Source organism: Sceloporus occidentalis, unplaced genomic scaffold (assembly GCF_023333645.1).
Source record: "Sceloporus occidentalis isolate IW3139 unplaced genomic scaffold, rSceOcc1.0.p SCAF_79, whole genome shotgun sequence".
NCBI lineage: Eukaryota > Metazoa > Chordata > Lepidosauria > Squamata > Phrynosomatidae > Sceloporus > Sceloporus occidentalis.
The window spans coordinates 4,481,868-4,626,046 of NW_028317059.1; the positions used below are offsets into that span (position 1 = coordinate 4,481,868).

General features: G+C 39.6%; 2 protein-coding genes across 3 annotated transcripts in view; both read right to left on the bottom strand.

The window, feature by feature from the left end:
* Positions 1-10,258: 10,258 nt before the first annotated feature.
* LOC149285471 (E3 ubiquitin-protein ligase RAD18-like) lies at positions 10,259-86,508 on the bottom strand. Its single transcript, XM_089495386.1, has 15 exons — positions 86,455-86,508; positions 84,421-84,502; positions 76,948-77,009; positions 76,199-76,269; positions 50,519-50,829; positions 49,004-49,103; positions 37,159-37,343; positions 31,248-31,318; positions 30,551-30,553; positions 29,505-29,565; positions 19,095-19,235; positions 14,919-15,051; positions 13,704-13,775; positions 12,546-12,637; positions 10,259-10,524 (listed from the first exon to the last, which is right to left on the bottom strand). The coding sequence occupies exons 1-15, from the start codon at positions 86,506-86,508 to the stop codon at positions 10,259-10,261; spliced, it is 1,704 nt and encodes a 567-aa protein (XP_089351512.1).
* Positions 86,509-133,812: 47,304 nt separating this feature from the next.
* LOC149285472 (SLIT-ROBO Rho GTPase-activating protein 3-like) overlaps positions 133,813-144,179 on the bottom strand; it is a 16,180-nt gene continuing 5,813 nt past the window's right edge. Inside the window, exons 9-21 of one of the 2 annotated variants that reach the window (XM_089495449.1) lie at positions 142,584-142,668; positions 142,477-142,504; positions 142,021-142,123; positions 139,737-139,797; positions 139,347-139,424; positions 138,294-138,428; positions 137,899-138,004; positions 137,207-137,434; positions 136,098-136,177; positions 135,835-136,015; positions 135,536-135,685; positions 134,782-135,109; positions 133,813-134,229 (exon numbers count right to left, since the gene is read on the bottom strand). In XM_089495449.1, coding sequence (XP_089351575.1) covers positions 133,813-134,229; positions 134,782-135,109; positions 135,536-135,685; positions 135,835-136,015; positions 136,098-136,177; positions 137,207-137,434; positions 137,899-138,004; positions 138,294-138,428; positions 139,347-139,424; positions 139,737-139,797; positions 142,021-142,123; positions 142,477-142,504; positions 142,584-142,668 — 1,980 coding nt within the window. Of the gene's footprint in view, positions 134,230-134,781; positions 135,110-135,535; positions 135,686-135,834; positions 136,016-136,097; positions 136,178-137,206; positions 137,435-137,898; positions 138,005-138,293; positions 138,429-139,346; positions 139,425-139,736; positions 139,798-140,217; positions 140,249-142,020; positions 142,124-142,476; positions 142,505-142,583; positions 142,669-144,179 lie in introns of both variants that reach the window. The other variant, XM_089495450.1, reaches the window with a different exon arrangement.

Consider the following 144,179-nt stretch of genomic DNA (forward strand, 5'->3'; position numbering starts at 1 on the left):
TCATTTACATGTTACTCTGATTCTGTAACAGAATAGAAACAGACATTGCTTTGGAAGTTGGACCCAGGACACAGACACTGAGTATGCTTAAAAGGAAAATAAAGGTGTGAAGGAACGTCAGCAGTATTTATATGTAATTAAAAAAAATAGGGTACCGTATTTCGTAATATTCATTCCTGTTTTCAAATGTCATAATGTATGAATTAAAACTATATAAAATTTTGGGATACAAAGTAGCAGTTCTATCATTTAAAGCTAATTAATAAATCAGTATTAGAGTGTGAAAAATGAAGGGAAACAATCAAACTATACAATTCCAGCATAAATTCTAAAGAAGCAACATGTCTTTTTTCCCCAACACACAAGGGGAAAGCAACATGGATATATAAATGTCTTTAAACAGTATATTTTAAAATGAATTATCATCTAAAAAAAAAAAGTTGATTGAATACTCAGGCTGGGAAGAATACAAGGACATTTCCATTAAAAATTAAAACCAGTTCCATAATAACGAAAAACAAAATATATTCCAGACAGAGTACGTCAAACCAGAAAAACACTGGGTACAGTGGGGAATAAAGCAATATCCCTTTCTTCATAGGGGCCGGAAAATGCCGTTGTTTCAACAACATTCAGTAGATAAAAAGATAAAAAAAATACAACAACTATATAAGTCATAAAAGAGACGACCTGTTAACAGCGGTATATACAATGACACGTTTAACCAAGATTTACTTTTCTGTGTCTGATGTACCAACACAAATTATACATATGTGTTTTCAGAAAGAAGACGGCTTTTCTTGTTCAGCAACACTCCCTGATTACAGACATACCCCATATACATATATTTTATTTTCTAGAGGGCCACATCCACCCTTTACATTGAACCCTAAAGGGTAGTATTTTCAATACTTCTGGCTTAAGCGGTTTAGGGGTAGTGAACGGTGACAATGGTTTATAATTTTACCGGTAGTGCTAGGGTAATGTCATGTAAGGGATTTTAGATATCTTATTGTATTGTTTATTTTCCTTTTTACAAATAAACATTTTACATTTCTTTTAACTTGCTTCATTCATGGGAAGGGGAAGAAACATTGTTTCTCACTCTCACCCCTCTGATCTCCCCTGCACTGATCACACAAGCAAGGCTTCATAGTCCAGCATTTCTTATCGCAATGCGTGCTACCAGCCAGTAGGGGGAGCAGTTGGACATCTGTTTAGACTCTGCTGGGTACATCCTGTCCTCCTGTGATGCCTACCAGCAAGGAATGCCGATCACACGATCAGACATTCATGTTTTATTACCCTTCATTCCACAGATTCCAATGAGAACCTAGAAGGGAACCCATGAGCACAGTCAGCTTTCTACCAGGAGCCTGAAGTAATTTATATAGCTGAAACAGAACTCAGGAACAAGACATGATAGGTCAGGCTGCCACATAAGAGAGTCTTCAAGACAAGCCAGGCCAGGCCAGGCCACCAGAGTGCACCAACGTTAGGACAGGTATGGTCAGAAACAAGAGAACTGGACAAACCCCTACTGGAGTCGGCCACAAGAGCTAAGAGCTCAGTTATTAGCATCCTTAATTTAAATAAGTGACTCCCATGGAAGTACTAGGGGCTTCCTGTGGGTAGACCCACAGGAATGCGGTTTGTGGAGAGACCTCAGATAAGTCCTTAAAACATTTTAGAGAAATATATATAAATTTAATTCAGTTATCAGTGTGCTTCTCAACCAGAAATACCGGTAATCTGTTTCCGGCATCAGTAATTAAAATTAAACACCTAGAAAGCTCTGGTTTTCTGGGTAATAAATATATACATACACATGAAGACGTGACATGGATAACCAAACGCTTCGATAAACAAAAGCTGAAACAAGGTTTTGGACAGATAACCTCTCTGCAGTACTGCAGATATTTAATAACCTCATCTTCATGTAAAATAATCCGTAATTTTGCTATAAAACCCTGGACTTTATGATTCAGAAAAAAAATCACCTCCACAACAGCAGTCTGACCTTAGTGTTTTTACAGTCAGCTTTAATTTATAGATGTGTGAGTGAAAATGTGATATCTGAATATTTACATACAAATTGTACTATGCTAACAAGAAATATACGAACTGCAAAACTATTGATATTTAAACTGTCAGTTAAAATTGAAGGCTTAGTATGTGAGTGCCCTGGTTTTGCTACACTCCTATAATGTGTTTCCAGAAGACATTTTGTCCAGGAATTTAACAGATCCATAAATCAGATGGTAGACGGTAGCCGCTTACGCACAACTCCAGCAAAAAATGTGGACATGTGCCCCAATGCAGGAAATTGCAAGAGTGTCAACGCAAGGTTTTGATTAAAAAAATGCATTCTCTGTGCTGTAAAACAACATCCATTCATCACCTACATAAATCTATAGATTAGAAACAAAAACGGAAGACCGATGGGGCGGGAAGGCCGAATAAAGACGGAATCCATACAAGGTCCATTCTTAAAATTTGTCGCTTTTCCGAATCTGACATCTTAGGTTACCTGTTCCATTTTGTCCGGTTACTGCCCCCCTTTGGGGCAAGCCATTGTTAGGGTGCTAGAAATGACAGGATACTTTGGTCACCTTTTGCCACAAATCTCAACCTTTCTGATTTAAAATAGCTCCATATCTTTAAACCGAATCTCCGTGAGAATTATTACATGATTATAAAGCGGCCCGTCAGTTTTATGGTGGCTTTTATTAAACTTGCTTGTTTCTGATGGAAGTGCTTGGAATGTGTCGTTAAGACTATGGAAACTACAGTTTTACATATGCTTCTGTACTTCATCTGCAGGTAGCGATAAAAACTGAAGGAAAAGTATCTATTTCTGGGAGACAGGGACATTTCCATTAATCCCAGGATCAGGTCACAAAAGAAAAAGGTTGTAATTCATACATATGGCTGCAGGTTTACAAAAAGGTGAAGAGTTTAAGAGTTAGAAATTCGGTAAAAAGTCAGAAGACGGGTCATGGAATCCTCTCCTCAGTTTGAAAATGTAATATTTATGAAACCTTAGTGTTTCCCACTACTTTACTTTCAGTAAATCCACTTGTCAGTGTTTCTATGGCACCGCACGTTGGGGTTACGATGTGATAACAGCCATCATTTTACAAATATTTGCTGCATTCTGGAGCAAGCAGACATTCTCTGAATCATACTTGATTCCCTCGGTAAACATTAAACATGCTCAATATGTCCACCGACTTTCACCTCATGTACTTGTAAAGGGCACTGGGCGTCAGAGATTTAGAAGCCATGGCTACACTACTGGAAGCTTTCAAACCATTTCTCAGCTCCGTTTTAAGTAAAAGGATGTGTATTTTGCTCATTACCCCTTTACTTTTGAAAGTTCTATATATTATCATGCAAACAAACCAAAAAATGTATGGGGCGCAGGAACATATATAGGAAAAAAACAAAATGGAAAACAACACAATATAGTGTAGATTGTACTTCCAATATTAATGATTAAGTGATATATTGCACTCACAGGAAAAAGAGGCAAATCCAACCCTTCAATATGGACTGTAAAAAGGCTTTAATATTCTTCAATGAAAATAATTTCTTCATGCATAAAATGCATATACAGGCATAGGTTAAAGTCCAATTGAGTCTTTTTCTACGTGTTTCGCCCTTAGGCTTCTTCAGGAAATCAACTGGTAAGGTCTCTGCGTGTATCAGCATATACCTGTATATGCCTGTATATGCATTTTATGCATGAAGAAATTATTTTCATTGAAGAATATTAAAGCCTTTTTACAGTCCATATTGAAGGGTTGGATTTGCCTCTTTTTCCTGTGAGTGCAATATATCACTTAATCATTAATATTGGAAGTACAATCTACACTATATTGTGTTGTTTTCCATTTTGTTTTTTTTCCTATATATGTTCCTGCGCCCCATACATTTTTTGGTTTGTTTGCATTTTACACTTTGAGGAGAGTGTTGTTTGGGAGCTGCGGTCCAATTAGGGAAGTATTATTATTATTTAATTTTTTATTACACCCTACCTGAGTGACATGTGTTTTTTTTGGTTTTTTCGGTTCACGATATTTCTATATATTATCATACCCAGTAGTAACTTCCAGAGCCCAGATCTAGAAGGTCAGAATCAAGCTTCGCCTTGGGGCATGCCAGCTACCGACATGTGCATGTTGGACCGACACACGCTGTGCCATCCAGTTAGCCACAAATGCACAAAGCCTTGTTTGAGGCAAGCACTCACTCGCAGACTGATATCAATCCATGGTCCAAGAGAAGTGCAACAATTACCCAGAATAATGGGACAGGAGTCGCAAAGCAGGGATGCCGCACTAGAACCGGTACAACTGGTAAGTGTGTATTATGATTACCTTTCTGTGAGCCTAGTAATAAAATAAATGTAAATGCAATTTAATAGGAACAAAATAAAAAGGAACGCCAATAATGTTTATTCTTTCAATTTTAGTTCATTGCCATGTAAATTTACAATCAAATAAAGCCACGTTAATTCTATAGCCGGGCCGTGTAACTTGCACAGTTCATTCAAGTATTCTGAACACTCCTATTGTAGCCTGTGATATTAGTAACACAAACATCACAGCCAGTTCCCAACAGAGTGATGATGGTTCTGTGTAAACACATTTGTGTTATTGGATTTCTCAGAAAAAATATGAACAACTAAAAACACATCAGATAAATCCCAGGAATACCTTTTCTATGAGCTGTTTAGAAGTCCATTGTACAGCACTATTAACTTCACCAGTCCCATTAGATACAATGGGCAGCAAACCAAGGATTAATATAAAATACATTAGGAATAATCCTTTGCCCGAACGAGGCCAAGCGTAGAAGTCTTGTGTTATAAATACATGATATATAATAATCTTGACTAAGGCACAAGGAATTCTAGACCATTTAAAATTTAAAAAGTAATAATAGACAAATTGCTTTTTAGTTTTGGGGCCAAATACCTGGTTTATCTGCTTTCTAAACACTCTTACACTGGGTAAGGGTTTTGCTGCACACTTTGGGTCATCTTGGCATGAAGAAGGAGTCTGCTATTAAGGCAATAGTTATGTCATTTAAATATATTAAAATACTAACCCCATGCCAAGCCTTTTACATAGTAAAGTATAGCGACTCAGTAAGAAACGCTATGCTGCCCATCTTAGTTGAGGCTGGTATCTTTGGTCGCCATGGCGATGGCACGGATAGGGTACTACCAGGTTTAGGACTGAATGCACTGGAAGCCTGTATGCAGATACATAAAGCTGTTGATATGAAACGTTACTGGGTAAAGTGCCAAGCGATTTAACGCAGGGGCAGAGAACAACACAGATAAGAAGTTTGCACCACTGAACCATGAAAACAAAATTGGGCACGACTGCCTTAATAAGAAGCACCTCAATGACGGGATGCAGACGTCGCGCACAGAATGGTTTGAGCAGTCTGTCTTAATTACTTTCTTGGGACCTTAACATGCAAAGCAGGGTGATACTGTTGTCACGTATGCATCTTGACCAGTCTAGGCTATAGAAGCACAGAGATCTCTTTCAATGGCCAATGACCGCTTCTCTGATGATCAGGTTTCCGACTGAGCCAACACGCCTGAAAGGGTATCCTGATTTAGGCACCATGGTTCTAGGTACATATAATTAATAGCACTGAACACAACCAAAGGTGGGCTACCTCATAGAGGGAATGCCTGATCTCTGAGGGAAACGCAGGACGTACAGGTAAGTCCTGATGGTAATCTGGCCACATCTTTTGAGGACGTGCCTGAATGTCCATAGGGTAACGAAGTGATTTAAAAAATATATATATATCAATGTGTTGGGTTAATATTATAAAAAAGTACTTCTGTTTTAACGGTAACGGATCTAAATTAAGGTTATATAATTTTTAAACATAATGAAAACATTCCCAAATATTTTTAATTTTCCTAAAGTAGGTAATTATATATACAGTACAATGTCAGTTAATACCCAAAAGAGCAGAATAAGGTGCATTTATTTTGTATTTAAAGAGTGGATTTGACTTTTAAATACTTTAAAAACTACATTGCTGGATTTCCACATCACATACACATTAGCAAACAGAAAACCTAACTCAGGAGTTTGGGATGGCTTCCAGGTTTCTGGGTGGAGGTTAATGTGGAGGCACACAGTGTCCTGCATGAAAACACCGGAAACCCTAAAAAACGTATATGGAGCAACAGGCGCCCCTCGGATGTTGTGTGCATCTCTTTGATGTTGCAAGAGTCCTACAGAGATCAGAAATTGGTGCTGACAGTAAAACACTGAGCTGGCCTTGGGTATAGACCGGCATAAATTCATTCTGCGATGAGAAAACATCAGCTAGACATGATCCAGCAGGATATTTAACCCTCCCTGGCAATATATGCTTACCCAATATCTTTAAACTCTTGGGATTTACCCAGATTTATGGGGATTTTCAGTGATCCTAGGTGAATGGAGAGAGTACGATTCCTTCCTATGTTACTTTTAACTACAGCTAAGAATCCCAATTGGTGCTTTCTCCCCTTGTATTCCATAGAGAAGCAGCTAGCCTACATTGCCCACGTGGCTAGGAGCAAGTAGAAAGCAAGTCTAGGGAATCAGACCAATAACTAGCACTTTGCCAGAAAATGATATACTATAGCCTAGTTACCGGAGTATACTCTAGTGAATGCTGCTTCTCGTGCCCAGGCAATACAAGTGGCCAAACCATGGAGTGCTGGAACCAGAACCCAACATCTGTTATTGCAGCTTTATCGCCAACCAGATGACCTCCAGCCTGATGCTAAATTGCTGTCTGCCTGGGGAACCAATGTGACGTTGTAAAGTTATTACAATATAATCCTTTTAAGGGCTGTTAAAAAGTAAATATATGGAAGAGTCTCAGGGCTACCTCGCTTAGAAGCTTCCCAGGTACGTTTCTACTTGTAGGTAATGCTCAATAGCAGGTTGGCCACTTTAATCCCAATATAGGAAAACACAGACACAAATACTTTTTACGTTATCAAAGCCAAATTTGCTTTTAAACAAATCAGTAAAAAGAATCCTAACAATCTTTTTTTTATGGGGATATTTATAATTTACAATGAGAGAAAAGGCAAGTAAAACACAACGTGATAAAGCGCTAGTCATCCAGATTATGTAAACCACGATAATCCCTGCACAGATCCGTCACACTGCATGAGTGCTGCTCAACAAATACACGCGGGAAATAGGGAGTTCTCCACAATCTACGTTTATAAGGTATTATCCTCATAAAAGGCATCATTACCAGAAACTGCAAATAAAAAAGCACATCGGGCTGCTAATTCACAGGCTCGGCGCTTTCTCCACAGGCAGACACACAGATCATTAAGTTATAGATGGGCTTAGCGTGATAACCTGAGCTCCAGCTGGGGATACGGCCAGTGATGCAATAAGATGAATGGAAGATGTTGCGTGACTTTGAGCCTTAAGGAAAGCGGCACGGCCCTTTGAAGGAAAACAATTTCAAGAATCAAGAGGCAGGGAAAACTTGAATTTGATCTTGAAAACACTGGGAGAATTCTGCTCTAAAAACTCTCTATACACGGGATAGGTACATATGTTTCCCTTCTGTTTCGACACCTTCTACAAAAAATTACTGTTGTCCATCAAATTAAAAGCGTTCCGGCACATGCCTTTATGGTGGACAATTGGGTTTCAAGAGGGCAGCTGCCCCAAGGGGCACAAGGTGAAGCTGCCCGACAGCAATGCCTCGACATCTTTTCAGCTTCCAGAAACGGGTGTCAACAAGGCACAGGACCTCCGAGCCATGACTCCTATTTAAGGCTCCGCAGGGTGATCCAAATTATTATACTATACCGACAGCTTGGCACACCCTACCCAGCCTGTGTTAAATAATGTTTTATGTATAAATAATAAAGCATGTTTACCATGTGTCCAAGGATACTGAAATTACTGATGTGGCAAGTGTGTGCCTGCTTTGTTATTGTCAATAAGAGGAGCTTTTATTTACTTTTGGTTGCTGACTATAAATTATCTCATATTTATATAGCACCGTCAATTGACGCAGCACTTCTTACAGTCCATACATTCAAGGGTCTGAAAAAAAACTCAACACACAGACTAAAACAACCAGATTCATTATGTCACTAGCTCAGAACTTTTCTTATACTCTTTGTATTAGTATTTACACTGAAATTACCAAATCGAGGACCTGGAGCACTTCATGTGAGCAGCAGTGCACAACCTATAGTGTCTGGTAAGTAATTTATGCTTTTATTTGTTGAAGTGACCTTTGTTTGATCAAGGATTTGTGTGCAATTGTGCATAGTATTATCCGCTGAAGCCATCAGATGCATCCGCTGCTGCCTGAATGAGATATGGAAGCCTGGGACAAGTTACAATGTAGCACCAAAAATGCAAAGGGGGAACCGAACAAATCCCCTTCACAACATTGACAAAAAGACATTTTTACACAAAAATGTTTTGGGAAATCTTTTTGTTTTTGTTAAAACAAGAGCTGTTATTCTTCTTCAAATGGAAAAGATGGCATTTCATACCTAAATGAGGGCTTTGTTTAGCTTACTACATCTTGAAGCTCTTATCTGGATAGACACATTTAGGTTTTCCTCTCCCAACGTGGACTTCATCTTCTATGCTTCCTTGTGAAAAACTTTCAAGGATACCGGGACTCACTTTTGTATAATTTGGATCTATTTAAAGATATTTTTTTGGTAATATTTGTTCCACTGCAAACAGATGATTAACTGTCCATTTCCTGAAGATAAAAGCGTTGCCTTGTGTACAGTATTCAGAGTTCAGAGGCAGCTATGACCTTCTATAAACGTACCCGAAAACCCTCGGGAGGAAGAGTGGTAACGCGCCTCCATGGGAGGAGCGGGATCCACTCAGTTTATAAAAAGAACAATCTGTTTCCCAAAGTTGTATTCTTATTTTTTAATGTGTGTTGGACTTTGTTTCATAGACTTCAGTACATGGTTCCTCATGCAAATCAGTCATTCAATATTTATTTAGTTATTGGAGTTTGAAAATAAGACTTCTGTGTCATCCGACTCCTCCCCTGGCTGCCTCTTCTGAAAGCAGGAACTGTAAGTAGGAAGAATACTTGCTCTGTGAGCATCAGCCAATCACAAGTATGCTAACAAATCATCAGTGTTCAGGTAACATACATGTGATTGGCTGCTATTCCTATTGATTTCAATGGGATCTCGTATAGTTACTGAGCATATGTAAGACAAGTACTGCCGAACGCTCCCTGCAAGGAGGAGTTAAATGAGACAGAACTTTCTACCTCCAATAACTAAATAACAAAAAGAACTTGCCGCCGCCGTATATTAAAGTCACACAATCGCAGGTTGCGATAATGTAGCAACAAACAAACCTTTATACAGAGCATTCCAGTCAATGTAATTAGTGAATACACCTTGGAGGTTAATAGACAAATAGAGGTTACATCGTCGGCCTTTTAAAAATGCCAAAAGAATTTGTGAATGAATAAATATAGATAGATAACAAAAGTGAATCAGTTAATTACTTAGATTTTTTCTAAGTTACATTAAATGTTTCAGTGACAAAACTCTATGAATTTAATATGTATCAAGTTGTATGAAATTATAAAATCTGCAAGAGTTGCCTGCTGTACTTTACATCAGACACTTATATTATTTTATTCTGTTAATGAGATTTTAAGTTAGAAATCACTTTGCTTTCTCTTGTGATCTTGCCGTCTGCTCATTTTGAAGTAGTGGGTACCTAAGTGATATCAGTGACTTTTTGGCTTGCATATATCTTTAGGCCTGTTAACACGAAGCTACCAAGAAGAAAAGGTAGAGCAAGCTATGCTGCACCAAAAAAAAACATTTAAATCCTAAACATGCTTTAAATTATCTGTTAACCATAAAAATGGTGCATTTTGGACAAATCACTGTATCATTTAGAATTCAACCTAAGCATCAAACTTGTTGGGATCAACATTTCAGGAACCTTGGCCCGCCGGCTCGTGAGATGTGTCCCGGCGGCTCGTGAGATGTGTCCCGCCTTGGCTTTGCACATACCCTCTATTTGTAAAGGAAATATTTCTCCCTTGCAGTTGGTAAACCTGTGTGCAGACCTCGCGGCAAGCTGGATGTTTTGTGAAAGGGCTGGAGGTGTTGTTGGCTCGCTGCAATCAGGTGATAATGAGGTCTAATGCTCACAGGGAAAGTGAAGCCGGTGCCGGAAACCTCTTAATCACACGCCGTTATGTCAAAGGCCCTCTCGAGCTGCCTGGCAGCGGATACATCGCTAACGATTTCTGTTGTTTTTGGCATCTGCCAATAAAACACACGTCTCTGCCACCGATGAAAGCACTTGGTGTTTACAGACGGGGTCAGCTGTTCACAGTTAATTCTGCGCTCGTAATGTATATTTTTAGTTACCCTGCTAATGCTTCGGTTCAGTGGGGCGAATGGCTTGCTCTGATACCATACAAGCATTATGTCTGCCCACAGGCCTACAAGGGAAAAATAACAAATGTGATAACTTTGTCTTCTCTTATTCTGGAATGGCTCCTGTTGATTGCACCTCCACTTCGTTTCCGTTTAATCAGCAAACTCCTCATTTATCCTGATCGAGGTCCATAGTTTCCATAAACTGTAATTTGATTTCAAATTGTCACTGAATAACGTAAACATTTCTGTGACTCTTTAATAACCTTACTTTTAGTGTGTATGAATGTACCGTTGATTTATTTTTGTTTGGTACATAATGTCGTCTGCGACTGAGTGACTGCGAGGTCCAAACTGCTTGATTTCATTGTGAAAATAATTAAACAGATTCCAAAGAGCTATATTCTCAAGCTGATGGTTCCGGTTCTCCATCGAATAGCAAGAGGCCGCCCCACACTTTTAACAGATGGCATATCACGCTACGATCCTTCCAGACTCAGGATTACCGGCCAGATTAGTTGGACGGATCGTATGGGGCCACAGCTATGTGTTTTGGTACAGTTTTCGGCATACGTGTATGTCCTTCAAAATACGTGACTTGATTCTAACTCTAATTCATATGGTGTGAAAACATTTAGCCCAAACGCATGGACCTCTAAGTACATCCAACAAATTTTAAACCCACCGCCCGCATATAAATGGGATTTTGCGTTTGCTGGCAAGCGATGCTGGCTGTTAAATGTTAGGGTTCCTTTGAAACAAACATCTGTCGCTTATTATGTGATGGATACTAAGTTTCAGGGAAGATCCTACAAGGACGGCTATTTCCGTACGCATGGATTCAGAGAAATCCCTACCAGATATCTGCGAACAGGAGAAATGTGCTTGACGTACCGACAGAAATGATTAGCGGAGAAGCAGACTCGCTCGCTCGGAGCTGAATGTACGTGATAATTAAGCCTTTCAAACTGGCATTTATTAACCCCAGGGTAAGTAAACAGTGTGAGGCAATCAATAAATTGACCTGATGTCATTAAGACATTAGAACGTTTGAAAGCAATCTATACACGTCCAAGGAAGATCCCTGCCTTCACTAGGTGGTGCTGTCAGCAAACGAGGTCTACTATAAATAAACCATTTTACAAGATGACTGATTCCGTAAAATTACTACAACTGCAAATGAATTCATCGCTCGAGCCATGAATGTAAATAGATGAGTGAGCTCTGAGGTGAGCTGAATGTGGCTGTCAGCTTCTAAAAAGATTTTGCCTGCGTTTATATAATATATACGCAGAGAAATGAAATACAGAACTGAGATTTTTTTTTAGCACTTCCAAATTTGGGTGATTAAATTCTACGTCTTATAAATGCAATTTCACTCCAAAAATGAAAGCTATAATTTAACACTTTAGGGCATATTAAAGGGACAGTTTAATGCACACTAAAACACTTTGAGTACTCATGCCTTAAAAGAAAAATATATTAAAGGACCTGTCTGAAGTAGAAGCTGCAGCCCTGCAGGTACAGATGCCATCATCTTTCCTGGCCTGACGGTGTCTAACACCGAATGGGTGCTTCGAGCAGCCAATTGGTGGAAGAGAAACGTTCCAATTTAAATCAATGGGAGCGCTTTCCGCGCATGAGCTGTGGGGCAGAGGTAGGGGAAAATGTATATAGAAGATGTTCCGCCAATGTGTTTGTAGAGGTGACACTACTTACATGTAAAGGGACTTCTCAGCTATCTTTATATATATCTCATAGTCACACAGTCCAAAAAAAAACAGAGTGCTATTTATATATCGAAACTCTCATGCAACACTTGAGAAATGTTCTCCCTGATTGGGCCATTAAAGTGGTTACTATGGAGATAACACACTTTTAAAAAGTTGCACCAGAAGAGATAGAATGGCCAGTTTAGTATAAAGTGGATTAACTTCATGTCATGAGCGGTAAGAGCTTATCTAATGATACAATGCGGAAAATGTTCATATTTTAATACAACATATTAAAAAAATGAGCACATTATATGCAAACAGTCAAGCCAAGGAAAGAAGCCATACGCCAGCGCTGGTTGAGGAGGAGTTACCCGACCGGGGTCCTGCTCGGAAAAGCTGATCTAACTCACCCTGATGGGAACGGATGTATATCGAAATGACACATTCATCAAATATCACATATCTAAATTGTGTTTTTGAAAGTTATCCAGCTGACACGGTGACGACGTAAACTGCCTCAGAGCAACATCTGTTTCCCAATAGCCACATTGTTGACAACATGGAGCTATTAGAGAGAGAGAGTACCGCTATATTCCCCGCAGGATGTGTTAAGCGGGGGCCCGAGTACAGAAGTCAAGACCCGCAATCCAGATTTGCCTTTACAATTTTGATTCACACATGCTTTTATTTGACAACACCCCCCCCCCTACAAAGCGACACTAAAAACAAACTTAAAAGAATAGGCAAAACATTTCAAAAGAAGCAAATGTTGGTCCGTTTATGAGTATCACAAAAGTCTCCATGTCTCAATGGAGGGCACAGGATAAAATATAGGACGTGGAATCAAACCCTTCGCTGTCCAATAGGACATAAATCTGTTAGTGGTATAGATGGTCTACACATATAATTGGTATCTTGTGAGCTTCTACAAAGAAATATGTAAAATAAGAAACCAACTAGGAGCGATCGGGCAGGCAGACTTTTAAGCACAGGGGTATAAAGCGCTCTTAGCAATTAACGGACGGGACTCTTAAAGCTCAAGCTGAATAATGCAAAGTTGTTTTTAGGTAAATCCTTGAATCCTCGAGGATTCAGAGGAACAAGGCAGCACACTTATGACTTTATGCCCTGACGTAAGCATCCTTGAATTCTGCAAGACCGGCTAATTAGCTGGTGTTTGTGACCTTGAAAGTTTGTGAAAACACGCGGTCTGCTGGGAGCTGGCAAGTCGGATTGGTGACGGCAAGTCTTGTGAAAGTAGGCAGTGAACTCAGAGTCTACGGTACATACAGGAGGAGGAACCACATCTCAGAAACTAACGCACGGAGCTGGACGGATTGAGATGTGAAGCCATTATTCCGGGATACATTTATCAGATAATCGGTATATCAGTTATTGTGCACAGCGCCTTGTATACTGACACACTGAGCTTTAACTCGAAAATACTCTCAGACCCCGCACGTGTACACGAAGGGACTGAATGGCTAAAAAGCTTATATCTTTATTGCTACTGCTTTCTAGTTATTTACCGGTCATCAATGAGCCAAGTAGTGGAGGGAGTACTGTGGAGGGCCCGAGACACACAGAGTATCCGGACAGACCTGGAATACCGAATTTACGAGACACAGGGACATGGAACAATTAGAGGATTGGCAGCTAACATGAGCGATCCCCAGAGAAAGGAAGGAAACATCTCCGAGTCGTCCACGCTGGACTCTGATCTTTAATTTAATAAGCCAAAGTGAAATTACATTTTCCTCATGCTGCCCTTCAACGTACTCGGCTTCATTTTATATGGCGGTTTAATAAAGGATAACATATTGGAACAGCGGGATGGGGGATTCAAACCTCGAGACGTCACGTCAGCACTCCGCCAGTCAAGCCAAATTTAGAATTTGGATATTTACTTAGAACGGCGGAGATAAAAGAGAGGTCCGGTGGGCATACTCTCTTTATTACTGCAACGCCGCGCCAGACATTAACCACGTGATTGCCAAAGAGATAAACGGCCCTCCAGGTCTAACTGTAACATTACTTACGTTGATAAAATAGAGTATAACTACCATTCTTGTTTACCTAACGATATAGCTGGCCCTTTATATGCCAGCTGCTGTCTTAATCCAGGAACATCCGAGAGTGTTATGGATTCCTTTTCCATTTTACCCTACGAGAACTGCATTATGTTAATTTAACGTCAGATATACATACCCCAACACGCCATGCTACATGGTTGCCATATTAAAGCAGAATAGAAAATTCTGTGGAGTTACTGTACATTGGCCCATTACTAATTTTATAAAATCACCTCTTCTATCCTCTGTATTAAGGAAACTATTCTGCAAACCGCTGTGTTCTGAATTTACATAAAATGTTAGCATTCATCATTGCGTAGACGCAAACTTGCTTTTGAAATTCTTTAAAATATCAAGTTTGTGAACTTTTCTTGTTTCTATAAAACTAACAGCCAATCATGCTAGTGTACATTTGTTTCTAGTAATCTTTAATGGGTATTCAGACTCGATTGTCCCAATTACTAAGGCTTATAGGCTCTGCTCTGTTTCTGTTATGACATCATAACGTGTTTCACGGTCCAACAGCTAAACGGACAGAGGATGCTCACTGCTTTAACCCCTTAAGGACAATGGGCAGTGCCTAAACCCATTGATAACAATGCATTTTGAGCCCGTACATGTACGGGCTTTGTCATTAAGGGGTTAATAAAGCTGATAATATGCAGCACTTACCTGGCTGTTGACCGAGGGGACAGAGGATACACTGGAGAACTGGATCGCACAACAGAAACATTGGCTTCTCCGAGCAGATCGCCGTCTACAGGCTCAGCGACAGGTTCTGCCTCTTCTTCCTTAAGTACAATTTCTATAAAGAAACAATCATTACAATCACTTGGAACATTCTCACCAAAAAAAAATTTAATTCATTTAATACAGTAATGTAGGTTAAAATCAACAAAAAACGTTTTTTTCTTCATCTTGTTACAATACATTTCTTTCATCTGCCATGGAGGTAGCCATTGTTTTCAGTCACGTGATATTTTCAGACATTGACTTTCCCAGCTAAAGCACCGCATTGAGCAGATACTTTATGGCAATGCTAATCAAATCTGTTCCATTATTTACTTCCATTGGACAGCGTCAGTCTAGGTAATTAAGAGTGAGTTATTCTACTACAGGCAGTATGATAAGGAGCGGGGGGGGGGGGGTTGTCTAGAAGATTGAGCTAAAATAACAGAACACATAGAGATGGCTAACATGGAGCTCCCTGAAAACATTATAGAAAAACCAGACCTACTTGGAAAACATAAAGCCTCATAATACTTTTTAAGAAAACTAATAAAAAAAAATTATTAGGAGTTCTCCTTTAGCCAATAAGCCTAGAGAGGGAAACTAATAAAAACCATCAGTGGCTTTACAGGCGGCAGGGTTTTAATTTTCAATGGTCATATCAACATCAACGCCTAGCTGGTCTTTTGGATATTAACACTCTCCGTATGACGATCATACAGTTGTTTGTTTAAATATGAACAGAACGTACTGTTTATGGACTGCAGGAATTCAGTTTGTAATGGGTTCTAACAAAAGTCATTAAATCAGTGCTGGAGTAATATTTGTACAATCGAAGAGCAACAGGCGCTAACTTTATTATTTTTTATTTTCTAAATCAGCAAGAGATACAATATTATATGTATATTATATTATAATTATATATTATATAAAAAATGTTGGGATCTGGCAGGAAACTCTTCTTGAGTTTGTCGAGTTTTATGCCAAGGCAGAGTTAACTTTATGAGTAGAGCAATTTCAAACGGAATACTTTAAATTAAATTAATTTAAGGGATGATCCATCTCTTAGTAGTTTCCGCTTGTGTGGCAAATTACTTTAAAGGGGTTGTTCCACCAACTGAATTTAATGCATTTAGTACTAAATGCAGCAATAAAACATCATCATAGTACGGCAGATGCCACGAGAAGGCTGCAACGTCTCGAAGAGGACAGCCCAAAAGTACCCTCTAGCAGGGAATGGGTTAAACTCCATAATCTGATCCAGTTGAATGCTGAACGAGAGATATTCGTGGTATTTAAAGTTTGTGTGTAAACAGAGATTATCATGACATTTTAACGCGTGACTGTTCAGTGGTTACACAATCTCAGTCTGAGTTCCGCTTTTTCCCCCCTAGTACTTATAAACGTTCTACGACTTTGAAATTGCATAGTATTAGTCAGTGTATTTTCTATCTCCTGCATAATCCTTTAATGCACATTATATGAAAAGTGCCATTTTGAGGGAACTGTCGTCTCTAGGTAACCCAGAGGGACAGCTTTGTTCTGAGCAGGCAGTCATGTTAAATAGTGAATTAATGATTCATTCATTTCCCTATTTCACTTAGAATCCAAGCAGTTCAGGACAATTGCACTGGGAGAATGTGTAATCACGTATGAAAGAGGTTCTCAAACCAGTCCTTACTTCACGAGCCAGAGGTTTATGTTTAATGGCAAGAGAGTCGATGGCACACTTGGCTTCAAGACAAAAAGGGTGGCTTGGCCAAGCCTTGTTGGGACATAACTAGTCACAGGTCAAAAGGTGAAGGGGTGGAATGACTAGGAAGTGGATGGAGACAGGTGTAGAACGGTCAGAACTAAATACTACTTTTCGGAAGGCTAGGAAGCTTGGGGTTCCGTGGTACGCAATTCACTTCTTTTGTCCACGGCTTGTTTTTGTTTTTTTTAATAGAAACCAAATTTGAAATCTGTCTTCTGATTTCACTCCAGGAACAACACGAACATTATTTTTTCTTGTTGTTACCTAGATTGACCTAAAACCAATTTTATCTACCAAAACCAGATGTCTTTAAAAAAAAAAAAAAAAAAAAAAGAAGAGTTCTCTTAAAGTTATTGCTGGAGCATGTCTGCTCTATTAACAATAAGCGACCATTCAAAAATACCCTGTACTCGCTTGTCAGAAGGCTTTGAATCCTCAGTTTTCTGTCACTCCACTATTTTAGAGCGAGAGCTAAAAAAAATATATGAAAAGCTTTTATGTATTAAGTCTCATCAAACAGTTATGATTCAGTTCTTTATTCGCCAATACCTCCTGACTCCATCAAATTACCCCACATGTCACCTGCTCTACTTTTTAGCAGTTGTACAGATGGTGCAGCGTGGAGATATGAGAGGAGCTGAAGCCAGTCGATCTTTACATTTGCTAATAATTTGCTCCATACATTTTTCTATTTTTCGGCACTCCGTTCACACCGCAACCGTTGCTCAGGTGGCAAAACATTCTTACATAAAAATACTGCTAGTGTTATCCAAAAATATATTGGGGTAAGAAGCCCATTTGCAAAATGCTGAGGAGTGGATACTTTAATAGTGAACGTTTAATATTTATATATGTGGCAATTGGGTTTATAAAAACAGTTTAAAGGAAAAATCTTAAACAAGCACCCAGTGTAATAAGAATATTCTACATTTCTGTTAAAGAATCCCAAATTATATATGTCATTGTATATCGTGGTTTTAAAGGAGCCTTTTACTTAGTGTGAAAAGATTTGGGCTTTTCTCCATAGGTAATCCTATTTGTTGTGTTAGCCCATAATCCTCAAATATCTGTGCCAGTCGTCGAAAACAAAATGTGCCACCTCAAAACAAGCAATCCTTGGATTTAGAACCATAACATTTTCCATATATTCAAATTGCGCAGACTTTCTAATGCTCACATACATACGCACTTTAACATCATTTAGGGTTACATCACACACTCCAAATACGTGAGAGGGACAAGTTCAAGAGACACATTTTAGCTCATAGAAGGTGGACCTCTTACAAAACCATTTGCTTGTAAAAACGCACATATGTCTCAATAAGTCCAAAATGTACCATCCATAGTTAGGCTTCCACTTGTCTTACAGCTGCAAGATATACGAGACGGAGATAAAAAAGGGTAAGGACAGATGCTGTGATCACTCAGAGCACTCGGCCACCACCAGCCTACGTGACCAAAGAACAGCCTTAATTTAATAGATACAGTTTATTTTCACGTTCCATGCCTGCAAAGCACATCAAAGCAGAAACAAAGAGGAACAAGATTATAGTAAGCTTATCCAAGATCATTATCTCGTCAGCCCCAATATGTCTTTCATGTGAGCAGGGAGGAAAATTGTGTTCGTCAAAGCATCAAAAAACTAATGAGCAACGCAAGCCAACATGCAGCAAGAAACTGTCTTACAAAGCAAACTGGCTATGGGAATCAAAATACGTCAATAAGATCTCTGAATGCGAAAACACAAAAACTACATAAACATAAGGACTGTTAATTCTAATATTAAAATGAGAGAAAAATAGTGCTACAGTGTACAGAATGACAAACCTGATTAGATAAATTCTGTTTTGGGCTAATCTTTGACACATAACATCTACTTGGAAGGCTTTTGATAATATTTTTTTTTTTTTTAAATCAAATGATTGAGAAAATATGGCCCAGAGTTAGGATGGTCATAACTCTCTAGGGAACAGTACCTTGGGGTACATTGTCAGGAGAAATCGGACAGTAGTGAATACCCACAAGACCAGGTCATGATCTACAAGTCAGACGGGTAAGTCTTCTGAAATATGAAAGCAAAAATGCAAATGCCAATCCTTTTGCAATCACCCAATTTGATTGATTTATTGGGTGGAAAATCAATGATGTGAACGTTAATAGAGTAGTGTTTTTTGATTGCAACACAGCTATATGTAGTTTTAATAAATTGATGCATGCCGACAGCTGTGATGTGGGAAGCTCCACTTTAATGTCTTTTTTAAATATTTGTTTAAGGCCGCTGCCAAAAACTAATGACTTACCTCTCTGACGTTTAGTGACAGGAAGAGAGAATTACTTACAATGTTATTCTGATTGACACTTACCTCCGTTATTCTTGCAATCCTCAGAGGGTTCCTTCTTTATTTGTTTTCCTCCTTTCTTCCCCCACTGGCCTTTCATTGACTCGATAAGGTGCTGGAACTCATTCTTGTGTTTCTTTCCTGTAACATAGTTACATTTGTCTGCTGAGAATGGCGGTTTATATTTTGTATAGAATAACAGAAACATCTGCTTTGAGGCATCGTATACCATTTGGAACACTCAGAGCAACAAAAAAAAAAAGCATTTCCAGATGTTTAATAAATCTAGATCCCCAAACGAGTATGGAACAAGTCAAGTCAAGTCAAACCCTACAAAATAATCGTGTTCACGACTCACTACATGCATAATTCCAAAATAGCTGCAATGTGACAAAATTCTACAACGGTAAAGAAGGACAGAGACAAATATAACAATATAGATGAAGACATCGTAGGGAATAGCCAAGGCTAGACTATAGTTACGCCTGAGAAATATATAAAAAATCTAACAAAATAACAAACAGGTTGCCTTCCCAAGTCGAGAAGACAATACATGACGCATGAATGCAATTCTAAATATTAAACATCCTTCACATATACATTATCCAAAGCTCAAAGCCCTGTTTAAAAAGGAAAATAAACAAATCCCTGACCACTTCTTTAATGAGATTATATGGTACTAAACAAAAATAGAAGAGAAAAAATCCTATTGTTAATCAAAAAGCAGGAGCCATGCTCATTTCGGTGAGTTCCCCGGCTACTCGAGATTTTAATCTAGAACTATACAGAAATAAAGAATTAGTTTTCAGCCACGGATTGAAAGTCGGCATGTAGTGCGCATTACTGAAGGTTTCTAGATATTAAAAGATGATCAGACATAGACGCTCCAAAGACCTAGATTTGGTGTACAGATGTAACTGTGGACTGAACAGAGGCTTTAGGTTTTAGTACCTCAATGTGTTTGTTCAGTTTGTATCTTCTTACACAGATTTAAATACGGCTCAGGGCATTCACACCACATACTTTTGTGCGTTTTCTTATTTAGAAGCAAAATTACTTTTTCCTCCCGGTGACACTCACTGAAGCAGACCTATAAAATGATTTAGTGAACAGTTTATTCTTCAGCGCTCTGGGATAAAAGGACTTCCAAGATATGTTGGTGTGGTTAGTTCCACTAAAAACCCAAGCAAGTATCTTGCGTATCTTTTTCTTTTGAGGCTACCCTGCTGACATTTCCTTGGGTTTATCTCGAGACTAAAAAAAAAATTTTTTAGATGATATTAAAACAAGACAATGCTCTTTAAAATACTCTGCATCAAGACATGGACTCCACTAGACCTCTGAAGGTGTGCTATGGTATCCGGCACCGAGACATAAGCGGCAGACCCTTTAAGTCCTGTAAAATGCATTCTGATGCATGACCCTGTCGCTGGTTCACTGCTTTTCCTTCCTTGGACCACTTATGATATATATATATATATATATATATATATATATATATATATATATATATATATATATATAAAAAAACTTTTAATAAAACAAGTATTATAGAGGAAATCCAATTTATCTACTTAATACAGGGGGGCATAATATCTGATTTCTATAACAGAAACTATGTATATTTAAGTATAAATGTAAACAACTGTCAGGTGGTTAAAATAATACAGGCTTTATATGCTTGTTTGTGGAGATTCTGAACTGCACTTTATCTCTGGTGCTTGGCTATATGGGAAAATTATGTGTGCCCTGTAAAATATGCCCATTGTGGCCAACATACCACCTAAAGTCCCCCATTTCATCTAACAACAGCCTTCAACTATGAATATTTTATTTCAGGAAAGCAAATTGTGTGGATGCTTTTGGGCTCCATCAGTCCCTACGCCGATCTGGCTTCGATAGACTGAAATCCACATTTTAGGAAGGCTTACTGTATCTTCGCAAACTCCTCTTGCATTTAATGAAAGACATTCAATGTTACCAGGGGGAATACGGATTTTTCTCTTTATTGCTATGAGTGTGAGGGGGGAAAAACGGTCATTACAATATGACAAAAAGCTGCTTTTTGGCTTTTATTTGAAATAGCAGATGCATTCATAAATATTTAGTATATAATTGTCAACATACAAAAGTAATAATCCTAACAGTAATAATAACTGTGCAAAACAGTAATAATTCTACTGTTACAAGACTGCTCAGCAAGTTAATAATAAAGACTAAGTTTCTTGTTTGTTTGTTTTCATACACAATCTTCCTAACCACAATGCGCCTCTACATGGTGTCCAGAAGGTCATGGCTCCTTCAGAGACTGTTAACGCATCAACAAAATGATGGTCACTTGGGTTGTGCTCAAAGAACTCAAACTATTCTACTGCTCAAGTTTGCAATTTTGTATATAATCCGATTTGGATATAGTATTGGGAAGCATTGCTAATACGGATACTAAGGGCATCAATTGCTTTTTGGAGTAGATTCAAGATCGAATGACTTCCACCGAGTTGCTATAAACATGTCTTCTTTAGAGTAAGAGATTTACCATAATGTGCCATTCCTTGGAAGCATATCAATGAACCATTGCAGAGATTTACTTACAGTACAACTATTTGAAGAAAGGGTGACAGGAACTACAAATATAATCAAATGGTGGAGAGGCAAAAATAAAATAATAATTCAAGAATTTATGGCGGACTTTATTAAGCACTAAATTCAGCAAATTTTCTCATTTCCTTTTCCTGATCTTTTTTCCATCCTCTCCCCCATCGTCTATTGATCTGACACCACTGTATTACGGTGTAGGTTTTTCACTAGGGTACAAAGATATTCTTATTTATCCTCAGGTAGAGGTTACATTTATGTCCTTACGCACAAATATAGCCATACATTAACGCCCTTGTCCCAAAGTCCTTGTTGTGATGCGTTTTAGTAAGATATATCATCTTTCATCAAAAACAGCTGTTCAGGAAATTCTAACATAATGCAACCACTGTCTATCCCTAGATCTATACTGTACGATATAGTTCTTCAGCTGGAACATCCACTTAATATGCAATGAGAACGAGAAGAACGGTTCTGGCTCTGTCAATCTGAAAACTTCATTGATGCCCCTAAGAAGATTCTCAAAGCTTAATTCATTTAAAAGGCATCATGAAGACCAGTTCATACATCTGATGAGTCCCACTTAATACTTTGCATTACTCTTAGTGAGGACGTTAACATAAGAAATGTGAAGTTTTGACTGATCGATGTCTCCCTGTACTGGTCAAGACTCCAGCAACTCACAAGGCAAAGTAACTACACAAAGCGAAGTATCTACACAAAGTAAAGTATCTACACAAAGCGAAGTATCTACACAAAGCGAAGTATCTACACAAAGCGAAGTATCTACACAAAGTGAAGTATCTACACAAAGTGAAGTATCTACACAAAGTGGAGTATTTACACAAAGCGAAGTATCTACACAAAGCGAAGTATCTACACAAAGTATCTACACAAAGTGAAGTATCTACACAAAGCGAAGTATCTACACAAAGCGAAGTATCTACACAAAGCGAAGTATCTACACAAAGCGAAGTATCTACACAAAGCCAGCGATTCTTCTCATCACTTGCTGTTAGAATTCCTCGGCTCACATTACTCAGTCACTTTCTGGAAATGGACTCTTATCCTGCCAATCTGTGGGTTTTCTTCAGATCCAAAAAAAAAAATGATTCATGCAGTCATTTCCCAGATATTGATATATAAGAACGTCTCGGTATTATTTGGTCTGTCAACATCTCATAGACCATAGAGAGCTCTAAGCTCATGGATGCTTACACCTGGTAGATTTGAATCATTTGGCTGAAATAACAGATTCCCAAACTACTTAAAGGTTTTTTCATGTTTATGTCTTAGTGAACCCATAATCTAATTTTCATTCAATAGATTTAAGTGATTTCTATGCGCTCTACATAACTTTTAATAAACTTACATTTCCACCACTTGTCCTTCCTTAATACATTTCCCATGATACAGATGTCCTACATTATTTTTCAGTTGTGGCCTTTATCTCCATAATTTGTAACTATAACATCAATGTATCTGGTTAGACGCATGACCAAAATGCATCAATGCGTTTGGAATGCACTATATAAAAACATCATTAATTAAAACGATTGTGGAAATGTTTACATTTTTAATACGCATGTATTCTGTTCGATATTATATTAATTGTGGGGGTTCTTATTCTGCTGATCGGAATACCTTGAAATCTTTTTGTAGAAAGTTATAAAAGTGCAGGGTAACTTTGGACTTGCTATGTAAAGGTCATGTATTGTAAACTATATGAAAAACCTTTAACACAATACAATACTAAACACCTTTTGGGTTGATACTTGTAAAGTTAATTTTAGGTGAAGAGTTTATTTTAAGAGTATAATTTTGCTTTTAGAACATACTTAACACTAACTGAATGTTATATCCAGCATGAAATGCTTTTGCTTGGGAGCGATGATACGCACTCGTTCACATGGCTAGGTCCAACATGATGTCTCAACGAAGAATCCTCCAAATGTCAACCAAGAAGCGAGTGTAAAAGAGATTATGATAAGTGAGTGCTGAAATAAATAACTCCCTCTTCATTTCCTAATGATTGTATCAAATGCTGAAGTCTCTCTCTCAGCGAGTGTCACTTAAACAGCGCAGGCTGCGCCTAGAGGTTTGTAATAAGAGGAATAAGTTGTTATATCGGCAACAGTGTCCTCCCTCTCCTCAACTGCTTAATTACACAGTACGGCATGCAGAAGAACTTTATAATTGGGCAGATTACCTGAATTATAACATTCAACAGAGGCAGCCTGTATATCAACGAGCGCAGTACCGATGCAAGAATATAGCCCTTCTTTAGACGGCATAGATAAACAAAAAGGAAGATAATCTGGTATTTTAGCGTAACTATTTCACACACAGGAAACTGCTAGTTTGACAAATTGCTCTATTCCTCTTTTTTAATACGCCGTAAAATACGCAATTATCTAAAGAAAAACATTAATACGAATGCAACAAAAAGAAAATAGTTCTCAGGTGTCTGCACAAAGCAGTCTGAAAAATAAAGACCAAATTACTCAAAGCTAGCCAATCCGTGAGCAGTATTTTCCTCCAGACGTGGTTATTTAGCGAAAATAACTTTTAGGTTATTAAAGCGGGTCTCAGGCTCTCTTTCGACGTAGTTAAGAGCCTTTGCAAGGTTGGAGAAAGGAGAAGACAGATAAATTAATGATGCCAGTTCTGCCACCTCTTTACTCTTTAGGGTTCCACTTTATGGCTATTTTAGCCACAACATTTTCTATGCCCTTCATGACTTGTTGTGTTTGTATCATTCATTTTGTAAGTGATTTTTTTCTACAGGTCAGAAACTGTAGGGAATGTACTCATTTTCATGGTCAGTCATTGCTCTTTCAATGACCATTGCGCAGTTCTCACTAATTTATTATGAACAGATTCTGGCCGGCTAGTAGCTACTAAAAGCTTGATGTGTTGACAGAGTTTCCTTAAGAACATATGGATTCTCAGCATACCTGTCAAGAAGGCTTCTGCTTGGGCCTGTCAAAAATCAAGGAGCCTTCTGTTTAAATATATTAGGAAATTGCACAAGTGTGATCGGGTCCTTCAGCCTCGACAGCTACATAATGACTTGAATAACGAGATGTGACACTTCAAGAGATCTCTGCTAGAACTACAAAATAACAAAACTTTGGGGATGTGTTGTAATATTATAGTTGAATGCCTGCAACGTGTATAGTTCTACCATGACGTTAAAGTACCTGTTAGGCAGAAAGTATCGTTAGCCATTTTTTAAAGAGGAAACAATGTGTATAATTTCTCCTTAATAAATTGAAGTTTTTATTGTTGTATACTTTGTGGCTTTAATTTAGTGAGGCTGCATGGGACAGTACATCATATAGCGGCACATCATATAGCAGATTCCAGTCCCCGGTTCTTGTTGCAGCTCGTTACCCCATCTGAACCTGTTGACCTCCTGTTTTTTTGACCTTTTGGGTTGTTCTACGATTATCCTGAATATCTGCTGCTCCACGACCTCGGCTTGTTTACCCTTTATGATCGAATGCTGCCTGCTTTTGACCTTCTGGACTGATTGTTGCTGATTATTTTTTTTTTGTCTGCTTCTGGGGGTCTACACATCCCGCCTGAAAGCCCCCAATCCAGTCCTGGCACAACATCTGCGCTGTATTTCTGATCCATTTCATGTTATTTTTTTAGGTTATTTTAACCCCTTCATTACCGGGACGTACCTGGTACTTCCTGGTTAACAGTCACTGGTAGACCGGGACGTACCAGGTACGTCTCCTCCAAAAAACGCCCCCACATCACCACAATCGCGGTGATCGTGGGGGCGCTGCTGCTGCTGTTTGCCCAGGACTCCTGGGCAGACAGCACAGCCTGTCTAAGCCCGCCCCCAAGCCCACGATCACTCCCACGGAGTGATTCTCTAGGCAGAGACAGCGATTGCAGAAAAATCTGCAATCGCGGTTTCAGCTGCCACAGGCAGCTTCAGGGAAGGGGGGGGGTGTTGAATGAGAGCGTCAGTGCAGCGTTAACCCCTTCAATGCCGCGATCGCGGCATTGAATGCCGCAATCGCGGAATTGAAGGGGATAATTCACGTTTTGTAGGGGGCTCTGCTGCTGGTGGTCTGCCTGGAAGCCCAGGCAGACCAGCAACAGCAAAAACGACCCCCCAGAAGTCCTCTGATCAGTCCTGTAGGACTGATCAGAGAGACTCCTCCCCTACAATCTCCAGTCTATTGGAGATTGTGTCCCAGCTGCCAGAGGCAGCTTCAGGGACAGGGAGACAGGGTTCTTTGGTCTCATGTGGAGACCAGACCCCCCCACCCTTCCTCAGTTAACCCCTACCCCACTTCTTCCTCAATTAACCCCTTCAATGCTGCGATTGTGTATGAACCCCATCGCAGCATTGCAGGGGTTAATATTAGTCCCCACAAGCTTGTGGGGACTAAATATCAGTCAATGCTGTGCTTCAATGGAGCATCAGCATTGAAAGAGTTAAAAAACAAAATGTAAAAAAAATTAATAATAATAATTAAAAAAATAAATAAAAAAAATTAATAAAATAATAATAATAATAATAAAAAAAAATAACAGCACTGACCTGAAAGTCCAGGGTGCTTCCAGGACAAATGCTGGGCTGGGCTGATCAGATCGCTCCTGGCCAATAGGAGTGATCGGATCATTATGGCAGCCCATGGATGACCCTGCTCTAGGGTAATAATGAAAAAACACAAATTATTAATAAATGAAATAATCATAATTATTATCTGATCACTTGTCGGTGACATTTTAAGTCGCTGATTATTGATCGGTCTCCCTGATTGATGTCAGCGGCCTAAACCTGTCACTTACAAGTAATCTGATGAAAAAAAATATTAAAAAAAATGTAAATGCGCATGTTCCAGTTTTGCCCTGATAGCTTCCTCAAAAAGTGCTTGAACCATGCATGTGAGGTCTTGTTGGAATCAGGGGATCTTGGTGAACAAAATGTGGTGTTCCACTGTTGCACTTATGGTGTGCAAGAAATTCAGTGCAACATTGAAATGTATGCGTTAAAAACGCAATAAAATAATTTCCCTGTGAAGTTTGGCAGACATAAGTGAAGAAATGGCTAGCTGAAAACTGTCAAAACTACCCTAGTTGAACACCTTGACTTGTCTACTGTTCATAAATATATACTTTTATGGGGTAATTTACAGTGGGGGGCTTCCAAAATGTCCCAAATGGGATATGGGCCCAGGAAACCAATTTCTGAAAATTCCAAATGTGAAAACGAAAATGCGCATGTTCCAGTTTTGCCCTCATAGCTTCCTCAAAAAAATGCATGAACCATGCATGTGAGGCCTTGTTGGAACCGGGGGATGTTGGTGAACACAATTTGGTGGTTTTTTTCTGCAGTTGCACATATTCTATACAAAATATAATATGAAATCTAAAGCAACATTGCAACATATGCAAAAAAAACAAAAAAATATAAAAATACCTCAAAATTTGGCAGCAATTGCCGATAAAATCCCTGTTTGAAAAGTGTCAAAATGACCCTAGTTGTACACCTTGACTTATCTACTTTTCATAAACATATAATTTTGGGGGGATAATCAGTATCTGTGACAACTATTGCAGTTATTAGACTACCATGCCAAATTTGAAAAAAATTACATTTCAAAAACGTGATGCATGCCTTGCAATATTTGCCCTATACTGGTCAAAATAGATAAAAATCCTGGCCATGTTGGGTGGTTTCCAAATCAGGACAACTTAATGAATATATTTGGGATAATTTTTTCCCATTGGTTCAATGTGTGTACAATTTGTATGTATACAAAACTGTAAAAAAATGCGTTTTTCATTTTTTCCCCACTTTTTCCAGTTTATTTCAAACAAAACAATGTACTACCCAGCTTGGTTTCAAATATGGTTTCAAATGAAAGCCCTACTTGTGCTGAAAAAAACAATATATGATTTGTGTGGGTGCACCAATTGATAAGAGAGAAATTACAGTTAAAGAAAGACATGGCAAAAACACAAAAACGGCTCCGGTCCTTTAGCGACACGTTAGTATCAAAATCCCGGTCCTGAAGGGGTTAATGGGTCACTTAAATGGTTGAACAGTAGTGTGTGTGTATAACTATATATATATAAATATATATATACATACATATATGTGTGTATATAGACTAGAGATTGTAAACAAATAAAACAAAATGAGAAACAAACCTGGAAGCATTTACAGGCAATTTACACAATAGAATGAATACAAAAACATATGATGTGATCTGTTTAAAAGTAAGGCATTCATTCACAATATAACTATAATGGGACAGTAAAGTTTTCATCAATGATTGGCGTGATATAAATATATATATATATTTATTTATATATATTATTTTTTTATTATTATTTTTTCTTATTGGCTTAAAAATCAAGAAGCCATTCAAAATACAACAAATTAAAATCATGGCTGGGAGAGAAAAGAAAGAATGTACTTTTGATCAGAATAACTGTTTAGAGACATATAACATTTCACCTCCGTAAATCTCAGGCTGCTCTATTCTAATCGTTTAAAAAATATGTTCAATTTAGCGAACAGGACTGTAAAATCTAGAACTTTTTAGGATAACGATAATGTCCATATTTACAATAGGATAAACCTTGTCTATTTTCAGCTTGGCATAAAGTAAAGGATTTATATGTCTGGGGAAGAGCATGTAAATTTAAAATAAAAACTATATGGGCAGGCGAGACAGGGAGTCTTATTTTTATCTACCGCATTATTTATGTTTCTATGGAATGCTTCATTTTCAAAGAGAGAGAGAAACTGTGAATCTAACCAAAAAAACAGAAGTGTGTTTGTGTTTTGATAAAGCAGCTTCTGCTCTGCCAGCCAGACTGAAAGTGTCTTGTCTTGAAACCTGTAATTCGGGGTGGAATCACAGACACCGTGGCAAACCAGTGTCTGAAGGACAGGCTGCGTTTACCTCTAAAGCCACAAACTGTCAAGAATGACCATAGCTGAGACATCTGTGCTGTAATTGTGTCATTGAACTTCTTGAGAATAGCTTGTCTTAGTTTTCCCATACAATAATCCGAGGGCCATCATTGGCATAAGCCCTACTAATGATTAATAAAGATCGGTTCCAGATAAGCAGGCTAACCCATGTACATAGGCTCCACATAAGCAGGCTAACCCATGTACATAGGCTCCACATAAGCAAGCCAACCCATGAACATAGGCTCCATATAAGCAGGCTAACCCATGTACATAGGCTCCACATAAGCAGGCTAACCCATGTACATAGGCTCCACATAAGCAAGCCAACCCATGAACATAGGCTCCATATAAGCAGGCTAACCCATGTACATAGGCTCCACATAAGCAAGCCAACCCATGAACATAGGCTCCATATAAGCAGGCCAACCCATGAACATAGGCTCCATATAAGCAGGCCAACCCATGAACATAGGCTCCATATAAGCAGGCCAACTAATGTACATAGGCTGTAGATAAGCAGGTCAGCTCATGAACATAAACTCCAGACAATGAGGCCAACCCATAAATGTAGGCTCCAGATCCCAGCTCAAGGCATATATGTCCCGGAAAAGTTGGAAAAAACACAAATAGGTAGAAAAAGAAAGGAAGAGCAGCTACGAACACCAATGAGCGGTTCAAGTGCTCCAAAGGACAATATCAGCATGATTGAAGCACACGTAACAACAAATCCAGGTCTACAGCACAGGCACTTATCACTAATACAGTGTATTTAATCATATAAATGTATCACGTCAGCCTTATCTTCAGGATATGATCATAGGTGAGTTTGACCCCTCTCTGGCAGGGAGAATGAATGGGCTTTGAGCCAGTGTATTACTCACTGTATTGTTGGTGGATTTCATCTATTTCTTCTTCGGTTTGGTCTTTGCTGAAGGTCATACCCTGCAAACGGTAAGGAAGATGCATCAGCTGTGAGATGCACATATTGTTTTTAAACCCCCGCCCCACCTGCTCAGACAATAGAGCAACAACACAGGACAACATATTAAAGCAAATAAAAACATTTAAGGATGACGCTGCGGCCGTTTAACAGGTTAGGATGCTCTGACTATCATGCTACACAGATTCTGGGGAAGGAATTTCCAGATTGCATCGATCTCATCAGATGTTGGGGGAATTCTCGGTGAACCTGGGGTATTGCTGCATCCGTTAATCCAAACTATCAAATGGCTTGGCCTTTCTGTGCATAATACCGCTATAAACACTCATTAAACTAAAGGCCATGTCTAGGGGTAACTGTGTGAATATGTTCACATATTCAATGTAAATAGTTTTTAAAGCTTTTTTTATATATTATGCTCGCAGGCGAATATGTAAACAGGAATCCTATAAAGCTGAGCTTATTATTACAGAAGCTCTAATACGTAGGGATAAGGCTAAGCTCGATATAGATATATAGACTAGATGGGCCAAATCGTTTTTATCTGCCGACATTTACTATGTTTCTACGTACCAAACTAGACATACCATGTACCAATTTATAGGTGTTTTTTTATATATAAGTGCAACTTCATGTCATGTCTCTCCTGTAGATAATGTATGCCTGACCACTTAAATAACAGCGTCTTAAAGCTTTGTTACATGTTTGGAAAAAGTAAGTAGAAGATGTGTGGGTTTAAGGAAGCATTACATATTTTAAACATTGCTCCAGGACAGGACCACTTGAGAGATCAGAAGGTAGATGTGGAAACAAGATACATTTTGTTCCGTTACGCAGATCTCTTCTACAGATAGCATCGCAACTGACAAAGACAAAGGGCAAGGACGCCTTTTGTCATGGATAAAATGAAAACTCAAACAAAATGTATTTCTTTGTTTGAATGTAATTGCCAAAGCTGCGGATGAAGTCGATGTATGTACGGTGCACAATCTTTCGTAAGATTGAGATAAAGAAAAAAAGTATCAGTGGATTGTAGCTGAACTGAAAAACAGGGCAATCATGAATGCTGGCAACGTCTAAGTCTAAGTAACAGACTAATAACGAATGTTTTAAAAATTAAGTATTTGTTCTGGTCTCTAACTAGATTAAGTGAAAAAAAACTGGAAAGACATTAGCAAGTAATGTATTGTAATGTATAATGTTATAATATGTAGAATGTACACATGCCTAATGAATCATTCGCTTTCTCTGAAAGTCATTTAGAATGGCAGCATGTGGTAGAATCTGGGCCTTCACTGGAAAGTTTTAACTGAGACGCTGCATTTGCTAGTTTAACACAATACATCATTCTTGATCATACTGTACAATAGGGATACACAACTCCCTGAGGGTCGCAACCAGGCCAGGAAGTCTGTGCATGGTGAGAACAAATTGTGGCATGCTTATGGCCTTCATGTACTGGAGTTGGCAGTCCTGCGGTACACGACTTAAGTGAAGTGCGTAGGGGGTATTAAGTGTGTAGGGGTATTAAGTGTGTAGGGGTATTAAACTTGCCCATCCTTTCAGACTATAACGCCACATAAATTGCCATGGTGTGTGCCACCTTAGAAATCAGTCATGGAGTCACTGATTAAATCTAAAGAGATTAAATCTAAGGAGATTTTTTTTTTTTTTTTTTACTTACACTTTCTTGTTGTGCCTCCAGAGATGAGCGAATCTTCTCGTTATTTACAATCTCGGAAACAATTTCAGAAGCTATTAAAACAAACAAAGCACGTAAGAAATAAAAGGGCTGTGAGCAGACATTGGAACAGTTTCTGTTTCAGAAAAAACAACACCCAGCAAATATTTTATTAGAATAAGTAGAACAGAGGGAAGCGAGAGATACTGATCAGAAACTGGAGACCTCTTCAAGTGTATATTGGGGTCCCCTTTACAAGGACTCCAAGCATTTTACTCCATGCAAATGGCAAATTGGCATTAGAAAAAGACTGACTTATAAAGGAACATTAGTCAGTAAACTCCCTGCACATGCTCAGTAAGTGCTCCTATTTATTAAAATAAATATATAATTTAGACTAGTACTAGTGCACCAAAATTCTACAACACATACCCAACTTGTGAGAAAACAACAACGTGGTGAAAAGTCCATCTACAAAGCCAGTTTTGGGTGGCCTTTGGTTGAACGCAGACTTTATTTGTTTTATGAAATGAAGAGTTAAAGAGCTCTGTGGTTCCCCTGCTATGCAGACCTGGTTTTAAATGTGACAGAGCTAACATTCTATGAACGTCTAAACATCTTGTTCATGAAAAGGTTCTATTTAGCAATATTGCAATTGGCTTTGGAGTAAAATGATTATGGTTTTATTGGATGTGACTAAAGAGATTAAGCTAAACACATTACAGCAAAATGTTTTGTTTTGTTGGCGTATAAGTACATTACGTTAGTCTTTGCATAATACAAAGCTATTTTAAAGCAGCAAAACAATTCTGAAATGTAATAATATACCGCCGTCCTCCACACTTTTGAGTTGGCTTACTATTTTTTACAAAAGCTGGATTGATGGTTTACCAAGCTAAGCAACAATAACAGGTTTGAAGTTGATGGTTCTGTCGGGTGGCTCTAGAACATGGGAGTGAATATCTGAGAAGGATCGAAAGGGATTTAGTGTATTATACCTTTTAACATATCGGAATTTATTTACTAATATTAACTATAATACATTTCGTGCGCTGATGTTCTTCTCTCTTCCCAATGTCAAAAGCTTCTCGAACCAATCAACAACGGGAAAGCGAGAACATAATGGAGCAGAATAATAAAGGAGAAATGAAAATAGCTCCTGAATTAAATAGTAAAATGTGAGATTTTGGGAAAGAGAAAAATCCATTAAGAAAAATAGGGGGAGAAAAAAACAACAAAAAAAACCGAACACATTTTTGTGATGAAAACCTAAAACAGGGACAAAACAATAATTGAACTTCCAAGCGATTTGATTTGTCTCTGTAACTGAGCCACAGGAGATTTAACAAAAGGTCATATCACCTGGTAAAGAGTCTACGGAACAAAAACAGGGGGCGCAGAAACAAGTGAAACATCCAAAGTAAATCTGAAGTGACCCATGGATGCTTATGTTGGCCAGAGGTTTCGTAACAAGACTGTGCGGCCTCAACGTAACACAAAAAATCTGTTTATATGAAAAAAGTCCACCGAAAACAAGAATTAGAAAAATAAACATATGTCAGTATAACTTCTAATGCTGGAGCTCCGTACGAGTCATGGCCATGTTTACAAAGAAATTACGGTGCTAATTTAGGTAGAGTGGTGGTGCCACCATGGGCCATAATCTCTTCAATTCATGCCACTTTCCTAGTCAATTGCCATAGAGGCTACTCTGCCTCCAACACAGCTTTCAGCACAGCGCAAATTATTTATTCAAAGCATCTATACAGCTTGTGATTTCTGGTTTCTTTTCCATTTGTTTTTCTAAGATATCCGCGTTTGAATTACAGAATGATTGTCAAAAAACATGACCAAAGAGTTAATTCCACCAGAAGAGAAGGTGTTGGGGGGTAATCAAGTAGAAGGCGTAATCATGCAGATCCCATGAACAGGAAAACATTTAAGGTAACGCATATACCGTATTGGCTTGGATATAGGCCGCCCCCGTATATAGGCCGCACCCTAAAAGTTTGGTGCTTTTTTAAAGAAAAAGTTTTTTTCTTTAAAAAAGCACCAAAAAAACATCCTGCCACTTTGTCTCCCCCCCCCCGAGATATGCTGCCACTGTCCTCCCCCCCGAGATATGCTGCCACGTCCTCCCCCCCTGAGATATGCTGCCACTGTCCTCCCCCCCCTCGAGATATGCTGCCACTGTCCTCCTCCTCCCCCCCCGAGATATGCTGCCACTGTCCTCCTCCCCCCCCCGAGATATGCTGCCACTCTGCCCCCCGACTTACCAGAGGAGATTCCCAGGTGTCTTGCGGGGGACATCTACGCAATACGCGTATACAACTTCGGGTGCCGGCACTCAGCTGATGTGCCAGCCCCGGAAGTTGTATACGCGTATTGCGTAGATGTTCCCTGCCGGCCCCGCAAGACACCCGGGAGTCTGCTCTGGTAAGTCTTGGGGGCAGAGGTAAAACGCATCGTGCGGACGGTCACCGATGCGGGTAAACAACCTTCGCAGCCGGTGACCATCCGCACGATGCGCTTAGACAACCTCCCGTGCCGGCACCCCCCCCATGGGAAGTGCTGGCAGGGGAGGCTGTCTGAGCATATCGGGAAGAAGGGGATCTGTATCCTAACCCTGCACGGCGCCCGGGACTGCATGTCCCGGGCGTCGGACGCTAGACCCCGAATATAGGCCGCACCCCCACTTTAAAGACTTAAAGTGGGGGGGAAAAGTGCGGCCTATATTCGAGCCAATACGGTATAATGTTTACTTTAACCCTTAACACTATAATGTATATATCATATGATCTCTGATTGTAAAACATATCCTTAAATTCGGCTGTAACTTGAAAATACATTTGGTCAAGATTAAAGGCCACAGATTAGTTGTATGATTCATAAATTCTCATAAATGAATTACAACTAAACTGTTTTTTATGAGGATGTGGTCCCATTCACTGTTATGCCAGTAAATATGGAGAGTGCTTTCAAAGCCTCCCTCTGGACATACTTGACACAGAGTAACATAGTGACTGAGTGAATATTTGTTTGTATTATTTTAATCTGTCTCTGAGTCTAAGTTGCAGATCTAGCTGGGAAACCTAAAAAAAATTGGGGGGAAAAAAGGCATATTACAAAAACAGTAAAATTATTATTATTATTTAATTGTTTTCTGAGGAAAGCCTGGAAATTATAATATAAATTCAGAGAACGATTTAGAATTTCACATGGGAAACAGAAATGTTAAAGTCTAATAAGAAAGAAAACTGCACCCACGTCAACAAAGTCCCACATAAGAAGTCTCTGTATATGCTTGATAAATGCGGATGACAAGGACAATCACACCAAATGGCAACAGAAAGAAAAAAAAAGATTCCCGAAGCTGACAAGCACCATGAAAACCAAAGACCACCCAACATCGCAGTCGGTAGTCATCACCAATCATGGTGTCTGTATAGAACCTGGATCCATATCTGTAAGATGGTTCACTTCTGTTCATGTTCTCCCGGGGAACAACTATTACGCACAGAAAGTCAGGATCGCCAATAAATGTGTGGAATGGTGTCTCTCAAGAAGCCAGACACTTTAATGATGCAGGAACTGGAGGTTCTGGTCCAAATCTTGAGGCAGGAAAATGAAGTAGATCAAAGAGTGACCAACAGCAAGATGGTTTTCACAGAAGGCACTAGGTTCAACCCAAACGACCAACCAATTAGAGGTAAAATTCCAGAGATTTTGCTCTTGTAAAAATATTTAACTGAGATTTATTTTCCTATCTATGTAAAGCAACAACCCTTTGACTGAGGAATCTGAAGGACATACAAACCAAAATTCTTTGTCTGCCATACATCTCCTTGAGAATCCAATGGAAAGAATATTTGAGACTGAATGATGCAGTAAACTGAATATGACATAATAGAACAAATTAAGATCTCTTGGAAAACTAGAGAATGTGGTGTTATGACCATGAGAAAACCAAAGTTGAACACATTTTGCACATAACAGAAATGAAGACACTATTTTGAGTTCTGTTATACAAGTGAAATTGTATTCCCAGATGAAACACAATCCATAGTTATGTAGTCATATGAGACCACATACAATCTTAATAATTGTATTTTACATTTCATACATTGTACCTTTAAGCCTTCCTATCATGATGTCATATTGTAATGTCAAGCACTAACCACATACCATTATTGGGTCACATTCAAGTATTTGTTATTATTATAGTTTGATAAAACAAAAATTACTTTAAATGTTCAATTACAATGTTGAAGGTTACAATTCTGCAAAGGAGAGGACATTTTACTCAACATTTTGAAATGCAAGAATGCTGCAATTGGATAGCAATTATTGTGAGTGCATTGTGGGAGAAACCAAAATCTTAACATTCCTGTTCTGCCCATGTTAAATGCGTTCTCTCAGGTAGCCCTGTTTTTATGTATTGATTTGTAGAGAGATGATGTAAATTTTCTGTGTTCAGAAGGGCATTCAGCTTTCAAACCGACCCTGACATGCACTTCTGCCTGGATACCAGTCCACGGCCCCTGTAAGGCTACATCGTGGTTATTGTCTTTGTACTTAGCTCAGTGCATGTGTAATAGCCAGATAAGGTCATCTGAAAGGAGATTATTTTCCTTTTCAGTCGGGAAGAAATAGATTGCTTTTGTGCTCCACGCATCTTCACCATGTCCTACCTCGCTCCCACAACTTGTGAAGGATGCGAGGGTTCTGATTAGGCTTTGATTAGGCTGAAACAAAAGCTAAAGTGGAAACATCCAAACAATAAAACACAGAACAAGGAGTCTTACCTATCAGCTGAGCAAGACTACACAACTTATTACACTAACACTCATAACAGTGATTAAAACAAAGATCGCGTACAAAGGTAGAAAGCAGAAGGTAGAAATCAAAATTTCATAAAGGGATAGCACAAGTAGATGCTGTTGTGAATTACTCTTGCAGAAAATACTCTATAGCCGGAGTCGTTTGTTGATTTGTATACAAAGCTGAGCACAGATCACGCTACAGGAAAAAAAGATTTAGGCTTCTTACTCTTCTTACTGTTCTCTTCGATGGGTTCAATACGTGAAGTGGTGACAGCGGGAGGGGATGAAAGGAATCTAATATCAACAAGTTTCTCTCCGTCACTCTATTAAAAACGTAGGGCAGATCTGGCCAAAAGGCACGTCTCCAGCTCCAAAGGCTGGTTAAAAATACCTTGGTGAATACCCGGTACGATGAGATTCACTCGGATTAATGTCAGATTTCCCTGATGCTTTCCCCTGATACAATTATAGTAAAATATGTCTAAAATTCTATTTTTTATGTAAAAACTAAAAATGATAAACTCTAAAACCCTGTTCTTGTAACCTACCTGAAATGCACTGCTGCAAAAGAGGTTATGCCACATATAGAATCCTTATGTTTGGATGTATATCTGCTGCGTACATTCAACGAGCACAAAAGCACGTCTAAATGCGCTACTTTGCTTCTACATTGCCTGGTGATCCCAGGGTTTAAATTAGTAGAAAGCAGCATCAGCGCTCCCCCCAGCTCCAAAGGTATTAAAGAACAAAAAAGACTGCCAGTTCAAAAGGGTGGCATGTGTGCTTTAAAGCTTTTCTCTCTGAAGTTACAGAATACAGAAGCCCTTGAAAAATAAATCTTGCTCTTCCTTTGGAAAAAAAAGCATGTTTTCTGCGAGTCGCCCAATAACAAACAGTTCCTGCATTAATTATTAGAATCCCAGTATGAACATTTTGTTTTTAAGGTTTACAATTCTAGGCTCTCTGTGACCCTCAAGATTCATCAGTATGTAAACATATTTTGCATGGTTGTGATATGTGCTATTAAAGTGCTGGCAAGTAAAATGTCCCTTTTTGCAGAAACTCAGATGTAAGAGATGTAGAATCTGTACCTGACTTGGGGTTCAGGGAGTCACACTGTGCGTTGTACATATGCACAAACTCCTGGTGTCTCTTGGTCATCTGCTGCTTAGACCCATGTGTGGACAGGCCGACCTCCTTCAGCCTTTTTCTTAAGTCGCGATCGGACAGCAGGTTGTAAACCACTTTGGCCATTGGCTTCCTTTTGTTAACAGAACTGTAGAAAACAAGAACAATATGAATAACTTAAGAACAATATTTTCCATGTTCTCAACAGAACTCATAAAGGGAGGCATTTTCAAAGAAGAAAAATACATGTAAATCGATACATTTCTGGAGACGTGGTAAAATATTTACATTAAAGTATTATTTTTTTAAATAATTTTTCTTTCCAAGGCCAAGTAGAAAAGAAGAGCCAAGAAAGGTTCACAGCTGGTTGCTTGAAACTAACTACATAATTAGCCCAAAGCCAAGGCTTTTGTACATCTTAGACTCTTAAAGACATCTTAAAGGCGTCACTTCTCCCAAGCTATGTGTTTTAGAAATACCATCCACATAACTAGACGTTCTGAAACTGTTCTAGTGACCCCTCAGTGTGGGTCTCCGATCAGGCATGTAGCCCACAGTGGCTTTCTGATGGTCCCATAGTAACAACCAACTAGTCTTAAAATCTTAATGCTAAACCCGTGTCACTTCCAATTGGGCATCATTCTTATGTCCGCTGGGTTTATTTAACTATAGCGACTAATCACGTGGCACAAATTTACTTAAACGGACTGCTTGTCCAGGCTTTCTTCCATAGCAGTAGAAAAAAAAAGTTCTCAAGTTTCTCATGTTCAAATCTACTGAAGAAAGAATAAAATGAACAGTCTACTTTATTTTATTTCAATGCCAGAGCATGCTTTGAATATTTTGTCTAGATGGAATAGCACAATTAATTAATTCTAATTAAATTATAATGAAATCATTTTGTAAGAGTATTTATTCAGTGGTGAAGGCACAATCCAATACGGTTTCATTGCACCTAGGTACATAAGGGCACGTCACTCAAAATCGGTTCTCACACTGTGGCGTTTTGGGTCACAGTTGGTTACAAAAATAAAGCGTCGGGCAAGTAAAGACACGTTAAGTAAAATTTAGTTCCTATGAAGCCCGTTTTGTTTTGTTTGACAATTTCAAGTTGCAGAATGAGGATGTGGTCCTCAAGGTCATCTTTACAGTCACTGGTCTACTATAAAATAAACTGATGGAATTCTCAAAGGCCAAACATTGCTTTAATATAATGGCCACTTTCACGCAGTTTTCAGCAATAAAAAAAATAAAAATACCAGCTATATCTAAGTTTTATTTATTACATTATCATATTTGCTCGATTATAAGATGAGGGGGGTTTTCGAGAAAAAGAAATTCTGAAAAAATGACCTTGTCTTATAAACAAGGTCGTCTTTTGTTCATACCTCAGCTCCGCAGCAGCACAGCCGATTAAGCCTAGGGGCTTGTCACTTACCTTCATGACCAATACCGTGTCTCTGTCTCCTTTTCCGCAGCTCCCCTTCTTCTCTTGTCTCGTCTTCTGTCTTCTTTCTTCGTCTGCTTCTCCCACGTATCAGTCCCGTTATCCTGGTACCTCTGCAAAAAGCGCGGAGACTCTGTGCACACCCTCTCCCCAGATTGGAGGAACGGGGAGGGGCTGTCCTTGTGGTGTGTGCCGTGGCTCCACCCTTTTGCGGAAGTACATTGAGACAGATCCGCGGAGAAAGGAAAGTGTTTCTGCACTTCTATTTCTCTGTGAATCCTTCTGCATTACTCTAGCTTCTTAGAGTACTTCTACAAAAGGGAGAGGATATGGCGAGCACCACGGGGATATCCTCTCTCCGTTTCTTGAATCGGGCAGAGGGTGTGCACGGAGGCTCTGTTCTTTTGCAGAAGTACCTGAATAAAAAAAAAGCTGATAGTGGGGAGAGGCGGACGAAGAAAGAAGACGGAGGACCAAGAAGAGGCAAAAGAAGAAGCGGAGCTGCATAGAACACTAGAACACGGGACAGGATCTTTTAATAAGATCCAAAGCTTTGGGGTTGTCTTATAAGCATATCGAACAAACGCAGTACTTTAGCTGAATATGAAAAAAATATGAAGAGAGCTAAACAGTACTGAAACATTAAAAACCTGTCACAAAATGCTATACAACTGTCACACAATCAACTGAGGAAAGTGAATCTATTATGTAAATCCACCTTTAAACCATATAAACATTTTTTAATATGGAAGCAGAGTTATAAAGAAGGCACCCTAGAAAGCTGAATGACAAAACAAGATGTACATACAACGGTAATCTTAAAGAAGGCCACTGGGAAGACGAGATAACGTTTAGACCTGATCTAAAGAGGAGCATGAGACCTACTAGTGTCTAATAGTGTGGGTGCAAAGTATAGGAATACAAATGTCATTAGAAGAACTATATCGATCAAGATAAAAAAAAAAGAGGGTTTTAGATTTCTACACTTCAAACTTTGCCTATATACAAATTAACTGCTACAAAGAATAAAATGAATGGAAATCCCCCAGACTGAAACTAATTAATTTCTGCATCATATTTCAGCTTCACGAGCATTCTAAAAACCAAAACTCATTGCCAAATGACTATAGGAGATTTAGTGTTATTGACAGCTAGCTCTCTGCCAACTGAACCTTGGATGCCGCTTATAACCAACTGAACATCTTTACCAATAAAAGCCTTCGCTGCAGCCATTTGTGTACAGGCAGTCGGTGTATCTGGGCACACATGCCGAGCCCGCGCTCTTGACAATGAATACAATCGCTGCCACACTGTCATTTAGCAATTTGTTTTTGTCTTTTCAATATGATGAATGGAACACCGCTACCTGCTGACGGGAACACGATAAGAAGCTGAAGGTTAGCAGGCAAAGCTGCAAGAAATGGATTAGTTGATCATGGGATAGCAGAAGATCTCTGCCAACTTCCTCAGCGGCTCCATTCAGAACCGGGTGGTCGGAGCAGCGTGGTTTGGTACTGGTAAGGTGAGCATGTGAACTGGCAGACACTGGTCCAAGAAATCAGCATTGACCGCCTATAAATTCTCCCACATCAAAACCCACAAATAAACCAATACCGCCAACGTGTTCATATAGCTTGCAGCGATATAATGAAGCAGAATTATAAAGCATCAGACATGGATGCTGGAAGGCCATACAAATGCAAATTTTTTATTCTAAAAGCTATATTGGAAATGTAATGGCGATTCCAATATGAATCGTTCTCATTCAACAGCTGCCAATTTCTAAATGGACACCTACTAACAGAACAATCCGCAAACATTCAGTGAATATCAGACGGCAAATATTGTGATTCTCTTCAATTCTGGGATCTGCACATTACTCCAAGGTAGCTGCACAATAACGCGGCCAGCAGAGAAAAGGCAGAAATGTTTTGAATTAGATGACAAAGGAGCTTATCCCAGTTCAATGTACTTAAATAAGTGTTTTCCTGTAATGGGTTTGCAGATGCAGACCGCTAGAATTAAATAAAGTACTGCCCTCTGCAGCTCAAAATAATGCTGTTTCACTTAACCATTTTGGTGCTATTACACACAAAAATGGTGTATAAATGAACACATGCAATGGACTGTTGCTTCCTCCTATCAAGGTAGATAAAAGACAATTTGAATGCTTATTGCATCTAAAATAAAGATAGACACAGCAATATGCTGGTATGCAAAGATTATCTCACATCATCACAATTAGAATATTGTTTTCCCAGGAAGCCGCAAACACTGTTCAGCCTCTGCTGAGAGATGATTGAGGGGTATTATAAGCCACCTGCCAAACCCCCATAACAACAAACAAGTCATGATATGCTATGACACAAGAAACAATCCAATATAGACAATGGTCTGGAAAATAAAAGCCAAAAGTCACAGATGCCAAGTCAGCTCATCTATTACAAAAGGCATATTATTTTTCATCTATATGGCACCAACAATTTCCGCTGCGCTTCTGACAGTTCATACATTCAGGGGATTTGGCAAAACTAGAACTGACAGACTAAACCAAAGGATACATTATGGAAAGAGGGTCCAGCTCCCAAGCTTACATTAACAATTGCAAGTCATCATTGAAAAAGGCTCTTGTAGATTGTTTTGGAATACATTATGTAGTGTTTTAAATTATATAAGTACACTTGTGTGAAAAATAAAGTACACCTTCTTTGAATTCAATGGTTTTACATATCAGGAAATCAGTTGTTCCTTAAGAGGTCTAAAATTAGGTAAATACAACAACAACACATGGCATATTAGATTGTGTCATAATTTATTTATTTATTAAAAAAATAAAGCCAAAATGAAGAAGCCATGTATGAAGAACTAAGTGAACCCTTACTGCTTTCATAGGAATTGAGATGCTAAGAGACAGGTGCTGAAAATCAAATGCCCTTGATTAATTTACCATTAGCAAGTGTGACCACCTCTATAAAAGAAGATGTTTTAGCAGTTTGCTGGTATGAAGGGTTCAGGTGTGTGTTCACAATGCTAAAGAGGAAAGGCATCAGCAATGATCTTAGAGAAGCAATTGTTCCTGCCGATCAATCTGGGGAGGGTTATAAGGCCATTTCCAAACAATTTAAAGTCCATTGTTTTACAGTGAGAAAGATTATTCAAAATAGTTGCCAATCTTCCCAGAAGTGGAGGTCCCAGTAAATTCACCCCAAGGTCACAGTGTGCAAAATCAGAGAAATTGCAAAAAAAAAAAACCAAGAGTTGCATCTCCAACTCAGCCCTCCGTTAGCATGTTAAATGTTTAAGTTCATGGCAGTAAAAAGACTGAATATGTATGGTTTGTTTGGAAAGGTTGCCAGGGGAAACCCTCTTCTCTCTAAAGAGAACATAGCAGCACGACTTGGTTTTGCAAAGTTGCATCTGAACAAACCACAAGACTTCTGGAACAATATCCTTTGGACAGACGAGACCCAAGTGGAGATGTTTAGCCATAATGCATTGCGCCACATTTGGCGAAAACCAAACACACCATATCAGCACAAACAAATCATACCAACTGTCAAGCACGGTGGTGGAGGGGTGATGAGTTTGGCTTCTTTTGCAGCCACAGGTCCTGGCAATAATTGAGTTGACCATGATTATATCTGCTGGAGAAGACCTCTAGTGGACGATACATCTACAATTTTTGTGGTCCTCTTGTTTCTTGCCCTGCAGAGAAAATTCAACTTCTAGATAAGTGCTGGAAAAGACTTCTAGGGGATATTTTGTTTTGTGGTCCTTTATTATTCTTTCTCCTGTGTAACTGAGGTTTTCTAGTTAAACATTTAAAAACTGGCTGTTGGACGCTGTCCTCTCACTCACTGCAGGTCCTTCAAAACATACAATGCTATAAAAGCTTTATCGTAATTCTGGGTTCTCTTCAAGAATAATTAAGGCCAAGTCTGTCTGAACTCACTTAGTATAAACCTCTTTCCTCCAGCTGCAGATTTATTGTATACATTACAAACAGAATCCAATCTTCCAGCTTCTAAGTTTAGGGGAATTCATCACCCTTCTCTAACTTTAATAACAAAACAAGCAGGCGAGGAAGATGAAAGCAACTTGTAGAGAGGAAGGGACAGCAGGGATTCTTACTGTCTGAGCCCCTGCACACGTTACAGCGTCAACTTGCACCTTGACTTTAAGGATTCATTTAGTTTTATTGCTTGTCAATCCTCCCCTACCACATTTATAGACAAAAATAAAGTAATTACATCAACAAACTAACACCAGTTTTCTCAGGGGTGGGTTTTCTCTCTGCAATTTAAACAAAGCTTTTATTGAGAAGAAGTGTCTCCATTTAGTCATCTAAAAGCTGACCCGTAAAAAAATCAATTAAGCATAAATACTGCGTATATGTTAAGTTTTATCAGAAATACTTTCTTAAGAAACGTTTTAACAAAAAAGATTCGACCTGAGGCACTTGCCTAAACTTCCAACTATTTCACAATTTATGCATCAATATAATATTTACAAAAGATTTTAAATGGTAAAAAAAATATATAGTCGGGGAGAGAATGGCACACATTCTGATTATTTTAAAAGAGAAAAATGGAAATGTAAGTTAAATTGTGTTACTAAATTGTTTATAATAAAAATGCTGAATTATTTTGAAAATGTGTTTGTTGATGTAAACTATGAAAAGTCACTGGGCTAGAAAAATATGTTGAGTTAAATACATTTTTTCGGGAAGGCATTAGGAAAGCAAATAGGGCAAATGGCACTAATTTCAGGAGTGTATTAATGTATAAGTATGTTTATATATATAAATCCGGGCATTTGTTACTATGACAACCATCTGAAAACTCTGTCAAGTAAATTGATGCGTAATTGTTTGGACATTTGGACATTCTGGAGTTTAAATCGGACTGGTTTTTTTTCTACACCAATGCAGCTCATCCCAGTACAAATCACAGATCAGACTGGGAATGTATCCCTAAATTTACTAACACATTTTAATAGACATACGCTTCATGCGAACATAAAGTGTGATGTTGATGCTAAATGATGAAGGGGGAAAAAAACACATAAATCAAGGGGAAATGCACTTAAAGACTAATATGCCCGCTAAGTATAATTGCAAATTTACCCCAGCTTAACCTTACTCACTCCCAGGAGCAACAGTGCTTTCCCAGTATCCTTTCATTATTCTTTGACAAACTACTTTGTATGTTTTAACCTTTGTAATAGACTAAGAGATGGAATTCTAAACGTTGTTATTGGTTATCATAGACATAAACTTTCATATTTCAATTGTTGGATGAATATCAACATTTAATAGATCTGATTTTGTTTTTCATGGAACGTCGAAGCAAATCAAGATTCCATTACCATTTCAATGAGAAAGGCTAGAGCTTCTTATCGACTCTGATGATCTCAATGATCCAGTAAATTGACTTTATCAATAAGGAAGCATACCTTATGATCATGCTTCTCTCTGGCCACTGGTTAAAGTGGCAGTTCCAGTACTACAATGACAGACTTGCACATTGGGCAGGAGGTCAGTAAACCCCAGGCCAGCCCCAATTCTCCAAACAGGCCACTTAGCTTAAGGTTAGCTTAGGTTCAGGCCAAAAGGTACCAACAAATAGCTGTAAAGTTACAGGGAGAGAGGAAGGGGGGGGGGGGAGAGGAGTGAGCCTAAACAGAAAGTAGTATGAGAAACTCAGAACAAGAAATAAAAACAATGGGAATTCTGACCCAACATACATTATACAACGTATAGCGAGATCAATGCGCTAAAACCCAAAACTCTCCCGTGAACTCTCCCTTTAGTGAATAAACTCAAAAGCTCTTCTCCTGTTGTCAGCGTGGAGCTTCCCTTTCAGAGTGATTTATTACCTAAACAAATGTTATACCCTCAAATATTGCATTACTTTTTTTGTCTAATTCTCTGATCGATTATTTGCCAAAATGACATACATGACCATACGTCTTCTGAAGAATAAAAGTCTGTGAAAGACAATTAGACACCATGGGAAGGGTAGGTTATATTCTACGGAACATTTCATGTACAGAGCCTAGGAGAGAATGTTAAATTAACAAAATCCTGTCTTTACTTAATTTTCCCTTAAATGAAACTTTGCTACCATTCAGATTATCAGGTATAGATCTATAAAGCATCTATAATTCATGGTACTATATTTGAAAGTCAAAGTGTAAATTAACTAGAAAACTAGGAAATGGGAATTAAACTCAATAATCTTACAGAAATGCAAATTCACGAACCAAAAATCGTATGCAAACATGCTATTCTCTCGTGTACGGGGTCCGTTTGCATATCGGGTCACAGCAGGTGCTGATGTCACATTTTCCTTGGCGTGTGCATTTGCTGGTAATACCGTTCACATGGTGTATACGACACAACCCATTTACTGCGTGTGCGGAGGATCACAAATCAGAGACATTGTATCTGCACGGCTCATGGTTCTCATGCAGATGGCTCCCCCGAGCAGCTTGAAAATAAAGACACCTTCTATTTTATTTAATTCAGAAAATTGGAGACCTGACAAAGCGGGCTAAACGGCTGAGTTCCCTGCTAAAGGGGCAGATGTTTTACACAATGCTGCTGGTACCGGTCCTGTTATACCAGGGAGACAGGGTATTTTTACACAACGTGAGTCAGCACAGACGCAGTGAAAAGAAATTGTTAAAAGGAGCAGTCTGTCTTATGGAGGCTCAGGGGACGCTGTAATGAACGTACACAGTGACAGCATCCTTCAGCGCCCTGGGGCCAGGATACCGCGAAATTAAAAGCCCCCTTCATAGCACGGAGATGTACAGGTAGCCGCCCGAGCTCCCGCAGACTGCACGGCTTTGGTCTCCGATCTGTTGCTGCTTAGAGGGAAATTTTTATTAGATTTTCCTGAACATTTGATTTGGCGTCTGTGTAGGCTCCTGGGTTAATTACAATATGATTCAATCTGATGGCAATACTTAAAATGCTGTAAAGATCAATGAATGTTTAAGGCCCCACACACACAAAAAAACAACATCTAATGTACAGCTACGCAGAGCATGTCCACGAAGAGAAAAACCTGACAATTATCATGAGAATTGTTAGAGCACATTTTATAGTCACAAATTGGCGATGACTTGACGAGAAGCCAAGTGCTGCTTTCTGTCTGACATACTAAGTACCACCTTATCTCTCAAGTACACAAAGGCTTAATATTTATGTCATCATTTTCTGCAATTCACAGCACTTCAAATGTCTTCAGGAAATCTGTATTTTTTTGGTTGTACTTTAAACATAGCAGCTCCAACAAAACCATAAATGTAATCTAGTGAAATCCCAGATTGCAAGCGCTCCAGACCATGATTAGGAAAATTTAAGGAACTTGACTTGGTCAGACGTGGGAAAATATATATAATTCAAAAAGTTATATCGAAAGTTAAGCTAGGACTTGGTGGAGCTCTATACTCATCACAAATGAGTAGATAAGTGGAAAATTGCCAGCCCTTAGTTATCACAGCTACCACGCGTCCTTTGCCTAAGGAAGAAGCATGTAGAACAGGGGTGTCCAACCTGCGGCCCTCCAACTGCTGCAGGACTACATATCCCATAATGCTCTTTCAGCTAAGGGGAGATGTAGTCCTGCAGCAGCTGGAGAGCCGCAGGTTGGACACCCCTGATGTAGAAGATTGACTGGTACATCTGCGTTCTTCTAAAATACCGGGTGCCTGCTAAACTGTGAGGCCTTGGTTTTGGACCTTCTCATAACCAAGCACATGTACTGCGAGCACGTGTTCTGGAAAAGTACCACTCCATAGTCTATACAGCAAAATCTATGTGGGAGGGAACGAAAAAAATAAATAATACATGGCTTTTTTTTTATCTGAATATTTGGTATCAAACTTGGAAAAATAAATTAGCCCAAGATATGATCCTGAACAAAAGAAAAATGTTGTATGTGTAAATATATAAACAAGCAAAATATTCTTGTGGCTTAATTTAGCAGCAAAACATATTTCCTTCAGAAGCAGGCCGGGAATGTAAACTGTTATCAAATTGAAATGTTACAGTATGGAATTAACAACAAACGTATTGCCAAGGTCACGCAAGCCACAGGAGTGGCGATTCCCAGCTGGAATAGAGAATTTAATTCGGGGCCCGGTGCAGCACGTATGGCGGAGATAAAAACTAATGAATGACACACACGGCTCGATGAAGAGAGGTTCGGGCACCAGCTGCGCTGCGGATCAGAAGCCTGGCAGCTACACGAGGTCTGTTAAACCAGTTCCCAAAGAATGCCAACCAATGTCCGCGAGTAAAATGACTCTAATCAACTTCAAGAAGAGACACCGTCTGCACATTAGCTTCATTAGACAAGACCCACTATACAAATCAAATCTGCTCTTATGAAAAAGCATCTGTCAATAATAATAAAATATTTTCTGTGCTGTGTGAATTCCCCCACCGCCATTTACTTAAAACAGTGGTCTCTGCCAACTAGCCTGCCTCTTTCAGCCTCTAGTGGGCGCACTCTGCAAAGCGCCGGGGTGAAACAACTAATCGATAAAATCGATAATAATCGATAATGAAAATCGTTGTCAACGAATCGATTTTTATCGATTATAAAAATTATAATCCGACCTCAAACAGAGATCGGATTATAACACTAGAATCCAGATCCCCCGCAACGCTGCAGGGGACCTGGATTCCCCTCACTGTCGGCCGGTCTCTCACTTCCGTCTCTCTCCCCCCTCCCATACACCCCTCTGACTCCTCCCCCCTCCCATACATCACTCTGCCTCTCTACCCGGCTCCGTTACTGACTTCATAGAAGCCTCAGCGTAAGTGAAGGGCAGTAACGGAGGCTGTCTGTGCGCATCGTTTAGACCCCCGCCGGCTGACAGAGGATCATCCTCTCTGTCAGCCGGTGGGGGTCTGCATCGCACAGACAGCCTCTGTTACTGCCCTTCACTTACGCTGAGGCTTCTATGAAGCTGCAGTGAAAGTTCCTGTCAGTAACGGAGCCGGGTAGAGAGGCAAAGCGGTGTATGGGAGGGGGGAGGAGTCAGAGGGGTGTATGGGAGCCACCCTCCCATACACCACTCTGGCTCCTCCCCCTCCCATACGGCACTCTGCCTCTCTACCCGGGTCCCTGGTGTCTTGTGAACCTCCGTGGCTGACAGGAGGCAGAGTGGAGTATGGGAGGGGGGAGGAGGCAGAGTGGAGTATGGGAGGGGGGAGGAGGCAGAGTGGAGTATGGGAGGGGGGAGGAGGCAGAGTGGAGTATGGGAGGGGGGAGGAGGCAAAGTGATGTATGGGAGGGGGAGGAGGCAAAGTGATGTATGGGAGGAGGCAGAGTGGTGTATGGGGGGGAGGAGGCAGAGTGGAGTATGGGAGGGGGAGGAGCCAAAGTGCTGTATGGGGGAGGAGCCAGAGTGGTGTATGGGAGGGGGAGAAGCCAGAGTGGTGTATGGGAGGGGAGGAGCCAGAGTGGTGTATGGGAGGGGCAGGAGCCAGAGTGGTGTATGGGAGGGGCAGGAGCCAGAGTGGTGTATGGGAGGGGGGAGGAGCCAGAGTGGTGTATGGGATGGGGGAGGAGCCAGAGTGGTGTATGGGAGGGGGAGGAGCCAGAGTGGTGTATGGGTGAGTTATGGTGGTGTATGGGGGGTATTATGAATTTCAGGGCATATAGGGGGTATAAGGCATATCGATATTAGGCATATCAGGGGGGCATAAAACATATCTGGGGGTAAAAGGTATATCAGGGGGCTCAGTTGCATATCACTGGCATATAAGAGGTATAAGGCATATATGGGGGCATTGTGGCAAGCTGGGGGTCAGATGTGCATAACCGGGGGCAGTTTAAACAAGGCTTTTTTCTCATAGTTTTTATTAAATATGAAAAATAGTTAACATATGAATTAATATTTACTAATAACTTTGTATTAAAACCTAGTTTGAGAAACAATGTGTTTGGGTTCTTGTAGCTTTTATTATTATGTCAGTAAAATAAGAAGGTGAATAGAGAGAGGCCATTGCAATAAAGAGATGAAAGTGTAAATTGTACGTTTTTTATTACATTATTTTAAATTGAATTTTTTTTTAATTTTTTTATCTGATTAATCGAAAAAATAATCGGCCAACTAATCGATTATTAAAATAATTGTTAGTTGCAGCCCTAGTTATATCCAAACTTTATGCACGGTGCTGCACAGTTGGGGAATTCAGTCTAGTGAACCTAAGCCTAAATACAGCCCTGCGTATAAAAGGACCTACCGCTGACAATGCCTTACTTGACTACTCTTACTCGTCTTACTTAAGAACTCATTCTTTGCTCTTTGTCCTTTATTTGAATAATAAACGTTCTTACCTTCGTAAACTCTCCTTCTTTTCATCACTGGTTAGGCAGCTATCCAGATGTTTGTTTATATACTGCTCCGAAATACCGACACCACACACCGGGCACTCCACTGCAAAGCAAATTATTCAACCATGATTCGATGGGTTTGGAGAAGAAAGTCATCACTAGACAGAAAATAGATCCTGTAAGACTAATGCTTAATCGCAAAAATGTCCTTTAACGGAACAGCAATGTAGACAAGGAGACGTTTGGACGTATATATGTCTTACAGACACGCAAGATATGCAAGAATACATCTTACGACTTTCAGGAATTTCCTGGGTAATAAATATGGATTACACTAGCTGCTCTGGCCTTTATTTTGCTTATAATATTTATTTAATGAAGGCAGAAGAGCAGTTTATAAAATTTCCATAAAGTGAAATAAGAAAAATAGTTTAAAATTCTGGCTCCAATCCGGTATTATAAAGCACCAAGAAAATGATGTACTGCCCCAATTAATTGGCACCAGAAGGCAGTATAGATATCCGGCTCCTGAGATATTATCTCTGTCAGCCTCTAAGGGTTTGCACATGAGACCGAAAACCATTTCTTAATGTCACATCTCCAAGGACATTCTGGTAAATGGGTCCAGACTCCTAAATCAAGCCATCCAATTCCAAGCCCTCCCCGTCTACATCTTCTCTCACACTCGGCATTATCCACACACTGAAAACTTTCTCCCATCATTTACATATATAGTATTTAGGTCACTACAGATGTTAGAGTTTATATAATCCCAATGTGCGGATTTGTTCTTTATAAACTTTTTTTGTCTACTCGTTGCTTGTACTGGATGACCAACAAGATCACGTTTGGACCAACTTATAATTAATTATAGTTCATCTCTTCTTCTCATAGTTTTTTCTTGCATGCACATGTAAAGATGGATACATCAGATGCGTTCAGCCGCACATATACACAGCAGCGTGTATCGTGAGACATACTCATTGATTCCGATGGGAGACCTTTCCTGACTTTTCCCTGACCTTTCCCTAAAAGTAGGGACGGTGTGTATCATCTCTGGAACTTTTCCACAACTTAATTTTGATGATTCTAGCCATTTTTGTTAAGGGGTGTAAGGAAGAAGACAGCCTCAGAACAGGAAACTAATTGATATGTGTGATTTGCCACCCAGCTCAGCTTCCCTAAGGTACGACAATTATTTACCCTTGTACCATATATCTCCAAAGTAAGTACAAGGAATGAAACATTAAAACATACAACAATTAGCTATGCCTAAACCGTTCCAAATAATAAAGGGCAGGGCTGTAATCAAAAACCAATTCTACAAGATTATACAGAATTTTGAATAAGAAAAATACCATATCTGTAACTTGTAGCAGAAAGATGGCGGACGCGTCACAGGAAAGAAAACACAATTAGAATGCTATGGCAAATATGTAATTATTACATCTTATGGACAAGTTAGAGATTTCTTTAAAATTACAAGCTTTTGACATATTACACGCTTCCCAAATGTACCTTTTACTTGTACTTTCATGGTAGATGTGGAGGGTGTTGCTGGGCCAGAAGTGTCCTTCTCCGAGCACGGCATCTCCACACATTCTTCTTTCAACGTCTCTGTGGACATGGAGGGAGCGTTCCTAGAGGCGACGGCTGTTCTTTTGGATGTTGGGGTGCTTGTTTTCACCAGAAATGTGTCCATTAATTTATTCTCTTGCTTTATTTGTTTCCCTGTGCACCCTTGGGATGCGGTAGCATCCAATTTGCCCTTGGATAGATTCTGCGGAGGTGTCGGTGGAGAAATCAAGCTAAACTGGGACAGATGCTGCCTAAAATATACAACAGATTTGTTTGCTGTGCATTTCATTGTGTACCCAAAATATAAATAATGAAATAAGCATAAAATCCGACATAAAGCACTTCATGCATCTGTCTTACAGCATATTAAAAACACCAGTATAGTTCTCCAATAAAATATTTTACGCATTCCCGAATTTAAAAAGGAGAAAGCGCGTGAGATTATCTTGGCTCATCTCGTGACTCCGACTAAGAACTAATGCAAATATTTAAGTAAAAAAAGAACAGTTAAAAAGAACATTTACGACCGGTTTCCTTTTTTTTTTTTTAGGACAAATGCAGAATATCAAGTTTATATAATTGTTGTATGATAAAATGTTGATATTTTAGTGTGTTTTTTTCTACTTTATAGCAGGCAGGGCTTTAATAAAAGATAAAATACAAAACCGTGGGTGATTAATATGGCCAAGACAGGACAACACTAAATAGCTTTAGCTCACTTGTGCCATTAGAGAGGAAAAGTCAAGTGTCTCCATATCAAAACAGTAAAGGAATGGTATCTGTGGGGCCAAACGGGTGACTGAGGGATAACCCCGGACACGTCAGTTTGAAAGCATTCCCACAATGATGAATACCAAAAGCAAATTGACTGATATATGTAAGAAGCTGTGCAAATTGATGTACTTTATGACAAAGAAACCAGCAGGGAGGCAGGCCTTACTGCATCAGGGTTTAATTAACTTGTTAGATTTATCACCGATCCATTATAAAAGCCAGCAAATGAACTGCAGAGCGTTAAGAGGCTCCTACGGAGCTCCTCTGTTCAATAGAAGATCTCCAGAGTCTCCGGATATCCAAGCAAAGGTAGCCAATGCTCTGATATACATCAATGTGTTAAAAGGAATTGTCACATCTGAGACAAAACCACAACAGAATCCTGCACAGAAAGCCATCTATCACTTGTACTGGCATTATTTTATTTCATTGCTCCTATTAAAAGTTATTCGGTAACATTTTTCATCTCTGACACCCGCCCTCCGACCAAGGCACAGCCAAGATACTTTTATTCCAAGTTTCATTGATTTAGAAACATAGCATTTGATGGCAGATAAGAACCATTCGGCCCATCTAGTCTGCTCAGTTTTTTCTGTTGTAAAAACTTCAAACCCTCCAGTCTTTGATCTGGATTAAGAATAGCCATATGCATATACCATACATGTTTAAATTCCTTTACTGTATTAACCTCTAACACAGCTGCTGGGAGGCTATTTCATGATATATTTTTTTATCCTTCAAACCATTCAGCATTTTAGCAGCCCTTCACTTAGCTCAACGTCCTTCTGGAGATGGAGTCTCCAGAACCGCGCCAGATATCTGTAAAGTGGCAGAACCAGCTCCCTCTCGCCATGATTCCTCTGGAAACACTGCACTGGAGGCCAAGTCGGACTATGTAACACACTTCATGCTGGCTGTAACAGGGTCACTTATTGGGTTCACTAAAGGGTGAATTGACAGAAGAGTTTTGAAGGGGTAACACTAAAGAACTGAGCTGGCCCTACGTAACGCATAGGTCAATGTTTGAGGAGAAGTTGAAGAACTCTCCCTGGTTTACATCACAGAGGGGCAGCCAAGCTCTCCTGGCAGTTTAATCTCACTGGGGTCGGACCTTCACAATATATAGGTCAAGGAGTTAAAACTGTCCTGCAAACTCTCCTTTTAGTGAATAGACCCAAATGACCTTCAAAGTTTCTACATACCTGTTTCTATATAATACACAAAAATATAAGCAACTTTGGGTATTCTGTGGTGAGTATACTTTATTCTACTTGAGAACAATTAAATTACTTTAATTTGTCCATATCACAGGAAAGGATAATTATATCACAGATGTTGAGTTTTTTTGCTTACTTGAAAAAAGTATTTCATTACTTATTATTTCACTACTTATTTTTATTTTTAGATGGTTTGTTTTAAGGCATCACTTGCCCTCTACAATGATTTTTTTTTTTGGGGGGGGGTTAACAACTGGACCTTTAATATCTACAGCGCCAACACCCTAAAGGACGGTGCTGGAGAGAACAATACAGAGACTGCGGCCGCAAGTGACATTTATGGGAAATGATTTCACTTTATATTTCTATTAACAAGAGCACTTTCAAGGATACCCTTGCTCTGCAGAGATCATAAAAAGTGATTTTATTAATATGCCAACAGAGATACCTGCACCGTATTAAATTTAAACGTTTACCAGTATATATATATCCATGGCTTTAAGCTATAGGTACTCAGTTCATACGTAATTCTTAAAGAAGCAGGTTTTTAAAAAAAAAAATCACAAGAACAGTATCAGGCCATTTGTTTTCATATTATATATATATATATATAGATAGATTAAAGTTAGAAAGGGGTAAGTGTCAGGGGGATTTAGTTAACCACACGGCGATCTCAGTACCTGGTTGCAATATAGTGTCTTTAAAGGAAAATGGTCACAGCTTTGGGCAAATATAAAATGTATTTATTAAACACACATATGATTTTTACTTTTTAGTGTCAATCAGTGTAACTATTTTGGAGATATTTAGTTTAAACCATCAACTCAATGGAGCTGAGATCTTTGCCTAAATGTGACACAATAAGCATTATCTAACCCTTTCCTGTACTGAGGTTCTCCTTTCTGTTCAGCCCATGCTTACAAAAGCTCCATGAACCAAACAAAAATCACCAACTCAGCTAAAATTTGGCTGCCACCACAGCATATGCATTAGAGGAGGTATTTAATACATATATATATATATATATTATTTTAATCTGTAAATATCATTTTACATCATGTTACATTTGGGGAAACATCAACAGGAAATTAACAGATGTGGGAAAGGTTGAACTTGTCTTTTTTCAGCCCATGTAACTATGTAACTACATACAGATCTACTTTAGGAGGTACTTAGAAGAGAAATGAACATTTTGAGAAACATCGTTTGACCCCCAAAGGCTTTTGAAAAGACTGCATTCCTGCTCTATGAAAAACAAGGCTTGGCTCTACAATGGCGGTGATGCGTAGTTGCTTTATTTCTACAGCCAAATAAATACAATTCGCTACCAAGAAGCTGTCTACAGATACCAAATATAATGAATGGGCCAGCTGTGATGTGGCAAGTTGGAGGGGCAAACTCCAGAGGCATCTCAAAGTGCTCAATGTCATCCATCAGAAGGTCGGCACGTATGAGAGTATTGTTTCAAACAGTGATGCAAATCCAGTACTTTGTGAGTATGTATGGAGACTTGAGTATGGTCAACCTAACTCAGGTGCTTGATATCTCTAGACAAGCGTCAAACTCAAAATATAGTATAGCTATAATGAATCATCCATCTACCGTCTTCTGCTATAAATAAAATGAATAAAACATAGGCCAGGAAGTACATTCTGTCCTCAGGTGCGGCAGTGACAGGAGCAGTATATCTAGCCTGAAAACTGGCTCTGTGATGATTTTATATTCCATCAATAGCAATATTGAGTTTGCCGGTCCCACAGCTCTAAAAATATCAGCAAGCCTTATTACTAATGGGCCGAGAGAACTTTTAACCCGTAACTAAAAAATTCCATTACTCTGCAACGAGGCTAATCAGCGAAAATCTGGAGTGATGAATTGCCGTTACTTTGTAGTGGGAGCTTTATGTCCTCGACTATGAAGTTGAACACTTGACCTTCCTTGATGGAACCTCAACTCTATCAGATCCATGAGACAAGAAGACACATTCTAGATAGAAAAGAGAAATTTTTCTTTATTTTTGTCCTTTGATGGATATAATCCCATGGCCTGGGTTTTATATATTTACAGTAGATAAAAAAAATATTGCTGTGGACAGACAACCGATAAGGTGCCATTCAATTAAACCCTTTCAGCATTTTAACATAGCCGCTAAAAAGAGAGGCCGGTACGTAACACAACAGTAGTTATGAAGGCTGTTTAGCTTTCCAATAAAATTTGTCATTGTAAAAATCACCCGGTAGTTTTATGCTGGGGAATTTATGTACAGTTATACTTGAAGGATGGGTGAAACGATCGCGAGAAGTATTATTTTATACAGAATAATAACTACCAACATCAAGCGGCCAGACGGATGTTCTGCTGGCAGGCTGTGTTATTCCATGATATGTCATTAATTTGCAAGACTCACTAATAGTCTAAAAATGCAAATCAGAAACAAAGGACAAGTTTTATTACAGCAACCTATTCGTATGCTTAGAAACTACATTAAAGCAGCAGCATGCATGTCCAGGTTGTTAGTAGAATATTGTGCAATTTGCATTCTGTTCTGTGTTCTTTTGTTGTTTCTTTAATTGCTACTTTGTGGTTATCATGCACCTTCTATAGATATCTTCTATAAGCCTACGGTTTCTGTATCAATTATTTCCTATTTGCCTTAGGTTTTCTGGCCTCTAACCTATTATTCATGCCATTTGTAAAATATGTTTTTTTGACCTTTGCTGAACACACACATATATATATATATATATATATATATATATATATTCACAATGTCATCTTCCCTTTAGTTCAGCAACCTTTATACAACTTGAACAATTAAAGGCTCAGTATATAAAATGATTTGAGCATAAAGACTGCTTCCAACCATTCCTTAAATACCGCCAAAAACACAGATGAGTTGTATAACGTTTCTTCTTATGCCAATGAACACAATAGCTGAGTTTCTTCTTCTATATCTTATAGAACCCGTAAGGCGCGTATGGAACATTCTGAGTGCGTCTTGTGCTTAAAACAAACATTTGCGTTACATAAAAGATTTGTTTTGATGCAAATAATCTTTAAAAAAAAGCTTAGTGTTGAAACATCTCTCTCCTCCTTGTCGGTCGGATAAGCTTGTATCTTAATCTCTTTCTGTTACAAACTACACCTACTTCAAACATGTTGCTATTGCGCACACGGCCAATTAGACCCACATTCTGTACTGTTTAAAGTAACATCCTTGGATAATGTTTGAATAAATTGCCTTCGAAAGGTCAAAGAGATATAAACGTAATAAGGAATAAAGTATTTGTTTTAAATATTTTATTTCTCAAGGAGACATGAAGTTATTAAATATTAGTGTCCTAGGGGCATCTTAAGAGGATGTATGCTTGTTTTCTTCATATTGTCCAGCTGTTTTTATTAGTCAATACCCATAGAAGCCGAAGGAAAGCATCTCTTCATAAAACAGAAAGCAGAATTATTCATTTGAAAGATATAAAGCAGATACTTGAGAAATATAAATCCTCAAACATATGTAAGATCCTCTACACAGTAAAGGTATTAAGCTAAAGATGGCCAGCAGAGGACCTCCTGCTGGCTTTGGACTACAGCTCAAAGGCGTATCAGCTGAAAGCAGTTAGTTCCTCAGTCCTCACCTAGTCCTTGTGGGAGATGACATTTGCTGTTGATCAGTAAACCTTAAAAATCTATTAGAGAATGGCATGTGTAGAATTCTTTCATCTTAAAACAACACAACTTTATATAAGAGAAAAAGGCATCTGAGAAGGGAATATAATATTATATAAATAAATCCTGCATCCACTGAAGTTTCTTTACAATAAGAACCATGAAGATGAGAAATTCACTACCTGCAAAGGGTATGCTCTCATTCATTCATCTGAAGCCCTTAAAGCAGGTTGGATATAAATGTTAATAAGGACACAATTTACTCACAACAAAATAGTATTAAGGAAATGTAAAAGTAGACCCTACAACCAGCAGGGCTTACCAGTATACCACCAGCCCTTCTATCCTGGGTATACTAGATGTAATCTGGGCAGGGGCCCGGTGACATGGGAGACCCAGCAAAAAAAAAACTAATAAAAGGATCAGGATGATGAATATGCAAGGCCAATGTTTTTCAGATTTATATTTCCCTGTTCTAACATCCACCAAAAGCATACCCAGAACATTGCAAGGAAATCTTTTTAGTTTCCTTGTAAAAATTTCATCTGGATCTCCTTGTGCACCCAAACAGAAAGCTTTAACATGCTTCTTGGAACAAGAATTGCTGTATTACACTACAAAAGGGCCTATAAGACTACAGATGGGTTATAATTGCGTAGTCCCTCTACAAATTTATTACCATAAATATCATAGGTTAAGGTATAAAAAGCGATCCAGCAAGATGGTAGCTGGTAGATCAAAACTGTAAGACCAGACGAAAGCCCGCATGGTGACATTGTAACCAGGTTTGTAGTTCTGCAAACAATGTCTGAGTGAATGTTCACATCTGATGTGCTTCAAGCAGCAAGCTTCACTGCCTTCCGCAAATTGAATCTACACAGCAAAAAGTAATGTGATCATGGCAGGAGAAATATGTATAAATAAGATACCATGAGATGAATGAGATTTTGAATGCTGAGCCATGAGCTTTGTTCAGAGAAGCCTTATAATAAATATGTTCAGTTTACTATTCCCCTTTGCCAACCTGTCATGTAACCTTCTCCAACCTCCTCCCACTTCTCGCAAGCCGAACAAAACAACAAGACAAAGATTAGCAAACAAATTTCACCAGGGCTTAGAGATCCCGGTGCAATACACACATCTCTCCAAAGACAGGACATGTGAAAATATCCACATGGAGCGACACAGACCAAAACCAGACCACAGCTGTTTTCACGACCACTTATTACACATGGGATTCCTCTAATGGGATGGGAATGAAAACCATTCACTAAGCACCCTGGTAGCGCAGAGCCTGAGAGTTTATTACGATTGCAGTTCCTTGCCAAAAGTTTCTGAACACCCTAAGTCTGCTCTTAGTTCTGAGAATTGCAGCAAAGTAACTGCTTCTACCTAGTATTCCTTACGAGAAAATACTTGGATTTCTCAAGACGGTTATCTGTAATCACATGAGAACAAGAGCAGATCTTTACTATCTCACCGTGCGATGTGGTTCTTAGCAGCTCCTTTCCCAGCCACTTAACAGAAATGCTTCGTCTCTCCTGCCCTCCGGCCCTCCGTCTCTATGCCATACACTGTTGTTCGCTTCGGCTTTCTTGTATTCTTTACTTTTTTCTTGAGCATGATGCGATTGTGTTGGAGCACTTCTATTTTCAGGTTTAAAAGCAGACTGACTCTCCTCTACCACAACACAAGGTAATACAGAGAAGGGGTAGAATAATATCTCTGTGCCCCGATCACAGCTGAACGTTTATTGCTAGTCTTTGAGTATACATAATTGTCTGTAACATATAGTGTATACTACTTAGTGTATGAACTCTGAACTTTGACTACAGAAAGTATGAATTAAAGTAAGCACAATTGAAACAAATAGATGGAAAAAGGTGATTTAATATTATATATTCATATATTACATTAGTTTTTTTATTATTGAACTCCGTGTAAAAATCTGGAATTTCAACTTATTTTTTTTTATAACCTCTTGAATTTCACCAGTAAAAGAATTAATGTCTTCCATCAGTTTTATCTGGTTATTTCCTGGTATTTCATTAGATTTTTAACTTTTTAAGCTGTCTTGGTGCATTGTGCATAATGTCACTGGCACATACACATTTCCAACTCGGGCTGGAGTATAGAACATTTCCCTACTGCTTCTGCATTCTGAGCAAAAAAATATACAGGCCAGGTCGCAGCGGGGAGTCTGGTGATGTGAGCAAATTCAGCCGGGGTATTTTCATCTCTGCTCCTAAAATGACATTTTTGGTAGGCAGTAGACGGAAAATCTAGAAGACCGGGATAGAAGAAAGGATAAGCTCAATCTTCAAGACAGCTGCTCCTGAGTTTCGGCAGATCATCTCACGTTGCTCACTGGGAAACCAGAACCTCACGGAGAACCCGATAGGGTGCATTTCTTACAGACAGAATGCTACACCAGTAGAATGATTATTATTATTATTATCATCATCATATATGAAAGTCCATTTAGAGAGCTATCAATATAGATCATCTTCAGCTTCCAAAATAAGCCTGAAAGGCTGATGAAGCGCTGTCTGGCTGAAACTTGACCTGTTGTATATCTCATATAACCCGTCCCTGCTACAGGATAGTATCAGGAGCAATAGCTAAAAAAAGAGTTTGTCTCATAAGAAAATAAAATATTTGATGAAATTGTGATGCAGGACGTCATTGAATTCTCCATCAGTAGGGAGAAAGAAACAGTTGGTAAAAAGGTGAGATGAAGATCGGAGAAGTGTTGTCGGTGATGCCTCCCTGCTCCCTTAGGTCACTACTGCCACCTACTGACGACAGCTCTGTATACTATGAACACAGGTATTGCTGGGCAGGTTGTCCCTCGATGTCACCACCCCGCTTTTCTTGAAAGAAAATAACCAAATACGATAGCTCCCAACCTCTGTGTTCCTGAATTACACACAGACATACTTTGGTCTTTTGGGGGGAGTGATTCATCAATCGGGGACTTAAGATCTGCCATTAAATAGCGACAACATGATAGACATCTCAAGTGAAAAAAAAAACATGCAATGAAGCTGACAAAGGTCACTGCAAAATTAATAGATTTTATCTTCTACTAATTAAATAAGTTATGAAGCAGAATTACTCCAAAAAAAACAATACTTGCTTTCTTTGTATGTTAAAAAAAAATCTCCTTTATTAATGTTCTCTTGTTATTGATTGTTTTTGTGCCTTTTCTCTTTGCTGTTTTCTTTCATGTTAAGGCAAAAAAGTTTTAAAACAAACCACAATTAAAGGACTATCCAGTTGAAGTCACAATAACAATGTATGAGAATATTATACAGTATACATTAAAGTTGATATGTTATTATAGTAAAGGTGGCTCAGGCACTGGATTTTCTTTCTGCGAGTATCCCTTTCCAGCAGCGCACATTACTTTTTAAAACGGGAGAAAACAAAGCCACTTGTGATGTATCTCTGTATGTCAGCAAACATTCCTTACACAAGAAGCTTTCAAAAAAAAAAAAAAGATATTGTATTATGTAGGGTGGCATTTCATCAATATACCAGAATTCTGTCCTCTGCTTTCAATCTGCACACATCTTGGAATATATGAAGGTTCTCTGAACCTCTCACATACTCCTTATTAAACCCAAACATGTTCCTTTCACCAGCGTACTACCAACACTGGGTTATGACTGAGTTTTAGACTGGGTTTGTTGTCAAACTTAACTCCTTAACCCTTTACGTGTACTTCCCAAATGTCTCATTAATTGTAAAACTATATATATAATGAATGACAGCAGTGTAATTGTTCTTTGAACCTACATGATCACCAATGATATTCAATAACAATAAATAGGAAGCATTTAGAAAAGCGGTTCAGAGTTTTCACAAGTCGTGTGACATAGATTGGTTACTCTATGACATCACAAAAAATAGAACACTCGCCGATAAGAAGTTCTGACTTGTCACATTGTAAGCCATGTGACATAGAATGTTTGCTCTATGACATCACATTAGAACACTCGCAGCAGGCATAATAGGGCTGTGCGCACACATTTTCTTTGACAGTGTGAAGTGACTCTGAACAGCAGCCATGCCGATTCAGGGAAGCTGTAGTATCTGTCTGGATTTTTTCGATAATTCGAGCCATGTGGCAGCGACTCACTGCGGGCACACATTCCACCATAGGTGCATAACGCAGTGGTTTGGCAATGCCAGGACAAAACCATGTCCAAAATGCCGGACCCAAGTGATCTACGGTCGACAGCTAATTCAAAGGCTGTATTTTGACACCAGAGGAGAGAATGCCATCCCTGATGCTAGACAGCTCATGGAGCAGGTGAACAGCCTGAGTGCCCAACTTCGCTCAACAAGTATGGAGAAGGAAGAATGGATGGAGCTGGCTTTAGACATGAGCAACACGGTCATGGGGAAGGACCAAGAAATATTGGCCTTACAAAGGCAGCTCAGGGATATGGACACAAAATGCTCAGGCCTCCAGGAACAACTGCACAGCTGTGAGCAGCAGCAACTGAAGACCGAAGCTGCCATGGAGAAACAACGGACTGAATTTTGCAAGCAGCAGTTGGATGCCAAAGTTTCCATGGCAAAACAGGAGACTGAATTTTGCAAGCAGCAGTTGGAAGCCACACTCAGCATTGAAGAACAACGGAGTGCATTTCGCAAGCAGCAAATGCTGGCCAAAGCTGCTATGGACGAACAACTTAGTGCATTTCGCAAGCAGCAGTCGGAGGCCAAAGCTGATCTGGACAAACAACAATGTGCTTTTCGCATGCAGCAAATGCTGGCCAAAGCTGCTATGGACGAGCTTAGTGCATTACGCAAGCAGCAGTCAGAGGCCAAAGCTGCCAAGGATGAAGCAGAGGTGTTAAAAAAGAAGATGACAGCCATGGAGAGCTTAGAGAAGGGGCTGACGCAAAAGGTGGATGAGTTGGAGAAGGAGTTAAGCTTGTGTAAGGACAAGGCTCAGAAGGCGGACACTGAATTTCGCAGGGAGCTCAGTGCCACCCAGACGGCTCTCAGTGACATCCTCAATGAGCTTAATACCAGCCACGAGGAGTTACAAAGGGCCGATCGAGTCATCATGAGCCTGAAGAACAAAGTGGAGGTCCTGCAAAAGCCCCACCTCTCACCACCAGCAGCCGACCAGAACATCAGTCGAGGGATTGTTAACAGACCAACTTCCCCTAGACTTAGGCCTCCAGAGCTCAGGTTCTTAGAAACCTTAGTTACACGTCTGACTTCCCCCAAAACATCTGAGGAAGCCACAAATGTGGCAGCATTTGACACGCCTGCTCGCACTGAACCTCAGGGAGCGGCGTTAAACCTAACATCACCTTCAACACCTGAACACAACTGAACTCCATCTAGGTTGTAGTTTGTGAGAAGAACTGGTTAGGAAAAACTTATCATCTTCAACACCTGACAACATCTGAACCTCCTCTTGGTTGTAGGTTGAGACAAACATCATAGTTATGAATAAATCATTCATTGTCTCCCATTCCTTTGTGTGATTGGTTCCTTTTACATGTCTCTGGCCCAAAGAAAATTGAAGCTGGTGCAGTCTGTTATGTCTTTTTGCAGACGATACAAAGATCCACAACAATTCTAAAGCCTATAAAACAAAATCATAAATGTAATATGTTGGAAGGTATGATATAGCCCTACCCATAGTCTAATATACACAGTTTGTCTCAATTAAGCAATGGATAACACTATGCATCCTGTGTATTATGTTTATTTATCAGAAGCAGGTTAAGCAGCGGTTCCAAATAAACATAAAAATGAAGAAAACATAATCTGCACTTTCCAGTGTATTGGAATTGGAAACATATATACTGTATATACTAATGTTTAAAAGTTTGGGGTCACTTAGAAATGTCCTTGTATTTGAAAGAAAAGCACATTTTGTCCATTAAAATAACATGAAATGGGTCAGAAATCCAGCACTGACCGGGTTAATGTTGTAAATGACTATTGTAGCTGGAGGCTACAGAGGCCCTTTATCACTCCCATCACTCCTGTGTCCCAATGGCAGTTTGTGTTTGCTGATTTAAGTTTAAAAGGCTAATTGATCGTATACTCAATAAAAGCGTGGTGCTTCATGTTATGTGCACTATTGCCCCACAGCGCCCCCTGTGAGAGGGGAGGTCTGGCCACAATAAATTAGGTGCCTTCAAAGCAAGTGCTGATCTGTACATGATCTGCGAGCCATAATTATCTACGACAAACTAAGACCAGCTGCTTCATGTAATAAAGAGTCACCGTCAACTTCTTATTTATCAGTACATATTTATCCGTACATCTGCGAGAGCACAAGATGCAATCAGATACCGGCCGTCAGTGTCGCCCCCCTGAACTTTTCATGGAAATGGCATATAAATGATAGATTTGGGAGGGTCAGGGGGCTCTTCAGTACCTGTTATATATATATATATACAGATTAGGGCTGCAACAACGAATTGATAAAATCGATAATCGATAATGAAAATCGTTGCCAACAAATTTCATTATCGATTAGTTTATTTTTTTATTTTATCGAATATAAGATGAGGGTTTTTTCAGAGCAAATTTGTTTTTCTGAAAAATACCTCTCGTGAGATGACAACGCGGATCGCGCAGACATTCACCGGCTGCCCCTACTAGACACCAAGGAATCTGGAGCATTGGGGGGGGTAAGTCCGGGGGTTGCAGAGTGGCATATAAGGGGGATAAGGCATATCTGCGGGGCACAGTGGCATATGAGGGGGTTATATGGCATATCAGGGGGGCATAATGGCATAAAGGGGTATAAGGCATAGTTGGGGCAAAGTGGCATATCTGTGGTATAAGGCATATCAGGAGAGTATAAGAGTGGCATATCCCCCGTATTGGGGAAATAAGGCATATCAGGGGAGGGCGGAGTGGCATATCTGGGGGTATAAGGCATACAGGGGGGGGCAGGTTGGGAAATAAAAACAAGAAATGCATTTTTCTCAATTATTTGAAATAAACGAAAAAATTATTTTTTTAACCGATTAATCAAAAAAATAATCGACCAACCAATCGATTATGAAAATAATTGCAGTTGCAGCCCTAATGAATCGATATTACTGCGTGGTCATTCTGTTGGTTTCTGGGGCGATCGTTCCACATAAAGAATCTGTTCCAGAATTACTCCTTGTCTGTATGGTCCTTTGTATGCCGTTTACCGTCCGCTGGAATTGTCTAGGCCTGACCATGACTCTTTAGGACAAATAACCAGATACATTCAGCCCCAGACTGGATGAGAGTATTTCATGTTTTGCTTAACACTTTACGTCCCCGATTGGTGGTCCGTGTGCTCATTCATGTCCATTTCACCATTACGTTCCGTTGTGAAAGGCTGCTTTAATACTGATGCCCCAAGGATATCTGACCCCAATTCCTAGTGGTCCAAAGGGGGCCTTGTCACAAACCTCTATTCTCCAGCAGTCTGGTGCTAAATGCGTTGCAAAGATGTGAAAGCACCTCTGCTCTCGAGTCCCAAACAGTTCACGGACCAGCCAGAGTCCTCTGCTAGAGGTTCCTGCAGTGGCTCCTCTGCTAGAGCATCAGGAATACCAGACCCCAGAACCCCCATCACCCAGTTCTTTAAAAACAGAGGTGGAGTAGGATGCCTTTAACCCTTGTGCCTTTTTTTTCATTGCAAGATCATGGGGTGATGAAGGTATTTTGTTGTGTGATTGTTAAAAAATGAACACTATTTAGGTGTTTTCGGCAGGATTGGCTACAGCGCAGTTTAGGGGGCTGCCTTCATTTACGCAATCTTGGATGCAATGCAAAGATGTACATTTTATATTTAAAAAGTTGTGCCATTTTTTAATTCTTGTTTTTTGAATGAATTGTGGAGTTGCATTGTAAGCCTTTAGACGCTGATAGTATGCATAACAGGGGGTTTGCAAAGTAGAGTTCACTTATTTATAACCTAAATAACAGAACTGGGGGTTTAAAAAAACCTCAAAATCTATGAATCTGTAATTACTTTTTATTTTTATATTGACTTGTAAAGCCCAATGATTGTGTGCTATCCAATGGTGCAGAATACTCTTTCAGCATTAATAAAATCTTCTTTTGTACCTCCCCGGGTTTCCTCAGTTATTAATTAGCCTTTACTTCATGCTTATAACAGCAGATGTATTTAGCACAGATGCATTTGGTTAAATATTGAGCTCCCTTGGCACGGTTTTCTGTGTGAGTATCCGTCACTCTCATTGCTCAAACCTTCGATGTACCAGCTTTCCACAAACATTATTAATAACACCACCCTTATTAATGAATGAGTCTTATTACTTAATGAGTGCTGTGCTAATAAGCAAAACTAGCTGAATTCAGTAAATAGAAGTACTGTTAATGGTGTTCTAAAGAAAATAGCTTGTATCTACAATGCACTGGCTTTACTGTAGTGTGTACTTATAACACTGTGTGTGTGTGTGTATATATATATATATTATATCTATCTATATATATATATATATTGAATGACAGCAGTGTAATGGTTCTTTGAACCTACATGATCACCAATGATATTTAATAAAAATAAATAGGAAGCATTTAGATAAGCGGTTCAGAGTTTCACAAGTCGTGTGACATAGATTGGTTACTCTATGACATCACAAAAAATAGAACACTCGCCGATAAGAAGTTCTGACTTGTCACATTGTAAGCCATGTGACATAGAATGTTTGCTCTATGACATCACATTAGAACACTCGCAGCAGGCATAAAAGGGCTGTGCGCACACATTTTCTTTGACAGTGTGAAGTGACTCTGAACAGCAGCCATGCCGATTCAGGGAAGCTGTAGTATCTGTCTGGATTTTTTCGATAATTCGAGCCATGTGGCAGCGACTCACTGCGGGCACACATTCCACCATAGGTGCATAACGCAGTGGTTTGGCAATGCCAGGACAAAACCATGTCCAAAATGCCGGACCCAAGTGATCTACGGTCGACAGCTAATTCAAAGGCTGTATTTTGACACCAGAGGAGAGAATGCCATCCCTGATGCTAGACAGCTCATGGAGCAGGTGAACAGCCTGAGTGCCCAACTTCGCTCAACAAGTATGGAGAAGGAAGAATGGATGGAGCTGGCTTTAGACATGAGCAACACGGTCATGGAGAAGGACCAAGAAATATTGGCCTTACAAAGGCAGCTCAGGGATATGGACACAAAATGCTCAGGCCTCCAGGAACAACTGCACAGCTGTGAGCAGCAGCAACTGAAGACCGAAGCTGCCATGGAGAAACAACGGACTGAATTTTGCAAGCAGCAGTTGGATGCCAAAGTTTCCATGGCAAAACGGGAGACTGAATTTTGCAAGCAGCAGTTGGAAGCCACACTCAGCATTGAAGAACAACGGAGTGCATTTCGCAAGCAGCAAATGCTGGCCAAAGCTGCTATGGACGAACAACTTAGTGCATTTCGCAAGCAGCAGTCGGAGGCCAAAGCTGATCTGGACAAACAACAATGTGCTTTTCGCATGCAGCAAATGCTGGCCAAAGCTGCTATGGACGAGCTTAGTGCATTACGCAAGCAGCAGTCAGAGGCCAAAGCTGCCAAGGATGAAGCAGAGGTGTTAAAAAAGAAGATGACAGCCATGGAGAGCTTAGAGAAGGGGCTGACGCAAAAGGTGGATGAGTTGGAGAAGGAGTTAAGCTTGTGTAAGGACAAGGCTCAGAAGGCGGACGCTGAATCTCGCAAGGAGCTCAGTGCCACCCAGACGGCTCTCAGTGACATCCTCAATGAGCTTAATACCAGCCACGAGGACTTACAAAGGGCCGATCGAGTCATCATGAGCCTGAAGAACAAAGTGGAGGTCCTGCAAAAACCCCACCTCTCACCACCAGCAGCCGACCAGAACATCAGTCGAGGGATTGTTAACAGACCAACTTCCCCTAGACTTAGGCCTCCAGAGCTCAGGTTCTTAGAAACCTTAGTTACACGTCTGACTTCCCCCAAAACGTCTGAGGAAGCCACAAATGTGGCAGCATTTGACACGCCTGCTCGCACTGAACCTCAGGGAGCGGCGTTAAACCTAACATCACCTTCAACACCTGAACACAACTGAACTCCATCTAGGTTGTAGTTTGTGAGAAGAACTGGTTAGGAAAAACTTATCTTCAACACCTGACAACATCTGAACCTCCTCTTGGTTGTAGGTTGAGACAAACATCATAGTTATGAATAAATCATTCATTGTCTCCCATTCCTTTGTGTGATTGGTTCCTTTTACATGTCTCTGGCCCAAAGAAAAGATATAGCCCTACCCATAGTCTAATATACACAGTTTGTCTCAATTAAGCAATGGATAACACTATGCATCCTGTGTATTATGTTTATTTATCAGAAGCAGGTTAAGCAGCGGTTCCAAATAAACATAAAAATGAAGAAAACATAATCTGCACTTTCCAGTGTATTGGAATTGGAAACATATATACTGTATATACTAATGTTTAAAAGTTTGGGGTCACTTAGAAATGTCCTTGTATTTGAAAGAAAAGCACATTTTGTCCATTAAAATAACATGAAATGGGTCAGAAATCCAGCACAGACCGGGTTAATGTTGTAAATGACTATTGTAGCTGGAGGCTACAGAGGCCCTTTATCACTCCCATCACTCCTGTGTTCCAATGGCCCTTTATCACTCCCATCACTCCTGTGTCCCAATGGCAGTTTGTGTTCGCTAAGTTTAAGTTTAAAAGGCTAATTGATCGTATACTCAATAAAAGCGTGGTGCTTCATGTTATGTGCACTATTGCCCCACAGCGCCCCCTGTGAGAGGGGAGGTCTGGCCACAATAAATTAGGTGCCTTCAAAGCAAGTGCTGATCTGTACATGATCTGCGAGCCATAATTATCTACGACAAACTAAGACCAGCTGCTTCATGTAATAAAGAGTCACCGTCAACTTCTTATTTATCAGTACATATTTATCCGTACATCTGCGAGAGCACAAGATGCAGTCAGATACCGGCCGTCAGTGTCGCCCCCCTGAACTTTTCATGAAAATGGCATATAAATGATAGATTTGGGAGGGTCAGGGGGCTCTTCAGTACCTGTTATATATATATATACAGATTAGGGCTGCTACAACGAATTGATAAAATCGATAATCGATAATGAAAATCGTTGCCAACAAATTTCATTATCGATTAGTTTAATTTTTTTACTTTATCAAATATAAGATTAGGGTTTTTTCAGAGCAAATTTGTTTTTCTGAAAAATACCCCTCGTCAGATAACAACGCGGATCGCGCAGACATTCACCGGCTGCCCCTACTAGACACCAAGGAATCTGGAGCATGGGGGGGTAAGTCGGGGGGGGGTGGAGAGTGGCATATAAGGGGTATAAGGCATATCTGCGGGGCACAGTGGCATATCAGGGGGCACAGTGGCATAAAGGGGTATAAGGCATATTTGGGGCAAAGTGGCATATCTGTGGTATAAGGCATTTCAGGGGGTATAAGGCATATGTGGGGAGGGCATTGTGGCAAGCCTGGGCTCAAATGTGCATAACTGGGGTGCAGGTTGGGAAATAAAAACAAGACATGCATTTTTATCAAAGTTTTTTATTCTGCTGTTTGTTTTTAACATCCCACGTTACTTTATTAAATTATTTTAAATAAATGAAGAATTTTAAATTTTTTAACCGACTAATCGAAAAAATAATCGGCCAACTAATCGATTATGAAAATGTTAGTTGCAGCCCTATAGTCAAGCTGAGGGGCAGGGACTGAGGGGCAGGGGCATTATCGACAACGGTGAATGGTTAGAGGTTGGAGGGATGTAATGGTTACGCTTCTGTCTAGGCATTTCCTGGTTTGGTGGGATAAATAGGTGGCCAAGGCTCCTGGAAGTCATCAGACTGTCGCTTCCCCTGTCACCAGCTAGGAGACATAGTGCCTACATATACAAGGATATATTTATAACGGTCTTTTACATGACAGATATTTGTTCATTGATTCTAAACGGTAATATGTGGTTACAATGTGCTTGAGAAAAGAGTTTTGCCGTAATCAGAAAACATGCAAACTTATTGCCCAACAAATGTACCCAATGCAGAAAAGGTCGAATGGGAGGAACGTGAACTATAAATTACAAAGATAATAATAATAATGATCATTAGCATCACGGTGCTGGGCCATTTATTTCAACTCTGAAGATGTGAAAGGCGAGGATAGCGAAATGAAGACAAAATGCTATGACATCTATCATACGTTAACATCTTCATGTCATCACTCGAATTATTAAGTAAACATGAAGACATGGTAACCGTTGGTCAGAATTATTTCTTTGACTTGTGGAAGTTAAGAGAGGCCCCCAGATATTACGTGACATTGATAACGTAAGTTAAATAAAATCATCATTAAGAATAAAGGCGCTGAATATTTCATAAACCTAAATTACAATTTACCTAGAATTATTTGATAACAGCAATTACGGATAATTTGTGTGTATAAAAATAGATCACAGATGTGACATTCTTAATTTAACTTTTTAAAAACCACGTTTCACCAAAACCCACTGTTTTTTTTACTGATGAGGTAAGAGTACTCATGGTATTATTCACTTATTAACATAAGGTAGTAGTTTTATCGCATTAAAAAAGTCAAACAGGGTCCAAAAAACCCCAGCCCCGGGTCGTCATTGCGACTAGATATCACTTTCCGGTGCCCAGGGTTTTGGAGGGCAAGGGGGTGAAAACTGGCCAGGGCTGCCAACACAAAAAAGAGGAATAATGGTTAAATATACAAGTCATGTTATGAAGGGGTTAAATGCAGTACTGTACAAAGTGGGGGAGCACTGAACATAAAACACAATTGGGGAAGAAACTATTTTTTTGGCTGGCTCCTAGATCCAAATCAAAGTTGTCGATGCCTGCTTTAAAACAAACCGTACACCACAAAGGCGCTTTCTCACGTATTAGGTGTTACGATGTCTAGCTCCCATGGTGTACCATTTGGCCATCGACCTTCTAAAGAAGGGGTCGCATCTAGTCTGCGTGTTTTATCTGCTTTAATAACTCAGACATTAACCAGTCCTTGGTCTGGTCTTAGATCTCATGTATTTTTAAATTCCCTTACTCTGTTAACATCTACCACTTCAGCTGGGAGGCAATTACAGTTGTTATTATTATTATTATTATTATTATTATCTTTTATTTATATAGCGCCAACAGTTTACGCAGCGCTTATCTGCAATCAATATGAAGTGACACAGTGTCGCACGACTATAGTTTAATTCTTATTCATAAAGAAAACTTCACGCTGCCAAAAGTTACTCCTAAAATAACTGACCATCCCACCTCTCTGCCATTTCTGTAATACAGTGCCCTGGTGTCCACTAGGGTGAAGCCACATCAATGCTTAATTCTAACAAATAGCTCAAATTAAACTGGATAAAACGAAGCCTTAACAAAACGAGGCACTCGTCATTAATCTTGATGGGGACACACAATACGGTTAATCATCTGGTCAGTAAATAACCACAAAAATGGCAGTAAAAAGGTTATTTATGTCAATCCTAAAAGTTGGTTTCCAGCCATCACCAACGCCCCGTCCCATTAATTGTAACCCTCTTTTTTGCCACAAAGCTCCTTGTAAGCAACATTTTAGAGCGAGCCGTGAAGTTACAGCAAAGGAGCAATAACCTCTCTGCATGAAATTTACTGTCGCAGCAGCAAATCTTTCTTTTTAATCTCTCATAGGGAAGGAAGCTAATGGATGCTTAGGCTACCCGGATGAATTTTCGTTTCATGCACGCTCGTTATTCAGAGTTATTGACATAATGAAGGAGTTCCTTGTCATTTTCTTGCAAATCGGGCTCTTTTAACATTTAAATCCTTGCGCTTGCAGGTAGGTCATCGTTCTAAAAGCATGCTAAATACAGAAAATGATAGCTATTCTGAGCATGAAAGTACAAAGAACTCAAGCCGAGCAAGTATGCTGAAAGACAGTAGAAACCACGATTATCTGCCTTCAGCAAAATGTTAAATCTCTTAACGTTGGCAAGTCACAGGGATACCGGAACTCTCAGGGTCTGACCCGGAGTCTACAGGTGAAGCCCCGTTTCCCGGGGTCTCTTGGTCACTCCCCTCTTTCTCCAAATTCTCCTCCATTTTCCAACCCTTTTAGTGCCATCTGGGGCTATTCCTGGCCTCATCTCTAGCATGGCTAACTGCATCCTTTGGGTGGCTAACCCTGTCCCCTTGTGAAGCTGCTCCTCAAAAGCAGGAAAGCCCCGGGTAGGGGGCGCTGGGAATGCCCCAGGTATTGTCACAGGGCATAAAACTACATATAATTTTACCGAATCCAGGTCATTTTAGCCCTTTTATGCAGGAGAATCTCACAAGAACTGGCGCTTTATAATAGTCATCTAACACTCAGTTTAGTGAATAAATCCCCACACGTACATGGCTTGGTCATATAACCAGATGTGTACCCAATAAACATTTTTATACAGCTGTTTCCAGTGTTTACTTTAAAAATGTTCTAGAAAGATTTATATTTAGGCACACTAGATTTTGCCATAATTTGTGCTTGTCTTGAGAGGATTATAATTAGTCACACTTGATATGTTAACACTGCTTGTTATCAGCACTTGTTTTGCTGATAGGGGATGCTGCCGTGCATCCAGTGCTTCGTTATACTTACAGGTAGACAGCCTGACATCAATAATTCCTGCCTTAGAAGAATAAGTGAAAAAGCCATGGAACATGAAGTTAATGCCCAGCATATGCAATGTATCAATAATGTGCCAATTCAGCGTACGTATTGACACAGAGGCGATTTCTTCAGGATCTGACAGATAACAGATATACACATCCATCAACTCAAAAACGTTGGACTAATCTGGAAAGCACAATTTTAAGTATAAGGACTATAAGTTATATATACTTATTTTTTAAATAACCCCCCCCCCCGTGTATTTACAAAAGGAACGCCATTAACGTTTAAAGAGACCACAAAGCTATCGTATGCACTGAAGAGCGCATGGCGTTGCGTTCTTTGTTGGCGGGGATGTACGTCACTTTGCGAGAATCCTCCCTAGTATGGAATATTTCATAGTTTAATGTTACTGCGTATTTCTGAGCAAAGCCAGAGAATGTTTGTTTGATTCAGGATATACATTTGAACATTGTGATATATACGAGTATACGATACTAGCACGTAAAACAAACAGTAACACTAAAAACAAAACTGTATTCATGTTTAATGCGAAAAGGGTACATTTCACAACAATCACGATTGAAAACAAAATTGGCAACTTGTAACTAACTATATTATAATGAAAAACACATGGTACCGGTGATTAGTTCAGTGCTTGACACACTTACAAAGAAATCCGCTGTGTGGCCCCTGGAGGATGCCATGCAGAGCTTCGGCATTTCATTTGTAAAGTGGGGTAAGAACCTTCTGGGTGTGAATTCTACCGGGAATACTATGATGGTGTACGAGGACTGCTTAATCTGTGCCCATTCCGCGTCAGTCCAAATCTTTCAAACAGATCACCATGGAGGCTGGAGCGCAGGGGGGGGGGGGGGGACACGGTGTTCTGACCCCCTGCAAGGCCAGGACAGGCTCCATGCAAGGTGAGCGTGTGTGAATGTGTCAATGTGAGTTAGTGGGGGGGTTACTTGCCCCTGGGCCAGGAGGTGCCAGGCATCCCCATTTTCTGGTGTTTGTATGCCACAGTAATGTGCTTTAATATATATAGTATTTTCATGCCTTTGACAGCATCCGCTTGCTTTCACCTTGTATGCCTCACCAGCTGCTAAATTCCTCTCATTTCACATATTTCTGTGGCATGTAGAACATTTTCTGTTACAGCAACCAAACTCACATGAAAACAAGTTATGACCCGGAACCGGGGGAGGAAGAACATGCACGCCGCGCACAGCACAGGGCACCTTACAGAAAGCACGTTGGTTTAGGAAGACTTTTTCTTATAAGGTTGAGTAGATTATTGACATCATCGCCAGTGACATGAGAGCTCTGAGCCAATCAGCACGCTGTTACACTGAAAATGTACTTTAATAACCATGCGCATGCACACCTCTGTCCGTTATTACATGACTTTGTGCTTTGGATAATACCAGTTTATTTCTTTTAAACTGACTATCTCCAAAAACAATTCTACTGACAAAGAAGAAGCACAAGCTATATGTGTTTAAGGGACAGTTTAAGGTCCATGACAGCCCCATTAAAGTTGAATGCATACATACTTTAATATTCATTATCAAAAAAACAGGGGACAATAGCACTTACCTGAGGTAGAAGCTGCAGCTACGTTCCCTGCTGTAGCCCTCCTCCTCCATTGCCCAACAATTCTTAAAGCTGTCAATCAATGGCAGCGGTTCATGCATTAAAATCAATGGGAACGCGCACTCTCATGGGGGTCTGAATAGACCCGAAGCACGGCGTTCACCAAGCTATTGCCGTAGCGGACAGGTGGCGAGTACGCCATGCGCGAGGAGACGTGTTTCCCCCAAACACATCTTCTGCACGGAAGCAGCTGAGGGGGTCCGGAAACCAGCTAATGCACATTCTGCAGGAAAATACACACGATAGCTGGAGTGTCCCTATAACTGCACTTAATAACATTAAAATAACAGTTACGCTTTATAAAAATAACAAAATAAAATCCACGGCTCTACGTTGCATTTGAGAGAGAGAGAGACTTGGAATCTGAGGCTAACGTCATAGGGGAGAGTGCCAATGTAAAAGATTCTAATACATTTTCTAACCCCAATTAAGAAATGGACCATATATAATTATTGGTATAGGCAATAGTCAAAGATATGTAATCATTGTTCATAAATAAATGATTATTAAGATATATTAATAGGTTTTAATAATAGGGAAAAGGGTTTCCTTGACCTTAAATATGGAATGAAGGATTTGCTGAACAGGCATTCTATAGATAGGATAGAAGCTTGCTAATGCATGGTATGGTTGTAACTGTAAAAGGGCATTACAGTATGCGTACAGTGACCACCTAAAATAGGGTTTTGACGTGTAAAGATCTTAGTGAGCATGTTTACCCAATTAGGTGAAGACCAATAGACTGACAAGACTGACATCATTATCCAAACCGTATATAAGTTAGGCATTGCAGAAGCATGGCAGGAGAGGTAGAGGGGAGATGTACTTGCCATCCACGGAGTCTTCACGTCCCAACACTCCCTCCCTCAATCCTCAGAAACGCATAGGACAGATGTCATGAACTCGAAGGTTTCGTAAGACTTGTTTTGTATTATTTTTCTTATTCTACATTTATATTAAATGTTTCACCTTTGTTTGCATCTAAGTGACTCTGCCTATTTTTGACGCACATACATTTATATGTGTTCCAATTATATGAAGTTTGTATTGGCCCTATATTTTTATTACAGCCAAATACAATAAATTGTTAATCTAAAGATGCTTTACAGGGTCCAAAAACAAATGATTCTGTATTTTTTATTCTTTTGTTACTCGTTGCCTTGGTGTTGCGCGACTTAGGTCGATAGCCGTTGGAATTTTATGTGACTTTTCCTTTAACTAAAGATTCTATTTGATGAAGAGACGTCTGTGATGCCAAAATTGCATGTAACTCTAAAACTTCTACTACAATGGGCCAATAAAAGATATCACTTTCAACTAGATCCATTTTCCTACCTAAGGAATACAAAAAAACATCCATCCTGCAATTATCTGAGCACCGAAATCCCTGGATACATTTGCAATAATTGCACAATTTGGGCTTCAATATCAGGTGAGACCCAGCCACCCATCCATGAAATATAGGATCACATTTGTCAAAAACAATGTCATTTGTCACAATGAGAATTGACAGCTTCACTCCGGGTACCGCAAGGTGTAATTATTATACGGAGGGATAGTGTGATCAGCTGTGAAGGTGTAAGACATAGCGGTCTGGTAATCAGTGTAGCAGGGTAATCAATAGATGGTATATGGGGCCAGGTAAACATACTAATGAGATCTAATAGTCATAGCTGGGAACTTTCCCAGGACAAACATTAATGTTGTCTACAAACGGTTAATACAGAACTCTAAACACGCGAGTACTTTTATAAACCATTGCTGCTCATTGTTGGTCCTTATGGCGTGCTGAAGCCAAACCTGTTCATCCTTGAGCTGACAATATTCTAATCCTTTTAGAATCCCACAAATAGGAGGCTAGAATGTTGAAAAATGCGTATAAATCCATCGCAAAAGCACAGTTCATGAAGTGAAGGACACTTGACATTTGTTTCATCTTATTCCGACTGCCCGCTCTTTTATTATAAGATGCTTGAGTGAAAAAATGTTGTTGTTTAATGTGCCAATATATGTATATATGTGCCCTGGCACAAACAATGGCTTGTTGAAGATACTCGACTAGAGGAAAATACATCACCAAATCGTGTTTGCTTCAGTTAAATGAGCGATGTCTCTCGGAGAAGCAGTTTGCGTTACAGGTCTTCAGCGTTTGGCACGCGCTCCCAATACATCGTGACCTAGAGCTAAGGTTAGTGACCAGTCCCCGCCACCGGCTCTTCAGCCTACCATACGGGTCAAAGTGCCATCACACTTTAGAAAGTGGCTCTCCACAGAAAAAGAAACCTTAAGAATAAGGCAAATGGAGGAATTGTATTAAAAAAAAGACTTTTCTAAAAGGGACCAAGACCCTCAGTAAATCTAATCTCCTTTATTATAATACAAAGTCAACTTGAGCCTCAACACAGTAAGGGGATTTTAACATGCATGGGATAGGCATATGGCTCTTGAAGCTAAGACAAGACCAACGACTATTTAAAGTCTGAGTCTTAACAGCAGGAGGAATGGGCCGTCTAGAAGGGCCAAATGGGTCTGATCTGCCGTCAAAGTCCAGGAGTCTGTAGGAAAGCATCATTCATTCGCAGAGAGGAAACAAATTAGATTACGCGGCCATCGGCATAATTCAGTATGTAAATGTACAGATGCTTAACCTCAAAACAAAATGCAATCAAAATAAATGGTTTAGCTCTGCCCCGAGCGAGGCATGCTCTTCCAAAAAGGTTCAAATAAGCAGAAATATTTACAAAACAACAAAAAGAAGTCTTATTAAACACATTAGGGAATTAAATCTGAATATTTTTAGAGCTTTTTTTTTTTTTAGACTCCTCCAGAGCAGAATTCAGTTGCTGTGTTTAGTTTTCATTTCATTATTTGCTGTTGAAAATTACACGGTCGTTTATACATTAGCATAACGGCAAATTATTGCAATTATTTCTCATTTAAGTGCAGACAATGCATATTGAATTTTATAAAAATATGTAATTATGTTTTTGTTACCACAAGAAACAGGTATGTCATTTTAAAAGCCCCCTTTTATTGAAACGCTGTCTCTTACAAAGAGAGAGACTCCAAAATATTTAATGGGATAATTGTATTAAAATGTCAGTAAGGTCACTTCACTCGTATGGTCTATCGAGAGTTTTATTTCATGAATATAAATCAGGATTTTTCCAGGTGGTAACTCTCTTAATTTTGGCCCTTCGTGCTTTTTAGTAAATTTAGAGCGGTATCATTGGTGCTCAAAGCTAACCCCTAGGACTTTGGCACAGTAACCGAGAGGTAGCATTGATATAGGGCAGTTTCAGTGTGTGCACCCCTCTACTGGAACTGCTGTTTGCATGTATAACATAATGTACTCAAGATATTATTATTATTATTATGATTTATTGTTTTATATAGCACCATCAAACTCCGTAGCGCAGTACAATGTGTCCATTTGTCACATGTATCGCTCCCTGACACCAATTTTATACCCTAAAATCAGAACCATCTTCAAATTAAGAATGCACAGGATATTCCTAATTAACTAGACTGTATAAAAGAATGAAGACGCCGCATGGAATGAACATAATGGTTAAAAAGGTTTGTAGGCATTTTTGCAGGAACATTATTTATGTGAACATACCTGGCCAAGTAAAACGTTTTCACCAGATCATCCAATATTCTGTTATTTCTGAGGTCAGACTCTGTAACTGCCTGTAAAAGGAAAAAAAGGTAGGAAACAATTAATTTATGGATCTATAATGATCAACGAAAATGATAATGGGTTTTAATTAATATTTTTGCGCAGAAAATGTAAGAGGTGTGCAAACGAGGAAATAACTGGAGCAAGGAACAAGCAACTTTTCTCAAGAAATTTCTATTACCGCTCTAGAAGCTTATAAGAGGTTCAGTGAAGTATTAACGCAATTTAGAAAGCACATTAAATATTCAATGTTCATATTAGATACAAAGTTGTCCTGATATTCCAAAACCAATTTTGTTGAAAGTCAATGTTCCAACTCGGCCCCTGTCCATGTTTAGAACTTTTTTACGGCTCAGCTTAGAGAATGTGGTTCCTCTAAAAGCGGTAATCATGATTTGAGAGACAGGAGGGTTGCGGTTTCCTATGACACACGTATGTGGTGCTAGCAGTACACCGGGAACATGCTGGAAACCCAGACGGCTTGCAGATGTCTGGATACTGTTAAGTCTGCCCGAGAAGCTTGACGAAGACTTGGAAAAGTCTATTTACTATAAAGGAATAAAAAAAACACTGACGGCTGCGACAAGGACATCTAAGTGAAAATGTATTGAGGAAAACAAGTTAAAGCCACCCTCGAGACATTATCATCCATCAGTTCATGTTATAATCAAAAAAAGCGAAGAACATACCACACAACAGGTAGGGCACTGCGTCTTGTAGGAAAGAAACTTCCGGATACAAAGGGAACAGTCTGTAAATTAGAAAGCATGTTATACATACACAAGGTCACTTTGTATAAATCGGGAAGACAGAAAGAAAGATTACCAAGATGCATTCAGTAAACTACAATACACATAACCCATTAACGTTCCAAAAGGATCCGTGACTTTATTTCATGCCACAGATTTAGTAATATGTATAAGAAAGGTTGTAATTTGTATAACGGCTGAAGGTCGTGATGCAATCTAGCCCCGAGAACCAAACTTTGATAATGTAAGCAATGGCCTGAGTGGCCGGCTTCAATCATATAAAATGAAGTTATGCCGGATGGATATGCCGGGCTATTGGATTAACAGGTAATATAATGACTAGAAATAATTCCTCACGGCCGCTGTCACAGACTCTTAAAAGCACTATTACTATTCATTTCCGTGCCCATCTCTGAACGCAACTGTATTATTATAGGCAGATCTAGTCTAGAACCTGATCTAGATCTCTATGAGACACAAGTACTGCTGAGTTGAGCATCAAATGTTTACGTAGGGGGTCGATTTGTTTTTTGCTGCATTAAATACAATGCTGTTTCTATCCACCTTGATACTCTCATGCCCAGCAAGCATTCTGGTCTCCTAGAAAGAGAGGAGCATCGGGGAGGAAAGAGGGTCAGAGGGATTTAGGTGCTGAATAGGACAAATTGAGAGGTACCCATGGTACCATAGTAAGATTTTCAGGGTTCTGCTGGATTGTCTATCCTGTGACAACAGTTTTACAGTCCAGATGTAGCCTGCGCTACGTAGCCAGGTATAGAACGCCTATTGAAGACCACGTGTCATATATGATGTTCTGTATGAGGTTTTTTAGAAAATAAAAATAGCAGCTCTTTTTTATTCTTCATTCCTCTAGAACTGTATATTTAAAAGAAGGTAACGATTGAGCTCATCAAAATATAAAAGTATATAGTGCAGTGTCGGAACAGACTCCCCGGTTCTAAGATGGGAATAAATTCATTTATTGAGGTGGAATGAAATCCACTCTTTAATCTTGAAACTTCAAAGATAAAAGTGCATAGCGTTCCCAACTTCCCTGTCACTGTAGGCGTTAAGTACGAAAGTAAAATTATACTAAGTATGCAAAACCCTGCACACAAATATACGTGAAATTCCACAATTTCTTATTTTCTAGTATATATGGAAGAGTGCAAAATAACACATAATTGGTCATTTTACAAACGGCAAACAAAAAAAGAGATTTTTTTTTTTTTTTTTTTTTTATAACAGAGGTTGTCTTTAGTAAGTAGTCTATATGGGTGGATGTATGGGGAACTACACTGTCCCTTTAAAGACATCGGCTCAGAGTCATCTCTCACATTTAGCTTTTTTCCTAATTCGGCTAACTGCTTATTTACAGGACACATCAATTCCATACATACACCGAGAGCATAATATAAATAAATATGAATGTTAAACGGATTTGTGAGGCATTGCACACAATTAGCCGCTGCTTGCGTCAGCAGTTAGGAAAGATTTATGGCCGCGGTCACCATAAATCAGAGTTTAGCTGGTATTAAGGAAATTTACATCTCTGTGTCAAGACTGGTGAATCCAAAGACGATCGTTACTCATTCAGGAACAGCAAAGCTCAAAACATAAGCTTCCTGGTGACCGTGAATCCGGCACAGAGGCCTGAGCTCTTCCTACGGGGGAATTTCATGATCACAAGTAATAAATTCTCAGTGCTTTACTGCGCATCGGTTCTGTAAATTCCTGCCCTGGTAGATCCTGCCTGCCACATTCCCCAAAGATTTTACATCTAGCGTTATTACACGCGATATAAGGGTATTATTGCCTTACGCGAGAGGCATTCAGCATCCCCACTAACCCAGTCCTGTCCACGTCTTACCAGCTACGTCACATAACAGCAGCACAATACTATATATATATATATATATATATATACATATATATATATATAAAATGAATGTATCATCTATTCAGTGTTTGAGTGTTTGAGTGACACATTATCTGCCCTCATGGAGACCCATTACATTCTTCAACATATTTAATAGCGAATAAACAGACCCTGGGAGAATTTGTTCTCCTGGCTGTCAGTTCACAAAGTGATTTTTTTTTTACTTTTAAACTTTTTATTGGGTTTTTAAGGAAGTTTCACATACAACATTGTAGCTCCCATCTACCATATGTCAATGAGACCCTCCCGTGACATACAAGATTCATTTTCTTCCTAATACATATAACAGATCATATAATTCCTTAAGGCATTCCATACATTTCCCAGCAACATTTGAAGCACTGAAGAAAGACCCAACCCATTCGGTTTTTTTTTTTATTCTGTAAAGGAGATGGGTGAATGACCCCCTTATACCATTCCTTTTACTGAAATGTGTAATCCGGTTAGTTTATGTCTGCCAGCATTTGAAACATTGTTTTTGTATATTTATCCTTATTTCTGGACAAACGGAGCCATTCCATCCGGAACAAACAGAATAATTTTATATGGAAAACATTTATATTTGGTAGGGATGGATTCATCCAGTTACGAGCCACTGCAGCTATAATTTGAGTGATAGCTTTGAGCCTAATTTTATTGTCAGATGGTAAACCTACTTCTGGTTTGAAAGGATACTGGCAGGTATTTTGTGAATAATCATGCACTTGTTTCCAAATTGTATACAATTCTGGACAATCCCAGAAGCCACGTAAGAAATAAGCATCTGGTTCCCCACATTTCAGACTCTTACTATGTGTTTTAGTACCAAAGAGAAATTGTCTTCAGGGGAGATTTAAGCCCTAGGCACAGTTTTGTACACCGTACAAAGCAGGCGGTAGCAATGTAATAATCTCCCCGGATGCTCTAGGTAAGTCTTCTGGTACAACCGTGGGGATAAATCTGGACTAAAGAGTATTCCCATTGGTCGATTCTGTTGGTCAGTGTGGATTTCTAATGACTTGATACAAAGAGGTATTTCTGTTACTCTATTAGCCAAGCGGCATATGTTGGTTGGACCTCTGGCGCACCATGAATCAAATGATTTTGTTGGTTTACCCTCTTGAAAATCCAGATTGTTCTGGAATGGGAGATGTAAGGAACATATTCGCTGCAACCTTAGTCTAAGTCGGAGCATTTTCCATGTTTTAATAACTGTGTTCAGCAATGATTTGTCCCTTGTGTGTTCTGGTGAAAGAGTATAAGGAACATGAAGCAAATCAATGATCACAATTCCAGGGCAGAATCATCTATCTACGGTGACATTGGTAAACCTATGAGTGTTGGCGAGCCAATCTACCGAATGTGGCATCGGCACAGCCCAATTTTACTTGCATAAATTCAGAAGATTTAAGCCCAGCTTTTGCAGTTTAAAATAGCTGATTTTACCAAGTGGTTTTTTTTAAAGGTTAGATAATATCCCAGGGCTCGACAAATCCCAGGCGCCAGGTCGCCATGGCGACAGAGAATTTTGTCCTGGCGCCTAGGTTTTGTCAGCCTCTTACATCCATAAAAAAAATGTGGATGTAAGAGGCTGAGCTACCACACGGGGGCGCTGCTGTCTGCCCAGGAGTCTGGGCAGACAGCACAGCCACTCAGAGCCCGCCCCCGAGCCTGCGAACACTCCCACAGTGATCCTGTAGGCTGAAAACGCGGTTGCTGCAAAACCAGCAATCGTGTTTTCAGCTGCCACAGGCAGCTTCAGGGAAGGGGGTTCAGTGTTGATTGGGTCCCCACACAAGTGTGGGGACCTGACCCAACACCCCCCTGCTGCCTGATCGCTCCATGAGAGCGACAGTGCAGCGTTAACCCCTTCAATGCCGCGATCGCGGCATTTAGGAGTTAATTCCCGTTTTGCAGGGGGCTCTGCTGCTGGTGGTCTGCCTAGAAGCCCAGGCAGGCCAGCAACAGCAAAAACGAGCCCCCACAAGCCCTTTGATGATTCCTGTAGGCATGGAAGCCTACAGCAGTCATCAGAGACTCCCCTCCCTGCAATGGCTGGTCTATAGACCAGCAACTGCGTCCCAGCTGCCAGAGGCAGCTTCAGGGACAGGGGAGAAGGTTCTTCGGTCTCCACATGAGTGTGGAGAGCAGCCCCATCACCCCCCTGCTGCCTGATCGCTCCATGAGAGCGACAGTGCAGCGTTAACCCCTTCAATGCCACAATTGTGTATGACACATTCCTGGCATTGCAGGGGTTAACATTTGTCCCCACAAGCTTGTGGGGACTAAATACCCGTCAATGCTGTGCTCCAATGGAACATCAGCATCGAAAGAGTTAAAAAAAAAAAAAATAATTTATAAAAAAAAAAAAACCAGCACTGACCTGAAAGTCCAGGGTGCTTCCAGGTCAAACGCTGTGATTTTAGTAAGTGGGCTGATGATGATCAGATCACTCCTAACCAACTGTTAGTTTAAAAAAATCCTGGCTCCTAACTTTTTTACCTGGCGCCTAGATTCACAACAAATTTGTCAAGCCCTGTAATATCCAATATTAGTTTGCTTAAGTCAGCAGTGGTAGGTAAATGAAGCAATACGGTTCAACGTCTTTCTATACTTACGTCAGACTAAATGGCTATCGGATGTTCTTAAAAATGTTGCAGCTAAAGGGCATAACCACTCCTTAATAAAAAATGTATTTGATATAAAAGATGAGACTTTGTTACTTCAGTTTGCATGCAAGGTGACAGAAGGATTTTAATCAGGACACAACTCACTTCTCTGGCTCCAACCCAATTAGACTGTCCTAGGACAACTACACAATACGTGTCCAAAGCTCTGCTCCAAAGCAACATTTCACTTTTAGAAGAGTTTGATCACTTATCCAGCTTTATAATACGAATGATAAATACTTAAGAGGGGGGAATAAATTATATAACAACTAGCAGCAAAAGTGTCTCCTTATACTCTGCAAAAAAACATTGAATCGTCGAATTGTGGGGTAGACAGAAAAAAATTGTTTGAATTATTATACTTATTAATATTTTATAAAGCCTCTTGGGTTTCTGTATGACTCTGAACTGATTCTGCTGCACCAAATAGACAAAAAAACTAATAATCTGAAGTGTCTTAGAAGGATACTGCCCTCCACATGAAACAAGACAGACTAAATAATACCCATCCTCTGGTGACTGCCCAGAAATACTTTGCTACCCAGTATTAACCGTTTTAAGTACCAAAAGCTGCATTTGTTTGACAAAACAGATCATTTTAAGTGTAAACATATACATATATATATATATATACACACACACACTTAAAATGATCTGTTTTTTAAATATATTTATAATTGATATCTCTCCATTTTTTAGACACCCAATAAAAAAGTTAATCGTGATGCTTTCCTGATTGATTTGCTGTTATTTGATATTGTGTATTCGGGATATAGTTGGTAGTACGGTATAACTATGGCCAGTGGCATACGGGATAAACATTCGATCTGGTCACGTACCGGTCACCAAGACAAATTAGAATATTTCAGTTTTATAAATGAACGTTTCTTTGGCATGTATTCTTTCTTTCAGAGAGCAATTCCCACTGAATGAATCTACTGGGAAGAACATCACATACTCGTTTCCCCTCTGGCTGTGAATGGGTTTAATATGCACACCAGACATTTAATGAGCAATTTCCCATGTTGTACACATCAAGTTCAGATATTTTCTGCAATTCTGAATAAAACAGAAGGAAAGCCACAGGGCGGTGGCAAAGGGCCAGGTATCGAGCGCATATGCCAAATTAATTTTGTCTAGATCCTTCGGAACATTTAACAAGCCTTTGGACAGGGGTTGTATATGCAACAGTTACAGAGCATCTGGAATCCAGAGAGTTAAATAAAGGTAAAATTGCGATGTTTCATGCACTTGCCACACTCTTCTTTACAGTGTTTGTGACACAGGAAAAACGAAAGCACTGCAATTGTGTTTTACCTAAAACCATTCAATGCCAGGACAGTACACCTTCATCCTCTGGCACTCAAAGGGTTAATTGTGCTGCAAGGCCGAACAGGACTTTAGAGCACCACTTGAAGGGGATATGATACAGACCAGTGGAACCATATGGACAAGTTCAAACATGGCTATACAAATATACTTTACATATACTCCTCCTCAATCGCTACTTAATGAAATTAAACATTTTATAATCCGTAACAGTAACTGGGAAACCATTGAAATGTATGCCTGAGACACTGCCCCCTACAGAGAAGTTACTGTTCCGGAAGACTATCCAGCAATGTATGTTATAGAACTAGTGATCACCGTCGGCATGCGTGCATCGTCACCCCGGTAACCATACCTTAAGAATGGGAATTTCACAATAATTAGAGGAACACCATCTAAGTGGTTCACAAAAACCTAACATACATATAAGTTTTTAAAAGCTTATCTATTTACCTCTTTCCTGACTTCTAATAATAAAAAAAACTCTTTGCTGTCTTAATAATCTATCTTGTCTGATCACTAAATTAAGAGTTTACAAACTAAAAGAAATATTTTAACTCATGGCATGAAAAGGGACAGGTTACTGACAGTCCCACTGAAGACGAATGAGTATTAAAGCAATCTTTAATATGTATTCTTTAAAACAGCAAACATAAAGGACTTGAGGTATAGCTGCAGCCCTACAGCTGCAGCCACCATCCTTCCCGGTGGTCCAACAAATCTTGCCACCGATTGCTTGCCTGCAGCAGCCAATCAGTGGTAGGGAAGCGCTCCCACTGAAAATACACTTGGAGCTGACTGGAGGTAATAAGTTTGTTATGAGCATGGAGAATACGAGGAGCAAAAAGTCATGTGATGATGAAGGTTTTTTTAGGTGGTACACGCGAAACCCCTTTCCTTCAATCATCACATATGTGAACTGTAGCCAAGAAGTCGACGTTATATTGACCGATACTGATCGCTTGCGCCGCGTCTAACACCGTGAATCTATATCTACGACCAATGAATACTGCCCACTGATTAAGAATGCTTCATATTTTATATAGTCAACTATTTATGATTTCTCAAAAACTGGAAAATGTTTCTGTAACATAACATCTCTGGACTGAAAGGCTGCCAACAAAAGATAGATACAGAGGCCAACTATATTCATTTTGTGTGTTAAAAAAAAAACCCAGAAACATTTAAAAGAAGTTTAAAGCGCCAACACCGCAGAGTCATTCAGTACTAAGGAATCATGACCCGTTCTCAGAACCAAGCAGCCAGTAATTCATGATTCCAACGATACTGCATATATTAAAAAATAAAGGTGCTGAATATTCAGTTATAATTATTTGTAGTTGTGGGATTAGTGCCAGTTTGTAATGTGCAAAAAACAGCAGCTTTTAACAAGGAATGTAAATGTGTCCGTTGTGACTGATTTCCAGCCCAAGCAACCAATTATGTGAAATGATGACATTTAAAGGACATTATGGGAATTTACCCCAGGATACTCACAGTTATGTGAACACTGCGGGATGATCATTGCGATGTTGAAGTAATCAAAGCAAATTCCACAGCGAAACAAGTCATCGAGATCCTGCAATACAGGTCAAAGAGCAATTAAAAGGTAAGGCAATTAAACATAACAGGGATATTCCGTCAACGGCCTACATTTTCAAACAGAGGTGATAGAAGAACTTACATTTTCTGTTAAATATCACTGAATTTGTATTTAGACTCGACTAAATGAAATTGTGCTTTGAGGTCACTGATTCTGGAGTATCCCAGCCTCCTGAGATGTTATGTTTTGTGCTAAAGCATACTGATTAATATGGATACGTCCTCTTCTTAAAAGATCATTAAAAATCTGTTTTTCTGCATAAAACTCCCACTCAAAGACAATGTGTTTTTAGAAAAGGCAAGGTTCTTGATTGTGGACCAGGACCTCGGAATTCACGAATGGAGATTCACGTCAGGGACTAGACTTGTGGATTTGGACGAATTTAAATTTTAACAAAATTTGCCAACTTCTGCAATCAGTACAAATGTCCGAAACAGAGGAGCAACCCCAACAAATCAGAAACGAGGCAGAGAGCTCCAGATTTGGATTAGCATTTTGTTTCTGAGAATGTGAAAGTGACATCGTGAAAGAGGATGGGAGACCGTGAGAGACAACAAATTTTGTTTCCAAACCAAAAGGCCAGGAAATTAAATTTGTTGTCCGAAAACCAACGGACCGAACACTAAACAAAACATTTGTCCAAATTAATTGTGGTCCATTTTGCAAAAGTCTATCAGGGATGTAGGGCTGCAACTAACGATTATTTTCAATTAGTTCAATTAGTTGGCCGATTATTTTTTCGATTCATCGAATAAAAAACAATACAAAACATTTTTCGTTTATTTTAAATAATTTAATGAACAAACAAAATGTTAACAACAAACAATAGAATTTAAAAAAAATTACATTAACGTGTCATTGTACGCTTTTATCTCTTTATCACAATGGCATTTCTCTAATCGCCTTCACATTTTACCGACATAATAATAAAAGCTATATTTTTGGGTTTCTCGAGTGACTATATCAAGAAGTTGTGAGCCGTGTTTTATCCACTCCTCCCATCCGCAATTGCCTATGACATCATACCCAGGCACTCCACCTCAGAAGGATGTGCAGAGTAGGGTAAATATACTAGAGATGCGAGATAAACCATAATCATGTAAAGGAATATCCCTAACCAGCAGGTGCCTTATTACGTAACAGGGAAGTATACATCGCTGACTGTGCTACTGCTTATGTATAAAAAGTGGGGGGGGGGCTTGTGTTGTCACCATAGCAACCATAGCAAGGAATGCTCCTGCTTATAGGACTATTCCATTAGTTTCTTTAGCGACAAGAATTTTGGAACATTCCACCAGAACCACTTTTTCTACATAACCTCAACCGGTCTCCAGAACATCGTGAGCGGGCATTAGTTGGGCGACTTTGTAGGCAAGTAACGGACACATCGCTAAAGCAACAGCACGGCTCCTTAAACATTCCCTACGACACCCGATTGTATCATTTGTGCTGCTTTATTAATGGTTTCCATTATTATCACTTTTTGGAGTTCCGCTTCACACGTATACAAGGAGTAAACAAATCGTTACAGTTTTATAAACTTTACAATGATGCGCTGAGGAGCAAAACGCTACTTAGTGAACCCCGGTGCGCGCTGAGACCCCAACAAAGTCAATGCTGAATCCTACCGATAGGGAGGGACACCGGGAGCGCCACTTTACCAGCAGGGCAATGCTTGGAGACCATGGCACCCACAGTAAGCCGACTAGTACCCTTAGGGTAAAATAAGCCCTGCTCCCCATAGTATCTGTGAGGTGGGGGCTATCATAAAGGGTTAATTCAGCATTTTCGGTATACAGGGAGGTGCACACAGTGGTTATCAGGCAGGCTGGGGCATTGTGTGTATACAGCTCAGCTTTTATTACCGGGGTGTTCATTCTGTTCACGTGGCTCTCGCACGCACATGCAGTTCACGTGGGCCTCCTCACCTGCACGTGCTGCTGGCCCCTGCCACCGGGGCCCGGTACTGGGACGGTTGCCATAGATTCCGTAGCAAGATGCGCAGCCAAAGCCTCCGAATTTTCGCGCGCGCCGGGTCTGTACGTGATACGTCACACGCACGGCGCGCAGAGGACCGTGGGAAGTGTAGTTGAAACGGTTTGGAATCATGTGTTGTGTACTGAAAACCGCATTCCGCTCATTACAGATATCGGGGTGACAGGAAGAACGTTCCCAATGGCAAAAAAAACACGATTTAACGGAGGCAAAAAGCGATAGACGCGTTATAAATAATATCTGTGTGTATTTAAAGCTCATACATACCAAGTGTCCTTCTTAAAGGGACAGTTAACTATCCCTGACAGGGCATACCTTAGAACTCTCTGGGTTTGACCCGGAGATCTCCAGGTGAAGCACCAGTTTTCCGGGTCAAGACCCGAATCCTACGGGGAGCGGGTCTTGACTCATTTTACCTTTAAATGGGGGTGTTTCCCCGCTGACGCCTGGGGCGAGGTATGCTGACAGCTCACTAAAGAAGCGTACATTACTCTCTGGAGTAACCTTAACCCGCTGTGCTAAAAACATAAAACTTACCTGCGGTAGAAGATGCAGCTCCCCTCCTGCAACTCAATGGTCTAGCATTTATTGCCACTAATTGGCTGTCAGGACCAGCCAATCAGAGGCAGAAAAGTGCTCCTATTGAAATCCATTGGAGCTCTTGCCATGCATCTGAACAGCCTGGCCATCTGGTATTTGGCCGATGGCCAGTCCAGGCCTGACTGTGTCCTTGTTAGATGAAACACTATATGAAGTCTCTGGATCATCGCCTTTGGCAAATATCAGAAACATATCCTATTCCGCAGACTTCCGTGACTTCAGCTTAAAACTTAGCTGCCGAAGGGGATTTAAACAAGTCTGTTGGCGATTAGATCAGGGTCTGCTGGAAGGCTGTTTGCCCATAAACTCCCACCTTGATGAGAAGCTACTTGGACTAGAAACAGCCTAACACCGGACATCGGTCTGGATGGCTGGAAGTCAATTAGGGAGTCGATCACCCAATTAGTCAATGGGTTAGACATGATGGAAACATTTAAAATAATTTAACAAAGTACAGGAGGAAAGTTTATTTCGAAGGAGGAGAAATGTTAGAACAAAAGGCCATAATCTAATACTGGAGGGTCAGAGGGTTAGATGTAATGTAAGGAAGTTCTAATTGGGAGGTAGATAAAAGTGGTAGAAGCTGATATGGTAAAATGATTTGGAACCCAGTAACTTTAAATGTATCACAATTTATTATATAGGACCACATTTATTTTAAAGCTTTATGCCAAGAAAAATCTTGATTTTCCGCTCTGTCTCTTGGGCACGCTCACTCGCCTTCATATAACATGAACGATTGGATACATAGTAGAAACCGAACAGATCAAATTATACTTTTGCAGGAAAAAGCTCAAAGCTTAAGAAAACATCGCTGACACATAGTGAAGTAGTTATATTTATTCTGCAGAAACAAATGAGTTACTTCTTATCAGAATAGAATGTATTGGGGGGGGCGACCTCAAACCTTCAGATACGATTTCACATATATCTATCAAGAAGGGGCAAGATCTGCCCTTGGAAATGACCCTACATTTTTTCATTTCTCAGGAGTGCCTAGATTGATATGTTTGAAAACTCCTTTCCACGTAATTTTGTAAAACATTGCTTTCCTTTAAGGATCACTGGCCAACTCCAAACAGAACAGAACTATAAAATCTGGTGGGGAGGACAAGGACAGCCTCGTCACCATTTGTAATATGAAAAAAAAGAATAGCTTGCAGTAACGGCAGCCTCCAACCATTAGAATGTGTCACATTGAAAAGTCTTTTTTATTATCATTATATTTCATTGATATGGAGCCAAAAATAAATGGGATTATACATAATAAGGAAATGTGCACATCAGTTGGAGACAGAAGATGTTGCAGACCCTGCTCACTAGAGCTAACAATCTAAAGGATTGACAAATGCAAGAAGCCAGGTAAACTGTGACTGGCAGTGTGCTGTTTTGTATTGTACTGTTTTCTACGTCTGTTTCCAAAATCAACATAACAACATGATGTGCAGGCCCAGACTGGCAATTTGGCACACTGGGCAAATGCCACACACTCACCCGATCTGCCACTCCAGCGGTAGATAGGGTGCTGCAGCGTGCAGCCAGCAGCTCAATATGCCTAGGCGCGTAATACGCGAGCATGAAAATGTAGCACGCGGCAGCACTTATCTGGGCCGCCTGCTGCACTTACATTATCCGCCAGCCGCTGGCCTTAAAGTGCCATCGCCACCATGTCATCCACAGCCATTCTCTGATGATATATTTGTCCTTGACATATAAGACTACATTTTGAAAGTCTTAAATTATTCATAAAGGGCTGGACCAGCCCTTAATGAACAATTGAAAAATGCAGCGGGGCAATGCAATGTTACGTGCCCCTGTGGTAAAAGGGGGTCCGCTCGCGGAGCAGCGTGTGGGCAGCCAGTAAGAAAGCTGCAGTTGAGGGGAAAGAGGGAGTGAGTTAAAGGGTAATGTAGAGGGAGTATGTATTACTGTATGTATGTTAGAGTGAGTGTGTGTGAGCATGAATGTGTAAGCGTGTGCGCATGAATGTGTGTGAGAGGGAGTATTTGTTAACATGTGAGTATGTGTAAGCGTTAGTGTGTATGTGTGTTAGGGTGAGTGTGTAAGTTTGTGCAAATGTGAGAGAGTGCAAGGAACCGATGGGGCCACTTGGCTTTACTTGCCGCCCCCCAGGCCAGAAGGTGCCAGCCCTTCCCTGCAAATGCATTTCAACCAGTTATTTGCTGCAATACAACAAATTCAAACATACATATTTTTCTTGTTCAGTAATATAATCTAGGGGGGGTCTTTAATCAAGAATGCCTAAAAAATACAACATGCAGTCCAGCAAGGATTTTGATACTTCCCTGCAACATACATTTGCCATAAGCCTCTCCAGTTACAACTAAAAAGGGAATAAAGGAATCTTGTTCTCCATGAACCTTAATTAGGGAATCCACAGTGGATTATTTCTGTTATTTTCAATACTTCTGAGTAGCTCTTCTTCACTGGAGCTAGAAGCACAGAGGGTGGTAGATAAATGGAACAGGTTCCCAGCATAAGTGGTTGAGGCTAATATAGTGAGAAAATGTAAAATTGCTTTGGACAAGCATAAAGCTATCTTGAATCTAAGACGAGACCAACGACTGATTAAGGTCTGAGTCTCTGCAGGAAAAATGGGCAGAATAGGAAGGTCGAATGGTTCTTATTCTATGTTTCTTATCACACATCCGCAAAGGGTTTCACCTGTAGATTCACAAACTGTAAATTGTGCAATGTCATATCAAGGTAAATTCAGGTTGTTTGCTTCTTTTGGCTCGCAGGGAATGCTGTTTTTTAAATTATTATTTTTTTAGCAATATGCTTGAGTGTTACAAACAAGGAAGAAACTGTGAATATCATTTGCATTTTAAATAAAGCTTTTAGCATCCTGAGCAACAAAAAATATTTTGTAACTCGCAGAGAGGACACGGGTGCGAACCTTCGGGGGGATAACGTAATCTGTTTACTGAGGTTTTAGTGATGATGTTGAATATGCGTTTCCCACCCACCGCCTAATCCAAAATATGCGATTGATAAAGAGATGTGCTGTTAAATTATCCTTCATAACCAATGAAAAGCTACTAGCCTGGGAAAGGTCATCATTAAAGATTCATGAAGAGCGCGTGAGCTCCAGAGAGATCTGTCTGACTCAATGATGAATGCAATTTACAAGCCTAGAAGTGAGCGCGCTACAAAGCCACCGGCGTCCTCCAAATACATTCGCGCTCCTGTGCTATAATAAAACGTCTTTTTTAGAAATCCCATAGTATCAAGGTGCCTGTTTTAATACTTGAATCCACTGCAGGGCATGTGCGGCCATTAGGCAAACTGAATACCCAAAGCTGGGGTGTGAAACTATTCTGTTATATCTAAATGTATGCCAGACCCCATATACGCAAAGCCGATCTTACTTTTCTTATGCTTTCTGTAAGTCTTTAAGTCATATTTCATGCCCTTTGCAGCTTACCCACCTTGTTGTGCCCTTCAACCTGAAACTTTTAATACCACTTATTTTCCCCTCCATCCTGAGCCATGTATTCCATGTTTCGGCTACCAAAAATTAGCATTTTTGGTTTGTATGTGTGAGGCATCAGACAATGTAGCCAAGACCAGATGACTAGAAGTTCATGGCCGTATTTGGGAACTTGTGGGCTCCGGCTACCCGCAGCCTGTCCTTGCAGGACGCGGCCAGGGCTGCCCAATGACGTCGGTGGGCGTACCCAATGAAGCTGGGAGCGTTTCTGTTGATATCATGGGAAACACCCCCATTTAAAGAGGAAATGGGCAGGGAGTGGGCCTTGTGAAGACCCCGCTCATGTGACCCGGAGGATTTGAGTGTTGACCCAGAGAACTGGAGAAGCAGCGCTTCTCCCAGAGTTCTCCAGACCAAACCCAGAGAGTTCCCAGCTATGCTCATGGCACCTGGACTGCCATAAGATGCCTCTCACTGTGACCAGAAAGTTTTGAATTAGAATCTCCTGATTTGATAGCCAAGTGCCAACATTAAAGGGCTTTGTCTTTTCTCTCCAGGCAGGGTTGTTTATGCATAGCTCCACTTTCTTTCTACCTATTTTTGTCTACATTTTGCCTCTTTTCCACAATGCTTGGCCACCAAACCCCACTTACCTGCAACATAAGGAACATCTTTGCTGGCGATGGTAATGGGACCAAAAATCCTAAATGTTCCTCTCTTGTTGAGCCAGCTTCAACCAATGCCAACTTGCCCAGTTATACTTTATTTTCCTACATTTGGGACACACTGTATAACCAGAATACATTGTAGCCAGACTAAAAAACATGGTTCATCCAAAACTCAACCCATTCTGTGTTTCATTTTTAAGATATGTATGTTCTGTGTAGTAGGGCTATGTTATTATATTATCTTTTATGTGTATGTTTTGGGGCATTTGACCTGGTTGCAAGTTACCAGACTGCCCTAGGAAGAAATAGATGATTCCATGCCATAGGAACGCTTTATGGGAGAAAATGTTCCCTACAAAATATGGCTGACTGCCAGGGCCAGACTGGCAATGAAGAGGCGGTCCTGGCACTTTAAGGCCAGTGGCCACCTAACGACATAAGTGTGTCCGACAGCTGGTTATACATGGCCGAACGCTATATTTTTATGTTCATGTAGTGTGCGGCCGGGGCATGCGGTAGATCGGGTGGCGCGGGCGGCCAGTAACCCACTGATCATTTGCCCTGTGTGCCAGGTGGCCAATCCAAGCATGCTGATTTGCTAAAAAAAAATCACATTTAAGTACCAGACTGGCGCACATACTGCAGGTTAAAATAGACTGCTCTATAATAACAAGAGCTCTAGAGGTATCACAGCAATAAAAGCTCCCAGAATAAAAAACGTTATTGTGTGCCGCGTCATGTTTTGCGTTGACTTCTGTTCCTTCTTATTTTGTGTTATAAATCTCAGTAAATCACTTGTGCTCCTTGACAACATTTTATTTGTAAACTCATCAGGGCATGAAATGATTTCTCTGTGCATCTCCCCCGTAATCTCTGTCGAGATTATTTGTTTGCCTTTTAAAACAGCCACGCTGCACACTTATTTGTTGTTATTGCTGTCGCCGTTTTTTGAATAAATAAATAAATTGCACGTTATTGATTGTTACACTCCTTGTTATTTTGCCCATTCTCTACCAAATTAAATCAACAGGAAGAAGGCAGGGGTGCTAATTAGTTATTTTATCAAGGTAATTGTCTCTGTCTTATGAGAAAATAGCAGAACATAGATACATTGCACAAAAAGCCCCAAAAACCGTACTTTTTGCATGGATATATATATATATATAACTAAACCACCAACCCCCCCACCCCCCAGCTACCTTTGTATTTAAGGCTTTAGTAGAGAAAGAAAAGATAGAGGACAGGGAGAAGAAAGAGAGATGGGAGAAAGGGTAAATGAGAAGAAATAGAGGAGGAAAAAGGGAGGGCTCGCACCTTCTGGCCCAAGGGGGCATGTAAAGCCAAGTACCCCCACCTCTATTGTAGCTAATACAGATTATTAACTTAAAGGGTTTTTTTATCAGTCTCTTTTTCTTTTACTGCTCTTAAATTGCTTTGATCCATTTTAAGGCAAATTCAACGGATATTAATATTATTTGGACTATATATATTGTTTGGACCCCTTACCCTTCCCTCATTCATATGCCTCCCCCACATGTCTGCAGAGAGGTGCTCTGGGACCCCAATCCCTGTTATCCAGTGGGGTATCCAGGAGAGCCCCTCTCTTCCCTCCCAGTGTAACGGTAACTGTTTGTACCAGAAAGATAAATATGTCTATGTATTATTAATTAATTTACATAGCACCGCCATATTCCGCAGCACTGTACAACGTGTGCTCTCTTTTAGCCCCAAAGGCAGCCCGGAAGCAAAATGTGAGACAAACTCCCCCTGGTTGAGGGAACCAACAACCCCAGATGTACGTTTCAGCCTTCATTGGCCTCGTCAGTGGAGTCAGTGGAGTGGTTGGTGTCCCTCTAGGCACAAGAGGGCAAGGAGGTCCACACCTGGACTTGTTTTTACACCCCAATGCTGAAATACCATACAAAACAAATCTGAAACGCTCACCAAGACTTTAATTAACTAACTTTATGGCCTCATCCTACCTGTAAAGGAATCTTGATAAAGTCAAGACCGCTTCATTAAAATCATTTCTAATCTCGGAATTCTTCATTAAACTAAACGTGAATTTCCTTTCCTTTTTGTTTCTGCTAATAGCCTTTTGTAAAATTAAAAAGTACTTAATGTACGGCTTAGAATATAATACATTTTCGTAGGTTGCAGAGGTTTAGATAATTGCCGTTCATTTTAAACACCGGTTGAGGGGCTAAACGTCTGCTTCACCGCCACGAGCCTTGAATTTGATGATGATCTGCTATCTGCTTCACTGACGTGATGTTGCTTCTTTAATAAAATCACACATGTTCATAGTAAGCCTGCACAGTAAGCCTGCATTTTTCATAGCATGTCAATTTTTAAATAGCATGGGACTTCTCACCTTAGAGGGAACATTGGTTTCACTCACATTAACAAAGCCATGTGCAAAGTCCTGGATCATCAAAGGTTCAACTAGTAAATCTGGGACAGATTATGCCTCCCTACAAGTATTCACGAGACAGCTGACTGTCCCATAAAGTGACCTCAGAGATCGATTCCATATTTGATCTCTGGCTTTTGCTTTTAATATTTTCAATGTCGACATAAGGAGTCCACGGCAAATCCTCCAGTCATTGTTGTTTCATTCTATACCTTTTGTAAAGCTTGGAGGTACATGCGGCCACGGTAGCCCAAGTCTGCGAATAAACTCTATTATTTCTTACAGATCAATCCTTTCCCCGAAGATTTGAGATTTGTTATTCCCATTTTAGAAATAATCCCCGGCATTATACGGAGACGCGGCATGGATAGACGGAAACTGTAAGAGAGCCTTTGTACTGGAAAGTGCCCTGCAGGTGATAATCCCCGGAGCCGAGAGAACTAACTACTCACAGACATAAACAGAAACGCTCTAAACCTTCAATCACGCTTTTCCCCACGCAGCTTCTTATCTCTGAGAATGCAGACCACTCGGTGTGTTATCTAATGTACTGGTTCCGGGTTGCTGAGCCTCGGATAAAGTGCACCGTACATCACAGTCTCCAACTTTCCCCTGATGCCTCTGGGGTGTCCTGCATTTTCATTTTTATGCCCTATTTCCCTAATGCCAATCAGTTTTCAATAGATTTACGCCTGTTTCATATGCGATTTGAAATGTACATGACCGGATAAAGAACGGTGTTCTGAGAGTTCTGAGTATATTAAGATGATTGATAAGCAGAAGAAGTTAACTTGAGGGTCGGCCCAGAGGCTTTACGGCTTCCGCTACTTGTAACGTATAATGATAAAGTAACTTTTTTCTTAAAGGAGAGCAGAAATGACAGCACCATTATTTTGATAAAGACTAAGACTTTTATAGGGAGACTGATTTCCCTTCACAAACAACGCTGAAGGGGAACCATACTCATCACTAGCCGTGGAAGTGGAGATTATGGGCCCGTTGGGGAGATCCTCTGATCTCCTCTAACCTTCCAAGAGAGTGATCAAATAAATGGACCCCCATCCCAGTTCCCATGTGGCCATCTCACGGTGCTCTGAGGCTGAGCGCCACAAGGATGGCTTCTTGGGTAAGGTGGGTGGCCATGTCTATGTCTCCAGCCACTTGCCACCTCTTGCCACACTCTCAACACCAATGTTCTGATTTGGACACCTGCAATGTAAGGACAGAATGTAATATCCCTTCCCCAGCTTCGGTCGTAATTTTCCCTTATTCTTTTATAACCCCTGTCTCCCGGCTATAATGATACCTTGCTATTTCCAATGACCCTGATGCCACGAGGAAGTCCCTTGCATGGTTTCAATTTACTTACAGCCTACTGTTTAGTTAATAAACCCCTTATGGCATGGTAGAAATTATAGCCCAACTAATAATAACCCAAACGGCATTGAATGTTATGTATATATTTATATTTGTATTGCAGAACACAGCATGATAGTCTCATTGCTCTATGACTAATTCTACTTTACTGTGAAGACGCTGAATGAGGTGACTCAGACACATGATATAAATAGGAATTAAGTCTGCAATTGCTCCTTTGCGACTGTATTCAACATAGCCGGCTAATTAGAATGGCACTGGCTGCAGGCAACCTTCTGATAATAAAAACTCTATATCAGTATGTTCTGGTTTGTAACACTGCTGCTGTCGGCACTCTCGTGAACCTTCACCAAACTCTCACAACACAAATTATTTATGCTGGAGAGCTTCATGTTTCCAGAAGTAACAATGCCCCTCATAGTATCCTCAGTACAATGGGCAACATCATTTGGGGGAATTGCTGAAAAAGAAGAGATTGGAGGGACAATAGCATTGGGGAAGAGAAAAGGATATTTGGTGAAGATATTTTTATATAGTTTCTTTCTGTGTTTTTATCTTGCCCTAGAAATCCTATATCCAACCTTGCGGGTTCTATAATGTCTCAATATTAAGCATTGAAAAGAAGCCCGTTCAACTTTCAATGGAAACCATCCTATCTAAAAGTGTAGCCCAAGCAGTCATCCAAAAATACTCTATAACATCCCATTGTGTAGACTCATATTACAAAGGGAGAGGTGAAATTCTACCTTCTGCCACCATCTTGATGGCAGGCCCAGACTGGCCAACTGGCACACCAGCCAAAAACCCGGTGGGCAGGGACCACCTTTCCTAATGCATTCATATGTATTATTTCCCATTCATACGGCCCGATTGGCTACTATACTTATTATAAAATTACATTTATTGTACCTCCTCTGTAAAGCACCAAGCATACTTGTTAGCGCTAAATAAATATAAGTTTACAGACATAAGGAGCTACACCAAAAAGCTTCCCGTTTTTACCCTTAACCACTCTGGACGAACTCTTCTCTGTTTGTTTTTCTCCTGAATTTACGTGACCTACATGTCCTACATCTTGACGATCAATCACCTGATGCCACCATCTCAGCTCTTCAGGCAGTTATTAGGTGTCAGTGGAGGTGACTTCATGTAACAAACTCCATCACCTCTCCCTATCCTGTTTTTATGAAGGGATTTACTGTACCAGGCTCTACACATTAAGACGAAGCTGAAAACTGAGACGTAGGGAAGAAATATAGCCATGTATAGCTGGTTTTACTGCCGTTTGCAAGGCATCCATGTGATACCCCATTCTGTGCTTTGGAGCTCTACAGAATGCCTTCTCGTTTTTTGTTTTGTCTACATCTTTAATTTTTTAGGCTTCTAGCTTCTTACCTGAATTTATGTTTTAACTGCATTAGTATTTTTCCTTTTAAAGCCAGACCACATTATTTCCCCGCCCGAGGAGATGTACTGAGTAATCAATAACCACTTTTCATAAATCATTTATAATATATGCTCCTTAACTAAAGATGCGTAACCATTACATGAACTTACTTCTCGTTGTTTTGTGATATTCTTATTTTATTATCTGTCTTATATTATTTATATTATCTGTCTTCTTAATATTTTTGCCATGAGTGAATTTCTTCTATGCAAAGGTTTTTAAACCACCGGGATGAAAATAACATCTCCAAGGCAGACAAGAAACAGTTATGTTTTGGAATAGACTGAATTTTGCACTCTAGGTCACGTTATAACCCGTGCAGAAGGGTTATCGTTTTCATCAACAAACCTTTCAGGTTTCATGTTATCAAAAAAAGCCGTGTAAAAGTTAGACGTGAGCAGAAACTTGAAATGTTGCCGTAAAATACTGAAAATCGGTCCAAGGAGATTTTAGCCGTTGGCTTAACTGATGTTTCCATTAGTCAATACCTGCGGAAGCTGCTTGTTAACAAAATCTGTTCTCACCGCCTCCGCTAATTGAAATTCTCTGCATCCCACCGAAAGTCCTAAAGAACGCTGGCCAACTTTTTCATAGCGTGTTCCACGTGTCTCTCACAGAGCACATTAGCACAATTGGGCAGACCTGGGCTGGTCATCTGGCTAACCAGGCAAATGCCTGGCGGGCCAGTGCCAGATGACATTGGTCACTTACCTTTACTCCCACTCATCTGCGACTGGCCTTAAAAACCCAGGGCCAATTTAAATCCTAAATCCGGCCCTTCAATAAGAACCTTTCATGAGGTCTACTAGTGGCATCTGCCCAATTAGCCGTTGAATCGTTTTTAAGGACTTTAGCCATAGTTGGCCAGATTAAGTGGCCATTGTCACGAACGCACTCTACTCCAAGCGTGCGCGTGACTTGGTTATGGTGGTAAAAGGGGTACAATTCACTATCTGTCTGCCCTAGACCGGAAATAGTGATAAAAATACAAATATCCACCCTTAATGCCACCCGCAATTAACTATAATGATATAACAAATATCAAAATAACGCTGCCACCACCAAGACAATTTAGAAATGGGGTGCCTTGGTACCCCAAACGACTCAGACTAAAAACCCACAGAATATTTTAACACAATAATTATGTGATTTAAAATTACCAATAAAACGGTCTCTTCAGGTAACGTGAGTCTTTACCAGACAAAGGCAGAACTTAATAAAGGAATATTTATTATGAACAAAAAAATCACAGTGCATACACAAAAAGATGATAACAGATTATTTACACCAACAGATAAAAATAAAAAGGAGAAAATTACAGAAAACCTAACTACTCACTGAATGGTCAAGTAACAGTTTTTCTGTCCGTAGGGCTCCGGCAAGGAAAGATGGCAACTTACTCAAAATTAGATCTTGGCCCCTAGTAAGCACACTGACCAATCTTCTTTCACTAACTTTATACTCTTTCCCAGTTCATCTCGAGTTTCCAAGCCGGCCCAGAGGTGGTATAAGCAGAGGGAAGGTGTACCATAAGTGACCTCCCCCTTGAGTAGTGGAAACATATCAGTCAAAATAACTTATTTTCATTTTATCGTCCCTCCTGTGCTCGCCACAGCCATAATTCATGCATTTATGAATTTCCTGTAAATTGTGAAGTCCATAGATATGTCACACTTGCTACATATGACTGACCATCATAGACTTCACAATTCCTTCCAAACCGTTTACGTTGCGCTGTCATGTTTGTACTCTTTTTGTAGGCTGCGCTTTCCCCGTTCTAGGTATGCACACAAGGAGGTATGATAATGAATATATGAGTTATTATTGATATGTGTTGGATATGACCTGGATATGAGATGGTTTTCCTGACTGCTAGTGGTCACTTAGCATATCAAAGAATCCAGTATTATGAGGGGGAAACAGGCATATGGTCGTCTACATTTGAACCTAGACAAAACGGCAGCTCCACTGCAGGACCTAACACCCTGTAGAAGGCCCCGGTTGGAGTCCGAGCTTCAAAGGACACATTTATCTCACAAGACCTTTTGGCACCACATGACTGTACAATCAAATTAACCCCTCTCATACTGAAATTGGCCATACCATCTCTACCAAGTAGCAAGTCCATGTATGTACTACCCAAGTTGGTGTGACAGCCATGGCATAAGGTTTAATAGTCCGTGTGATGTAGCATCTCACACAAATACTTTAGATGTCTCATTCTAGTTTTATTGTTTGCTCTTATTACAGTATACAATAAAAAATGTTTTTTTAAGCTTTTTAAACTCAATGACATCAAGCGATCCTTAAGGTTATTGTTGGAGGATGTAATTAAAGTACGTGGTAACTTTCAGGTCAGGTGACTAATTCTGCGTCCATTCTGTCCATCCGTTGCTTTGGGTAATATCCAAGCGGATCCGTATGATCTGAAGATAAAACCTTTTTTTCTGGCAGTAATGTATTTTTAATAATATTAGTCTCACTAAACATGGGTTTAAGGAAAATAATCTAATCTATAATATGTTTAGCCCACTGAATCTGTCACCTTCTATCATTCTCTCACTTAATCCTTGGAAATATTTGCTGATACAACCCTCGTTGTGGAAACACCTAAACGAGCCTTATGCCTGTTGAAGCCAAACATAATGGATTTGGTCTAACAGCTTTAACTAATATTTAGTGGTTGTTTCAACATTCTGTGCAAAGCAAACCCTAATTTCCATGCTAATTCAGGAAATAAAAAAAAATCTGCTACTGAAATTGGAGTTTGAGGTTTGTCCACGAAGATGCGGTTGCGTTTGCGACATTTGAATAAGTGGGGGAAATGATACGTCAAGTGACGTATGACTCATAATTATGTATAAATCATAACCACAAACCTTCGCATCTATGACTATAACCACAAGTTAGTTGTCCGCATCAGTCATTCCTTCTCGGAGACACGCGGCGCTAGATTTAAGGGTTTTTTCTGCCAGGGAAATCTAGCCCATGGAAATTAAACAACTGCAGTGTTTACATACAGACACGAGAGCAGGGTTGGCATTTCTGTGGGATTATCACAAAAAAAAATTGTGGTATTTTATTCAGAAGTGATATTTGAGTAATACTGGCACTGAGATATAGAAAGGCAGCCACCAGATGGTAACACTAAGAAACACACTAACGTCCTTGGTTTATTTGTATAGCGGCCCTTCCAAAAATATTCTCCCTGGGCATCATAAAAGGGAACGATTTAGTAAGTGCTGAGAAGCATTACCTCAATATGTCTTCCAAGTCGCATTGAATAGTGGTTGTATCCATTAAAAAGGAACTGTAACTTAATGACAAGCTGGCAGCAATCATTAGACCATAAATATTTTTATGTCATATTATTTTTTTCATAAATAAAATAATTATGAAAGGCACAAAAAAATATTTAACATTTTCCTGAATTTTATAGGGAAAAGCAGCCTTTCAAAGCGAGAAAAGGTCAGGAAATTGATCAGATAATGCTGACTGTGCCATAAAATGCCACAGGACGAGAATTTTTAAAGCAAACCTCCGACAATGAATTTTCCTCATTTATACCTCATTTTGTGTAGCATTCTGAGAGTTATTTTTTGCATACTTGGTACACAAGGAATAGATTTACCTCCTCCCAATGTACAAGCTGAAAAAAATCTACAATTTGAATTGTTGCTCGGATCTGGTGTTGGATTCTGAGAGAATATGATAATTTAATCAACGTAGGGGAGAGCAGATAATATGTAACTGGGACTCCATATTAATTCAATTCCCTACTACCTAGAAAACAAAAGCTAGTCTCTTTTTGTGCGATAGGAACGGTCACAAAAACAGTCATAAACAAATTCATTTATAATTTATAATTCCATTTGACTTATGTTTATGTTGAATTTATATTTAAATTAACATTCCTTCTAACTGGTGCGAGCTATCTTATTTTTTTTATTGTTGAGGGTGTACCTGAGTATTTATGCTATTAACATTTTAAAGACTTCTAACTCAATCTTATATGGAATGGAGTAAAGTATGCAGCTTTTGCCCGGTCACCATGCTTTGTAAGCTCCAGTGCCACTGGCCAAAAGGTAAATTGACTAATAAACTAAAATTTTAGGCTTTTCACAACTCAGTTCATCTAGAGAGCTTCTCAAAAAGGTACAGAGAAACGCTAGTTTCACAAACTTTCATCAATGCAATTTGGCCCCTTCTCACAATCAAACGACATGTTTTGTTTTTTCTCATTTCTTTTTATTGGTTTTCAGATGCATGAAAAAGAGAAAAATAAAAGAATATAACAGAACCGAGGCAAGAAAGGCTTCCATGCTGTGAAGTGGATTTTTTTGGGGGGGGACATATCCAGAAATGCCATCTTTGGGTCAACTAACATCAGGTGATCTAGCAGTCTAAACACCTCTCCTAAGAAGGGTGTCAGTTTCTTACAGTTCCACCAAATATGAGAATATGAGACACGTCTCTCAGTTCAGAGCAGTCTCTGCAGCATTTATCGGAGCAGCCTTTGTACATCTTCACCAACCAGGTGTGTACTCTGTACCCAAGGAATAGCACTTTATGGTTTACCTCCCGGTGATTTCTACACCGAGATCCACCCTTCACATTTCCCAACGTTATATATACCAATCCTTAACATCGAAAGGGATACCTAAATGCTGTTCCCACTGTATGCTTTCAACTTCATACATTGAAAAATATATATGCCATAAAGGATTTTCCATGTGGCTGCCTTTCCACATAACGTCTTTTCACATTTCTACCCTTGTGAAAGCAAATCATTTCAATTCCGTCTGCTGCAGAACAGCAGTTTTATGCCGTAAGGCTGTCAGGCTCACCAGAGTCAGAGCTCAATCAACTCAACAAATGAAGAATTTCCCAAAGTACTTTGATGGCCAACAAAAATGGTCTTCTTTTTAAATGACCAGCCCAAGGGTCGTTATCTGAGATCTGTTATCCCTTCGGAGAATAGTGAATATTTATCTATATCGTCAAGGATCTGGACCAATCTTTTGCAAATATTATAACATATCTCTATTCCCATAATATTCAAGATTTTAACTTTAGTGGTGTCTGCTGTGTAAACAAGACACAAAGTCATGTGAAAGGTCTTTAGTTAAGTGTCTCTAGGGCTGATGGAGTCACAGGAGATATGATTTCTGGGCTCCCACCCACATAGGATCACCCAGAGTTCTGTTCTACATCCCCCCGTGATAAACAATTCTAAGACATCCCATGAGTCAATTCTGCCAATTTAATGCTATTCCTGGTCCGGACTTCTCATATAGCCTCAAGGTGGTTTAAATAAGGCCAAGTTTTCAATTTTCCCCAAACAGACCCCGTCCCCTCCTTTTTCATCCATAAACGTCGTTCTAGTTTTCTTATATATATATATTTTTTTTTAATCTCACTACAAACATGGTAAAAAAAAAAGAAGTTTGAAATATCTTCCACTTTAAGCAAAAAAGGAAAATACCCTCCAAAGGAAAAAGAAAAAAATATGTATACGGCGTTCCAATGACAATTTAATATCTATTATAGGATCGTATAGTCTACTCAGGACTATATGGCTTAATCAAACCAAAAATAACCTTAAACAACTACTGGTATCTATAGATTTATTAGGAACATTGCTTTAGTAAGAAATGTACTAAAGATTATTTGGAATTAATCTTTGGGGGTTTTTTTTATTATACAGATCAAAAAAAGGTTAATATTGGAAAACAATATCAGTCCACATACGTGACATAGATTGCTTACAATTTTATGTTGGTATAATGTGTTTTTTAGTTATAATATTTTTGTAACAAATGTGTTTTATGGAAATCTAGGGCTTATTTTTTTAAGAGCCACCTCTGGGTCCCCCAAGTCCCAAACTGGGCTCTATTCCCTAATGAGGGGGTTTGCAGGACAGCTGACTATTTCAATTCCTTGATATCATATTGCATTATCAAGGGCAAACTTCAGTGAGCTCCTACTGCAAGAATGGCTGAGCTGGGCATATAGAATGCATAGTTAACAAATGGGTTTCCCTAAAACTCTTTTCTCTTAATATAGCTTTGCATTGTACGGGGTTTGCTAAACTTTTCTGTGGTTTTCTCAGCAAAGGCAGGATATATAGACTTCAAAGTAGCCACCAGCTATAAGCTCCACCAGCTGGATTCCAAGTAGTGAGATTCATCTCATGTTATAAACCTTTCTGTAGTTAGAATGGTGTCCTGGAATATATAAAGTTCAAAGGAGACACTAGATTCACATCCTTCCTTTAAGCATTTCCATTGACTTACCCCCTGCCTTCTTCCTGACGTCGCTGGTTTAATGTATGGACGAGAACTAGGAAATTCAATGCATACATTTGTGGTGCAATCCAGGGCCACTTCGAAAGCTCCCATCACCACAAGAGATGGGATTAGTGCTTTTCCTATTGCTTCATCCAGAAACTGTATGCAGAGATAAATGGACACATTAAAAATATTTTTATGTTCCAATTAATCATGGTCTACGTTTCTTTAACGTTTTTACGACACTGTAATCTTACCCATCACCCTCTGCTTACCCATTATTTTAATTATATTAAATTCTTTTAGGATATTTTATGTTTTCCAGCGTACTTTCCAAAAATTGTTAGTATTTTGGCTGTGCGTCCCCATAACTAAACATCTGACATGGAAATTTCCCACGTGGCACTATTTTTATATATTTGGGATGCTGTATCATTGCTGAAGGGGCTCTATCATCAATCTTCCACACTCTTGTAATTACTTTAAAAATTACGCTTAAAATTGGAATGGCATTTAAAATAACTGCATTAGTCAACAGATCAGGAAAGGTTTTACATATATATAAACCGGTATATATATATATATATATATATATGTGTGTGTGTGTATATGCTTATCAAGAAGACATTTTTGTAGTGTAAATATCTCGGAACAAGATCCATTAGAACAGATCCTTATCTTAAGAAGATTTGTCAATAGATATCCATATATATGAATGTATATCTGTCCTCCCACCCTTTACAGTATATACTTTGCTGTTAGACAGACTCTGTGATTGGGACAATGGTTGGTTAGTTAGGTTTCCAATGTTCTTTTGGTTGAAAGGAGCAAACTGTGCACAATGTGACCAAAACCGGGAACTTGGCTTATCCAAGAGACTTTAACTTTTAATCAATCATTAGCTCCGAGCTGTGCATTAATTTCCATTAACAATCTCATAGATATCCTTTAATAAGATTGGTTGGCCACTAGTTACAAAAACAATTATGGCAACCTTACTTTCCATGCGTTCTAGGGACCATTCATACCACAGAAAGACAAAGTCAACCACTGTACTTGTATAAGGGTTCCATACAGCTTACTTTGATGCTGACCCTACAGAAGGGCTACAAGACTCCAGTCCCCAGGGGCTACAAACTTGCCACAATTTATGCATAGGCCATCTTAAGCATAGGCACCACGGTTTGGAGTTCTCACGGACAGGCGCTGTCCAGCTCTGCCATAGGGCTTCGTCCATCCAAATTAAGAACAGAGATTCTAAATCAAAATAAATAACATGGCTTTCTCATCATGTACAGATAGCAAAGAGGCATATGTTTGCCCTCCTAACTACATAGGATTTATAGGTGGTTTAATTGGGTTGCACAAGGACCAGAAGCCAACAAACTCTTGGCAGAAAATGTTTTAGTTCTCTCTTGAAAACTAGAAATACCACTTTGTTAAAAACAAAGGATTATTACTTTATATAGTAAAGGGTCATTGCTGGAAAGCTAGCCCATCATAAAATGATTTCAATGTTTCATAATAGCGCGTATTATGATACAATGTCATAGAAACACGTACTGTAACGTGTGTTATGATTATATATATATATATATATATATGTTTGACATATCCCGAATCACCAATTTTGGCGATCACCATGCATATCATGTAAAGGTCCTACAAAGTTCCTTTAAATTTCATTTATTATGAAACACCATATACTTTGTCAAAATTATATTCCTTGGTAGTCATAAAGTAGTCATTATTCCATTTGTAAAATAAACTGAGCTGTTGTATTTGGAGAAAGTATAGCAATAATGTGAAGGTGGATTGTCAAGGTGGATATGGCTTTCGCTACATTGAAATTGGTGGGCGAAGTTCAGTTTATATATGAAGAAAAATGTCCAACTCGCGTAATATAGAATGTCGACTCTACAAGACACACACATATTGCCAAACTATGTTGGCCTCCATGTCTGTTTGAGATCTAATAGAAAATATAAGTTGGGTTGACCTGCAGTTAGTTGACCACCAACTGACCAAATCAACAACTCGACAGTCTTGACAACCAACTCAATATCGAAAATAACTGCGGTTTTCATGAACGATGGACAGATGTATATGCAGCCAAGTTTGGCCTTAACCTTAACGTGCTTAAATATACGGTCAGTCTAGGATGCAAGCCATATAAGAACATAAACCACCCTGTAAGAGAATTTAGACGGCACGATCATTAGCAAGTCCTCTGACCATGGCTCCCACATTCGTTGTGTTTAAAAGAATCAGAAATAAATTGAAGAAGACAGTAATTAATACTGATCCCTTTCCTTTATATCAGAACAAAGAATCATGAAAGACTGGAGTTACTTGTCTGTTGTCTAGGTGAACAACTACGACTTGTCTGATGCTGCACTATGTTAATTGCAACGAGGGGGCAATAGTAGAATAGCAGGGAATAGAAGTTGTGCTTTTAAACCTATTTAGCATGTGTTGATACTAAGAGTATGGGCTAGGGGTATGTGTAAATCTATATAAACAAGTTCATAATTACGCTTTCTGTATCATTTATATATTTTCATTAAAGAAATACGTGGCATTATTCAGCCTCTGTTTGTAACATGCTGGCATCATACACCTTTTTAACAATCCTCAGATGTATTTCTAAAAACCTGCTGTTCATTAAATTATTTTATATAAGGATAGAAAACAATAATAACTCTTTGGGACAGACTTTCATAAACTTGTGTAAAGTTTTCATTCGTTTGATTTTGGTTCATCGCTTATCATTGTGTAGGCTTTCGACCTCTGCTTACTGACTGCCGTCCCATGCAAACTAAAGTCTCATTCATTATAAAGAAGTGTTCATAAATCTGCAGCAAGCCTCGAATGGCTGTCTATAAGAAAAAAGCCAAAACTGTCTATAATAGGAATTGGGTTGTCAAGCCATACGTCCTTGATGAAAAACCAGTCCTGGTATCCGAGTCTTGGCAAGCACTCTGAAAATAATGTGTTTCTAGAATACATAGAGATGTCACATACATTTTGGGCAAAAGGCCAACCAGGGTAACAGCTAAACATTTCTACAGAACCCCTGGGATAAGCTGGCAGGAGGCAGAGGATTCTGTCTGTTATACTGAAATGTCCTGCGTGTTATTACTTATTATTCTTATATGGTTCAACTATGAAATCTATTTTTGTTTTTCCTTATGAGTCATAATAAATTGTAATAAATTGTGTTTTCTTAAAGGAATAGTAAAGCTGTCCGATTTCTCATAATGGGCTCAACTCTGAAACTGATCTTTCAGGTTGCCAGGGTTCCAAACAACTAATACAGACCAACTGCTTTTTGAAATGTAACTGCTTAGTTTCCTTAAGGCTGACAGGCTGCTTGTATTGGAAGGAATCTGATCAAGAAAACAAAAATGGATGTCCTTTAATGCCAGGAGAAGTCATACCATGAGGCTCCAGTGTGGAGAAGGAAGAGATTGATATTCTCCTCACTACACACTGGACATGGGGTGTAAGAATATCAATCTATTTTGTCCAGTGGCATTACAAAAAATGCTGGGACCCCCTGCAAGACAATGGGTGCCTTCAAGCTCCTCCTATACACACACACAACTACACACCAGCATGCTCAAATACACAGACATACTAACACACACACTAATATATACTTACACACACTAACATAACTACACAACAAACTTACAAACCTACAAACCTCTGTTAGTTCAGGAGTGGGTAGTCCACTGGCCGGTGACAGTTCTTCTTTCCCTCCCTTGCAGTCCTCATGCTTCCAATGTCTGAGCACCGTGAAATTACATCATATCCCGGTGCTCAGAGGGCGTACTGGGCCTGAAGGATGTAGATCCAGGGGCATGCCCAGCCTATGGTGACATGGGTTTGGTGTTGTTGGCGTTGATGACCTGTACTGAACAGGAGGTCCCCACAATGTGGGAGCTGCGGGGTCCTTCGATACACCAGTGCTTGTGGCCCAGATCCCCCCCCCCTGCTCCATGCTGGACCACCAAGGATGGGTTGGGTAATTTAATAAGTAAATACATGTTTGTGATACAATCATATACAGCCAACATTCTGAGGTCCTAGAAAAGAGGAAGATCAGGGGTGAAAAGAGGGACATATGGATTTGGGCCTCAAAAGACACTTGGGAGGTAGGTTTTAAGGATAATATACTTTTTACTTAGTTTATATTTAAACACTCCAAAAATAATTAATGGTTTAATTATATTACCTTGTAAACGTTGGCTACACTTCCTTACAATAAATAACCCTATCAGGGTCTTGCACGCAGGATGTTGTGATATTTGCACACAGCTGGGAACCTGATGTTTGTTTTCTTCATTAAAAGAAGCTGCTCATTAGCAATCAACAAAGAGGCAAAGCAAACAGAGGATTAATTATTTGTCTGTTCTCATTTATCGGGTGTTTGTTTTTATTGGAACTGAGAGTTTTGATTAGTTTTAGACTAGCCCTACAGGTTACTGACAAAACAGCTATACACGGATTATATGCTTTGATCGGAATAACAAATCTTCAGAACTTGTGATTCCAGTACAAGGAGAATTTTAGGACTGAGAAAGTGCTATATAGTAGAAGCACTTTAAAAACATTGTATCGAGGGGTTTTTACACCAATCTCAGGGTGTTAGGGTCACACAGTCCTGAGGTGATTCCTCTTTGGAGAAATTATGTGTGACCATCCCGATCAGTGATCTTCTTACTGGTATATCACAGCTAAAGTCTCTGCTTGCATACTTGTGTTAATTGAGGCAAGCATGTCCGGACTGGCCATCTGGTGCACTGGGCAAATGCCACTGGCCAACATCTCTTCATACAGTGTGCAGATACAGGCTGGATGTACCCGGATGCACCTCTGTCATAGGCGGCTGTTGGCCTTGAAGTGCCAGAGCCACCTCCTCATCCCTAGTCCGGCTTTGGAGGCAAGTGATGGTTTTCATAACGTCTGTTAGAATTCTTCCAGTAGAATATAATCTTTATTAAAGTGTCTCCCCTTTTCATGGACTTGAGTTCCAATGGCAGAGATTATACACTACTGGGTAAATTCATAAAACCTTTTTAACATACATACATACAGCTCTGTGAACACGTGAGTCGCTGATCATACTGGAGGCTAGTTGGATGGACAGGTAAATCTGTGATCATGGGCCAATCTTGGAAGATGTAGCATGTCCAGTCATATAGTAGCAAGAATAAGCTGTGAAGATCCAGACTTATTGCTTCCTCCCAACAGACATCAAGGACATGGCATAAGACACCACATGGTACCCTATTGGCTAAAGGCCTGGTTGCCTGTAACTATATTTTTTAATTAACTTTCCCCTATTGTCTTGGGAAACACGGTTTACATGAGCAGATGGTAACATTCATTTAGACCTCCACTGATATCAAATGTTAGATATTGCTGTGTGTGGAGGAACTGTTTATATTAACACTTATACAACAGTTGCTGCACATATATATATTTTCTACCAGGGACCTTTCTGCGTAACTTCTTTCCTATAACGCACTCTTTTCTGAGATGAAAGCTGCCAAAAAAATTAACATTCAGTCACTGAGCAAGTGCAAATTGGCGAGAGGTTTTGGCTAATTATTTTTGGGCTGCATCAAATGGGATCTGAGACCATATAAGGCCAGTTTAGCACAACGGCCTGCAATGAATATTTTATGTTATTTGATGTTCCTGGCGTTGGACATTCTGCAGGAGGGAAAAGGTATCGAGTCTCATGAGTTGGAATTGTGTCTTAGTACATTAGGATAATGGATCTAAAAACACCTATTTGAGAACGATGCCTGATATCTTTAAGCACCCGTGTATTTTAGGGTTATCACCATACCTGGGAACTTCTGGACTCTGGCTACGCGCACCCTTCCCTTGCGGGACGCGGCCAGGACTGCACACTGATGTCATCGGGCGGTCCGGTTGACGACCGTGGACGGTCCCACTGATGTTGGTGGGAGTTCCCGCTGACGTCGGCGGCGTTCCCACTGACGTCAGTGAAGACCCCGCGACCCAGAGGTTTCTGGTCTTGACCCGGAGAACCGGAGGAGCAGCGCTCACCCGGCAATCTCCGGGCCAAACCCAGAGAGTTCCCAGGTATGGTTATCACTGCATATGGTGTGAGTATAGGGCACCTCTATGAAGTGTGTAGCCTTGTTGAAACAAGGGTCCATGCCCCCAATTAAGGTAGTCATCTACTAATATTCTTACCAAACCTGCAATAATAGATACATTGAATAATCTACAGTATATTTTCAATGTTTTGCCAAATGACAGCAGTGGGGTTAAATGAGCACAGTTTAAGAAACTGAGAGACGGTGACTTTTAATAAGAACCTGATTAGACGCACATTCTGTATTAGAGTAAGAATGGCAGGTACCAGTAATTCCGAAATTAAATCCTATTCAGTTGGACTATTTTGAAAATCTTCCCACACACAACTGGCATGAAGAGTTTATCACGGCACATCAATGAAGCCTTCCTCCTCCGTCTTAGAGACGCTTACAGTCATTTTTACAAAATGATAAATAATAAAATGTCATATTCTCCGGCAAGGAACCCTACTTTTCTGTCACCCCTGACCTTGTCAGGTCTTCTGCTTCATCTGAATTTTGTGCACCAAAAAAAATACAAACTGAGGCAGATAAAAAAATTATTTATCTAATCTAAGGGGAGCTGTAGCAATCACAAAGAAATATTTTACTGCAATGAAGTTTACAGGCATCAGAGGACACAAATTATGTATATAAAGTTTATTAATCACAGCCAGTGGTCCTACATATAATTCACTCAGCGGTGGTTTCAATTCCTTCTTGGCCAACAATGTTTGTTGCCGAAAGCCTTGTTACATTACAAATGTCTTCATTAGAATTGATACCCCTAGCACAGACGCATATATCTAATAAAAATGTACTTAATGGGTCGCGTGGATGTGGTCCGTATGCCCTGATATAGCTTTTAGTGGGCATCTGTCACTTCCAATTGTGCATCAAATTCCAATCCGTCAAAGCCTAAGCACTTTTTATACGTTACCTTGAATGGAAAGAGGCCACAATCCCTCTCCATGACGTTATGGACTCTGTTTATTACCAGGAACGCACATTCCTCATTTCCATGACCTCCAAGAAACCATTCTCCCGCCGTGTTCATGCAGAGGTTGATGTCCCATTGCCAAATGTCCTCATCTATTTCAAGCCTGCGTAGAGCCTTGGATTAAAAAGATGTTTATCCGCCAATGATTCATGGATTGGAGTCTTGGCTGCCACTTTCCTTCCATTTCTGATAAAATAAGAAATATTGCAGGGACTCGAAACACTTAACCCACAATCCCAAGTCAATCCTTTGACCCCAAGTAGTTAAAACCTTCAAAAAGTGAGTAATGTATTTCACAGAAACTTAAACTGAACTCCTGTTACCTGTAATGGGAAAAGCCTGATTCAACATTCAAAGAAGTAACTCCCGAGTTCTCAAAATCGATGCATGAACAGTGGCGATCTTTTCGTGTGACTTCACAAAAACATACAATATATCTGGAAAACTAACCAAAGAATTAGAGCCAAAGAGTGCTGGAACATAGCATTTTATCCATTTATCATATCCGACATCTTTTGAATAGCACATATAAAAGCACAGCTTGACACCTGACAGCCAGTTTGGGAGATCTGCCAATACTCAGAGTCTCACCTCTTAATTGTAGCCCTTTATGGAAATACTACTGGAAGGTGGGGGTTCATACATGCATATACTGTAGATAAATGAAGACATGTGGTATCTAATAGCGACTCGTTCCTTTTTTACTTGTATATTTTTCAAGGTTTTGCTTTAACTATTGGTATTTCACAAGGGGGACTATCAATAACTAGTATGTTCCCCTGATACACTATATGACCAAAACTACGTGGACAATTGACCTTCACACCTAAATGGGCTTGTTGGACATCCCATTCCAAAGCCATGGGCATTAATATGTAGTTGGCCCCCCCTTTTGCAGCTATAACAGCTTCCACTCTTCTGGGAAGGCTTTCCACAAGATTTTGGAGTTTGTCGTTTGGACTTTTTGCCCATTCTTCCAAAAAAGCATTTGTGAGGTCAGGCACTGATGTTGGACCAAAAGCCCTGGTTTGCAATCAGCTCTTCAATTCATCCCAAAGGTGTTTGATGAGGTTGAGGTCAGGGCTCTGTGTGCGTCCGGTCAAGTTCTTTCGCACCAAACGTATCCAACAATGTCTTTATGATGCCTGCTTAGTGCACTGGGGTGCAGTCATGCTGGAATAGAAAGGACCTTCTCAAACTGTTCCCACAAAGTTGGAAGCATAGAATTGTCCAACATGTCTTTGTATGCTGTGGTATTCACATTACTGTAACTAAGAACTTCACTGGAACTAAGGGGCCCAAACCATGTAGAAGAGAATGGAAATACTGAAATGGAATCTAAAAAGTGAAGGATTTTTTTCTTTTTTCTATTGACAGATCCTCTTTATGTATAAGGATGCCAGCTTACTTTGGAATTCTGTAGAGAGTGGACAGCGTAACTTAACGTGAGATAAGAGATTGAGAGGCTGCTACTAAGGGTGCTAACCCTTATTTGAGCTTTCGGTCTCAGAGTCTTGTTATCTTCTCACTTTTTCTTGCATACAGCACCCCGCACACAGGGCAGCTGAAGGGGTTGAAGAGTTGTCAAATGGTCCGAGGTCCTGGGGGTTCCTAATTTTTATTCATCTATTGCAGTTTTTTTTTTTTAAATACTTAATTGGTATAAACCAGAGGCAAAGTGTTAAATCCACATTTTATATTGCTTCCTCTTGAGGAGTGAAGGCGACAATTGTTTGTTCCGACTTGCATTTGTAACCTCAACTGTGCAATATTTTTTATTTTTTTTGCCATCATAATGATCTCTATTGTGTTTTATTTATATATAGCGTCAATAGATGTTACTATGGAGACTTACAAACTTTCCTTTTCTGTGATGATTTATATAAATGTAACAAGGACGCATATTCTGTTGTATCACGGATAAACACTTTTGTTATATTTGCTATGTCATTTACCATCAATATTTGTCTGGACCGAAACTGTTTGGTTACCATGGTTATCTGGTTGATAAGGATGCCTGGAGCTTTTGTATTTACAACATACTATTTTGCTATCTTTTAATTGTAATTCTTTACATGTACTCAAATGTAGTATTTTTAATAAATTAAATTTGATTTTATTATGGCATTCACACGCAACTGCCTCTTTACATAGGTGTGCACGAGATATCATCATGCTTCAACGCAGAAGAAGAGGAGATCAGCCACATTTCTTGTTTTTTCTTACGCCTAAAGGTTTCTGTACACACTTTGATGACCGATAAGGTCACAATTTTAGCCTCCATTTGTTTGCATGGTATTTTTTTTTCTACTTGAACTTTAGGCAGGAATCTAATAATAGCTTCTGCTAATGATTTTAATTAAACTTTAATTATTTCTTATCTTGCCTTTTTTGTTGAAATATCACTGGCTTATTGATGTGCAACATTGGGACCTTGCTTTAATTCATAACATAACCACATAAGTGACTCACAATGTCACAGATCTGCAGTGATGCAGCCATTTAGGTCCTAACATACATACAGAGAAGGGGGTTGTGAGACAGCATTTTGTGTTAACTCATTGTATATATACAATATTGTGGGGTTCCATATTCCTTTTTTCTAATCTTTTTCCTATTCATGTGTAGGTGGGGGACCAAGGGATTGGAATCCATGGTTTTCTAGAAGGCTAATCTTTGTATTAACAATACTTAATAGAATATTACTCCCCCTCTAACAGATGTCTCTATAAAAAGTAAGAAAAAGAAAAAAAGGGCAACTGAAGGGTGTTTGCTTTCAAGAAAAGCCCTGACACACCATCACTGGTCAAACGCCCGGTGGGCCAATAGACAAAAGCGCCTCGTACTTACCTGATCTACTGCTCCAGTGAGTGAGTATGAAAACGTAAGCCACGTGTACCTAATTTGGCGGCCGGTGGTCGCTAAATCATTCAAATTACATGTAAGACAAAAGTGCTGCCCACATTCTCTTTACAATTTGCTACAAACCACCTCGTTGTGTTTGATGCCTTTAATCCTTGTGTATTCGACTGCACGGCTTGCTGATTTTTCTACAATTCAAAAAATATATTATTATATCTTTCCAAAGTTTTTATCAGCTCATTAATATGGCTTAGAATCTCAGGCCTGACATTCAAATTCACAAAGACAGAGAAAACAATGAAAATGTGGGATTTAACACAACACCTTTAATAGATTCAATGAATTAAGTTTGTGACGCACAACATCACTTATTATATCATTCTGTTTTATTAATTCTAATAGTTAAGTATACAATAGTGCATTAGCAGATTACTATATGGAGGAGGAGGTAGTGAAGGTTGTGTCCCACTTTGAGACAAAAAAAATCCCCTTTACGCCATGTTGTGTAACATACAATCCCAAAAGGTATTGATTGTGGAGATCATTTAACTAATTATAGCTACCGTTCCTCTTGTTTGGGATATAATTTATTTCCAAGTTTGTTTCGTTATCTGAATTTTAATAAGGACATGGGAAAGATTCATTATCTCATAGAGGAAGAACCCTAGAATTAAAATACTAAATACTAAATCTTATATACGCAGAAAAGTAAACAACATTTTTTTACATTGTATACTCACTTGGAGCCCCTACAGGCTACTTTTATTCTTCATCAAATTGCATGCGTTTAACCAATTCACTGAACAGGGAGGAGGAAGTCATTGCATTATATTACAAGCAACGTTACTCCTCTAAGGTTCTAATATTATAGGTTTTATTTTTTAAAAAAGAGGAATTCTGGTGCTAAGTTAAGGGCGTTATCACCGTACCAACTGCTGGAATGGCCCACAGCAGATATAAGACCAGTTATAAAATGTTGTGTTAGGGTCGCTCTCCATATACGACCCTCCACATGTTCTTTCCACACTATACTCATTCCATGTCATTGTCATTAAAAACATATTTTCTATGTTACGTTACTAACTTTGCTATTCTAAGATACCGATGTAACAAGAATACACATTTTGACTTCACATTTTGATTTTCCCACCCCTAGTATTGAACAGGTTAAGTCATAATAACAGCTATTGGCCATTTTAAATTTAGGCTGTCTAATTGTTGCCATACTGCAGCTCTCAGACCAGACAGTAATTAGGGGCCTGCGAGAGACTGGGATTCAGCAGAATGTGATCATATCTTATAATTACTGTACACTGTTCTATGTTACGTTCCATAAAAGAAAGATTGCAAACCCTTAACAGTAAACCAATCACATGCATAGCCCCTGATCCTCATACCCCACAGGTCCCATTGAACAATCTGGTGTAATAAATGCAGGATAACAGTTGGATCCCATGCCTTCAGGAGGAGATACATGATTACATTGCGTATGTTACTGCTGGGCCTGGTTTTTGCACTTCCCACTTAACTTAAATTAAAAAAATCTTGATGTTTGCCCATCTCATTTCACGACAATTTCCACCCACATGATTTCTTCAACTACATGGCGTCATAAATGACACTTCAATACATGACATCATATTTAGGGCCTTGCCTTACATATATTTACAACTGCACCCTTCTCTAGTTAGCATAATTTACATAATGTTGAAAATGCCTGCTTCCTACAATTCAGGAACGGACTGGGGATAACGAGGCGGCCCTGGCACTTCAAGGATAGGGGCCGCTTAATGTTGTTTACGGCTTGATATGATAGGCCGCACGTATATGTGCCAGGTGGCCAGTCCAGGCTTGCTTTCAATGCCCAAAAGATATAGTATTCAATATTTACTTTGTCGGGGTCATAAAACACTTAACTCTAAATATAAACATGTTTCACAATGTTACCGATGGGCCATTTTGTTATGTAAAGGGGACCAAATTTCGACCAATTAGCACTCAGCAAGTTTTTGTGTTTGAATGCTACATGGAAAGTAAGTTTTCCACGTACCTCTAACTTATACAAGGAACATTCTTGATTTTTCCTTATCTATTTCTAGGTATGATTCATCCTATTGCATGATAACACATCATATTTGGGGCCCTATGTTATTTATCAGTACTGACTAACATAATTTACATCATTTTGACCATCCCTGCTCCCTACCATTCCCCTAGAGCAATGATATTTAATATTTACTTTATTTCTTCGGGGCATAAAACACTTAATTTAAACATGTGTTGGAATGTTCCTCGGGGCAGTGCTTTAACCTTGCCTTTTTCACATACAGAAAAAGGCTCATATGTATGAAAATGCATTCCTTTTTTTGTTCAATGGAAATTTTAAGTCTTGTGATGTTTATTATTTCCTATTCCAAGAAAGCAATGACTAGCGAGTTTGAATGCATTCCTAGACAATAAGATAAGAAAGAGAACAAAAATTCCAGGTAAAAGGATTTCATTTTGATCGATGATAGAGGAACTAAAAGCTACAGATGGTTAGGCTGCATTAAATTGATCTTTTTGGTTTAGATATATGACCAGTATAAATTCCGCCGATGGTTGAATATTAAAACCTTTGTGTTCCGATTATAACAAATGATCAGAGCTGTGGGAGAGGAGAAAAGGATCAAAATGAGGTATAGAAATAAAACAGATAAAAAAGAACATAATTACATCAGCGGTAGGTATGCACAAATGATGTACAGTTATAAAAATGGACACACAAGTAGAAAAACCAACAATGGGAAGGTATCTACAAATCTCCACTTCACAAAAGTATGGATCCCAAGCCAAAGGTGAGAATGTTCACCTTAATATTGGGTATTCTTCATTTTATGCAGTAGCTATAGGTTTACACATTAATAATAAACATCCAGAGAAAACCTTGCTACAAGCTAATATACTTATTGGTTCCAGATCTCTGCTGTGCCTCAAGGCACAAATGGGAACTCATTCCCTGTGGCTGATCTGGTATTTCTGAATCCAAAACAGCATTAAACACAGCAGAAACATGAATGGAAAAAAATAAGACCCTGTACTTTATACGTAGATTTGTTTTATTTAAAGTCTTGTAGGATAAAGAATATTTACAGCACATTATGGTCCCTTGACAATGACGTTGACAATGGTATGTTAATAACATTACACTCTAGACCAGAGATAGCACTACCAACCTGTTCATGTATATGGTGTATACAACTAAATTCCCCTACACAGAACCGAGGAGATCCAATTAGATCTTCATGTATGTGGGTAAAGTAAATGTTTAATTGGATTGGGTTCATTCAGAACATTCAGCTCTGTCACAACAATAAGATCACCAATAAGGGCCAATCGTGGTTGCTGGAAATGAATAATAGCGAGAGGGGCATTGCTACCTTTATCGTAAACTCACACAGGGAGGAGCAGATGAACTATGTGCCACCTGTGGGGCATTTAATATGCTTTTGAAGTTAGAAAGCTGAGATTTTTTCCGAGCACCTGGTTTATGCTCTCTGTCCTTGCTAATTGAAAACAGGCACACAGTTAGATGGATGGACTGAGAGACATGAGCAGCCAAGGAGAACCTTACAGGCCAGCACACACAATTAGCACTAATTCATGCCGCTGGTTTACTCATGGCAATTTATGTCCTGGATCTGCAGTCTTCTGCTTTTAATAATAACAGTTTCTGTAAATGCTCTGCGGGAATACATCAGTAAGTCATTATAGGAAAGAGAGCGAAGAGAAACCCAGTTCATTGTGGTTTGGCATAAGCCTCTGATAGCTGTTCAATTAATGCCAGGGAAGAGGCCATATGGCTGAGTGTGCCTAAGAAGAGGCCTTGGCTGAGTGTATTTGTGAGCAGAGCTGGTATGGCTAAGTGTGCGAGATTCTTATGCACATGACTGAACTTCCAAGACCAGCTTATGTGGCTACGTGTACATTGTCCATAGCCATTTCACTCCAAGACAAGAGACTCTATGGCTGAGTGTGTCAAAGCAATAGGTGTATGAAAGTGTGAAACGATAAGAGGTTTTAAAGCTGAGTGTAGGCCTGGACTGACCATAGTGGAACTCCCATGTACCTTGTCACTTGTCACTAGTATACATAAGCATATATCCAGGCTCCAGTTGCACATACATCATTTATCAGCCATTGGCCTTAGAGTGCCAGTGCTGAATTTAATCCGTAGCCTGACCCCTAATTATTTGTGTATACTGCTCTGATAAAAGCATGTCCATTGAATAAAACTTGTCTTATATGTGTGTATGGAGTATTCTATTTAATCCTAGAACACAGCCAAAAGTTACAGGTGGCATGGTGTCTGACACTTTTGCTGCCAGCCTGCATTCACAGCAGTGTGTTCAACAAGTGGAGGCGCCAAGGACATCTGAGAACAGCAGCTGATGACACGAGATAGAGAGATCATTAGCATCCTTGTGCGGTCGGATGCAAAAATTATTTCTACAGATGGAGCTTTCCTGTCCAACATAAGTAAACAAAGCAAAGGGGAGCTATCAGACACTTGGCAGTGCATTGGCATATTTGGCCGAGACTTATTACGTATTAAGATTGGCAAACAGGGCTGCCCTCAACCATGTCAGTGTTACTATGTGTGTAATTATGTTAGTTTATGTGTGTTAGTATGTGTAAGTATGTTAATAAGTCACTGTGTGTGTGTAAGTATGTTAATGTACCACCTATATACAGACCACACCCAAATGTATATTTCTTCTCCTGACCTTTCACTTCTAACTTTCAGGAATTGTATCATGGATGGTGTCCGATTACCTAAAGCTCAACATCTCCAAGACCGAGTTTATGGTAATCACCATATGTGTGCTATTAAAGGGATACCCCAGCCATCATATGCACTTTAATGCATACTATAGCATGTTGGGGTTCTCCATCTCTTACCGCATCTCTTCATATTCATTAGCTATTCAAAGAGTCCCCTTTTTCAATCTATTTATCCATGATTTACCCATGTTCTTTCCCCTTTTCAGTTAATAACACAAACATACTCATATTGTCAAACACAGACACACATGTACATTTATTCTCCATTTATAGATAGATCTTATTCCCTTCTGTTTTTTAATGCTGTTTCAGGCACACACATTTAAAGAAATGAAAACAGGAGATGAGTATTATTTCTTTATTATATTACAACATTAGAGTTAATTTCCAAGTAAAATCATTATACACAAACTCTTTGGGGTTTTAGATCGGCTTAATAGTGCTATAAATATAACCAAAATAATGGCTGCCACTGAATTCACAAAGATTTGTCCATCAGCACACAGGAGAGAAAGAGCCCCTGTGGGGGAAACCTCTGGGAGGCCATGGCTTGAAGGACTGATCTCCATCTGGGCTTTAAGAGGCAAATCCACATTTGTTCCAAAGCATGGATCACCTCTGCTCTCCTTTCTCCATTGCCCTCCTTTTTACATTTTTTGTTCCCCCTTGACCAGGCCCAGCTGAGGGGCCCAGCCTTCCTGGTCGCTCACCTAAGAGCGCTGGCCAGAGCGGCGTGCACTGCTCCTAGGTACCCGGTAACAAAGTCGCCCGTAACGTGCATCACGTGATCCCACTATAGCTGTGATGCAGTAGCAGGTCGGAAAGATAGGACTCCGAGAAGTAAGGTGGGGCTTGTAAGTTGTATACATATATATATATATATATATATATATATATATATATATATATATATATATATATATGGAATTAGTGTGTGTTAATTTGTGTATTGTATTTGTGTTTGCTACTCTCAGTGTGTGTCAGTACAGGGTCTTGGAGTGTCAGAAGTGAGCCTAGGGTTAGTGATGCCTGTGAGATAGCAAGGAAGAGCGGAAGAAAAAAATTCACTCCTTAATAATAATAATAATGTTGAAAGCATATGAGCACCAGAAAGAACATGCTATGGGGTGGCAAATTCCCGCCTGAGTCCCATGTACCCACTGGGACCCATGTGAAGGCCGGCCCTGAGAGAAAAATCTACTACCATCTTCTTTAAATTCATTTTATATCCAGTGCTATGAGGGTACTTCAATATCAAGGAAATACACATAAAGCACATGAGATGTATATAAATGCACAGCTATATATACAGATGTGGCCACTTATCTTTTAGGTTTGTGTTTTTAATATATAGGTAAAGATCTTACTATATTGGAAAGCTTGAGGCTAGCTGGCAAAAGACCATGATGTTCAGTAACCGCAGGAATTTCATTGTCTAACATTTGTCTAGCATTTGTCATTGGCGTTCTATCCTTGTCTTTGATGGTCCATTGCATATGATGTCATAGATCATTCTTTCCCACACCTGGGAACTGTCTAAATGACCTGACCCCGAGGCTCTTGAAATATTAACCCTTTAATAGACCATCATGAAGATTCTATGTTGTGACTCTCCAAATGTGTTGACCATGGCTCATGGAAAGATTGACTTGCCATTATTTAAAGATACACTTAATTGAGTCACCTGCATTCAAGCAGGGATATCAACCACAAGACACTGGTAGTAAAAGCACCAACTGGGAGTTTTATATATATCCCAGCAGTATAGAATAGGAAGGAGTCACCTTCAGACTATGTCACCGTGAGAATCTGCCCCTTCAGCCTGAGACCATGAGATTGGGGAAAAAATCTGAGACTGAGGGTCAAACCCTGAAGTTTCCCAGGTATGCTTGTTCCTTGCTCTGTTGCTGCTTGGGGACTGATGATGTCAATGTATGATGTCATGTTGTAGTACTAATACAGAGGAGCTCTATGAGGAAAGAGGGAAGACATATACCGTATTCTTTCTTGTAACTCATGCTATGCTTCTAGGGATTCTTTTTGTTATGAACAAAAGAAAAGGCCTGATAATCATTGAATTTCATTTTCTGTCAGCATCCAATGAAATGTTTATTTGTCTGAGTTTCACATTGTGTCAGAATTTAGAATCAGTATGATGGCTCGGTATGAAGTTACTTCCCAACACTGATTTGTGTGTGCGTTTGTTTTCCGAGTATGAAGGTTATTTTTAAAACTGTCATTTACCAGAAGTTTTCTTCCTGGATGACTGTAAGCCATCAGTTTTTATGATACAAAAAAATTATTATTTGCACATCTGATTGTTCTTTTTTATGTTTTTTTCTTGCTGTTACTATTTATGTAAGTAACACTGTTACTTAGTATCTCGAATGATGAGAATAACATTAATCGTGATGGAAATGGCTTTTGGTTGCGGTTGAAGAGACCGTGTGGAAATATTGTATCATTCCATCAGGAATTAGGAATCTTGAAGAAACCCATCAACCATTAATCTGGTACATACATAACTCTTTATTGCCCCCGGGGCAGCTAGATGTTGTGTGTGGCCGCCTGGTTTGTACATTTAGTATTCTGTATAATGCAGGGTAGAAATCTGAGACCCTATAGAAGCACGCCTAGTACAAATGTACTTTTTCTTTAAAAAAAAATACACCCCTTAAATTGGCAGTAGGTGCCCTGCATTTAATATAATCGTTACTACAACTAATAAAAACCCAGTCTACAATATATTGTGGTAGGTACGTATGTGAACATACATGTCTTCTCTACTGAACGGCATTCCAAACTCTAGATTTTCCAGATTCCTACAGACTGGTGGTCATTGATGAGGCTTATTGGACAGAGGCAACCGTCTGAGTCACATTTGCAATAGTCTTTGTCCAATTTGTGGTTCATCCGTCTTGGATCATCTCATGTTTATGGACTACACTAGGAAATGACCCACAATTCGTGGCAAAATTTTCCTGGAAGGAGAACGGCAGGTAGCTTTGCTTCAAATAAATCAATTTACTCCTTCAGTACTCCAAAGCAAATGCTCCCGTAACTGCTGATGTAGTATGCCAGTGGTGTTTTGTGGAGTTTGTGAATGCAGTTATATAGGGCACAGGCGAATGACGTCACAAAATACATTCTCAGTCCTGTGCTCCATTTCTATTTCTATGATGAATGAAACCATAATTAATGAAAGGGATATAGACCAGGAATAAGAAAGCTAGATGGAGACAGAAAGCAATGGTTATTGGACGCAGCATACCACAAATCCTGATTAATGATCGCAGGCAAAAATTTATTCATTATCAAATATCAGAAGACAGCAATCCAGGATTTGGAAGAAAGCATGTTTACTCTCCCCACTTTATCCGGCTCTGATTTCTGCTCTTTTTTTTTGTAATCACAATAAAAAAGAGATGCGTTTAGGAGCCAGATCAGCTGAACAGTGATTTACAATAATCCAAAGGGAATGTTGGGAAGGAAAGTTGTAGCTACTGTGTCAAGTTATACAATACAGTTCTTTTGCATGAAGACCCTGAGAGGCATAACCAATGCATTAATGCCATGAAATAAAAGAAATATGGCTGGAAGATGATGCTCTGGTAGCCCTCGTTTGGTTCAGCGTGCTGGTAAATTGGCCCTTAACTGAATTGGCTAAAGTTTTGCTTGGGTTTGAACATTCAGGCGGAATTAAATGGAGATTTGTGGAGTAGATCTGCAGTTGATCCCCCAATTGCAGGTACTCATCAGGGTCATAACAATTGACTCAACTGAGAGTTTGCAGATGTATTGACCTGACTTCACTGTGAATTTTAAATGGCTTATCCTGGCCCTGTATAATGCATACTTAAATCAGTAAGATAATGTTCATCATATGTGCATCATGCTTGGCCAACTGCACCCAACTTACACTGCAGACTTCCAACCATCGAATACACCTCTCAGGGTTTCCATGTAAATTTATATAACAAACAGTTTGTAAAAAAGGCAAATGTCTATATAGAACTACTAATCAGTTATTTTTTTCAGGACCAGTTCATTTAGAAATTCCCTTGGTATGATTAACTGTGAAAAGTTTTTCTTTTTGGTTAAATAGATTTCTTTCCACATTCACTGCTTTTATAAGAGACAAAGAAGCATCTGTGATTTTATTCATCTCTTGTTCATAAATTACAGACCTTATGCTTGCCCCTTGAGAACTTATAAAAAGCAGCTTGTCACCTCCAGCCAAGGAGTCCTCCGCACACTGTCTCATTTACAGGCTCAGTTAAGCAGATCTTCCCCATCTGCTCCATTGATGTCAGCGGAGTAAAGTGACCTTGTCTCTCACACTGAGTATTATGTCCAATGCCTTTTCTCTTGCAAAGTTGTTAACTAAAGTGCATTCAAGATTTTAGAGACCAAAAGGGCATAAATGATGGGGTTAGCGGATCAAGGATTGATGACTTGGATCTCAGAAATATTTGTCTCTTTCCTTGCAGAAGTCAAAAATTAATTTTCAGCTTCCGTGAATGTTTAGTTATTATTATATCACTTCGTCTAAATGCAAAATGGATTGCGTTCTGTAAAAGTAACTAACAAACAAAGTTGATTCCTCTCTCATCGCTCACTTATCTAAGTTTGTTTCTTCTGCAACACTGTAGAACAAATAACAACCCATGGGTGGTTTTAATACAGGGGCCAAATATTTTATTTTGTTATGTAATTCATTTAAAGGTTCAGTCATGCCTATCTTATTGGGGGGATTCCGCAGAATCCCTCCATGCATTTGTAAAGGGGCAAAGATGTTTCTTTATGCATATGATGGCTGGAGTGGTAATCACTGGTAAGATGACCAGATATTTATAGCACACTTTTTTCCCGGACTGCTAGAACTACAATATATATATATATATATATATATATATATATGTGTGTGTGTGTGTGAAGGGCCAATAGTGTACGTGCTCCTGAATAAGCATGTAGGTTTATTCCAAGAATTTTGCATAATTAGTGCCAGCAATGACCACGCGTGCAAGGTTTGGAAGCCAGAGTTGGACGCTCCATCACTCATAACCGCCTGCGGTTTATTCATCAAGCAAGATTATCGTCATGAAGGCTGAAGGTTAGGATCATCAGAGTCTCCGTTCTTAGAAACCCCTCCTTATCTTGCCCACTAAATTCCCATGAAAAATGACAACACAGTGAAAAGCAGTTTAACTATATTCGCTACTTAACCCCGCAGAGTCTCAGAAACCTTGGAAGCAGATGGCAAAGGGTCGATGTGTGGTGGGGGAATCAGGATAAGTCTTAAGAAAGCAAAACTTCATACAGACAGATGATAACATTTATGCTTACAATATATAGATTCTATATGAAACAGATATCTTTTGGGATACCCTACACACGAACACTAAAGGTCCAGTTAATAACATGCAGGTCAAGTAGGCAGCTGCTTTATTCCTTAAATTTGTAAGGAGTACTAAGGCTCTTCGCTATAAGAGAAAGCAAAGACATGTAAGAGAGGACCATCTGAGACACGACCCTTTTAGACATTGAAGTAGCGGCTCACATCCAGGGAATGGTTTTTTGGACAGAGAGAAATGAAACACACATGAAGCAGAAGGTTATAATGAACATAATACAAAAGCCAAAGACCAAAAAATATAATAAAGTAAGCATAGCAATTTAAGCAGAATAATGACACAGGTCCATCAAGTTCAACCTTTGATTTATCCTTGCCCTTCTGCTGATCCAGAAAAAAGGCAAAAATACCATATTGAAGTGATTTCCAATTGTGTATCCAAAAGGGGAAATTATTTCCTGACTCCAAAATAGCATTCTGATTTCCCACTGGATCAAAAACCTATAATTAATCAATGTCCTTGTTAACATTTTATCCCCGTATATTCTGCTTAAAACATGGTTTGTAGAGCATAATGGGCAAGATACTATGTTTATCGAGGGTGATAGGAGTCCCCAGGTGTCCTTGCACCTGCTGTCAAGCCGTTTTTTTGGATATATGATAGCGGAAGCACTCAATCCTGTGTAGGATACCAACCTCACACTGCTTAATGGTCCTTCTCTTTGAGTTATTTCACACAAAGCTCGAAGCTATCTAATAATAAGCATATACGATGAGTTGCTCTTGATTAAATGTCATCTGTTTTCAAAAAAGTAGAGTTGCCCACCTATATTTTACACCAAGTCATATCCACCTGCCCTGTCCATTCCATCACAAAGCCAGGGTTAATCTCCTGAGCAAGGACTTTGGCTGATCCTGGAGGATGAATTCCGCTCTAAGTGAATAATCCTCTTTGTAATGAAAAGAAAACAAATCATCAAACAGCTCCCAAATACTTCAGCATCTGGATGGTAATGTGGGAGAACGGATCAGTGAGTCCTTCCCCGAAAAACTTTCCCCAGACACGTCTTTGATAACAGAAACTAGGAAAGTGCAGAAAATGGCTTATCTGGAGAACACAAAAACTTCCATGGGGACGGGAGTTATTAGTTAACAAGGCATAATCATACCTGGGAGTCTTTGCGTGAGAAGGTTATTAGAAGCTTGCATAGTATTCAGATGATTCAAAAGACAACAGTGGTGGTTCAAGAGTAAATCAGAATCTCTTTCTGTTCCGGGAATTGTCTGCTTCCAATATAATGTAACATGTAAATGTGGTCTGAGGTTTACTTAAACATTGCCCCCCCCATTGCTTCCAATAGGAGTAACACATAACAGTCTGAGATACTTTCGGACCCCCACATTGATGCCGCAGTAGGTAATTTTTAAAGAGATGTAGGACTATACTAAACTTTGGCGTAATAGAACAAAATACTTATGTGTCAAAAGGAAAAGGGAATGAAATCCCCAATGTTTAACCGGCTTGAAAGCAAAAAGCATGACGTTCACTTAAAACCTAACTTTGAAATGGAAACGCTAGCCATGTGTAATTATGAAGACAAGAGAAAACTGGAAGGAAGAGCGTGTAAATACCAACAGATGGAATTCAGGATGCGTATGTATATCGAGATACAAAAATGATTGAGAACAAATCAACTGAGAACGGACGTCTTGGGTTGTTGGCTCCATCGTGTAGAGTAAACGGTCCTAGACTGCCCTTGTGGTCCACATCAGAACTTATGTCGATGGAGACACTTGAGATGCTTCTCATCATGGACATACTGTAGGGCAGTTCTCAAACCTTTTTGTAAGTGTATTAGCTCAGTAGATATATTCTCTCACCCTCCGATTTCACAGATAGAGTCTACTTACAAAGAAGAAAAAAGTTATGCTGTGCCAAAGAAACTCAGAAATACTACACACAGATCTGCAATGACTTGATGCAAACTCCTGGTATATATTTTCCATTAAGAACCCCATGGCGGAGGGAACCAATGGACCCCCTTTTACCTCACTGTTATTGCATCTCTAAAGCATATAGAGTTAACAAATCAACATACGGTATATTTCCGAATTCATTCAAAGAAAACAGGAATAGGTGAATCTCCCTTCCTCGTTTTTTCAATTTCCTCTTAGACCCCGGCCAGAAGTCTGTGGAATTATGTGAGCTGAGCTTTCAGTATAAATTATTCCTGATGCCAGCTTCCCGCGGATAAAGGAGTCTGGAACCAGCTGAAGAAAATTCCTCGGCCCTCTGAAAATATACAACACAGTGCAAGCTGTCAGAGACCCCTCACTCAAAGGCCGAGACCCTCTCAAAGCTGCAGCCGCAAAGGGTTCTGGGATGGGAGTCTGTACCAAACCAAGGAATCCAGTAGAAAAAAAGAGTAACCAGGACAGAATCAAAGAAATCAGACAGAACTGTGTTTTTTATTGTTCAAGAATAATTTTAATAAATAAAGAGTTAAAACACCCATATACTTCATTGAGTTGATGATATATAGTCCTTGGTGATTTTCATCTGCTTTAATTCAGGTGACTCTTTTAATACAATCTTCGAAACCTTGAAAAGTTAGGGTTTTTTAAGAAATGGAATTATTCACTGCATGAAGAAAAAAATAAGAGCTTTTTGATTACCAATTAAAGAGTTAATTATTCTCTGGCCCGTTTATTTAGAATATGTTTCAAATGAAAAATATAATAGATTGTTGCACAATATGTTATCCAAATGTATGACAAAGTGATGAATGTAAGTCTGTGAATTTGTTCCTGGAGGGCAAACTTTTGAATGTTCCGTCAACATCAATATTTTCAGTACAATCGGTAAAGAATGGGTTAATAGGATGAACAAAGTGCATTTACAGATTTTTGGTCTTTAGCTGGAGCATTGGTGCCATCTGCTGACAGTGTCTCCTTTCCACAAGTTCCAGTATGAACTCAATTTATGTTTTATGTTGTGCAAAACTTTATGAGATTAACAGAAAAAAAACCTAGCGTGGGTTTCTGGATTTGGGGCATATCAAATAAATACCAAGTGGAAGCCTATCCACAATATTGGGGGAGTTTGAGTGGAGCAGAACCCCCATTTTCAAGTGGGTGGCCACTGATTCTGTTCCTTTATGTTGTCGAATAAGTCCCTTCAAACCTACGTCTATAGGTATATTTTCTTGTCCCGGAAGGGTAATTAATACATAGCAATTAATCACTTACCCCCTTTATCTGCAACCTAGAACACAACAACGGAAGTCTTGAAAGGTTCTATTTAGTTCAATCAAGAATGTACCGATGAGGCATTGAACAGATTGATATTTCCAACCAACTAAAGACACAACGTATCAACCTAGCAAAGTAAACAACCTGGAATGAAAAACTGGGACAACATAGCATCTTTTCCAAATGAAAGGGTTGCTATTCTCCTAGGACGGCAATATCAGGACATGTGAGTGGGCTGACGGCATGACTAAGACTAAGACAATTTCATCCACCCACTGGAGGAAGCCACCTCTCATGAACTCAGTCACAAAGTTTACGTATCACTAGAATTACAGAACGCGGGGCAATAGAAAAGCAGGTAAAACTTACTATTGTAACACGACAGACCTGTGATAAAAGGGGTACTTTCGCTCATGGGTCTAAGTCAATACAGATGAATAGGAGAACATCCAAGTTTTACTTTCCAAAGCAACAGCGGGTTGAAAAGAAAATAATATTTACTGAGTTACTTGCGTCCAAATTCTGTTCACCTAACCTTACCTTTGGCTGAAGCGGCAACTTTAACTTGAAAAAAGATGGAGCTACAGAGGAGCATTCCACCAGCAGGATCCCTATACCAACAGCCAAGTTATTAAAGAAATGTATTTGCAGATGTAGAGGACCCTAGGGAGGTCCCACATATAACATGTGTCTGGAATAAGATGCAGCCAAGTCTTCGTTTCTGTGCTCCCACTACAGGCTATCTATGCACTGGCTTTTGTAAATTAGTTTATCTGATTATAACCATATAGTTTTGTTTTTTCAAACGAATGAGTTGCTTATCCTTCTTAACGGTCCACCTTTTATTTTTGTGTAGAATTCATTTTGGAGTCCATTTGCTTGGGAATCGGCAAACATTCTTTAGTTATTGGGTTTAGAAAATGGGACTTTGATGGAAACCAAGAAGCATACTTTAAGCACGTTTTCTGCACATGCCCTGTGAAGAAGCGGCAGCCAATGAAATGTATGGTAACTAAACTCTGATGTTCAACTAGCATACAAGTGATTGGCTAGAGATACTTCAATGTGAGTGACACGGAGCATGCGCAGGAAGTGTACTGAAATGTGTTCCCTGTGTAATAAAAATACACCTCTTGGATTCAGTAGAAGCAGCTAAGGGGAGCGAGAAAATCTGAAGGAAACCTGCACAAAGTTAAATAGTTTATATTCAAAATAAACTCCAATACATATATGTAAAAAAATATTTTTGGGTCCAGACAGCTCCTTTGACCAAAATGAGCCCATAACTCTTTTCCAGCCACCAGATATGGGATTCGTATACAACTGGATGCTGGTCCTTAAGAGTCACCCAACAGCTCCCATTTGACCATCTCCTCATGGGGACAGGTGCGCACATTTTAAGAGAAAATCTAAAGGCGAACAAGCGTTCCTGACACGTTCTTGCGTGTTTTCAGCAGAAGTGTAGATAATAATTATAAATGACCATTGAATGGCCCAACCATTCTACTCATGGAGGACAACTCACAAAGATATCACAAAGCATTCTAAAAAAAAAAGTCACCATTTATTTAATATTCCAGTCAAAGTGTTTATTCTACATGGGCATCATTAGCATACATTAGCATATCAGACCAAATGCACGGTCCGATCAGTATTTTCATACACATTAACAATATTCAGTGGTTGACATTGGTACGCAAGGACAGCCAATCAGCAGTTTCTCTAATGGCAACAATGAATAAATAGAAACAGCCAATCACAAGTGGCTGCGCATGTGCTCCCCCCCCAGTGTTGGGCCCGTGGGGCATTATATAGGCTAGAGAAATCTGTATAGCTGCAGGACCACAGGGGTGCTTTAGGGGGCAGCATAGAGCATGGGGAAGAGTATATCGTCAAAGAAGATGCATTGGTACTAACAAGACATGTATACACATATAAGAGGGGTCTAGGAGGGCACTGCAGACGGCTGGAAGGATTATAGTAAGTATTATAGTATAAATAACGACTGTAAGCAAGTCTTGGCTTGGATTACAAGAAAGATAATATTCAGCCCTCTTTTACTACCTAACTTTAAAAGGAACACAATTCTGACATTCCATGCCTTAATATGAATATACTGCAATACAAATAAGTATCAGGAATAAACCTACCAAGCTTGAAATTCTTCTGATTTAATTTTTATTTTTTTTATTAGTAACGTAACAAGATTTAAAACAGGGAAACTACATGGGAATTTACCGAGCTGCTGATTCCCACCCCGACGGCTCTATAATTGGCTCGTGGTTCACCTGAAAGAGTGGCATCTTGGATTACGTCAGAGATTATAGAAATACAATCACAAATTTACAGAAACATTTTGTTTTAGCCTTTTTAAACCCAATGGCTTAGAGAGCAGTCCACGAAATATTAGTAGGATTTTACCAAAAAAAATACAATAATTGGTCCTAACTGAAATAGATTTTCTGTGCGCTTGAACACAGAAGGAGCACTTAAGCCGCACAGCTTGAAGCTTTTGTTTCAGTATTTAACACTGAAATAATCATGCATTTTTTTTTTCCTTAAATTTTTCAGCACGGCGGGCTTTCAGAAATTCAAGTAATTGTTTTCCATCAGAAACTGGTCAGGGAGAAATGCCACAAAAATATCTGCTTTTCCACCCTCAGATGATTATGGACAACCTTAATGCGCCACGCTTTGCACATGCTCAAACTGACATGCGCGACATCTGGAAATGAATTATCGTCATATCGAGAGTCATTGATTATTACTAAGTAAACTTGATGAGCTATGGAGAATATAGAGACCTAGTTTACACATTTTGATAACAATTATCAGTAATTAAGGTGTAGGGAGGCAATTTCCACCTGGAACCCAACGTAGAACTTGGGTGTCCAATCTGTGACTCAAAGGCCAGTCATGGCTCTCAAGGAGTCACGCCAAGAACATTTCTTTCTTTTGTAGATCTAGTATTAATACAGAATAATTTAGCTAATGTTGGAACTTGTGGGTTCAATGGGTTTCTCATGGCAATCGCCATCTCCAAGATGATCTTGATCGCCTCTATACAATGCAAGTCAACCAGTGAGATTCGGTCAACTCATCGATTAGAAGATGAATTATACGAAGCCAACCCCATTCCCTCCTGCATACCTGGATACCTATTTGGGTAATATTTGGGCAAAAACATTCTGTGCTCTCCAATTGCTGATCTTTACAACAGATGCTGATATTGGGCAATTAACCGTAGAATTGCGGCTCATGGCGGCCTCTTCAAACACATGTCCAGTTGTAGTTTTTAATGTATTAAAATCAGTAACCTGGAGGTGTCCCAGTAAACATTATTAAATATTGTTTACAAAAGTAGTACCACGGCCGTAAATATTGGGTACGTCACACTGCATGCATTTATATGCATGAAAAGCCAAATATCTCAATATTAAAAAAAATGTGTGTGCTTACTAACCCTTTGCTCCAAGCACCACATTAGTAAATCGTTTTTATAGGATTTGTGCAAACACCACATGCTAAATATTCATACGGCGAATTCGAGCCATAAATCGGGACTTGTCCTTGGTTGACACTGAGACGCCCCCCCCCAAAAAAAGACAATATGTTTAACCGGTTATATTATCAGCTCCCGGTAAGCAAAGCCCCCGGTGAACGGACAGCACTGTGCTTTAGTTTGTGGATAGCTGGAAACGAACGACCATTCCCATCATGCGTAAAGGCATAAGGATTCAAAGAGAGAAAAGCCAGAGCTCTTTTAACGCAATGGAAATTAACCATCTCGTTAACCATCTAATTCTGTAAAAATATTACAAAGACTTTTTAAAAGGAAAACAGTTAATCAATGGGATGTTAAAAGCCCATTTAGACTCGGTATGCACACTGATAAAGCACTCTATGCTGTTTTTATTATATATAAAACTGGACATATTCATTGATATCTCTTGATCTACGCCACCATTCAAAGGTTTGGGGTCAATAGAAATTTCCTTGCTATTGAAAGAAAAAGCAAAGAAAAAGCAAAATGCGTCCATTAAAATAACATGAAAAGGATCGGAGATCCAGCGCAGACGGGGTTAATGTTGTAAAATGATTATTGTAGCTGGAAACGGCTGATTTGGAATGGAATCTCTTCATAGGCACACAGAGGCCCTTTATCACTTCCATCACTCCTGTGTTCCAATGGCCCTTTATCACTCCCATCACTCCTGTGTTCCAATGGCCCTTTATCACTTCCATCACTCCTGTGTTCCAATGGCCCTTTATCACTCCCATCACTCCTGTGTTCCAATGGCCCTTTATCACTTCCATCACTCCTGTGTTCCAATGGCCATTTATCACTCCCATCACTCCTGGGTTCCAATGGCCCTTTATCACTCCCATCACTCCTGTGTTCCAATGGCCCTTTATCACTCCCATCACTCCTGTGTTACAATGGCAAGTTGTGTTCACTAATTCAAGTTTAAGTTTAAAAGTGTAATTGATCGTCAGGAAACCCTTGGTTTTCCTTAACAAAACATATAAACTTGTGTTTTTGTGCTCTTGTCGCTTGCCTTAAACGATTTTTTTGGTGACAGGTTCACGGATTGATTTTTGAGAGTTTACCCCAAGTGTGTTGAGGTCTGCAGAGCAGAGTGGTTTTTATTAGGAACCCTAATATTTTAAAATATTTTTTAAATGCACAAAAATCCCATCTTTGTCAGACATTTGACGCAAAGTGCAGCACGGTGACATGAACCAATAAAACAGCACAAACAGTGACACAACCAGGTATACAATGCAACGCGGGCGCCCAAAGCACACTGAATCAACGTGTAGAGAAAGTATCAAAAGCACACAAAGTATCAGGAGGTAGATAAAGGTCTGCCCTCTGTGATCTCGCATGGTATCCAGCAGTCTCTTATGTGGCAAAAGACTAAGGCAATGACAAGGCTGGGAATATCTTACCGACATATAAAGGTTAGGGACCAAATGTCTGCATTCTATGTCTTTGTTGTGAAAAGGTACAAAAAACCCTAAAGATCATGTTATCCTTATTTAAGATATATGATCATGGCAGTTTGATTAAGATGCCAGCGGGCCCCAGGGTATCATATCGGGTGCCAGCATTTTTTAGTTAAAACTCAGGGGCAAGGTATAATGGACACATAGATATAATAGTGACCATAAAATACTTTTTCTATGTTCTTTTCATCTCTATTATGTATTTGATTCATATCTTATATTTTAATTATCTAGACTTGAGTGAAGACCCTGTATATGCTGCTGCCAGTCAACACAGCACAGTTTGAAGACTCCAACAGGACTAAAAGATGTTCAAATTGATATAATATTCCATTGGCGGTTTACTTGTTGAGCCGCCCTCACGTAAGCCTAAAGGGCCTCCCCGTTATCAAAGGGCCGCTTGCCAGGGTAGACAGGGGCACTACCTTCATTTCATTCTGGGACATGACATGGTCCTGGAACATGGTTGCTCAGGACACTGGAGAGCTCCTTTGATTTAGGCACCATCCTGGGTATTCCAGGTCACGTTTACCCCGGTATCATTCCTGCTCCACAATGGATCATGGAGGCAGGGCCAGCCACAAACAAGACTCATATCCAAAATTGAGGAATGGGCAGACGCAAGCTTGGAGAGGACAGAGCAGAGCACCACTCCTCCATCTGTTCAACGGTTGACCCAAAGGCTCAGAAATCAGTTGGCATAGCAGTAGCCTCTGAGCCAAATCCAAAGTGGAAATTATAAACTCACCCATTCTTGTACCCTAGTACATCATTCACAATACAGGGACAGCAGCCAACATGCACAGACCTGTCACCCCACACACCTGACCGGGGCCCTAGATAATAGTGTGAGTGGTCTTGTGGATAATCCACCTATGGGTATTTAGCCTAAACTCCACTGTAGTCATGCACAGTGGGGACATATCTACCAGAGATACATTTTAACATTTATATCCCTGTTACCACAGAGGACATTTACAGAAACTGACTGTTCAGGAGAAGCGGAACATGTCTGCCAAGGAAGGTTCAGGCTCCTTGAGCCGTTGAGATGGTCTCCATAAAAGTGCTTTACAGAAGTCAATCTCTCCTCTCTCAAGTTATGTTACTCACAATCTACTGAATTTTTGTCAATAGAGCTTAACCCCCCTTTTCATAAAGAGGGTTACCACAGAGCAAATCACAGAGGTAAATCTAAGGGTTTAGTAAGGTATATTCACACTATATATATTTATATATACACATCTATATGTCCTTTCCAGTGACGGCACAAAACATAATTTCTGTAGTTTGAGTTCAGGCATAATTCACATTGTCCTCTATAGATTTAACAACTATACATTCGTACACATTGTTATATATATTAACCCTGGATTGTACAAGGTTAACGACATATCTAATGTTCTCAAGTCTTTACAAATGTACAAGTATCCCAAGATATGAGCAACAGCTTTTCCAATGTCTTGATGGAAATCCTGTAGGTTACAATGTATCTGTGGGAAATACTCAATGTCTGGGGGAATTTGGCTTTCAGTCTCACCCAATTCAGCAGCCAGAACAGGACGGCATAGGATGGCAAACATTACTCAGTAAATGATACTAATGCTGGTTACTTTAGCAAAGGGATCTAGCTTTGGGACATTTACTGGCTTTGCATTTTATGGAGAAGTGGTAACTATGTATTTAGATCCCGCAGAACTAACCACAAGAATAAAGCAAACCTCCGTGACTGGTCTGTATTTTCTTAACCTCTGACGGTTACATACAGAAAGCCCAAGATTTCAGCACACTTAAAAATCTTTAAAAAAAAAACAAAGAAACTTACAAAAAGAGAATACTGGAACAGGTCTATCAATCTCAATAGTATATCAGTGCATTTTAAAACCACCTGGAGACAAGGAGGTTCGGTGTGGTGCATGATGTCCATGGAGGTGGATCCCAGGTGTGGTTTACAATGAGCTACCAGAGGTAAGATCCTGTTCAAAGTATGCACACATGATGGAGATTCCATGAGAAACTAAATGGTTTTGGTATTTGGTGAATTACCGTTAGAGATGTTTGTCTAATGGCAGGACAGGTGGGAGATGTTTGTCTAAAGGTAGGTTACTTTTTGCCTTGTGGGATATATGGTGGAAGGACTTGGGCTGTAAAGAGAAATCCTCTGTGTGACCTGTGGATAGATTTGGTATGAATTGAGTACCTAGGCTAGAGTAGCAGTAGCTGGACTGGTTTCTTCCCACCCCTTGAGATACATCCGTTTGTGGTACGTCATAAGCGAAGATGTTTGCTTGGGTAGGTCCTGTGTCAGATGTCCAATTGTGTTGTCTGTAAGAGGACTTTTTGAGATGCTTGTCTGTATCATATCCAGTGTGAGTGGTTTTCTTGTTGCATGATACTTTATGAGATCACGGAGGAATTCAGTGAGAAATGTTAAATCGCGGCAAGATCCGGTTTTCCCATCCAAGACATGATCAATAGGATCTTACATAACATTTGTGGTATGGTCTCAATAATGTAAACACTGGAGCCTCTACCAGTATACACCCAGAAACAAACCCTCTTAGCGATTGTGCACACTCTGCGCAGCATTATGAACAGACAATTGTGCAATAATTTGAGTCTGAGTTACATGGTCCCTGACTTGTCTGAAGGGTTATTTGGGAACACTTTTTCTGTAGGAGTGAGTGCTGGGCTTCCCATACCAGAGCTGCTACTGCTGCTAGATCGATGCTGAACCATTGGCTTTGCAGGCCGTACAGGTGGTGGCCTGAGCTGGGCTCCTGCTAAGCGTGCAGAAAGAGCCGGTTTAAAGGTGGTCATCATCTCAGTGTTTGAGGAGCTGCTCCTCCTCATAGCTGCATCAGGGTCCCGTATCATGATGGTGTGAAGGGGGCTGACCGGCTCAGAATTTGGCGTTCCAAGAGCAGGGTTCTTCATTGGTTCTAAAGTGTCCAGCACCACATCTGGGGCCTGCTTGGCTGTATTCTGCCTCTCCAATTCTCGTAGCTCATTCAGGGCTGTGTTCATCGTCTTTTCAATGTCCTAAAATCCCAAAGAGACAACAAGTTGAATGGAATAGCAAAACATAAACACTTACACAAGGTCTATGTGGCATGCTTCTTATAAAATACCTTCAACTTTCATATGATAACGCATTTATAATTAGATATGTGGTTTACACTGATACTGGCATTAACCCAGAGAACCACATAGATGTTCCTTGATGGTAGTCTTCAAGCTTTCATGATAAACTCATATTGCCACAGACAACTGATACTGAATATTCCACCTGTGAACTTCATAGGAGATTCTGATAACCTGTTAAGGACGCTAGAGAACCAGCATTGGAAAAGGAAGCTCAGTAACTCAACATTTATAGATTGTTATTAATAAATATCAAAGCACGTGGAACAATCTTACCAAGGCTTGCATTAAATATATGTTAGATAATGCAATCCTGAAACAATGCTTTCTTGGTCCTTCATAAAAAACAATAGACCGCGTGGAAATTAAACCATTGTCATTACCGGAGAAGCATACAACTTGTTGGTGTTAATGCTATGAAGCAAGCGGGGTTCATTGAGAATGTCCTACCTCAGCCAGTGCCTCTGCCTCCAGGGACTTGTGGTCTCCAAGACTACTATGCCTAGTGCCTCCAGACACAGAGCGCAGGGAGACAACTTCACAAAGACCTTTTCTTTCAGGATAATTAATACTTCCCGCACTCCCAAAAGTCGCCATCCTCCGTTTTTCAGGGCTGTCCACCCGTCCTCTGCTCAATGATAGCTTGTGGGGGCTACTGGGGCAGGCAGCGGCACGGGGTGGTGTGTCAATGCAAGGCCCTAAAGGTCTAGGAGGACTGTGATTGTCCCCTCCGCTTCTCCTACGTGGGATGGCTGCTCCGTCAGACCTTAATCTCACTCTAAATAAAGAAGGGTCACAAAGGTTAGTCAAGTATTAAGACACATAACATAAGACATACAACCATTATACAAGAAAGAAATTTTAAGCATCTGGTATAATTAGCCCTTTTCTCAAATCTTTGCATAGTTGAATATTCTATAGATTATAGTATTCAATATTATGATTATCCCAAAATCACTGAAACATTCTCAAAATAAATAGATCACCTTATTAAATATGAAGTACTAATTATTTCATGTATATCTCGAATGCTAGTCAAGCCTTCAGTATAAATAGAGGGGCTGATGATCATCAAAAGACCGAAGTTTTAAATAGAATTCAATTCCGTGCTTTCAAACCCAATAACCTAAATGACATCACATTGTATGCAAAATTTATACTTATGTTTTAGGGCACCATTAGCTCACTGTAATCTATGGTTTACCTGCCCAAAACTCCAGAGAAGCTGTACTCATGCAGGTGTTCTGTGGGAGACTGTATATCATTTTTAGAAGAGGCTTTATCATCCAATAATGGTCCGCTGCTGGCTTCACTATCTGCCTTTTGGCTAAGGCTGTCTGAGAAAGCATCATCCCTAAAGAAACAAGGTAAGAGGTCAGGGTCACGAGGACAGACCTTGTTGGAAACACACATATGGTTAATCCACAAAACGGACTGATCATGGAGATGGCCTCAAAGCACCGGCAGTCGGGCAGAGACAGTTAAAACGTGAAAACCACTCACAGATCCTGCACCACAATGTACTGATGAGGTATCAAGCCATCTACTCCGTTGTGGCGTCCTTCCCACCAGTCCTCAGAAGCTCGATGGTAGAGAAGTAACGAAGCTCCTTTCTTAAAAGACAGCTCCCGGGGTGTGCGTCCCACATAGTCAAACTTAGCAATGGCTTCAATCTGCTCCACCTCTAAGGGTACAGAAAATGAAAGAATGGAAAAACATAGAATACTATATGGGTTACGCAGGACATATGGTGGACCAGCACTCACCTTCATCACTTGTGTGAGGTTCTGTACCATTGTCGTGGTCAACCTCCTCGATGGCGCCTGGCTCGCTGTGGGGGCTGTCACTGTAACAAATATCAAAAAAGTAAGTGTCTGTTAATGCTTGCACCTCATATCATCATAAGCTGTATTTGAAAAAAAATGTATTTGCATACATCCCATTGAAATGTAGCCATTCTGTAGCATGCCGGGTGATAAGTTATAATTACCTTATAATATATAATATTATAATATAATTTGCCTTGATCCCCAATAGTACAGAGCAACAAATTCATTGTGAATTTACTCAGGAGGTCTTAGTAACTGAAGCAAGACAATTTGAAGGTAAATGTCGGAAATGATAAATATATTGGAAAGGGAACAAATATAGAAATTGTGTTTCTAAACATAAACATCTATTATGATATAAAAATCAATCTCCCACGACTTACAATAGGTTTGAGGCTTTGTTCTTTTCTGGCCGTTATGTATAATAGGAAGTTACATGTTTTATAAATAGACACAGAGAGAAGATAGCTGAAATAGCAGGAAATTCTGTCTGATAAGCGAAGACAGAGATAGAAAAAGAGTTCCCAACTTAAAACGTGCACCTAATATAAATACTGCCAGCTGTAACAATATTTGTTCTCGTTAAATAATGAAGTTATTAGGAAAAAGGCCAAGCTATGTCTGAGAATATGCAATTTCTAATAGAAGCTGGTAGACTCACAAACATAGTTCAGGACTACCAGGGGGGTAGACGTGATGGGCAACGGTGTCACATGGGACTTGGAGGGTTATTACCCAATGGGTTTTTTCATGTTGTTGGGGCATGCAGATAGAAGAGTAATGGTTTAAATGGTGGAGATCTATTCAATCTGTCGACAGTCCAGAAACACACGTATCAGGTCTTGTGACACATTACAGAATTAGTTATGTGCCTTTGAAAGACATTAAGCTATCTTATAATCATCAGCCTGCCAAATTAAGCCACACTTCAGACCACCACACACCGGGTACTCCGGTCTCCTCCCCAACAGCTTTGTCTGTAGACCTTCTACAAAAATACGAAAAGGGTTTTCCATGTACATTTGTTCTTTCCTATAAATATTTACCAGTACTCTTCACCACCCGTCATGCATTTCTCATAAACCGGACCATCCAGCTCACGGGACGAGGGGAAGATGGACTCATGGTGAACGATGATGCTCTTGATGACCTCGTTGACATGCGCCTGGCAGGACACAGGATCCTGTCCATCCGGAATAGGCATCAACGTTGGCCCAAAGCAGATGGCCAGATTGTAAGGGTCCATCATGTTCTCATCACTATACTGGGACAAGCTGTGATACATAACGATAAGATATAGTTGATCGTAGCCCACAGGCGTCTTCACAGAACCACAAACTGCTCCTTAAGAATTTAATGTCAAGTCACATCTTCAAAACATGTCGTTTTCTAAATTAAGATTCATTTTCACATGCTCGCTGAAAACATATCTACGTAACACATAAAACACAAAAATACTTGTGGGGTATTCTTTTTCCATTCAATAACGTAATGCTGGTTCTTTTCTGCACATAAGCATTAGTTTTTACAGTGTGGGAAAATGGAAAAGCTGGCAATATTTAATCATCCTATGTTATTCAACTTCTATTAAACCTTTAGTGCATAGACCTCCAGTTTATAAAACCTTAGCATGCGGTCTCTAAACAGATCGTGCATAATAGGAAGATAGGGAATGAATGCATGATATCCTTATAATTATTCCTATTAAACACAATCCTCATATTGAATATTAACTCACTGATTCAGGAAGGCGAAGAGATATCGCATGACAATAAGGACTGATCTGGGCAGAGTGATGAGGATCTGACGGAGCTGATGGACCCTTTCAGTAGGATTCTCTATCTCTGAAACAACAAGGACAGAGAAAGACAGTCATGGCCAAGAAGATATCATATTATTCGAGTCTCAAGGGCTGTGGACACAACATGTATCCAGAACAATACAGTGATCATCAAAACACATAAACAACTAGTTTATTGTACAGCGCTACAGAATAGGAGGCGCTATATAAAATGATAAATAATAATAGTCTGTAAGGAGAATTCTCAATCTGTACTGTAAGTGTTAAGGCCAATGGGTTTTAATATTCTTCATGAAGGCAAGGAGGAGACAGACTATGTTAGGAATACTCACTGATTGTAGATATCAAGTCTTGAAACCTTTCCTTGGGAAAGAGTGGGTTCTCCAGACCTCGGAAGTACAGCTTCAGTACACCAGCCACGGAGTTAATATCCCGTTCACTATGATCCTCCACTAGTGGATCCTCTCCTAATCCAGCCAAGCAGGGAGGAGGATTCAGGTATATGAAATATTGGTTATGCAGAGAACACAGATTTTTTTTTATCTCTAAGAATCAGAATATAATTATTACAAAGATATAAAAATAGCATGAAATTGTTATTTTTTAAACAGCTCGAAACGGTCTTTACAAAAAAAAAAAAAAATCTCTAAAAGCAGGTAATCTAGTTAAAAATGGAAATGACTATCTTTGACCAATATCTTAAGAACTGAAGAGAAAACAATGATTAGGGTATTAATCCTAAATTTATATAGAAATCAGCAATTCGACTTTGGCAAGACAATATTACAGCCAAGGAAACAAATTAAAGCGTGATCTGCCCTAGTAGTCCAGCAGAGGGCGACACACTAAGCACAGAAAAGTAACACACTATTGGGGGAAAAACCAGAATAAAATGAAGCCAGGAGTAGTGAATAAAATGAAGCCAGAGAGGAACTCCTAAGTATTTTTAATAAAGCTTGTTTACATATTTAAATAACCAACCAATAACCTATTTGTTTGTTTTTTTTAACTTCATATTTTTGGTTGCATTTTGCTGAACTAGCTTAATTTTGCACTCTGCCCCACGATCTGGGATTTATACTAGGAGGCTGAAATTTAAAGGGCTGTTTGCATGGAAAGGAAAGTTATTGTGACAACTTGAAAATTATAAAGGAAGCAAGAAGTAAGACAAACTGAAATTAAATAAAATGATAAGAGAAATACTCTAATTACGATTCACTTTCAGATGTTGTTTTTCACAATGGCAAAATAAAAATGTGCTAATCAAACCAGTCCCAGCTTTTCCAACCACTTGCTTTTATTTGAGTAAACATTGAGAGGAAAGAATACATTGACAGATCTGCGAAGGGTAACTCCGATGATTATATCAGACAGATATCACTTACCTCTTTCGAAAGAATTCTTAATATCGTTGACTTCGACCTGAGAGCCTGGAACTCTGAAGATCCCTTGTTGCTGGAGACCTGCGCCAAGACAGCTAACGTCACTAGGAGCTCAAACATTCATTATTTTAAAGAGCTTTGATCTACATCATTGGTCCCCAGACCTCGGGAGAACACAGATTGTCCAGGTTTTATGGAGCTGGTCCTTCAAGGCTGGTTTTGGAAGCTCACTTAGCATCTCTGCACAATATATAACGGCGCTATATAGATCAATAAATAATATTAATCAAGCTATACAATACTGCTGTTTTTGATACAGTGAGTTGTGTTTCCAAATTGGGACTCAAAAGTCAGAACCTCCAAATGGCTTGAATAGTTGAACCCGATACTCACCATATAAGTTAATGTACCGTATACAGCTCTCCACCACCAACGGGATAGGCTGTCCTGAGTCCTAATGAAAAAGAACGAGAAATGGTTAAAAAAAAACAAGTTGCAAGAAAAATTTGGAGGATATTCTAGTAATATGTTGGATATTGTAGCAACAACTAGGTCAAGGTGCTTCGTAGTCCATCATAATGTACCTTTGACTCTTATACTGCTGCAAAGGCTAAGTTTCTGCTTCCAATATGGACATCTTGGGGTTCTCTATGTGTCACAAGACCACAAACTAATCATGTTCAACTACCGTGTGTGTGTTGGAAATGGGTATTCAAATAGATTAGGCAAGACATAACTGTGAGGACATGTGGACACTACCTAATTACGGGCTTATATGTCACTGAATAGGTAATGGCCATCAAGGCTCCATAAGTGACTTGTAGTCCTGATACACTGTGATGTTAGGTATTCCTTAGTGGAGATGAATTAATACCTGATATCTGGTCCGAGTATTTCTTCGTCCTCTGATGTGAGCAACACACAATTGCATCACAAGCATACAGCACCAGTAGCAGAGCAGCGGCACAGCGACATAGAGAGGAAAGGAGGCAAGAGTCAGCAGAGAGTAGAGATAAAGCGAGAGACAGGGGATGCCAGCATGTCTCGTTCCCTGGACTGGGAACCATCTGCATTGATAGCCCTATATCTTTGGTAGAACTGATCATAAAAATGTAGCGCTTACTTTCCTGGGAAACTTCTGGGTAAAAACCTGAATCCCATATCTGAGTTTCTGACGATGCATACATCCCGAGCACTGATGTATGTAGGTGACTAGTTGTGAGATTACAACGTAGGTGACATTTTGCGTAGAGTGAGCTCGGTGGGAAAAACCTCCTATGGTGGCCATGACTGCACTCATGAATGGTGCTGCTGGAGTTATTCACCTATTATTCAACAACCACTGAACATTAAAAATAACCTTTAATGCTTTTATGGGGGTAAGACTTATATTTTAGTATCTAATGGAATGTTTAGGAAAAGCTGAACTTTTCAAATTATGGGGTTTGTCCTTCTTCCTGACCAGCCTTATCGGCTTGAATATGAAAACCTCTATTTGGTTGGAGATGTCAATGATCTTCTCTCTTTCCTTCATACCCGTCTCATAATTAATGAAATCACAGATAAGATCTCCCAGACCATTAGTTGAAACTAAAATAGAATCAATGTGAGGCTCCTCGCACTGGGGCTGCATTTTCATAAAAAAGGGTACATCCAAAAAGGAAAAGTAATTTTATTGCTTAGTGGCTGTTAAACTAGCAGGAACAAGTCCCTCAATGGAGTAAGTGTTGGCCATAGCAGACGCCATGATATGAGCTTGTACTTGGCCTCGCAGTAATCTACAGATGTTGCAGAACACTAGACTTTGACAGGGTCCCCATTTCCGTTAAATAGCAGGAGTACCGAGTATGTAGAATTCCTATCGCTGCAGAACGTTTGCAGTAGTAGCGACAGGTCAGGTTGGCTACCCGTGCATTCAAGTGAAAAAAATGGGAAGAGTAAGAAAGCAGGACTACTAAATCACTCAGATTTTGTGTTGCAGACGCAATGACTCTCAGAGGTGATTATCTGGAGTAACACATCTTTGAGAGCCTCTCGCCACCAGGGAGGAAGCGATATCCAGGCTCTCAGCTGTCCTGTGAAGTCTATGGATGTCACTTAAGATGAAGGGGTCTCCTATAGAAACATAGAATGTCTCATGTATGTATAAATGTCCTCTCTGTGTTAACATCCCCTCGTTCTACTGGGAGTCTTTTCTACTTATCCACCAACCTCTCAATGAAATAGTACATCTAAGCCTCTGACTCTCTGGTTTTAGATTGTCTTCTCCTCCTTTAAAAGTTATTTCCCTCTTGCACTTTGTTCCCTGTTATGTATTTAAATGTATACCATGGAGGAAGGAGGTGCAGAGATCCTATCCCACCTCCATCAGAATCCCCTAATTTATGAATGCAGTTAACGAGCACCATGCCTAAATCACTATTTTTAATATTAAATATGGTTCAAATTTAAATTACACCAATTGTGTTTGTCTTTCACGGCATACAATTTGGTTTAAAGTCATGTTTTTTTGGTTTTCTGTGTTGTAATTGGAGTAATTGTTTTCACAATATATATTTTTTGGGGGGGAAAAACACAAAATCTGAGCTACAAGCAAAGAGCCCGCAGTGAAGAGGGAGCGGTGCAGAGAGAGGCAGCAGAGCAGACTCAGCCCCCACGCAGCACTCGCTACCGGTACCTTAATAAACAGTTCCATGTTCCCGTTAAAGAGCTTATGATTATACAGGGAGCGTGGTCGGGGTTTCCTCATTTTCTGGGGTTTAGGGGGGAGAGTCGGGGGCCTGAGGAAATGGAACAATGTATCAAAACAGTAAGAGGTCGTCATCCAACCTAAAAGAATGGGTCCTTAGTTGGCACAAAATAGGCAGTATGTAGCGCATCTATTATCCCTCCCCAAATTCTTGTCTGATCCCCCACTCAATCAAACCCCTAGTATTTACGAATCCCTTTTCACCACTCCTCACTCTTTCCTCTAACCAATTACCCTGACACGATACTGTAAATAGGCCTAAAATGGCATAATCTTAAAGGAGTGTTGACATGGTAGTCCTACTCCTAGCCAAATTAATGGCTGCATATCTTCACCCTCTGAAGTGACTACCCTTAAGTCCCATTCCAAAAAATATTGGCTTACCTAGTGGTTCCGTAGTCAGCTCGCTCACCTGGAAAATGAGTAAAAGAAACATTAAAGGATGAGAAAATATGGTAGTCAATGAACTGAGATCGTCTCGTACTGCTTACCCTCTCCAAGGGCCTGCTTTAGAAGGTCGTGTTTGGCCTGGAGTTTTGTAATGAGGTTACTTCCATTCAAAAATTCCTTAAATTTCTACAAAGTAAAGAGAAGAGAACATGACAAATAAAGGAGCTTCCATTTATTGAATATATATATATATATATATAATTATTGGGCTGGATTGAATGCTGGAGATAAAGCTAATGTAATAATTGAATATTAATTTGGGTATATATAAATCTTTATATTTTTAATGTTGCAATTTATGCAACTATAGCTTTTTGATGACTTGTGCTAAGAAAATGGGGACAGATGCACTTTGGGAAACTCCCACCCTACCTGTATATCCTCATGCCATTGTGCACCGTGGTTGTGAGGAATAGGTATGTAATATTTGTCACAAAAAAAGTTGCATAAGTAGTAATGGTAGAGGGTCATGGATAGGAGTACCCAACTACTCATGTTCATCTGCTATTTCAGAAGTAAGTTCTCATGACCTGGAAGCCTCTTGGAAATAAGAACAAATCACCTAACCATGTAAATATTTATGCCACAAATGGTGTCAAACGTCCTCATGCAAGCCGTAGCTAAAATAGCAATGTGTCTCTGATCTGGCTTCATGTATGGAGCTCATGACGTGAGCTCAGGCCAGTACTGACCCTAAGTGTCCTAAGTCCAGCTTGGATGTTAGATTGTAAGCTTGCAAGAGCAGAGCCCTCTTCCCCTTTCAAGAAGCAAAACACTACTTAGCAGTCATTGCAAGTTACACTACTGACAACATAAATATGGCACACGGAGAAAACTACATGGCCCCTCAAGAAATCAAAACTGCAAAAATATAAAGAAATAGTAAACATCCAAAATAGTTTCAGCATCAATACGGTATCCATTTGAATTCAGACATAAAAATAGTACATGAAGCATTTGATGACAGTATTATCAATGTCTTTGTAAGAGAAGAGAATTTGTCAACCAAATAAAAGTAAACAAACATATAAAGTAAATAAAAGTAACTATGCTTAGAACATATTTGAATATTTAAAAGGTTTCTACCAAAAGAAACACGTTATTTTTTAGTTCAGTGGCATTTTCATTACAATAGCTTAAATCTTTTTTGCTGATAACATTAAAATGTCGCCAGCCTGCTTTTTCTGGGTATAGTGATTCAGTTTCAGATCTTTCTATTCTTTAAGAAGGAAGAAACACACAATGCAGATAATAATACATACAAGAAGATTATTGTAACTTTTTGTTGCTCCTGTACTATAATGTCTACATTCTGTTATTTGATCTTATTATATTTCATACATTATACTCTTACACATTCTGTGATATGTGCTGCATGTGATTCCAATGGTATTATGATTGTTATATTCTGTTACACTTGCTTATTTTGTATAAGAACTGCTGTATACTGTTCGATCTAAATTATAATCTACTTGCTGAGTACTGTTTAGAGATCATGGTACATTTAGCATCTTAATTAATCAATTGAAGCACCAAAAGCTACTCTTATGCCTACCACTAAGCACCTTTGAGCAAAGCGCTAGGCCAAATTATTTTATCACTAGTATTAGAATAAAATAATATAAAACGTTTTTTAA

What these genes read in the sequence shown, in the direction of transcription:
- LOC149285471 (XM_089495386.1), bottom strand. Translation starts at nt 86,508, where the DNA reads ATGGCAACCGTCCCAGTACCGGGCCCCGGTGGCAGGGGCCAGCAGCAC. An exon ending in GGGGCCAGCAGCACGTGCAG is followed by an intron (nt 84,503 to 86,454) that starts GTGAGGAGGCCC and finishes CCTGTATTGCAG; the next exon opens with GATCTCGATGACTTGTTTCG. An exon ending in CCGAGCAGGACCCCGGTCGG is followed by an intron (nt 10,525 to 12,545) that starts GTAACTCCTCCT and finishes TTTCCCTTGTAG; the next exon opens with GCCTGTGGGCAGACATAATG.